Below are 114,695 nucleotides of genomic sequence, written 5' to 3' on the forward strand. Positions count from 1 at the left end.
GGTTTTCTCATTTTTTGTTTCAACTGAAATCATAATGTCTTCATTTAAATCTTCAATGAATGTCACACTGTTACTCACCGTAACTCTGTCTGTTTTGGGATCTAGGATTCTGTATCCTTTGCAATTTTCACTATATCCAACAAATATTCCTTCCATGGATCTGTTTTGAAGTTTGGAACATTTTTCTGTTGGAATGAATATAAAAACTTTACATCCAAAAACTTTTAAATGATTGACACTTGGTTTCATACCTTGCCACAGTTCATATGGAGTTTTCGTCAGTTTTCTGGAAAAAAGTCGGTTCTGTAGATATGTAGCTGTCATTGCTGCCTCACCCCAATATTTCTCTGGTAGTTTGGAATCCGTCAGCATACATCTTATCATTTCTGTTAGAGTTCTGTTTTTTCTTTCTGCTACTCCATTTTGTTCAGGTGTGTATGGAACCGTTTTCTGGTGTTCTATTCCATTTTGTCGTAAGTAGTCTTCTATTCTGTGACCTGTAAATTCACCTCCATTATCACTTCTGATGACAATTGGCTTCCTTTGAAATTTGTTACTTGATCTTGTTACATAGGCTACAAGTTTATCAAAAACTTCACTTTTGTTTTTAATTAAGTATGTGACTGTGTATCTTGAGTAATCGTCTATAAAAGTCAACATGTGTCTATTGCCTCCTGATGAAGTCACTTTCATGGGTCCACATACGTCAGTATGCACCAAATCAAGTGGTCTTTCGCTTTTCACTTTTTTTTGGAATAGATATCCTTGTGGCTTTGGATTTTATACAACATTCACATCTTATGGTAATTGAGCAATCTGATATCTTTAAATCTTTTGTCAATTCTTTTCTCTGTAGTTCCCTTATACTGTCAGGGTGTCTATGTCCTAGACGTCTATGCCACATGTGAATACAGTTGTTGTGATCATGTGTACATACCTTCATCTGTTCCTTTGGTGTGTCAAAATGATATAATTGTTCATCTGCCTTGACTTTGGTTATCACCTTGTTTCCTGCAATAATTGCACACTCATTGTCTTTGAATTTCACTGTAAGTCCTTTTGCTGTTAAACGTTTCACAGATAATAATGCACCTTCCAATTTTGGAACATACAACACATCTTGTACAAGTATCTTTGAATCTTGCCCGAACTTGTTTGAACAATTTAGCATACCTTGTCCGATACCTTCTGCGGTTATTTTGCTTCCATCTGCAAGATAAATGGCTTCTTTCTTATCTAAATCAAGATCAGTAAAGAAATTCTTGTCACTTGTCGTATGACTCTTGCTCCTGAATCAATAAACCAACCAAGTGATGATTTCTTGTCTGTTACTTTAAATGTGCCATTCCAATTATTCTCACATGAATCGGAAATTGTGTTTTTTACTTTCTGTGTATGCTTTTTATGTTGTAATTTTTGTTGTTCTGCTATCCATATGGTACAGTCTTTCTTTAAATGACCTTTTTTCTTACATCTGAAGCATTCTTTTGTCTCTTTATTATAGGGTTTTTTGAATTCTGTAGCTTTAAGAGCGTTTTCACTGTCCTTTTCAGTAGAAGAATCATTTCTTTGTTCTTTTCTTCTCTGATATTCATCTATTAGTCTTGTTTTCACAAAATCTAATGTAATGTAAGTTTCTGGTCTTGTCTCAAGGGCATTTATCAAGGCTGTATACGAATCTGGTAAACTGCACAACAATATAGCTGCTACATGACTTTCTTTAACATCTTCACCAATAGATCTTAGCTGTGATATCACTTCCATAATTGAGAATATGTGCTTCTGCATATCATCATTTGCACTCACTCTCATAGTGTAAAGCTTTCTTAATAAAAATAACTTGTGATTCAAGCTAGGTCTTTCATACAGTTTTCTTAATGCTTCCCACATTCCCTTAGCTGTTTCTTCATTTCTTATATGTATTAATTGAGCATCATCCACAAATAAGCTAATGGTGGCTTTAGCTTGCATATTCTTTTTATCCCATGTCTGATTATCTTGACCTGGTCTTGCTGTAACAATTACTTCCCATAGATCATCCTTAGATAACAACATCTCTACTTTTAATTTCCATAACTGATAATTTTCACTATTCAGTTTAGCTACTGTAAATTTCAGTTCTGTGTTACTCATCATCTTTATTTAGCCTTACTTGTTTAGAGAGTTGTACTGAAGATATTCTCCTGTATGTCCAGCTCCTGGGATCATGAATTCCTCTGTCACTCTGTATCTGGATTTATTTCCTTCTGTTTACAGAGCTTATCTGTGTGCTCCCTTATCTGGGGTTATAAACCAGAATCCTGCTCCCTGGGCTTGTAGTGCAGATCTGTAGTGTCTGGGCCCATAACCTGTTGCAGAGTGCGTCTTCTTGCAGTCACCGCTGTAGTTACTAGAGCTTCAATCAGCAATATATCTTGAGTAAACAGTATTTACTTCATACTGGATAAACATGAGATACAATTCAGTGTCACACAGTCCGTGCACTGACACATAACACATTCAAGAAAAAGAAAAACATGAAGTAAGAAAAACAACCAACAACTGAGAGCTTCCCTCCCCACATTACAGCAAGTATATAACTTTACACACTATCGCCATCTGCTGTCTGGTTAGTATAAAGTCCTCCTTTCACTTATAATAAGTCCTAATCTGTTGCATATGCCAACAGTTATAGCTCTCCACAGGTAGAGCTTGCTCCCCAGGGCAGTTAGTGATGTGGATGGCAATGTTACGGGCGACAGGTGGAGGTGCAGAGTGGGTGATGCTGGAAAGAAATAGGACACAGCTTGTTGCAGTTCTCACAGTTCAGGTTCCCCAGCCGGGGTGCTGTGTTCTCCAGGTATGAAGTTCAGGAAACTCTCCAGCAAGTCGAGCACCTGTCCAGAACTCCTCTTATATGTATGCCTCTCCTGGCCGTCTTTATGTGCTGGCTTTCACCTCTCCTGCCCTGCGCTTGCCACCCAGTTTCCCAAGTCAGTGAACGCGGGTCTTGTCGGGCGACGTACTCTCTGTCCCCTGGACCCTCTGTGTTCTCCTTTTCGGCGAGTAGGTGCAAATGTGGCTGCTGCACCTGCAATCACAGCAGCCTCCAGATTGTTAGCTGGAGCCTGAAGTTCTCCCACTAATTCAGGGGCCGGTCCCCTACTGAGGCCTGGTCCCTCCACTTCTGGATATGGGTCCCATGGGTAGCCTCTGCACTTCCCATGTCCCTGGAACTCCTTCTTTCTGGGAGCTTCCTCTCCTCCCTTTGAATTCTATTGCTCTTTTTCTGTCTGCCAGGAGATGCAGACCTGTACATCTGTCCAGCTCCACTCCCTTTCTTCTTCACCTCCTCACACTCCTTCCCGCCTGATTAGCTCCTCCCCTTTTTACCACCTTCTCCACCCACTCCCCAACACCCCTTCCTATTTAGACTGGGATGAGGCCTTCCTCCCTAAGGGTTTACCCAGATGCCCTGTCTAAACTGGCGTCTGTTGGATGCGAGTGTTAGAGTTCTGTACAATGTTCCTTCCTTACCAGGGCGCCACACTTTCCTGTCACACACTATCTGTACTCTTTCTTCAGTGTTTTATGGCTTTCTCTCCCTATCTCTACGCTAACCTGTGAGCAGTGGCAACCTTTGGGTATTCTGATTCACCACAAAATGTCTGCTGCATTCCTTGTCTCTGCTTTTATAAAGGCTAGTCTCTCCTTATTAACATTTTCTCTTTATCTCAATGGCTAAGCTGTGATGTCCTTTCACTTTCTAGATAGCATTCCATGCTTAGGGTACTGTCACACAAAACGATTTACCAACGATCACGACCAGCGATACGACCTGGCCGTGATCGTTGGTAAGTGATTGTGTGGTCGCTGGGGAGCTGTCATGCAGTCAGCTCTCCAGCGACCAACGATGCCGAAGTCCCCGGGTAACCAGGGTAAACATCGGGTTACTAAGCGCAGGGCCGCGCTTAATAACCCGATGTTTACCGTGGTTACCAGCGTAAAAGTAAAAAAAAAAAAACAGTACATACTCACATTCCGGTGTCTGTCCACCGGCGTTCTGCTTCTCTCCACTGTGTCTGCGCCAGCCGGAAAGCACAGCGGTGACGTCACCGCTGTGCTCGCTTTCCGGCCGGCCGGCGCTCACAGTGCAGAGAAGCAGAACGCCGGGGGACAGACACCGGAATGTGAGTATGTACTGTTTGTTTTTTTTTACTTTTACGCTGGTAACCACGGTAAACATCGAGTTACTAAGCGCGGCCCTGCACTTAGTAACCCGATGTTTACCCTGGTTACAAGCGAACGCATCGCTGGATCGCTGTCACACACAACGATCCAGCGATGACAGCGGGAGATCCAGCGACGAAAGAAAGTTCCAAACGATCTGCTACGATGTATGATTCTCAGCAGGATCCCTGATCGCTGCTGCGTGTCAGACACAGCGATATCGTATGGATATCGCTGGAACGTCACAGATCGTACCGTCGTAGTGATCAAAGTGCCAATGTGTGACAGTACCCCTATGCTTTTATACTGGCTGTGATTGTCCCTCCTGATGGACTGTGACAGCTGCAAAGCACCGTGGGAAAGTTTGCCTGACCTTGTTTGGAGAGCCTTTTCTGGCTGATGCAATCTAGTAAAAGTAAAAAATGTTGATTGCCATTTTAGGTAATTTTTGCAAAAATAATTTTGTTTGGATTCACCGAGTTAAAAAAAATTCTTAAAAATTCAAGACAGATTTTATTTGCATTGAATTTGCTCATCTCTCAGGTTTTAAAATTCACCAAAGTGGCATACACTCTTTATAATTTTTACCATATTTTTAGACTGTCTGATTTTGCACCCAAAAAAATTATACTAAAAATTTGCACAAAAATGTTGTCTCATTTTACGATTTGGCAGTTTAAATGAGTAGTAGAGGAAGAACTACTAATACGTTCATGACTCAGCCTTCTAGTATGTTCATTTAAGTCCAAAAATATATTAGATAAAAAAAATAATAATATTTTCCAGACTTTGCAAACTGGAACTCAAACTCTGGGGTATTAGAGGAAGAAACCCTAATAGTGAGCCATAGGCATCAACACTTTTGGGGAATTTTCTAAACCTAGATACTATTCGTCACTGCATGTTAATTTCACCGTTATGCACTCACAAAGGATAAGGAGCAACTTTCCAACTGCTATGGCACCCAGTGAACCTGAGTTATGAAGAGTCCTGGCTGAGTAGTGAAGTGTTCGATCATTTGCACTATTGCTCCTCATTTAATGGGAGATTGCCAGATGAATGACTTGGAAGTGCTCATGATTGACCTACGGTTCACTGGGAGAACCAGCGATTGGAAAGTTATCCCCTATCAAACTTGAATATATCCCTTGTCTAAAAAACTTCAAGTCATAGACAAAACAAGACAAAGACAAAACAAGACATAGCTCTCAAATCAAATTTGAACAGAAAAGTTTCAAGCATGTTAAATTTATAGAGCATTTCTAACTTAAAAGTGTTGTAAGTATCATGCAGTTGTAATTTACTCACCAAGCCCTCTGATATTCAATACTGAAACGAGAAGACCAAAGAAGTACGAGAGTGTCCTTCCATCCATTATCTCACTCACATACTTGTATTTTAGGTTTCTTAAATATTTCCTTCTGTCTTATTTCTCCACCCAGATCTTAGTGCAGAAGTTGTATTCCTCCAGTAGTCAGAAATTTAACTGTATCACAATAACTTCTTAGTATTATGACTGTAGCCAGGAAGGTCATGGCACAGTGACATTTTTTATGACGTCAGTTTCCTGGCTGTTTCGTAAATAAAAAAATGGTATAAAACAACTAACTTCCCAATTTTTTATAGCAGAAGTAAAAGAAGAAGTGAAGGTTCATTCAAAAAACCTTTGTGAGTACTTTATTGGTACCCTGTAAAAATGCTGCCACTGACATGAATCATGATGATGCCTTCAAATTTTTACTACGAGGTTGACCAAATAACTCTGAGCTGGTGATTGCATCCATAGTCTACATGTATACCTCTAATGATAAGGATATGTTATGAAACTTCAAATCCCTGACCTAAAACTAGAATTAGTATCTAAAGCTATGCATGCAGCTACCATGAAGGGGAGCCCTAATCATACTTTTTAGACAACAATGGTGCTAAAATATGGAGAATTACTTTAGGTACTTAAAGTAGTCGTTCATACTTAGCAAATCAATTTTAATAATTGCATACAAAAAGTTGTGCCACTTGCAATAATAACAAACAATTGTAAAAATGATTTCTAACACTCTGTACACACTGAAGAAAGCAAGGCCACCCTGATGCAAATATTTCATATTGTGTTTATCTAATAGAAGTGTGATTTTCTGAACAAAATATTCCTTATATAATATATGTGAATTTTTAAAAATATGGCCTGTAGTTTTCATGAAAACTACCCAATGACATTTACTTAAGTATTTGACTTACAAGCCAATCACGTCTAGATTTCACATTGCTATGAAGTTTTTTTTAAAAATTTTTCATTAATTCTTTCTTAAATCATTTTCTACTTTTAGGTTATTTCTAAATGGACTTTCACACTGCTTTCATGATGAAACAAGAAAGTTGTTTCAAGTTTTCCTTTTTAATTTGTTGGAGAAAGCGGGCACGCACAGCAAAATCAATGTTGCAATGCTATCTAGTCAGACAGTAGGATCGTTCAGACACATATCATAGCATTGATACTTTATTGACAGTTGTCTGTCAGTACCACTGTATTTTACTCTCTCGCAATGTGAGGTTGAGACCCAAACCTTGTTATTAATTGTGCACACATTTGTAACCATAGGAAATATATTTGGGAGATACAAGTAGTGGCAGAAGTCTAGGATTCCAAATACCGTTGCCAACAAAAGTGTTGTAATACTGCACCTTCACCCACTGCCATTACATTTATGACTACTGAATTAAATGAGACTTCAGAGAGTTGGGATAATATTAATTTTATTCACAATATAAAGTCAAATTGAAAAAATGTCAAAGTAAGGAAACTCTGCTGCCCTGACATCTATTGGCCTCTGCCTTGGAGACATCCGGATCCAAACCAGAAGTTTTGTAATAGTATATAGCAACTGATGACTGGCGACTTTGTGAGGTTAGATGGAGATTTGCAGCAATCCTGTAGGCGTGATTGATAAAACGATCATTAACTCCATGGACATCATCCTGTCATTCGGCATCACGTGAAGCTACATGTTGTGCTTCTTTGTGATAGAGGAGAACACAGGCGGCAGCCATTAACGTCAGTCCAGACAGAACCAGTCTCATTATATTCTGGTTGGTGTAGTCTGACAGAGGGAGATCAAGAGAAAAGAGGAATTATAAGTGGTAGTCATAGTCTGCTCTGCTTTATATGGGGGTGGGTATTAGTCATTGACTCAAGCTAGTAGATCTTCACCCTAAGGGCTTGTTTCCACTTGCGAGAAACAAGTCCGTGTCTCGTATCTGGAAACCAAGCTGTGGCGCCAGCACACCAGAGCGGAGCGTGCGGCCGCATAGCAACACATGGAGCTGCACGCTCCGCTCCAAAGTGCCGGCGCCAGAGCTTGGTTTCCACATGCGAGACACGGACGTGTTTCTCGCAAGTGGAAACAAGCCCTTAGGCAGGGGTCACACTTGCGAGTTCAATGCGAGAAACTTGCGCGAGTCTCTCAGATCAATATCCAGCACTGCCGCCAGCACTCAGGGCTGGAATGTGCGGCTGCATGTATTTCTATGCAGTCACACGCTCTGGTCCCGAGTGCCAGTGGCAGTGCCCGAGACTTGATGCGAGAGACTCGCGCGAGTTTCTCGCATTGAACTTGCAAGTGTGACCCTGGCCTTAATGTAACAATCAGACTTATAGAAGACCCATCACTCAATATAAATATGTTATATTTAAACTGGTGTAAAAGCCGCTGTTCTCCTGAATCCGGCGATGTTTTTATTTTGTTTCTGCGCCTCTCCATTCCTGAGATATGGCCTCCTCTTCTCTGAATCTAAATGTGGTGTTTTTAGCCAAGTGTGCGTGGTCCTCAAAAACGCACCCACAGAGAACAGCTGAGGGCCACTCCTACTCATCTAAAAATACTAGATTTACCTACAGAGAAGAAAGGTCCACATTTCAGGAACAGAGCGATGAAGGAACAAAAGAAAAACATCGCCGGATTCAGGAAAACAGTGTTTTTTACATACATACTTATGGTCCTCTTTAAACGGAGTGTCACCTTTAAATGCCATGTAAGAAAAATCTGAGATCATAGTAAGGGTGTCATTCCTCAACCCAACACTTCCCCTAAATACATGAGCACCATGTAATACTTTTTTGCCATGTTAAATATTTAGTTCCAGGCTTCTCTGTAGGTTGTAGATGATTGGGTAAGAAGAGGGACCGGACCGGGGGTACCTCTCTTGCGTCGGGTCCTGAACTGTCGGGGCTGTCTCCTCTGGGGAAAGCTTAAGAACCTGGACCGACCTTTGCACTTGACAGCAGGGGGCGTGACTAAGCTAAAAAGGTCAGAGCACGCTGAAGCAGTCAGTCCTGGTGGGAACAAGCAGAGCACAGAAGGGAACAGTTGGTGCTCCTTCCTCTGAGCACTGTAATAGCGCAGGCCCACGCGATAGACTCCCTGCGACCAGATACAGAGACTGTGATGAGAAACGTGCCATGCACCCGGTGGCTCCTCCAGCTGAAGGTGCTAAATGCTTCGGGCCAGTAAGTCCAGCACGCGTGCCACCTAGGAAGGACCGGGTGACTCATCGGGAACTGTGCCTCATCTCTCTCGCTTATTTCTGTCAGGCTAAGTTAATCTCCGACGGAGTTGGAGATTGTACTTCATACCGCACAACGAACCCTGGACCCAGGACCCCATCCAAGACGAGAAGGACCCACCATCACCGCCGGAAACCGGATCACCAATGCCTTCAGGACGACACTGGACTCATCACGCGCTAACTGCATTGACACCACCGTTTGAGCCTAAGACTCTACAGTCAGGAAGCTGCCGGACCGATAAGTTAACCCTTAAAGAACTGCTTCATTACTTGTTGTTGTTTAACTCACCCTGCACATCATTTGTGTTTATATCACCTGCTATACTCCTGTTTACCACTTCCTCTCCCTGCCTGGAGTAACCTCCTATTCAAGTAAAATATAGTTAACCCTTGCTCTGCCTCCTGTCCGTTACTGCATCCCACAACTAGCTCACAATTGCTCAGAGTTTTAACTGTGAGATTTCTGGTATCAAGCTAGTTTTTGGTGACCTAGTCTTATAAAAGGGGTTGTCTTATGTGCAGTTTCCCTTTAATAACCTGATCATATTGTAAATGACTTTTATTATTATTGAAATGATCAGATTCATCTAGTCTGGGGAGATATCTTGCACTATATACCCCTGTAATGGCTCACCTTGTATATGGACATATAAGACTTTGCTGATTTTCATTGTAAGACCAGACACCGTCGCCACGCACAGGTGTAATTCCCAGAATCTTCCAGCCGAGCGGACTGAATGGTATATGTGCCCAATGATCTCAGTTGCTGTACCTTCTGTCCATTTCTATAGAAGGTAATCTGTAGTTCTTTACCGCATCTGAGAGGGTTCAGTCTGGTGACAGACGTTATGGTCAGTTCATGCCATAATATTCTATGCAGGGGCACCTTAATCTCTGGAAAGGAGAACAGTTCTAGAAGATGAAATATCAAATGAGATATAAGTGAAAAATTCAGAATATTTTGAAGACGAGACAGACCAAGCTTCAGTCACCTTGTACATGGACATATGACACATCACTCATCTTCCTTATCGTGGGAGTCATGACCTCGCACGTGTAATTCCCAGGATCCTCCGACTGAACGGATGGGACCCGGTATGTGTCAGAAGAGCTGAATTCCTGCACTTTCTGTCCTTCTCTGTAAAAGGCAAATTTAATTTCTTTACCGTCTCTGAGAGGATTTAGCCTCTTGACACAGGTCAGGTCATCATCTTCTACTATGCTGTATGGGGGTGGTTTTAATTTTGGATGTGAGAAAAGCTCTAAAAAATAAAAGCGTTATTATAGTCTATGTGATATATAGACCAGAAACTATCTATCTCTAAGGTTGGACTTAGTAATTTTTTACCCTTGCCCCATTACTTGTCCCTTTCCTTGTATACGTGGTTCGGATTTGTGACATCAGGGTAGGTTAAAGGGTGAGAAGAAAAAGTGATATCTCTCTTATTACTTTAGTATAAGATTTGGGCTCATCAACAAAACTCAAACACACTGCTAATCCACCATCATTTACCCTCAACTACTCAACATTAGTGATGAGCGAATATACTCGTTACTCGAGATTTCTCGAGCATGCTCGGGGGTCCTCCGAGTATTTTTTAGTGCTTGGAGATTTAGCTTTTCTTGCCGCAGCTGAATGATTTAAGGTACCTTCACACTAAACGATATCGCTAGCGATCCGTGACGTTGCAGCGTCCTGGCTAGCGATATCGTTTAGTTTGACACGCAGCAGCGATCAGGATCCTGCTGTGATATCGCTGGTCATTGAATAAAGTTCAGAACTTTATTTGGTCGTCAGACCGGCGTTTATCGTCAGGTTTGACACCAAAAGCAACGATGCCAGCGATGTTTTACGCTGGTAACCAGGGTAAACATCGGGTTACTAAGCGCAGGGCCGCGCTTAGTAACCCGATGTTTACCCTGGTTACCAGCGTAAAAGTAAAAAAAAAAAACAGTACATACTTACCTGCGCGTCCCCTGCCGTCCGCTTCCTGCTCTGACTAAGCGCCGGCCCTAAAGTGAAAGTAAAAGCACAGCGGTGACGTCACCGCTCTGCTGTTAGGGCCGGCGCTCACACAGTGCAGGAAGCGGACGCCGGGGGACGCGCAGGTGAGTATGTACTGTTTGTTTTTTTTACTTTTACGATGGTAACCAGGGTAAACATCGGGTTACTAAGCGCGGCCCTGCGCTTAGCAACCCGATGTTTACCCTGGTTACCCGGGGACCTCGGCATCGTTGGTCGCTGGAGAGCGGTCTGTGTGACAGCTCCCCAGCGACCAAACAACGACGCTGCAGCGATCGGCATCGTTGTCGCTATCGCTGCAGCGTCGCTTAATGTGACGGTACCTTTACATCTATTAGCCAGCATAAGTACATGTGGGGGTTGCCTGGTTGCTCGGAAATCCCCACATGTACTTTTGCTGGCTAACAGATGTAAATCATTCAGCTGCGGCAAGAAAAACTACATCTCCGAGCACTAAAAGATCCTCGGAGGACCCCCCGAGCATGCTCGAGAAATCTCGAGTAACGAGTACTGTATATTCGCTCATCACTACTCAACATCCCTTCCAATGTGCTCCATTTATTGTCATAGGTTCCACATTCCTATGTCCCCCTATCACATTTAGTCTACCCCATGATCAATCACTATTACTCTAGCATATTATCACACAATCACCATTACTCTAGCACGTGATCCAACAATCATCGTTACTCTAGCACATTATCACACAATCACTGTTACTCTAGCACAGGATCAGATCAATCACCGTTACTCTAGCACATGATCACACAATCACCGTTATTCTAACACATGATTACGCAATCACCGTTACTCTAGCACATGATCACAGAATCACCGTTACTTTAGCAGAATATCAAATAATCACCGTTACTCTAACACATGATCACACAATCATCGTTACTCACAATATCACACAATCAACGTTACTCTAACACATGATCACAAAATCTCCGTTACTCTAGCACATGATGACACAATCACCGTTACTCTAGCACATTATCACACAATCACCGTTACTCTAGCACTTGATCACACAATCACAGTTAGGCTGCCATCACACTAGCAGTATTTGGTCAGTGTTTTACAACAGTATTTGTAAGCCAAAACCAGGAGTGGAACAATTCGAGGAAAAGTATAATAGAAACATATGCACCACTTCTGCACATTTATCACCCACTCCTGGTTTTGGCTTACAAATACTGATGTAAAATACTGACCAAATACTGCTAGTATGACGGCAGCCTTACTCTAGCACATGATCACACAATCACCGTTACTCAGGCACATTATCACACAATCACCGTTACTCTAGTACATGATCACACAATCACGTTACTCTAGCACATGATCACACAATCACCGCTGCTCTATAACATGATCACACAATCACTCTTACTCTAGCACATTATCACACAATCACAGTTACACTAACACTTGATCACACAATCACAGTTACATTAGCACTTGATCACACAATCACAGTTACTCTAGCACATGATCACAGAATCACCGTTACGCTAGCACAATATCAAACAATCACCGTTACTCTAAGACATGATCACATAATCATTGTTACTCTAGCACAATATCACACAATCACCGTTACTCTACACATGACGAGGGCCATCAGCCCGAAACACCGTGTCTGCGAATTGAGATACTGATTTGGCTTTTATCCTAAGTCATATTGCACGACTCGTTAGAGGGTTGATTGTGACTTGTAGGATCGCTACTTCCAACAGGTGGCGCTATAGAGTTAAGTCCTCTTTTTCTCAGAAGAGGCAATTTGCATATTTAATTTCCCAGAGAAGCATTGTATGGCAAATAAGCCTCCTTACCTTGACAAGCCAGAGATGGTATGTCACTCTCCATAAGGAGAAACGATACCCCTTAGACCCCACACAATCACCGTTACTCTAACACATGATCACACAATCACCGTTACTCACAATATCACACAATCGCCGTTACTCTGACAAATGATCACAAAATCATCGTTACTCTAACACATGATGACACAATCACAGTTACTCTAGCACATGATCACACAATCACTGTTACTTTTGCACAATATCACACAATCTCCATCACTTAAGCACATGATGACACAATCACCGTTACTCTAGCACCTGATCACACAATCACCGTTACTCTAGCACATGATCACACAATCACTGTTACTCTAGCACATGATCACACAATCACCGTTACTCTAGCACATGATCACACAATCACTGTTACTCTAGCACATGATTACACAATCACTGTTACTCTAGCACATGATCACACAATCACGTTACTCTAGCACATGATCACACAATCACCGCTACTCTAACACATAATCACAGAATCACCGTTACTCTAGCACATTAGCACACAATCACTGTTACTCTAGCACATGATCACACAATCACAGTTGCACTAGCACTTGATCACACATTCACAGTTACACTAGCACTTACTTGATCACACAATCACCGTTACTCTAGCACATGATCACAGCAGAATCACCGTTACTCTAGCACAATATCAAACAATCACCATTACTCTAACACATGATCACACAATCATTGTTACTCTAGCACAATATCACACAATCACCGTTAGTCTAGCACATGATCACACAATCACCGTTACTCTAATACATGATCACACAATCACCGTTACTCACAATAGCACACAATCGCCGTTACTCTAACACATGATCACAAAATTACCATTACTCTAGCACATGATGACACAATCACCGTTACTCTAGCACCTGATCACACAATCACTGTTACTCTAGCACAATATCACACAATCACCGTTACTCTAACAAATGATCACACAATCACTGTTACTCTTGCACAATATCACACAATCACCATCCCTTTAGCACATGATGACACAATCACAGTTACTCTAGCACATGATGACACAATCACTGTTACGCTAGCACATTATCACACAATCGCCATTATTCTAGCACATAATCGCAATAACTCTACACATGGTCACACAGTCACAGATATTCTACCCCATGATCACAGTTACTTACCACTCATAGAGACATAAGTTTCATCGGAGAGCGAATGGAATGTTCCATCATAATCTTGTAGTGTTTTCATACATTTGTATTTCCCATTCACCGCTCCCTCGACCTTATCAATATGTAGTTGTGAGTCGCTTTCCGAGGTCTTTATCTCCTTGTTATCCTTGTAGAATATTGTGCTTACGACTTTATATTCAGATCGACTGTGACATCTTAGAGTCAAGGAGTCTCCTTCGAGAATTTCCATTGGCCTCTGCAGGATGAGGGCAGCTGATGTAGAAGCATTAAATTAGAGATATATTCTTTAATTAGGCAATATATTCTGACTAGTATGTGAACTCACCATTAATCACATTCAGTCTGGCAGGATAACTGATGTCACTTATGTTGGTGTAACATTGGTAGTCCCTTCTCTCCATGAAGCAGACTGGATAGTAAAGTTCTGCTGCTGAGCGTGTGCTGGTTTTTCATCTATATATCAGTAATACATTTGTCCTGTCTGGTCATCTGAGACCACATCACAGGATATAGTAACGGCGTCACCAGACAATATGTTTCTCCAGTTGGGTTTGAAGGTGACCACAGGCCTGAGCGCAGCTTCTACAAACAAAGAACAGACTATCTATGCAAAAAAAAGTTGTCTATTCTTCGCATCCCATCAGAGAAGTCCAATACTGATACCATTATTACTTTCCAAAAAGTACCTGAAAGGTTTAGATTATTAGTAATATTTCTAATTTTCACTTGTAAATTAGAATTTTTTGTGAAATTAGAAATCCCATGTGATTGGCCTTTAGTGTTTTAGCTAATAGTTCTGAAGGCCAAGGTCAAATATATTTTTTAAATAACCCTTTGAGATAGGAAGATGTAATTAGGGTGAGTAATTTTTCTAATTTTTCTCGTATACAATGAATTAGAGAAAGTAACTATTAGCTCAAGGACTTTGGTGAGAGGAACCAAGAGAAGTCCCATTTTGGGTCCCATCACATACTCTGAGAAATATACAAGAATAATTGAAGGATACTCACTTGTAACATGGATGTAAGATTCATGTGACAATGTATGGAGAGATCCATCATCATCTTCTATCACTTTAGTACATCGGTATTTCCCAGTCACATCTCCATCTACTTTCTTGAGATGTAACTCGGAGCCAATTGTTGAGGTCTGAATCTCTTCATCTTCCTTATAAAATGTTGTGTTTATGACCTTACATCCAAAGCGAATGTGACATTTGAGATTCAAGGGGCGTCCTTCATAAATGGAAACAGGTCTCTGCAGGATGAGTGTAGCTAATAAAAAAAATAATGCCATAGATCAGTCCAGTAACGTAAATTGGGTTATGAGGTGGAGACATGTGGAGCTCACCTTGACTAACGTAAAAGCCTGATGGGATGGCTGATGTCACTTGTACTGGTATGACACTGGTAGTTCCCTTTATCTGTCCATGAGGCTGATTGGATAGTTACTGTACATTCTTTTGGCTGATTCCCATTAATTCATTCTCTTTGTACCAGTAATAGGTCTGGTCCTCCGGGGTCACATTACATGTTAGGGTCACCGTGTCTCCAGATAATATATTTTCCCAGTTGGGTGTGAAGGTCACCACTGGTCTCACAGCAGCTCCTATCACTTAAAAGTAATATCATTAAGCAATTTTCAGGGGAGCAACACCCACATGTTATAAAGAAAAAATCACCTGGGCAATCAATGATCAGCACTGAAAAATAGGAAACATTCACCATAAATGAGAATATATTGACAAGGTTATGACAAAGACATAATACAATTATGAAAGGCATTCACTTACTAGAATCAACTATTAAGATGCCATAGAGAGGGTCTTCCATTCAGGAGTCCCACATTTCCTTGGTAGCAGCTATTTGGTTTAGGAAGTTCTAACCATAGCCAGCCATAGTGGAAGCTGTGTACGCTCCGACATGGTCACCTGACCACTGAGTCTACATAGACATAGAACATATAGGGTACTAGAAGACAATATATAGATAGCATCTCAATCAGCTCAAGCCTTAGTATTTACAGTACATGTCAGCGTGATGAGGAGAAAAGAAGACATGGCATTGGCCACAGACACAAACTGTTCGATGTTCCTAGGGTCATAAATATTAAACCTCTCCTCTCACATCCTGTGGTCAGTGACTAACTGGTATTAGCCCTTTAAATATGACCTAGAAAAATGATAAAGATGTAAGAGAAAACCCCCAGTATGGAAAATATTACATTCTCCGGAATTAGTTATCAGATTAAAAAGAGGCATCATATCTACACAAAGGGGTCCATGTGGCAGCACTGTAAGGGGGACGAGACTTGCATCACATGGAGGATTTTCTACACTGTTATCAATGAAGAAGATGAAGCTCTTAAGGGGCTTGTACTGTGAAGAGGCAAGTGATGGCACTGTTATAGTAATGGCCCCATATATTGCTCCATACAGTATAATGGCCCCATATATTGCTCCATACAGTATAATGGCCCCATATATTGTTCCATACAGTATATAATGGCTCCATATATTGCTCCATACAGTATATAATGGCCACATATATTGTTTCATACAGTATATAATTGCTCCATATATTTCTCCATACAGTATATAATGGCCACATATAGTGCTCCATACAGTATATAATGGCCCCATATATTTCTCCATACAGTATATAATGGCCCCATATATTGCTCCATACAGTATAATGGCCCCATATATTGTTCCATACAGTATATAATGGCTCCATATATTGCTCCATACAGTATATAATGGCCCCATATATTGTTTCATACAGTATATAATGGCTCCATATATTTCTCCATACAGTATATAATGGCCACATATATTGCTCCATACAGTATATAATGGCCCCATATATTGCTCCATACAGTATAATGGCTGTATATATTGTTCCATCTAATATATAAAGCTGAATGTGTGTATGTATGTATGTGTGTATGTCCGGGATTGGCATCTGCACCGTCGCAGCTACAGCCACAAAATTTTGCGCAGTCACACGTCTGGACCCCGAGAGCGTCATAGGCTATGTTGTGAGGTGAAATTTTAACCCCGCGCGTTCCAATTCACTAAACAATTTTGCCCCTATCTACATAATGGGGAAAAAGTGAAGGGAAAAGTGTTGGAGGAAAATTGACAGCTGCCAGATGTGAACAAGGGGGACTTAAAGAATGAGAGCGATGGCGCCAAAGAGTATATACCGTACAGTTGCTAAGGTGGGGCCCCGACATGGGATACTCATCACACACGGGGATATGAACACACACACAAAATGCGCCACACACTACCACGTGCTTGAACACATATACGACCCTCAGCACACATTTCACCACACACACACCAACCTCGCCACATAAAAGTCGAAACACAAAAGTCACCACTCAAAACTCGCAACGCGCAAAACTCGCTACATGCAAAACTCGCCATATGCAAAACTAGGCTCACGCAAAACTCGCCACATGTGCAAAACTCACCTCATGGAAAACTCACCTCATGCAAAACTTGCACACACAGAAAAATTGCCACATGTACAAAAGTTGCACCACATGCAAAAGTTGCCTCACACAAAACTTGCACATACTCAAAACGCACCACACATAAAACTCGCCACGCGCAAAACTCGCCATGCACAAATCTTGCTGCACACAACTTGCTACACTAACCTGTCACATGCAACTCAACACACAAAATGTTGCTACACGCATGTCGCCACACAAAACTCATCTCACAAAAGTCGCTACATGCATGTCGCCACACGCAACTCAACACACACAACTTGACACATGAAACTCGCCCTAAAACACACACAAGTCTGGTATTGTCCTTCAAAAATAAAAATCTGATTAATAAGCAGACAAACTACAAGAGCAACAAATGTACCATATAGGAAATACGGCAGCTGTCAGTCACATGACCAGTCTATTATGTGTATGTGTGAGCTAATATATACTGCCAGGGGGGGAGGGCTTCCTATTGGCTGGGGATTTATCAGGCTGCCAATAGCAACCAATCACAGCTCAGCTTCTATTTTGCTACAGTTAATTAACCTGAGCTCTGATTGGTTAATATAGGCAACAAAGACATTCTCAGTATAACAAAGCTAATATATGTTGTGAAATTCTTCTATTAGCTTAGTTTTTGCCTTTTAATAATTACATTTCTATCTATTTGTTTTGTGGTTTTTGTGTGCAGAATAAATTTTTGTTAACACATTCTATTTTGCTAACAGCAGTCATTAACCCGGGCGAAGCCGGGTAGTACAGCTAGTACAGTATATAATGGCTCCATATATTGCTCCATACAGTATATAATGGCCACATATAGTGCTCCATACAGTATATAATGGCCACATATAGTGCTCCATACAGTATATAATGGCCCCATATATTGCTCCATACAGTATAATGGCCCCTATATTGCTCCATACAGTATGTAATGGCCCCTATAGTGCTCCATGCAGTATATAATGGCCACATAAAGTGCTCCATACAGTATATAAAGGCCCCATATATTGCTCCATACAGAATAATGAGCCCCATATATTGCTGCATACACTATATAATGGCCCCATATAATGTTGTATGCATAAAAAAATCAAATACTCACCTCTCCTCATTCCCTGCTGCTCCGGTCTCTTCAGCCCAGTCTTCTGTCTCTCTGCACTGCACAGCACAGAGGGTGCGCTGTAGTGATGTCATCACGCCCTCTGCCCTGAAACATTGCAGAGAGACAGAAGACACTGAAGAGACCAGAGCGGCGTGTCACAGGGAGAAGTTAGTATTTGAGGGAGGAGGCTGGTCCCAGTGCTAGCACTGGGCTTCACCAAACCATTAGCCCCATAGCAAATCAAATCAAATCAATATTATAGATCGTCACTAGAGGGTAGTATTGTTCAATAGGAGTCAAGCATTGCTATATTTATATATTATTCTATTTTTTCTTTACCTTTAGAGCCAGTTAAAAATGTGTAAATCCCTATCTTTATTCATGTGCCAAATAAATAATCTAGCTAGATATACCAATCACCCGAAGGTATATATAAATCCTAGTATTCAATAGCCCAGATATTATAAAAATGGCAAGCATCAATGCAATAATTTAGGGAAACATCACATAAAAATGAGAACACTGCAGTTCATTGTTACCTGGATGTCACAATGTTCGCTAGCTCAGCCGCTGTAAAGACCTTAATCTCCAGCCCCGACGTGTGCATTTCGCCGCCCTGCTTCTTCGGGGGGCGTCAATATATGCAGAAGACTGCACTGATTGGGAGAATGGGACAGCACTGTTATTAGGGTTAGGCCGGAGGTCACACTAGAGAGAAATATGGAGGAGTGAGAGGCGCAAAAACAACTCATTGCACTCGGACCAATGTTTCTCTATGGGGCAGCTTCCATCAGCCGTATTTAACGGGCTGAGAAAATCCGCCAATGAACGTCTATGGGGCGAGAAAAATACGGATTACACACGGACCATCAGTGTGACTTGCGAGAAATACGCACCAGTGTTCTATAGAAAAGCCGGCAATTCAGTGCGGTGTACAGTAAAATCACACTGACAGAATAGAATAGAATAGATAAAATACATGTCTACACATAGAAAAGGTAGATATACAGTACAGACCAAAAGTTTGGACACACCTTCTCATTTAAAGATTTTTCTGTATTTTCATGACTATGAAAATTGTAAATTCACACTGAAGGCATCAAAACTATGAATTAACACATGTGGAATTATATACTTAACAAAAAAGTGTGAAACAACTGAAAATATGTCTTATATTCTAGGTTCTTCCAAGCCGGCCGGACCCTGCCTGTACCTGTTATCTGGTGCCCTGGACTGCGGTTGCCTGAAGCCTACTGTAAACCAGGTAAAATGACTGCAAACCTGTGTCCTTTTCTTCACTGCACCTCTCACCATCTTCACCTACACATCGGGAGCCCTGGAGATATACTTCACCTTTGGGAAGTTATACCACCTAGCTGCTATAACATCACCCCAGAGGACACCTTTAAGCAGCGTTGGTCCCCACTGACCGAATACCACAGGTGGCATCACGAACACAAAATTTAATCAATTTCCCTTTTTCATGGGCGCCCAGGGCAACGGACCGTGTTGCCGCCGTGACACATCCCCTTAAGTACTGGACCCTGTAGCGAGTACCCCACGGCCCTGGCTGGTGACTCACTTACCAAACCCGACAAGATATGAGACATGGTTTACATACAGTAAACCATTTCTTATCCGTTATTATTTTACATATCCCTCACTAATAATGTTAGTAGTGTGTGAGCAAAATTTGGGAGCTCTAGGTGTTAAAATAAAGGGTTAAATCACAGAAAAAACTGGCGTGGGCTCCCACACAATTTTCTCCGCCAGAGTGGGAAAGCCAGTGACTGAGGGCAGATATTAATAGCCTAGAGAGGGACAATGGTTATTGGCCCCCCCTGGCTACAAACATCTGCCCCCAGCCACCTCAGAAAAGGCACATCTGTAAGATGCGCCTATTCTGGCACTTAGCCTCTCTCTTCCCACTCCCGTGTAGCGGTGGGATATGGGGTAATAAGGGGTTAATGTCACCTTGCTATTGACATTAAGCCAGATTAATAATGGAGAGGAGTCAATAAGACACATATCCATTATTAATTCAATAGTAGGAAAGGGTTAAAAACACACACACATTAAGCATAAAGTAATTAATTTAATGATAGAAAGACACAGGGTTTTATTATCTTTATTGTACGCTCAATCCAACTGATGACCCTCGTTCTCCTGTACAAAATTCCAAAATAAAAAAGCAACAATATCCCATACCTGTCCGCCGTACAGTCAATCCCACGCTGTAAATCCATTTGAAGGGGTTAAATAGATTTGCAACCAGGAGAGCTACTAATGCAGTAATTCTCGGCTGTAAAAGACGGGGAATGAATGAAATGAAGGTAACATAGCTTCGGTGACTAGCAGTGCTGTCACCAAAGCTGCGCCCCCTGGTGGCATAAACTCATTTGAACTGTAGCATGAGAAAATATTCAGAAATGTCCGTTCCCATGCTACAGTTCATATGAGTTTATGCCACCAGGTAGCGCAACTTTGGTGACAGCACCGCTAGTCACCAAAGCTACGTTACCTTAATTTAATTCATTCCCCAGTCTTTTACAGCTGTGAGCTGCCGCATTAGCAGGCTCCTGGTTGTAACTGTATTTAACCCCTTCAGATAGATTTACAGCCTGGGACTTGACTGTACGGTGGACAGGTATGGGATATTGTTGCTTTTTTATTTTGGAATTTTTTACTGGAGAACGAGGGTCATCAGTTGGATTGAGAGTACAATAAAGATAATAAAGCCCTGTGTCTTTCATTAAATTACTTTATTCTTAATGTGTGTGTGTTTTTTTAACCCTTTCCTACTATTGGATTAATAATGGATAGGTGTCTTATTGACTCCTCTCCATTATTAATCAGGCTTAATGTCACCTTACAATAGCAAGGTAACATTAACCCTTTATTACCCCATATCCCACCGCTACAGGGGAGTGGGAAGAGAGTGGCTAAATGCCAGAATAGGCGCATCTTACAGATGTGCCTTTCTGGGGTGGCCGGGGGCAGATGTTTTTAGCCAGGGGGGCAATAACCATGGTCCCTCTCTAGGCTATTAATATCTGCCCTCAGTTACTGGCTTTACCACTCTGGCAGAGAAAATTTTGCAGGAGCCCACGCCAGTTTTTTCCTAGAGCTCCCAAATTTTGCACACACACACTACTAACATTATTAAAGAGGGATATGTAAAATTATAAAGGATATGAAATGGTTTACTGTATGTAAAACTTGTCTCATATCCTGTCGGGTTTAGTAAGGACTCAGCAAAAGCTGGCAATTGAATTACCGTCTTTTATGCTATCTAGCTCTGTATGAAATATAAATAAATATATATATATATGTGTGTGTGTGTGTCTCACTGACATATATACAGTACAGACCAAAAGTTTGGACACACCTTCTCATTTAACGATTTTTCAGAATTTTCATGCCTATGAAAACTGTAAATTCACACTGAAGGCATCACAACTTCGAATTATCACATGTAGAATTATATACTTAACAAAAAAGTGTGAAACAACTGAAAATATGTCTTATATTCTAGGTTCTTCAAAGTAGCCACCTTTTGCTTTGATGACTGCTTTGCACACTCTTGGCATTCTCTTGATGAGCTTCAAGAGGTAGTTGCCGGGAATGGTTTTCACTTCACAGGTGTGCCCTGTCAGGTTTAATAAGTGGGATTTCTTGCCTTATAAATGGGGTTGGGACCATCAGTTGTGTTGAGCAGAAGTCTGATGGATACACAGCGGATAGTCCTACTGAATAGACTGTTAGAATTTGTATTATGGCAAGAAAAAAGCAGCTAAGTAAAGAAAACAAGTGGCCATCATTACTTTAAGAAATGAAGGTCAGTCAGTCCAAAAAATTGGGAAAACTTTGAAAGTGTCCCCAAGTGCAGTGGCAAAAACGATCAAGCGCTACAAAGAAACTGGCTCACATGAGGACCGCCCCAGGAAAGGAAGACCAAGAGTTACCTCTGCTTCTGAGGATAAGTTTATCCGAGTCACCAGCCTCAGAAATCGCAGGTTAACAGCAGCTCAGATTAGAGACCAGGTCAATGCCACATAGAGTTCTAGCAGCAGACACATCTCTACAACAACTGTTAACGAGGAAACTTTGTGCAGCAGGCCTTCATGGTAAAATAGCTGCTAGGAAACCACTGCTAAGGACAGGCAACAAGCAGAAGAGACTTGTATGGGCTAAAGAACACAAGGAATGGACATTAGACCAGTGGAAATCTGAGCTTTGGTCTGATGAGTCCAAATTTGAGATCTTTGGTTCCAACCACCGTGTCTTTGTGTGACGCAGAAAAGGTGAATGGATGGAGGACTCTACATGCCTGGTTCCCACCGTGAAGCATGGAGGAGGAGGTGTGATGGTGTGGGGGTGCTTTGCTGGTGACACTGTTGGGGATTTATTCAAAATTGAAGGCATACTGAACCAGCATGGCTACCACAGCATCTTGCAGCGGCATGCTATTCCATCCGGTTTGCGTTTAGTTGGACCATCATTTATTTTTCAACAGGACAATGACCCCAAACACACCTCCAGGCTGTGTAAGGGCTATTTGACCAAGAAGGAGATTGATGGGGTGCTACGCCAGATGACCTGGCCACCAGAGTCACCAGACCTGAACCCAATCGAGATGGTTTGGGGTGAGCTGGACCGCAGAGTGAAGGCAAAAGGGCCAACAAGTGCTAAGCATCTCTGGGAACTCATTCAAGATTGTTGGAAGACCATTCCTGGTGACTACCTCTTGAAGCTCATCAAGAGAATCCCAGAGTGTGCAAAGCAGTCATCAAAGCAAAAGGTGTCTACTTTGAAGAACCTAGAATATAAGACGTATTTTCAGTTGTTTCACACTTTTTTGTTAAGTATATTATTCCACATGTGTTAATTCATAGATTTGATGCCTTCAGTATGAATTTACAATTTTCATAGTCATGAAAATACATAACAATCTTTAAATGAGAAGTTGTGTCCAAATTTTTGGTCTGTACTGTATATATATATATATGTAGACTGTGTATATATGTTTTCACGAATAATTGAGCCCATGGATCCATTATATGTCCATTTTGCAAGCCAGCGAGAAAATCTTGCCGTACGGATGCCATATGGATGACACACAGATGACACACGGATACTTTTTGGAGAAAAAATCACATACTTGCATTGAATACAGATTACTGTTCAGGAACTTTTCTGCGTATCTCGGCCGTAAAAAACGGATCGTATTTTTATACGTTAGATCTGACCCCAGCCTCAGAAGACTGCACTTGATTGGGGGAAAAGGACCACACTTTTATTAGGTAAGAAGACTGCACTGATTGGGGGAATGTGATCTCACTGTTATTAGGATAGGCACTAAATATATATGAGTTCACATCATGTTTTCAGCAGTTCTTCTTAATGAACACCAGATGGCACACTGCACTACCGTCTTTCATTAGTAATTGCGCTCATTTACATTATGTAAATGAGTAATCCATTTTCATATATGCTGACACCTATATATAGAGCGTGGCCTTGCTGTCTAAATATTGAGGGCAGGAATCTGTCAACAAATTATTAGTCATGCTTTAATGCTTTAATCTATATTCTTCATATTTTCTGGAATTGCTATTAAGCATTTTCCCAATCTGTTTTTCATTTTGTGATCCACCACCTGCTGTTTTCATGCTGTTGTGAAACGACAACTCTCATCATGCACTGACAGCACGATTACAGGGTTAAAAAGTGTACGTAAAGATGGAACGTGGAGGCTGCAACATTCCATCACTAGACCACAGGAAGTCAAGCTCAGCGCATCGGTCTCACCCCAGCCCAAATTCTGGGCTTGTAATCTGCTTAGTAATGAGGATGTATCGTTCCTCTGATCACATGTACATTTATGCTGCCATTCAGGGGTCTGGAAAAGATGGGTGACCATCGTAGAGAGTCGAGGACTGACAAGGTTTTAATAAAGGGAAGGGGGAAGGATGAAGAGCTTCTTCTAAGTGTTAACCCCCTGAAGTGATGCAGATGTTCCGCCCCCACATCCTCCACTGCTTGTTGAATTTCACCTTGACCCCTTCATCATCCACATCTCTGTGGCTTGGGGCAGTTTCCACCTCTGCTGGGTGGCTGTTCCATGGATCCACGCCCCTGGGCAGATGCCCCTGATTTTACAGGCAGTGGGTCCAGGAAAAACCAGGATTATTTTTAGCTGCCAATGAAAGGGGGCAGGAGACGCAGGGACTGAGGACAGAGCGAGCTTTCAGCTTGTGGCTGGGGAACACCCATCTGCATCCTAAATTCTGGGCACTTTCTTCCTCCCCATCGCCTGAGCTGTGACCATGGAGCCTAGCAGATCCCTCACCTTCCTACTTTTCCTCCTGTCCACACATGGTAAGCCTTGATTCTAGGGCTTTGACAGTGGCCACTTGTTGAATATTGCCTTCTTCATGGGTCAGGAGTGGTCACTTTCCGGGGTCCGGTATTATCTCTCTGGTGGGTCAAATTATTGCACTTTTCAGTCCAGCATTATCTCTTAAGGGTCTAGTGTTGTCATTTTTACCTGTCCGGTACAATGTCGTTTGTGGATTCAGTGTTGATACCCTTGTTGGTTCGATGTTGTCGATCTCATGGGTTTGATGTTGTCGTTCTTATGAGTCCGGTGTTGACACTCTCACATGATGAAAGGTGTCTTTCCTGCTGGTCCATTATTATCACTTGTGGATCTAGTGTAGTCATTCTTTTCCAGCGTTATCTTACTCATAGTTTTCATTGTCCTTCATTGTCCTTCTCGTGGGTCCAGTGTTGTCCTTCCTGTAGATCCCGTGTTGTCCTTTTTATTGGTCCAGAATGATCATTCTCATGGGCCCAATGTTCTAGTTCTCAAATGTCCAGAGTTTTTGCTTTTGTCAGTATAGTATTATCTCTATTTCATGGGACTGGTGTCATCTAAGTCCACGTACTATCTTTCTTGTAGGTCCAGTGTTATTGATCTTGAGGATCCTACAAAGGACCGATACAGTCCTGAAATGAATTGTCTTGCTACCAATAAAAAGTGTTATCAATTATCAGCACACATGATTCTGAATTTACTCTGGGGAACCAGCCCAGCCATGAAGACCCAAATTTTCTTTGCCAACATCGAACCATAGTTGGTCCAGTGTGGTTACCATTGAGGGTCCAATGTGTTCATGTAAGGTCTGGTTTTGTCATGCTCGTGGGTTCTGTACTACCATTCTTGTATGTCTAATGTTGTTCCTCTCGAGGGTCTGGTGATAACATTCTTGTCGGTCTAGTCTTTACTCTTTTGAGGTTCTAGTGTCGTTCTTGTAGGTCCAATTTTGTCTCTTATATTGTCGTTCTTGTATGTTTGGTGTTGTTTCTCTTGAGATATCAGGGTTGATGATCACATTGTGGGTCTTGTCGGTACAATGTTAATTTTTCATGGGGCCAGTGCTGTTCTCGTAGATCCAGTGCTGTCATTCGTAGATCCAGTCTTTTTGCTCTTGATGGTCTGGTGTTGCTTTTACAGTTCCAGTGTTGCCAGTGCTGTAGGTAGAATATTGGAGCACTAGTGGCTTCCAGTGTAGTTCTCAGGGTGGTTTTGTGGGTGCAAGAGTGAGAACATTATCCTACATTTCATGAGCTTTCTTCGTTCCTGTTGTCTGAGCTGGAATCCCATGTATTTCAGTTGTTTCTTCTGCTCAGGCAAGGAGAATCCTTGGAGATCTCACACTTGTCACTCGTTGAGTTCTGTCACTCATGGGTGTATTTGGGGGCTGTGTCTCTAAATAAATGACTCCTCCATCATATATCACGCTACTTTTATTTTTCCATATCATTATCCCCTCAATTATCTCCATGTAGTAAGTCAATGTGATCATGAGACTTCCATCATATTTATTGACTGTTGGAGAGATTTTGGATTTGGAGATTTCTTCAGGAAGCGACAGATGAGGGGTCTGAAAATCATATATACTGATGAGTCAGTAAGCATGCATTACCCTCCCATTGCTACACATACCCTTTAAGTGTTGCCCACCTCGTTCTTGCTGTGTCTGGGGACTGGATTGGGTCATTTTCTCCTTTGGCTCTTCTGACCCCAGTAACCAGACAATTATTCTTGCCATTGTCTTCAGTAAATATTTTTATTCTCTGCCCCCACACAAATAACCGTGAGTGCCCGCCGGGCGAGGTGTCCTAGGATGTGGATGATGAGTATATATAGAAATTGTAATGTGTATTTAGTCATCTGCAAGCTATAATTTAAAGTCTCCACTAAGAATTTAAATAGCAACATGTGTAACCCTTAAACTCAACCCCCACACTATAAGACCACCTCAGCCCAGCAGAACCCGCGATAGCCCCCTCCAGTCAATGTATCCGCCACTGTCACTCCAGCCCCCAGAAGTGACCTTTGCTTCCCAGTATTACTGCAGTCCTCCTGAGTCCTGACCGTTACCCCAGTAAACAAGAGTTACCCTAGCAAACCAGTCACCAAACCTCCTTCACTGTGACTAAAGCACCTAAAGTCATTCCACCCACTGAAGTCACAGCACTCACCTTCAATTACGCTATTGTCACCACAGCACCCTACTGTCATAGCATGTCGCTGCAGCCACATTGTTATCACTGCAGCCGCTTTACTGTCACTGCACTGTCACTGATAAGAGGCGTGGTGGATGGCATCACAAATGCTAGAGATGAACCCTATTTTTTTTTTATTTTAATTGAAGACTTTGTCAATTCATTTAACATTGATGCTAAGCGGCCACACGTTTTCCGGGGTCCTGAAGACACTCAGTTTGGATACAGAGTTCTCCAGCATGAAGCAGACGGAGAGAAATGGTGAGTTACATGATACAGTAATCACCCTTTGTTCAATGCTCCCAGAATGCAGAAAAGCAAGGGGTGCAAGGTAAATTGAAATATTCCAAGTCATGCTACAAGTAATCATTGTTAAGATTCTGTCTGAAGCCACCAATAGGGTGAGCTACTTGTGAACAGAGATACATGATAACTTTCTGCCTACATCCACCTCTTGAAGGATCTCCCTGTATTCAGAGATGCATATTAAGATTCTGTCTTCAGTCACCAGTAGTGTGAGCTTTCTGTATACACATATACATGATAAGAATCTGTCTGCATCCACCACTAGGGGGAGCTCCCTGTATACAGAGAGACATGATAAGATTTTGTCTGCAGCCACCACTAGGGGGAGCTCCCTGTATACAGAGATACATGATAAGATTTTGTCTGCAGCCACCACTAGGGGGAGTTCCCTGTATACAGAGATACATGATAAGATTTTGTCTGCAGCCACCACTAGGGGGAGCTCCCTGTATACAGAGATACATAATGCATTTCTGTCTGCAGCCACCACTAGGGGGAGCTCCCTGTATACAGAGATACATAATGCAATTCTGTCTGCAGCCACCACTAGGGGGAGTTCCCTGTATACAGAGATACATGATAAGATTTTGTCTGCAGCCACCACTAGGGGGAGCTCCCTGTATACAGAGATACATAATGCAATTCTGTCTGCAGCCACCACTAAGAGGAGCTCCCTGTATACAGAGATACATGATAAGATTTTGTCTGCAGCCACCACTAGGGGGAGTTCCCTGTATACAGAGATACATGATAAGATTTTGTCTGCAGCCACCACTAGGGGGAGCTCCCTGTATACAGAGATACATGATAAGATTTTGTCTGCAGCCACCACTAGGGGGAGTTCCCTGTATACAGAGATACATGGTAAGATTTTGTCTGCAGCCACCACTAGAGGGAGTTCCCTGTATACAGAGATACATGATAAGATTTTGTCTGCAGCCACCACTAGGGGGAGCTCCCTGTATACAGAGATACATGATAAGATTTTGTCTGCAGCCACCACTAAGGGGAGCTCCCTGTATACAGAGATACATGATAAGAATCTGTCTGCAGCCACCACTAGGGGGAGCTCCCTGTATACAGAGATACATGACAAGATTTTGTCTGCAGCACCAATAGGGGGAGCTCCCTGTATACAGAGATACATGATAAGATTTTGTCTGCAGTCACCACCAGGGGGAGCTCCCTGTATACAGAGATACAAGATAATATTCTGTCGTCATCCACCACTAGGGGGAGCTCCCCGTATACAGAGATACATAAGATTCTGTCTTCAGCTAGCACTAGGGGGAGCTCCCTGTATACAGAGATACATGATAAGATTCTGCCTACATCCACCACTATGTAGAGCTTCCTGTAAAGAGAAATATATGACAAATTTCTGTCTGCATTCACCACTTGGGGGAGATCCCTGTATAAAGAGATACATCATAAGATTCTGTCTGCGTGACCACTAGAGGGAGCTCCCTGTATACAGAGACACATGATAAGAATCTGTCTGCAGCCACCACTAGGGGCGCTCCCTGCATACAGAGATATATGATACGCTTCTGCCTACATCCACCACTAGGGAAGCTCCCTATTAAGCTTCAGATTATGTCTGAAGTCCCCACAAGGCTACAGAGATACATAAAAGATTCTGTCTGTTTGCCGCCACCACTAGGGGGAGCTCCCTGTATACAGAAATGCATGATAAGATTCTGTCTGCCGCCACCACTAGGGGGAGCTCCCTGTATACAGAGATACATCATAAGATTCTGTCTGCAGCTACCACTAGAGGGAGCTCCCTGTATACAGAAATACATGATAAGATTCTATCTGCAGCCACCACTAGGGGGACCTCCTTGTATACAGAGATACATGATAAGATACTGCCTACATCCACCGCTGGAGGAGCTCCCTGTATACAGAGATACATCATAAGATTCTGTCTGCAGCCACTACTAGGGGGAGCTCCCTGTATACAGAGATACTTCATAAGATTCTGTCTGCAGCCACCTCTAGGGGGAGTTCCCTGTTTACAGAGATACATAAGATTCTGTCTGCAGCCACCACTAGGGGAAGTTCCCTGTTTACAGAGATGCATCATAAGATTTTGTCTGCAGCCACCACTAGAGGGAGCTTCCTGTGTACAGAGATACATGATAAGATCCTGCCTACATCCACCACTAGGGAAGATCCCTCCATACAGGGATATATGGTAAGATTCTGTCTGCAGCCACCACTGGGGGGAGCTCCCTTTATACAGAGATACATGATAAGATTCTGTCTGCAGCCACCACTAGGGGGAGCTCCCTATATGCAGAGATACATCATAAGATTCTGTCTGCAGCCACCACTAGGGAGAGTTCCCTGTATACAGAGGCATCATAAGATTCTGTCTAGAGCCTCCGCTAGAGGGAGCTCCCTGTGTACAGAGATACATGATAAGATTCTGCCTACATCCACTCCTGGGGGAGCTCCCTCCATACAGGGATATATGGTACGATTCTGTCTGCAGCCACCTCTAGGGGGAGCTCCCTGTATACAGATATATGTGATAAGATCTGACTGCAGCCACCACTAGGGGGAGCTCCCTCCATACAGAGATACATGATAAGATTCTGTGTACACCCATTACTAGGGGGAGCTCCCTGTATACAGAGATACATTACAAGATGCTCTCTGCAGCCACCACTAGGGGAAGCTTCCTGTATACAGAGGTACATTAAATATTCTATTTGTCTGAAGCTACCACTAGGGGGAGCTCCCTACATACAGAGGTACATGATAAGATGCTTCTGAAGCCAGCATTAGGGAGAGCTCCCTGTATACTGAAATACATGATGAGATTTTGTTGGCAGCCACCGCTAGAAGGAGTTCCCTGCATACAGAGATATATGATAAGGTTCTGTCTGGAGCTACTACTGGGGGGAGCTCCCTGTTTACAAATATACATGAAAAGATTGTGTCTGCAACCACCACTAGGGGGAGCTCCCTATATACTCAGATATGTAATAAGACTCTATCTGCAGCCAGAGCTCCCTGTATACAGAGATACATGATCAAATTCTGCCTGAAGCCACCACTAGGAGAGCTCCCTGTTTACAGAGATACATGATAAGAATCTGTCTGCAGCCACCAATAGGGGGAGCTCCCTGTATACAGAGATACATGATAAGAATCTGTCTGCAGCCACCACTAGGGGGAGCTCCCTGTATACAGAGATACATGATAAGAATCTGTCTGCAGCCACCACTAGGGGGAGCTCCCTGTATACAGAGATACATGATAAGAATCTGTCTGCAGCCACCACTAGGGGGAGCTCCCTGTATACAGAGAGACATGATAAGATTCTGTGTGCAGCCACCACTAGGGGGAGCTCCCTGTATACAGAGATACATGATAAGAATCTGTCTGCAGCCACCACTAGGGGGAGCTCCCTGTATACAGAGATACATGATAAGAATCTGTCTGCAGCCACCACTAGGGGGAGCTCCCTGTATACAGAGAGACATGATAAGATTCTGTGTGCAGCCACCACTAGGGGGAGCTCCCTGTATGCACTGATACATGATAAGAATCTGTCTGCAGCTACCACTAAGGGGAGCTCCCTATATGCAGAGATACATGATAAGATTCTCTCTGCAGGCACCACTAAGCAGAGCTCCCTGTATACAGAGATACATGATAAGCATCTGTCTGCAGCCACCACTAGGGGGAGCTCCCTTTATACAGAGATACATGATAAGAATCTGTCTGCAGCCACCACTAGAGGGAGCTCCCTTTATACAGAGATACATGATAAGAATCTGTCTGCAGCCACCACTAGGGGGAGCTCCCTGTATACAGAAATACATGATAAGCATCTGTCTGCAGCCACCACTAGGGGGAGCTCCCTTTATACAGAGATACATGATAAGAATCTGTCTGCAGCCACCACTAGAGGGAGCTCCCTTTATACAGAGATACATGATAAGAATCTGTCTGCAGCCACCACTAGGGGGAGCTCCCTGTATACAGAGATACATGATAAGAATCTGTCTGCAGCCACCACTAGGGGGAGCTCCCTGTATACACAGATACATGATAAGAATCTGTCTGCAGCCACCACTAGGGGGAGCTCCCTGTATGCAGAGAGACATGATAAGATTCTGTGTGCAGCCACCACTAGGGGGAGCTCTCTATATACAGAGATACATGATAAGAATCTGTCTGCAGCCACCACTAGGGGGAGCTCCCTGTATGCAGAGAGACATGATAAGATTCTGTGTGCAGCCACCACTAGGGAGAGCTCCCTATATACAGAGATACATGATAAGAATCTGTCTGCAGCCACCACTAGGGGGAGCTCCCTGTATGCAGAGAGACATGATAAGATTCTGTGTGCAGCCACCACTAGGGGGAGCTCCCTGTATGCACCGATACATGATAAGAATCTGTCTGCAGCTACCACTAAGGGAAGCTCCCTATATGCAGAGATACATGATAAGATTCTCTCTGCAGGCACCACTAAGGAGAGCTCCCTGTATACAGAGATACATGATAAGATCCTGCCTACAGACACCACAAGAGGGAGCTCCCTGTATACAGAAATACATGATAAGAATCTGTCTGCAGCCACCACTAGGGGGAGCTCCCTGTATACACAGATACATGATAAGAATCTGTCTGCAGCCACCACTAGGGAGAGCCCCCTGTATACAGAGATACATGATAAGAATCTGTCTGCTGCCACCACTAGGGGGAGCTCCCTGTATGCACCGATACATGATAATAATCTGTCTGCAGCCACCACTAAGGGACGCTCCCTATATGCAGAGATACACGATAAGATTCTGTCTGCAGCCATCACTAGGGGGAGCTTACTTTATACTGAGATACATGATAAGAATCTGTGTGCAGCCACCACTAGAGGGAGCTCCATGTATACAGAGTTACATGATGAGATCCTGTCTGCAACCACCACTAGGGGGAGCTCCCTGTATACAGAGATGAATAATGGAATTCTGTCTGCAGCCACTACTAGGGGTAGCTCCCTTTATACACAGATACATAAGATTCTGTCTGCAGACACCACTAGGGAGAGTTCCATGCATGCACAGATACATGATAAGAATCTGACTGCAGCCACCACTAGGGGGAGCTCATACATCCATAACTGAGTGGTGTGGCTGAATATACACGCGATTGTGTTATGTACGTCAGTGGCTGTGAAAGGAAGAGCAGAGGGATTCAGCAGCATTCATACAAGAGTCCTGAGTTCTAGATGAGAAAAGGCTAATGAGGTCTCACCGTACAACCCACCTATAGGAAGTGGGGTCTCGTGGGAACCTTCTTTATACAAAGTCTGATAATTCACTCTTTTAGGTCAAGCTACATCAGTGTGTAAATGATGGGAAAATCCAAGCTTCTCATACCTTGCGCCTCATATTCTCTCTGCCCTGGGTAGGCGGAGGTTCCCTTTAATAACTTATCCAGATGGAAAATTGTATAAAAGTGTGTCCAATAATGAATGTTCGTGTGCAGACATAACGACACAGACATGACTCATCTCTGGTCCAAGGGGTGAAGGCTGAAAAAAATATTGTACTGTCACTTTAAGACTTTTTTTTCCACTTTCTTAATGGCTGTTTTCTCCATCTGAGAAATGAGAATCACAGCCCCACGTATCCTGCCGAGGAAGGTGGGAGGGAGCTGGAGCCAAAAACATGTTACATGTCCACTGAACCATGTATCTAATCACTGAGACATGTATCTAATCCTGTCCAACCTAACAGTACTACAGTTGGACCTCGTGTACACTTCTGTACTTTTCATAGCCTTCTCCTATTACCGCAGGATGCTGGTGGGGGCGCCGTGGGCTGGGGCAGATGGTAACCGGCAGGGAGCAGTATATAAATGCACCGTCGGAACACAAACTAATTCCTCCTGCACCAAGATCCGCTTGGGTGAGTATCTTCCTGTGATACCGCGGGGGCTGGAGTGCCGTCATATAGTAACCCAGCTTTCCCAGCCGCTGGTAGAACACTATGCATTCCATATGGTTCCACATTATTTAAAGGGGCCCTCTAATTTCTGTATTTCCTCCTCTCTCCCCATCATCATCTCATTGCTAAAGGTGATCTCGCCCTTCAGAACACCTCCAGGCAGATGAATAACATGCATTTCGGGATGTCACTGGCCCAGGATGCACATGGCGGTTTTGTGGTGAGTTTATGGAAAGTTTTTGATCCTTAAAGGGGTTGTCCATTTTGCAAAACCGCTTTTCAGATGTCCTGTAAGACTCTGGGGTGGTAACAAACTGCATGGTAAAATTGCCATACAATGTACATATAGTTCTACCATATAGTGTACACAGAATAGTGATGTAATAAGTCACATACCAGGTCCATCCATATAGTGCTACCATATAGCACAAGCAAAATAGTGCCCTAGTTACCTTGCCATGCCATGTATATAGGAGTGCCACATAGTGCTGCTAAAATAGCGCTACAATGCCATAACTTACAACCTGATACTATGGCCACTGTCTGTCAGTTAGATATGTTTTTCATTTTCCACCTAGTTCTAGGTTGACACTCTCCCTGGCATGTTTTCCTTGTCATGGTAATTTATGAGTTAATGGCAGGAAGATGCCAGGAGGGGGTGCAGGCATACTTGTGGTCTCCGGACCAGCAATTGCTGACGTCTTGTGCCAAAACAAGCGTCTTGTGACTGCTGAGGCCGAGGCAGGTAAGACATCCGTTTCTTCCTGAGTAAGCACTCCTCATTGAGTCAGCATCTCTTAGCAGAAGTCCAGAGACCTCAATAAAAAAACACAGTGCAGGTATTCGAAGCACCACTGTTCGGGAGGTGCCCATGACTTGGCCAAGAATATTAATAATCTGGTAGGTTTAGGAAAAACCCAAAAACTAGGACCCAGATTCAGTATAAGATGGTGAAAAGATCACATAAATTCTAGTTCATCTAAGATCCTATCCATGAAACGTTCTACAAGTCATGGGTTGTGCCCGACTTCTAGATGTGATGGAGGCTGCAGACTAAGAAGGGTTGGTGGTGACCTGACTAAGAAGTTCCTGATTTGTACTGATGTGTCAGTGGTGACCGGGCTGAGGATATCATAACTTGAACTGATGGGTCACAGACCTGACCAAAGAGGTCCTGACTTGGACTCGTGGGTTGAGGACCAACTGAGGAGGCATTGATTTGGACTCACAAGTTAGAAACCAAACCAAGATGTTCCTGACTTGGACTCATGGGCCAGAGATCCAATTGAGGAGACCCTGACTTGGACTGACTGACTCATGGATCATTGTCCCAACTGAGAAGGCCCTGAGTTGGAATCACAGGCGAGGGGCTCTGACGTGGACTGATGGGTCAGTGATCCAACCGAGGAGACCCTTACTTAGACTGATGGATCAGTGTCCCAACTCAGAAGGCATTGACTTAGACGTTAGATACCAAACCAAGGTGGCACTGACTTGGACTGATGGGTTATTGATCCAATCGAGGAGGCCCTGACTTGGGCTGACTACTCAGTGACTCAACCAAGGAGGCACTAACTTGGAATGATGGACCAGTGACCCTATAGAGGAGGCTCTGACTTGAACTGAGGATTAGTTGACCCAACCCCTAGGAGACCCTAACTCGTACTGATAAATCATTAACCCAATCGAGGAGGCCCTGACTTGGACTTATGGGTCGGTTCTTCAACTGAGAAGGCATAACTGTGACTGATGGGTCGGTGTCCCTACCGAGGAGGCTTTGACTTGGACTGATGGGTTGTGATCCTACTAAGGAGGCCTTGGCTTGGATTAATGGGTCAATGACCCAACCGAGGAGGCCATGGCTTGGACTGAAATATCGGTGACCCAACAGAGGAGGCCCTAGCTTGGACTGATGGGTCCATGCACTAACCAAGAAGGCCCTGACTTAGACAGATGAGTCATGTCCCTACCAAGGAGGCTCTGACTTGGACTGATGGATCAATGACCCAATCGAGGAGGCCCTGACTTGTAATAATGGTTTGATGACCAAACTGAGGAGGCCTTGACTTGGCCTGAAAAAAAGTGAACCAGATCACCCTGGCTCCAGAATGAACTGGGGACTGGCAGGTCGGAGACCCAGCTGAGGATGCCCTCACTGATGGGTCGTCACTGATCATCTCCAAATATTTGGGGATTACTTCTCCCTCTGTTTCTCTGTAGGTCTGCGCCCCTCTCTGGTCCCAGGAATGTGGAACCTCCATGTACAGCACTGGGATCTGCACCAGCGTAGATAAATCCTTCAAACCTACAGGGACCATCGCCCCCACAGCACAGCGTGAGTCATGACAATGTGCCAGATACAAGGCATGGAGAGATTTGGGGGGGTTTCAGTGCAGAAACTGAAAAAAATAGTTTGCTTAAAGCATAAAGGTGAAGTGTTAATGTAATTTTGCCCCTAGTGGACACATTCACATAAAAAATGATAAAGAATTTTGAAATATATATGGGGTATATTTAGATATGTAGTATATAGTTTTGAGGTACTGTCAAATTGCAATTTTTTAAGGGGTATTGCTTGGGTACATGTCTTTTAGGGGTGTCTTACGATTTAATAGCTGGTGTCCTTCCATTCCTCTCTCCGCCCCAGGATGCTCCACATACTTGGACATTGTCATCCTGCTGGATGGGTCTAACAGCATCTACCCCTGGAGCGAGGTGCAGAATTTCCTCAGTAACATCCTCAGCAAATTTTTCATCAGTCCGGACCAGATCCAGGTCAACCACTGGTTTTGCTTACTGTTTTCTTCTTTTAAAAAAAATGTAATAAAAAAAGGTTTTTGATGGCAAGAACAATACATTTCTCATGTAGCAACCCAATAAAAAATGATTCAGTCCAAATGTAAGAGCAATTAAAATGAAATCATGCCCCCTAGTGGACAAATCCAGATAAAAAATAAATAAATTAGAAGACTTTACCTTAATGGAAAATCTCAGAGAAGGATGTCCTGGGTATCGTGATACAGGAAAGGTATATATATTTGTAGCATGTTAGCCAGTAGATAGAAAAATATTTGAAATTGAGAGTCCTCAGTGGTTGATACCTTTTAATGGCTAACTGAAAAGATGGTAACAAATTGCAAGCTTTCGAGACTACTCAGGTCTCTTCATCAGGCATAGAATCAATGCCTGATGAAGAGATCTGAGTAGTCTCCAAAGCTTGCACTTAGTTGACATCTTTGCAGTTAGCCATTAAAAGGTATCAACCACTGAGGACTCTCAATTTCAAATATTTGTCTGGGTATCGTAAGGCCGGCCTCACACTAGCGAGTTTTACGGACGTAAGAGCGCAGAAATTACGTCCGTAAAACTCGCAAAATAAACGGCACAATTATTCTCAATGGGGCTGCTCCTATTAGCCGTATATTACGGTTCAGTATTATACGGCTTTCTACGGCCGTAGAAAATCGCAGCATGCTGCGTTTGTCAGCGTATTGCGCAAAAAAATCGCTAATGAAAGTCTATGGGGGCGAGAAAAATACGGATTCCACACGGACCAGCAGTGTGACTTGCGAGAAATACGCATCGCTGTTAGTGAAAAGTCGGTAATTCAATTGCCGGCTTTTCATTTCTCCTGCACAAACCCGACAGGATATGAGACATGGTTTACATACAGTAAACCATCTCATATCTCCTTTTTTTTTGCATATTCCACACTACTAATGTTAGTAGTGTGTATGTGCAAAATTTCAGCGCTGTAGCTGCTGAAATAAAGGGTTAAATGGCGGAAAAAATTGGCGTGGGCTCCCGCGCAATTTTCTCCGCCAGAATGGTAAAGCCAGTGACTGACGGCAGATATTAATAGCCAGGAGAGGGTCCATGGTTATTGGCCCCCCGTGGCTACAAACATCTGCCCCCAGCCACCCCAGAAAAGGCACATCTGGAAGATGCGCCTATTCTGGCACTTGGCCACTCTCTTCCCACTCCCTGTAGCGGTGGGATATGGGGTAATGAAGGGTTAATGCCACCTTGCTATTGGAAGGTGACATTAAGCCAGATTAATAATGGAGAGGCGTCAATTATGACACCTATCCATTATTAATCCAATTGTTGGTAAGGGTTAAAAAACACACACACACATGATTAAAAAGTAGTTTAATGAAATAAACACAGCGGTTGTTGTAATAATTTATTGTTCTCGCAATCCATTTGCAAACCCTCGCTTGGCAAAATAATAAACGCACAAGATACATACCTTCTGGTGAACTGTCACGTCCCACGAAGTAATCCATCTGAAGGGGTTAACTAATATTACAGGCACGAGCCCTGCTAAATGCAGCTGTGCTCCGTGCCTGTAATCCCCCGGGTGCTGAAAGGAAAGCAGGATCTGTACTTACATTGAGTCGCGGTGAGGCGCCCTCTGGTGGATGTTCTCATGAACTGCAGCCTGGGAACTTTTTCCCACGCTCCAGGTCATATGAGGACATCCACCAGGGGGCGCATCACCGCGACTGAAGGAAATGTAGGTCAATGACCTTTCATTCATTAGCCGGGGATTACAGGCACGGAGCACAGCTGCATTTGCAGGGCTCCTGCCTGTAATATTAGTTAACCCCTTCAGATGGATTACTTCGTGGGACGTGACGGTTCAGCTGAAGGTATGTATCTTGTGCGTTTATTATTTTTCCAAGCGAGGGTGTTCCTGATGGATTGAGAGAACAATAAATTATTACAACAACCGCTGTGTTTATTTCATTAAACTACTTTTTAATCATGTGTGTGTGTTTTTTAACCCTTACCAACAATTGGATTAATAATGGATAGGTGTCATAATTGACGCCTCTCCATTATTAATCTGGCTTAATGTCACCTTCCAATAGCAAGGTGGCATTAACCCTTCATTACCCCATAGCCCACCGCTACAGGGAGTGGGAAGAGAGTGGCCAAGTGCCAGAATAGGTGCATCTTCCAGATGTGCCTTTTCTGGGGTGGCTGGGGGCAGATGTTTGTAGCCACGGGGGGGGGGGCAATAACCATGGACCCTCTCCTGGCTATTAATATCTGCCCTCAGTCACTGGCTTTACCATTCTGGCAGAGAAAATTGCGCGGGAGCCCACGCCAATTTTTTCCGCCATTTAACCCTTTATTTCAGCAGCTACAGCGCTGAAATTTTGCACATACACACTACTAACATTAGTAGTGTGGAATATGCAAAAAAAAGGGGGATATGAGATGGTTTACTGTATGTAATCATGTCTCATATCCTGTCGGGTTTGTGCAGGAGAAATGAAAAGCCGGCAATTGAATTACCGGCTGTTCACAGATATCGCGCTGAATGAAATATAAATACAGAATATATATATATGTGTCTCAATATACTGTATATATGTTTTCCCGAACATTTGAGCACATAAATCCATTAGATGTCGGTTTTGCAAGCCTGCGCGAAAATCTCGCAGTACGGATGCCATACGGATTACATACGGAGGATGCCATGCGCAAAATACGCTGACACACCCTGCCTACGGATCAATATTTTGGGAACATTTCTCCGTATTACGGCCGTAGTACGGACGTATAATACGTGGCGTATTGTCTTACGCCAAGTGTGAGGCCGGCCTAAGGAGCTTGTTTCATGCTACACACCCTAGCATGCATATAGATTTTCTTTCTGCACTGCCCCTTTAAATGTGGACCCCCTAGAATAGTAAATATCACAGTATAGATGTCTACGGATTTCCATCTCCCCAAGGTCAGCGCTTCCTGTGTGGTTTCCATTCCGCCCCAGACGCTGATCGCTGCACATTAATTAGCCACACAAATCATAAACACAATTTGTGCACGAGTCATCCAAAATCTCACCCTGGGCATCGAAATCTGATCTACGGGCACAAGGGCAGAGGATGTGAGGGGATGACTACAGCTATGTCCATAGACTATTCTCTTACAGGTTGGGGTTCTGCAGTACGGAGAGATCGCAGTCCACGAATGGTCCCTGAAGGATTACGCCACCTCAAAAGAAGTGGTGGAAGCGGCAAAGAACATCAGTCGCCAGGAAGGAAGAGCGACCCGCACTGCATTTGCCATTCACAAGGCCTGGTATGTCCGAAACCAATCCAGAACCAGGATAACTGGCAACTACCCTCTATAGTGATATACTGTGCCTTGCAAAAGTATTCATACCCCGTGAACTTTTCCACATTTTTTCACTTTGACATGACATTTGTGCCCCTTCTTTGCACACTCACTCTTGCTCAGTGAGTTTAGATGGAGCCTGTGATCAGCAATTTTCACATCTTTCCACAGATTCTCACTGGGATTTAGGTATACACTATGACTGGACCATTCACATACAGGAATGTGCTTTGATGTAAACCATCCATTGTAGCTCTGGCAGGATGTTTAGGGTCACTGTCCAGCTGGAAGGTGAACCTATGCGCAGTCTTAAGTCTTTTGCAGCCTCTAGCAGGTTTTCCTCCATCATTACCCTGTATTTAGCTCCATCCATCTTCCCATCAACTCTGACCAGATTCCCTGCCACTGCTGACGAAAAGCCTCTCCATAGCATGACGCTGCCACCACCATGTGTGACAGTGGGGATGGTGTTTTCAGGGTGATGTGCATTGTTGTGTAGTTTTGCATTTAACCCAAAAAGTTCTACTTTGGTCTCATATGGCCAGAGTACCTTCTTCCACATGCTCGCTGCATCTTCTACATGGCTTTTTACAGGCTGCAAACGGGACTTCTTATGGCTTTCAAAAATGGCTTGTTCTTACACTCTTCCATAGAGGCCTAATTTGTGGAGTATACAACTTAAAAGACGGTAACACTATCAGCATTTGGTCAGTATTTTACATCAGTATTTGTAAGCCAAAACCAGGAGTGGGTGATAAATACAGAAGTGGTGACGTGTTTCTATTATACTTTCACTCCGATTGTTCCACTCCTGGTTTTGATTTACACCGACTGATATAAAATACTGACCAAACACTGAACGTGTGAACATGGTCTAATAGTTGTTCTGTGGACAGATTCTCCCTCGTGAGCTGTGGATCTCTGCAGTTCCTCTAGAGTGACCATGGGCCTTTTGGTTGCTCCTCTAGTGCTCTCCATGCCAGTTTAGGTGGATGCCATATCTTGGTAGGTTTGCAGTTGTACTCCTTCCGTTTTTGGATGATGGATTTGAACTGTGCTCTGTGGGAGGTTGAGAGCTTGGGCTATTTTTTTTTATAACCTAACCCTGCTTTACTTTTCTCCACAGCTTTATCACTGACCTGTCTAGTGTGTTCCTTGGTTTTCATGATGCTGTTTGATCCCTAATGTTCTCACACTTCTGAGGCCTTCACAGAGCAGCTGTAGTGATACTGAGAAGAAGTCACATACCGCTGGACGCAATTTTCTAATTTTGTGACTTCTGGAGGAAATTGTCACTCAAGATTTTATTAAGTGGGATTAGAGTACAGAGGGTTGAATACAAAAGCACAGCACAATTGTCAGATTTGTATTTTAAAAATACTTAATATAATAATATTATTTACTTTACACTTCACAATTACTTGGAACTTAGTGTTAATATCACAGAAAATCCCCTAGCGTGAAACGTTGAGGAAAAGTTCAGAGTATGAATACGTTTTATATATTTACAGTTGGTATAACCTGGGCATCTCCTGTATATAATTATATATGTATAGCTGGTATAACCTGAGCATCTCCTGTATATAATTATATACACTCACCGGCCACTTTATTAGGTACACCATGCTAGTAACAGGTTGGACCCCCTTTTGCCTTCAGAACTGCCTCAATTCTTCGTGGCATAGATTCAACAAGGTGCTGGAAGCATTCCTCAGAGATTTTGGTCCATATTGACATGATGGCATCACACAGTTGCCGCAGATTTGTCGGCTGCACATCCCAAAGATGCTCCATACAAGGCAGGATGGATCCATGCTTTCATGTTGTTTACGCCAAATTCTGACCCTACCATCCGAATGTCGCAGCAGAAATAGAGACTCATCAGACCAAGCAACGTTTTTCCAATCTTCTACTGTCCAATTTCGATGAGCTTGTACAAATTGTAGCCTCAGTTTCCTGTTCTTAGCTGAAAGGAGTGGTACCCGGTGTGGTCTTCTGCTGCTGTAGCCCATCTGCCTCAAAGTTCGACGCACTGTGCGTTCAGAGATGCTCTTAGGCCTACCTTGGTTGTAACGGGTGGCGATTTGAGTCACTGTTGCCTTTCTATCAGCTCGAACCAGTCTGCCCATTCTCCTCTGACCTCTGGCATCAACAAGGCATTTCCGCCCACAGAACTGCCGCTCACTGGATTTTTTTTATTTTTCGGACCATTCTCTGTAAACCCTAGAGATGGTTGTGCGTGAAAATCCCAGTAGATCAGCAGTTTCTGAAATACTCAGACCAGCCCTTCTGGCACCAACAACCATGCCACGTTCAAAGGCACTCAAATCACCTTTCTTCCCCATACTGATGCTCGGTTTGAACTGCAGGAGATTGTCTTGACCATGTCTACATGCCTAAATGCACTGAGTTGCCGCCATGTGATTGGCTGATTAGAAATTAAGTGTTAACAAGAAGTTGGACAGGTGTACCTAATAAAGTGGCCGGTGAGTGTATGTATAGCTGGTATAACCTAGGTATCTCCTGTATATAATTATATATGTACAGCTGGTATAACATGGGCATCTCCGGTATATAATTATATATATACAGCTGGTATAACCTGGGTATCTCCTGTATATAATTATATATGTACAGCTGGTATAACCTGGGTATCTCCTGTATATAATTATATATGTACAGCTGGTATAACCTGGGCATCTCCTGTATATAATTATATATATACAGCTGGTATAACCTGGGTATCTCCTGTATATAATTATATATGTACAGCTGGTATAACCTGAGCATCTCCTGTATATAATTATATATGTATAGCTGGTATAACCTGGGTATCTCCTGCATATAATTATATATGTACAGCTGGTATAACCTGGCTATCTTCTGTATATAATTATATATATACAGCTGGTATAACCTGGGTATCTCCTGTATATAATTATATATGTACAGCTGGTATAACCCGGGTATCTCCTGTAAATAATTATATATGTACAGCTGGTATAACCCGGGTATCTCCTGTATAAAATTATATATGTACAGCTGGTATAACCTGGGCATCCCCTGTATATAATTATATATGTACAGCGGGTATAACCTGGGAATCTCCTGTATATAATTATATATGCACAGCTTGTATAACCAGGGTATCTCCTGTATATAATTATATATGTACAGCTGGTATAACCTGGGTATCTCCTGTATATAATTATATATGTATAGCTGGTATAACCTGGGTATCTCCTGCATATAATTATATATGTACAGCCGGTATAACCTGGGCATCTCCTGTATATAATTATATATGTATAGCTGGTATAACCTGGGTATCTCCTGCATATAATTATATATGTACAGCTGGTATAACCTGAGCATCTCCTGTATATAATTATATATGTATAGCTGGTATAACCTGGGTATCTCCTGAATATCTATATATATAATTGTCTAAGGGTTTTTCCGTCTGTCTGTCTGTCTTTCTGTCTGTCTGTCTGTCTTTCTGTCTGTCTGTCTGTCTGTCCTGGAAATCCCACGTCTCTGATTGGTCGAGGCCGCCAGGCCTCGACCAATCAGCGACGGGCACAGCATGGCGACGATGATGTCATAATGGAAATCCCGCGTCTCTGATTGGTCGGGGCCACCAGGCCTCGACAAATCAGCGACGGGCACAGTATCGACGTAGATGTCATAATGGTTGCCATGGCGACGATGATGTCATAAAGGTTGCCTCGACCAATCAGCGACGGGCACAGTCTGCCGCGAATTCTGGAATCATCATTGTCCATATACTACGGGGACATGCATATTCTAGAATACCCGATGCGTTAGAATCGGGCCACAATCTAGTATTTATATATGTACAGCTGGTATAACCTGGGTATCTCCTGCATATAATTATATATGTACAGCTGGTATAACCTGGGTATCTCCTGCATATAATTATATATGTACAGCTGGTATAACCTGAGCATCTCCTGTATATAATTATATATGTATAGCTGGTATAACCTGGGTATCTCCTGCATATAATTATATATGTACAGCTGGTATAACCCGGGTATCTCCTGTAAATAATTATATATGTACAGCTGGTATAACCCGGGTATCTCCTGTATAAAATTATATATGTACAGCTGGTATAACCTGGGCATCCCCTGTATATAATTATATATGTACAGCGGGTATAACCTGGGAATCTCCTGTATATAATTATATATGCACAGCTTGTATAACCAGGGTATCTCCTGTATATAATTATATATGTACAGCTGGTATAACCTGGGTATCTCCTGAATATAATTATATATGTACAGCTGGTATAACCTGGGCATCCCCTGTATATAATTATATATGTACAGCTGGTATAACCTGGGGATCTCCTGTATACAGGGCCAGTTTTAGGCAATATGGCGCCTTAGGCAAAGTTTAAAATGGGGCCCCAAATGCTAACATATTGCACATCACGCAGAAGTATTTCGGTTGTATTTACGTGCACTGAGTTCAGGCGGCTAAACCAGTGTGATCGACAATATTGAAGTCATTCGACGCTTGTTTCCTGGCCTCTTGCCACCTACTGAGAAAGAATTATGGGAACCGAACAATCACTATTAGATCAATCTGTCCCCATACAGTATCATGTTATCAGAAGCACATCTGCAGCTTACACCAGGTGATGTGCTTCGGAGAACAATGATTTTTATTCCGGCATAAACAATCCAATCACTCGATGAATAGGCAGCATTTTGCTTGTTTAGTATAATTCACCCCATAGTCCTCCATTTATTATAATGTGCACCACAGTCCTCCATATTGTAAAATGCACACCCCTAGTCCTCCATATAGTATAATACACTCCTCATAGTCCTTCATATATTAAAATACACTGCTCAGCCCTCCTCATAGTATAATACACTACTCATAGGCCTTCATATATTAAAATATACTGCTCAGTCCTCTACATAGTATAATACACTCCTCATAGTGCTCCATATAGTATAATGCACTGCCATAGTCATCCATGTAGTACAATTCACTTCCCATAGTATAATGCACCCCATAGCTCTTCATAAAGTATAATGTATTTCCCATAGTCCTCAGTACAGTATAATGCAGCCCACATATAGTATAATGCAGCACCCCATAGAGCATAATGCAGTCACCCCACATAATATAATGCAACCACCCCAGAGTATAATGTAACACCCCATAGAATATAATGCAGCCCCCCTCATATAGTATAATGTAGCCCCTCATAGAGTATGATGCAATCACCGCTCATAGAATATAAGTATAATACAGACCCCCATAGAATATAATGTAGCTCTGAATAGAATATAATACAGCCCACCTCCCCATAGAATATAATGTAACCCCATCAAAGAGTATGATGCAATCCTCCCTCATAAAATCTAATACAGCCCCCCATAGAATAAAATGTAGCCCCCATAGAATATAATTCAGCCCACCTCCCAATAGTATGTAATGTAGCCCCCCATAGAATATAATGCAGCCCCCCATAGTATATAACACAGCCTCCCCCATAGAATATAATGTATAATGTATCCCCCATAGCATATAAGACAGCCACATAGTATATAACACAGCCTCCCCCATAGAATATAATATACCCCTCATAGTATATAACACAGCATCCCCCATAGAATATAATATACCCCCATAGTATATAACACAGCCTCCCTATAGAATATAATGTACCCTCATAGTATATAACACAGCCACATAGTATATAACACAGCCTCCCCATAGAATGTAATATACCCCTATAGTATATAACACAGCCTCCCCCATAGAATATAATATACCCCCAATAGTATATAACACAGCCCGCATAGTATATAGCATAGCCCGCATAGCATATAGCACAGCCCACATAGTATATAGCACAGCACGCATAGTATATAGCACAGCCCCCATAGTATATACCACAGCCTGCATAGTATACTGCACAGCCCGCATAGTATATAGCACAGCCCGCATAGTATATAGCAAAGCCTGCATAGTACATAGCACAGCCCACATAGTATATAGCACAGCCCATATCTCCCCCTCCCTCGAGAATGGCCACACAGTCCAGTACTCACTGTTATAGTAAAACAAAAAACAAAAAAAAACACACTTCTCACCTCTCCTCGTGCCCGCAATGCTCCCTGCTCCTGTCTCAGCGGCTGCACTGTCTGGCACAAAGTGAGTGTGCGATGATGTCATTGCGCACCTGCAGTGTCAGAGGCAGAGTGGGGAAGGATGGGAGAAGGAGCGTCAGCTGACGCTCTCTCCTCCATCATTGCTTTGAACTGTGCCGGCAGACGCCGGTAGAGTTCAATGCTGCGGCGAGGGAGTCGGCGCTGGCGGCAGAGGGGCCCCCTGCCTCACAGGGGCCCCATAGCGGCTGCATGATGTGCCACTAGCTTGGGGCCCCTGGGCAGCTGCCTGGTCTGCCTGCCCCTAATGCCAGCCCTGCCTGTATATAATTATATATGTACAGCTGGTATAACCCAGGTATCTCCTGTATATAATTATACATGTACAGCTGGTATAACCTGGGCATCTCCTGTATATAATTATATATGTACAGCTGGTATAACTCGGGCATTTTCTGTATATAATTATATATGTACAGCTGGTATAACCTTGGCATCTTCTGTATATAATTATATATGTACAGCTGGTATAACTTGGTCATCTCGTGTCACATGTTCTCATACACCCTCTCGTCCTTTTAGCTCTGAAGCTTTCCGTCCTGAGCGCGGGGGAAGGGAAGGTGCCAGTCGACTCCTCATCGTAGTAACAGATGGCGAATCACATGATGGTGATGAGCTGCCGCTCGCCTTGGCGGAGTGTGAGAAGCGTGACATAACCCGCTACGCTATTGCGGTACGATCAATGTGTGTTGGACCTCCACGATCAGGGTCGTGAGTTTCCACTGACTCTTCCCTCAATAACCCCTCAGGTGCTGGGCAGCTACATGAGAAAACAGCAGGACCCTGAATCCTTCATCAATGAAATTAAATACATCGCCAGCGACCCGGATGACAAGTACTTCTTCAACGTCACCGATGAGGCTGCGCTCAACGACATTGTGGATGCGCTGGGAGACAGGATTTTCAGTCTGGAAGGTGCAGTACCATTTCTATCCACCAGATGCATCATCTCTTAGTTTGTGGAATATTCTAGGGCAGGATTCTGTTGTAGGCGTACATGGGGTGCTGGGGAGCCTTTATGGGGGGATCAGATGCTCCTCAGAGTTTGACCTTCTCCTCTTGGACCTTCTCCGCAGCGACTCACGAGCTGAATGAAAGTTCTTTCGAACTAGAGATGTCTCAAGTCGGATTCTCCATTCACATCCTGGAGGTGAGGAGCAGCGTCACGGCACGACGGCTGAGATGGTATGAATACTTTACATGTGGCTGCTTGGTCTCCACAGGACGGCATCTTGTTTGGCACGGTCGGTGCTTATGACTGGGATGGAGCCGTTCTAAAGGAGACCCGAAACAGTCGGATCATGCCCCCGCGATCGGCCTTCGAGAAGGAATTTCCAGTGAAAATGAAGAAACACGCTGCCTACTTAGGTAATCTGACATTGTGCACAACTACACGTGCCTAACTGTTTACTATTGCTAAAAATGTCCATTGAAATTAATTTAGCTAAGTTGCAATACCACATATGACCTGAGCACAAGGGGGCGCTGTTTGTAAATAAAAATTGCTATATTCTCTTATCTACAGGTTACACTGTTTCTTCCATAACCTTGCGCAGCGGGAAGACAATGTATATAGCTGGGGCCCCCAGATTCAAGCACAAGGGGAAGGTCATTCTGTTTGAGATGTCCAGGACAGGTGACATAACCATCTCTCAGGCTTTAGTGGGGGAACAGGTGAGGAGTGATGTTTTTATGCTAATGTTAGTGGGTAACTCCCAGGGAGGATGCCTCTCATACATGATTCTCTCCGCCATATTTTTCCCCACAGATCGGCTCCTATTTTGGCAGTGAGGTGTGCCCAATAGACGTTAACAAGGATGGGATCACAGATGTCCTACTGGTGGCTGCCCCAATGTTCCTGGGGCACCATAATAAAGAAACAGGACGTGTTTATATCTACCGGGTGGGGCAGGTAAGGCCAAAATAAGGGGGCACACTAGATTGAGGAAGTAAAGTAAAAAATGAGGGGGCACAACAGGTAGAAGAGGTAAAGCCAAAATGAGGGGGCACACATGGTGGAGGAGGCAAAGCCAGAATTAGGAGGCGCAACAGGTGGAGGAGGTGAAGCCAAAATAATGCAGATCACCAGGTAGAGAAGGAAAAGCCAAAATAAGGGGGCACCCCTGATGAAAGAAATAAAGCGAAAATGGGGGGCGGAACAGGTGGAGGAGGTAAGGCTAAAATGAGGAGCCGCAAAAGGTGGAAGAGGTAAAGCCAAAATAAGGCGGCACACCTGGTGGAGCAGACAAACCCAAAATGAAAGGGCGCACCAGGTGGAAGAGGTAAGGCTAAAATGAGGAGGCTCAAAAGGTGGAGGAGGTAAAGCCAAAATAAGGAGGTGAACCAGGTAAAGGAAGTAAAGAAAAAAGAGAGGGCACACCACTGTAAGACTTGATCATCCCAGATATTGGTCATGGTGTCGCCTTCTTGGACTTAATCATATGGGTTACTATAAGATCAGTGTATGAAGAGTCCCTCTTAGGATTGTCCGTAGTGGTCACCTCACCCATAGGCCGGGGTCACACTAGCGTATAACACGAACGAGTGCTATGAGAGAAAACATCGCATAGCACTCGGACCAATGTTAATTTATGGGGCAGATCACATCTGCGATTATTTTCTCATGCTGAATCGGCATATGAGAACAATCACAGCATGCTGCGATTGGCACCGAGACTCGGCCGAATCTCGGCTCACTCGCACACATATAAGTCTATGGGTGCGAGTGACACAGCTCACATCACTCGGATATCATCCGAGTGCGATGCGAAATACGTTGACACCGGCAGAGGAGCAGATGGAGAAATTAGTTTTTCCGCCTCCACTGCAGCTGTGCTCTGATCCTCTCTGTGTGAGAGGCTCGGAGCACAGTAGCATGACACTCGGCTCCCGCTCACAGCAGTGCAGGAGCCAAGAGTCATTAGCATATCGCATCCGATGCTCTTGCATCTGATGCCATACGCTAATATGACCCCTGCCTCACAGGGACCCTTAGCATCCACTGGGCAGAGTATCTCACTCTTCTTCAGGTTAAGTCATTATTTCCGTCATAGGTTCTCCTAACCCAAAATGGCACATTGAACTTGGACCGCAAAGTCCAAGACTCCCGCTTCGGCTACTCCATGGCGAGCTCACCGGATCTGAACCATGATGGCTTCAACGATGTAGTAATTGGGGCACCTCTGGAGGATAACCACCGAGGGGCAGTGTATATCTACCATGGGTACCGCAACACCATCCTTCCGGCTTATAAACAGGTACAGGTTAAAAAAATAGGGCAGATGAAAATAAGTGAACCCTTGTTTAATGAGAGATAATAGGAATCCTCTTATGTCGTCAGAGAATAGACTCTGTCTCTTTCCATCACGGACTCACGTATTTTGGTCGCAGCGTGAGCGCTCAGATGGACCTGGATGGTGATGGATTGGGGGACTTAACCATCGGCAGCCAAGGAGCAGTCATCATGTTGAGGTATGGATGGGTCAGAGGTGGAGTGGCATTTTAGGGTGGTGAGTCAAAGATGGATTGGCATGTTTGGATGACAAATCAGAGATGGGTTGATATTTTTGGGTGGTTGCTTTCAGATCAGGTGGTATTTTTGGGTGGTGGGTTGGAGATAAGGTGGCATGTTTGGGTGGTGAGTCGTAGAAGGATTGTCAATTTTGGATGGTGTGTCAGAGAGGGGTTGGTATCTTTTGGTGGTGGGTTGGACATGAGGTGGGATGTTTTGGTGGTGTGTCAGAGATGGAGTGGCATTTTTGGGTGGTGGGTTGGAAATGAGGTGTTATTTTTGGGTGGTGGATCAGAGATGGGGTGGGATCTTTGAGTGGTGTGTCAAAGATGGCGAGATTTTGGCACTTAACAACAGGTTATGACTATACAAGTGGGAATTTGCCCCATGATCTCCTGACTCCTATAAAGACCCTTCAACAATGTTGTCAAATATGGATAACTATGGTTGCCTCTCCATGCCCAGGTCTCGCAGCATTGTTCGAGTGAATGCCACATTGCAGGTAACCCCAACCTCAATTAACCTTCTCCAGAAGAACTGCAAAAGACAAGGCAAGGAGTCCGTCTGCCTGAACATCACCATCTGCTTTTCTGTCAACTCCAAATCCCCTGGCAAATGGGACAGCCGATTTGGTCAGTAACTAATGGTCTTAACCAAAAACAATCGCCTGGTGACTCACCCCATAATGATTATTGGGAATCTTCTATCATTTTCGCAGGACTCCATTCCAACTTGTCTCTAGATGATCGGAAGGTCACCCCTCGTGCCGTATTTGATGATAACTTCCAAAAACTCCTAAGCAAACGAGTTCGAATGACCACGGGGAAAGTGACCTGTATGAACATTGGATTCCACGTCATTGTGAGTGTCAGGAGTGGCTGATCCGAGGATGGGGACCTAGTTGTAGGCCATATTGACCTTGGCGAGCGACTCTTCAGGAGAATTGACTTGACTCTCGGAGAATACTGGCTCTCCTTATGGAGATTCAACTGTTGTAGGGAATTATTGTATCCAAATTAGCTCTTCTATCTGTATAGTGCCACATATAGGTCTGACCCATTAAAGTCTTGTCAAACATGACTAGGGCTATTAGCCAAGCTACAAACTCACTTTTAGGCAGCAGTTTTGGGGTTCTTGACCCTCAATGAGGTGGTGGATGCTTGGGTGAGATGTAAAAAGTCATCTGTATGGATGTTCCTTGGTGGATCTACGTTCCTCAGAAAACTGATGTTATGGGAATATCTAGCAGCCCCCATTAAAATTCAAGGGTCTTCAACCAGTCTATGGGTCAAAATCATCAAATTATTGACCCCCAATACCTTTTCTTGTAGGGCACCTTTAGTGATAGGTCAACTTGATGGCTGTTCTGACCAAAGGGGTCTGAGAGACTTCAAAAGTCTCCAGAGCCACAGAATACCTGACTGAATTCATATGACATACGTGTGATGGTAGTGACTCTAGAGGGACAGGTCACCAGTTAAAGTACAGTAATCTGCTCCCTGGGTTTGGCAGAAGGTGACATTGTTGGGCCATCATGGGACAGTTTGTAGATTTAGAGGTTTTTCTCGTCTCTTTGGTATTTGGTTCTCAGCTTTGACATATCTTTGGGGTAGCCTTGCTGGAAGCTTCCACTTGGCTTTGTGCTGCACTGTCAACTACAACTCCTGAAGAGTTCCCCTTTAAATTGTCCAATCATCATTATATACCAACTCCTATTCTCTTGCTCAGGATACTGTCGACTATCTGAGACCCATTAGTGTCCACCTCCGCTTCAACCTGAGCGACACAGAGTCTAGTCCTGTTCTTGACGACCGCTGTCCTACTTCTGTGAAAAAATTGGTGAGCTCTATTACCTAGAACTTTCCCTGAGGCAAACCTAAAATATTCTCTAAGTTCTTCTTTCCCTTTTTCTTTAGGTTCCGTTCTTCAAGGACTGCGGTGATGATAACGAGTGTATCACCGACTTGTCCCTCCGAGCTCATATGGACATCAATGGCACCCGGTGAGCCACTGCCTGATAACACCAGGTTCTGGGGACACCAGGGTTTTGGTTTCTAGTGTGTTTGGTGTACAAGGGATTGATTGGAGAGTGAATATATATACTCCTTAGAAATTTAACTTTATTGAAAATTGTTAAAAAACACTTAAGAAATTTGATGCAAAATTGGGTAATATAAAGAATAGATCTTAAACATGGTATACCTAAAGATTGCTGATATGGATGGATATCTTGTACCCAGGTGTCCTACCAGAAAATGTAGATGTGTCCCAGGCAAAACCCAAACGCCTGCAAGTCAAAACACCTAAGGCTGATACTGCCTTGCCGCGGAGGTTGGCACCTTGGATGAACGAAAATGCACCCCTGCTCAACGATGGCTGTCCCTAACTGTATCTATCCCACCCTGTGCTGCAACCCCTTGCAAAAATTATGGAGTCACTGGCCTTGGAGGATATTCATTCAGTTGTTTAATTTTGTAGAAAAAAAGCAGATCACAGACATAGCACAAAACTAAAATCATTTCAAATGGCAACTATCTGGCTTTAAGAAACACTAAAAGAATTCAAGAACAAAAAATATGGTGGTCAGTAATGGTTAATTTTTTTAACCAAGCATAGGGGAAAATTTATGGAGTCACTAAATTCTGCGGAAAAAATATGGAATCATGAAAAACAAACAAAAAAATACTCCAACGCATCACTAGTATTTTGTTGCACCACCTCAGGCTTTTATAACAGCTTGCAGTCTCTGAGGCATGGACTTAATGAGTGTCAAACAGTACTCTTCATCAATCTGGCTCCAACTTTCTCTGATTGCTGTTGCCAGATCAGCTTTGCAGGTTGGAGCCTTGTCATGGACCTTTTTCTTCAACTTCCACCAAAGATTATCAATTGGATTGAGATCCGGACTATTTGCAGGCCATGACATTGACCTTATGTGTCTTTTTTCAAGGAATGTTTTCACAGTTTTTGCTCTATGGCAGGATGCATTATCATCTTGAAAAAATGATTTCATCATCTCCAAACATCCTTTCAATTGATGGGATAAGAAAAGTGTCCAAAATATCAACATAAACTTGTGCATTTATTGAAGATGTAATGACAGCCATCTCCCCAGTGCCTTTACCTGACATGCAGCCCCATATCATCAATCACTGTGGAAATTTGCATGTTCTCTTCAGGCAGTCATCTTTATAAATCTCATTGGAAGGGCACCAAACAAAAGTTCCAGCATCATCACCTTGCCCAATGCAGATTCGCGATTCGTCACTGAATATGACTTTCATCCAGTCATCCACAGTCCACGATTGCTTTTCCGTAGCCCATTGTAACCTTGTTTTTTTTGTTTAGGTGTTAGGCTGTGTGCACACGTTCTGGATTTTTCGCTATAAAAAAAACGCATCCATTAAGCATCCTATTAATAGAATACATTCCGCATTTTTTGTGGACATGCTGCGTTTTTTTCCACGGCGGAATCGCATTCCGGAAAAATGCTGCATGTTCAATCTTTGTGCGGAATCGCGGGGATTCCTCCCACATAGGAATGCATTGATCCGCTTACTTTCCGCATGTGTCTATGCGCACCATGCGAGAAGTAAGCGGATCATGTGCGGTTGGTACCCAGGGTGGAGGAGAGGAGACTCTCCTCCAGGCCCTGGGAACCATATAATTGTTAAAAAAAAGAATTAAAATAAAAAATCGTGATATTCTCACCTTCCAGCGTCCCCGGAAGTCTTCCTGCTCCTCGCGATGCTCGCGTTCCCAAGGATGCTTTGCGGCAATAACCTGTGATGACGTGCGGTCTCTCGAGCCCGCTACGTCATCTGAGGTCATTGCCGCAATGCATTATTGGGACCGGAGCATCGCGAGGAGCGGGAAGACTGCCGGGGACGCCGGAAGGTGAGAATATCACAATTTTTTATTTTTTTTTAATTATTTTTAACATTAGATCTTTTTACTATTTATGCTGCATAGGCAGCATCAATAGTAAAAAGTTGGTCACACTTGTCAAACACTATGTTTGACAAGTGTGACCAACCTGTCAATCAGTTTTCCAAGCGATGCTACAGATCGCTTGGAAAACGCTAGCATTCTGCAAGCTAATTACGCTTGTAAAACGCTAGTGTTTAGCGGGAAAACGCATGCCAATTCCGCATGCGTTTTTCCCGCGGCAGGGAGTTCCGGAATTGCTGCGGAAATTTCTGCGGCAATTCCGGACGTGTGCACATAGCCTTAATGATGGCTTTCATTTAGCTTTTCTGTATGTAATTCCCATTTCCTTTAGGCAGTTTCTTACAGTTCATTCACAGACGTTGACTCCAGTTTCCACCCATTCCTTCCTCATTTTTTTTGTTGTGCATTTCCCGTTTTGGAGACATATTGCTTTAAGTTTCTGGTTTTGACGCTTTGATGTCTTCCTTGGTCTACCAGTATGTTTGCCTTTAACAACCTTCCCATGTTGTTTGTATTTGGTCCAGATTTTAGACCCAGATGACTGTGAACAGCCAACATCTTTTGCAATGTTGCGTGATGATTTACCCTCTTTTAAGAGTTTGATAATAGTGTCCTTTTTTTCAATTGACATCTCTCGTGTTGGAGCCATGATTCATGTCAGTCCACTTGGTGCAACAGTTCTCCAAGGTGTGATCACTCCTTGTTAGATGCAGACTAACGAGCAGATCTAATTTGATGCAGGTGTTATTTTTGGGTATGAAAATTTTCAGGGTGATTCAATAATTTTTTCCTCAGAATTGAGTGACTCCATAATTTTTCCCCTATGATTGGTTAAAAAGTAACCATTAATGACTACCACATTTTTTGTTCTTGATTTCTTTTAGTGTTTCTTAAATCCAGAAAGTTGCCATTTGAAATGACTTTAGTTTTGTGCCATGTCTGTGATCTGCTTTTTTTCTACAAAATTAAACAACTGAATTAACATCCTCCAAGGCCGGTGATTACATAATTGTTGCCAGGGGTTGTAGTTATACAATAAATGACAGCGAAAACAGATACAGGAGTATGCTTAAAGGACATAATAATAATAATTTTATTTCTATAGTGCCAACATATTCCGTAGCACTTTACATTTACATAGAGGGAACTTGTACAGACAAAAGACATTGCAGCATAACAATAATCACATAAATCAACAGATACCAAGAGGAATGCGGGTCCTGCTCGCAAGCTTACAAACTATGACATAGATATATTGATGTCTGGGAGCCCAGATTAATGTAGATAACTTATCATTAGTTCTATGTGCCTCTAGATGTCCATGCCTCAATGCGTTTCCACATGGTGTTGGTCCATCAGGAGGCTTGATATGACACAATAGACAGATAGGATTCACATGCCCATTTGAATATGTCAGGACATCATGATTATGGGAGGTAAATATCCCTCCAAATCAGGGATTAAGGCGAAGCTTACGCTCATGTATCACAATACCCTCAACTCCCAATGGGTCTTCCTGTCCCAAGATAATAGGTGTGCATGCGTCAGGAGGAGGGAAGAGACTTCCTTCAAACACAAGAGGTTGCGTTGCGCAATCCTGCTCATATGCACATGCGCTGTCATATTTTGGCACATTACCAAATCGGTGCGTTCCACGCTGTAGCGCTATTGCGGTTATAGTGACGTAGCTTATAATTTGGTTTACGCTATACAGTCCGTGCAAGTGTGTGCGCGCCAGCGTGGAACGCTTGAAGTGGTGTGCATATCGCCTATGTATAAAGTGATGCCTGCATCAGAGTGTAAGAATATACGTCTTCAATACGAAGAACTGACCATGCCTGTATCTACATATATGATATTTTATTGCATATTTTCAATACACCAAGGTTATGGTTCTGATCACCATTTTCCATGGCTGTAACCTTCTACTACATATCTTCTCCGACTCCAGGGATGAACCAACAATAATCCGGAGAGATCGGAGGAAGGTGTCTGTGGAGATCGAGCTGGAGAACCGCAGGGAGAACTCCTACAACACCAGCCTGAAGGTTTGGTTCTCCAGAAACCTCCTGTTCTCCAGTGTCTACACTAAGGTAAGCGGAGTCCACCCTAAACCTGCCGGCTACCTTGGGGTGTAATACAATTATGCAATACCATGGTGAAGACAACATTTTTCTTTCACCCGTTTTAGGGTGATGCTCAGGGTAAGGTGGAGTGCACCTCACTTTCATCCAACACCCGCTCCTGCAGCGTCAGCTATCCCGTCCTCAGATCCATGGCCACGGTAAGATTTGGGGTCACCATGGGGAGTGTCAGCAATGCAAGATGTGACCCCTCTCCCCCTGTAGGCGGCATTCATCTTGGAGTTGGAGTACAGCTGTACCAGTCTACTAAACAGGGTGCAGATTAGGCTCTCGGCCAATAGGTAAGGGGGCTCTCCACAGGGGCCATACCGGAGCGGGCAGTAAACTGACCCTTCTCTTCTCCGCCAGTGACAACACTGAACTGGGCGAGACTCTTCACGACAACCTAGTCCAGCTCACCGCTCACATCCGATACCTCCCCGAGCTGTTCATCCACAGGTGAGGAGTGCTAGAGGGCCAAGTGACCTAAAGAACTTCTACTCCACTCATCAACACAGCTGCATTCACAATGCTGCCATACTCCAGGTGCTTTGAAGCTGACGCCTGACATTGATTCTGTTTGCAGCGAGTCCAGTCTGAATCGCTATGAGGTCCAACCAGTCCTGTTACCTACCCAGGAGCCCGGCCCAGAGTTCATAACGAAATTCAAGGTAATGAGAGGGAACAGACCCAGCCGGTGATTACACCTGGGCACAACAGTACATTACAGTGCTCAAATAATAGCCCAGCCCCTCCACTAGATTGATAGGACCCTGCAGGGAGGAGGCCGCATATTGTGGTGTGACCCCACTGTAGTTACCCCGCTGAAAAACACAATTTTTACTGGTTTGGGAGGGGAAAGTTATCAACTCAGACCCCTAAATTAATGCAGACCTGAAACCACACCGCTAAAGCAAGGCAGACCCCAGACCAATCCCCTAAAGTAATGCTGACCCCAGACCAAAGCACTAAAGCATTGCAGACCACAGACCAGATACCTAAACTAATGCAGAACCCAGATCCCCAACGTAATACCGATCCATTCTAAATATTGGGACTTCAGATCCTATGTCATAAAATAATGCAGACTCCAGATCAGAACCACACCTATACTAACAATCCCTGAGGAAGAAGAAAGTGGAAGAAAAATGTCCACAAATGAAAGAAGGAACACGAAGTGTGCAGAGAGCCCCGATCATAACATGGAGTGTGAGCCTACTCTAAGAATGTATGTACAGCCTTCCCCTTTAGTAACACGGTGTACAGGGTCTCCATTAATAACACGGTGTACAGGGTCCCCTTTAATAATGCGGTGTACAGGGTCCTGATTAATAACACGGTGTATAAGGTCCCCATTCATCCCGTAAGTCTCTCTTGTACCCACAGGTCCAGTATGTTGACTGTTACCCTCTGTTCAACGTGTCAGTTCACATCAACATGCCGGCCATGGGCTACGGGGGTCTGTACTTCATGTCGGTGTCCAGGATCATATCTGCTGATAATGTAAGAGGGAATGGTGATGTCAGACGAGGGCCAGTGATGTCAGACAAGGTGGTGGTGATGTCAGACAGGCGGCAGTGATGTCAGACAGGGGGGCGGTGATGTCAGACAAGGTGGTGGTGATGTCAGACAGGGGGCAGTGATGTCAGACAGGGCGGCAGTGATGTCAGACAGGGGGGCGGTGATGTCAGGCAGGGGGAGGTGATAGTGTGAGGAAGGGACAGGGCGGTAGTCATGGCTGAGAGTATTTGCGTTAGCAGTTAGCGCTCCCTGACCTCCCATCACGTGCACAAACTGTCCAAAGCTCTGCATACCTGTGGCTCCATCACCTGCACTGTCAGGGCCCTCTGTACATTTCTGGAGGCTTCCTTGGTCCGGTTTTTCAAAAAATGAGCCACAGTCCAAGTCAACTTTCAAATAAGCAACTTTACTGATCTTCGTACACAGCACATCTATATTTGTTCCAACATCAGCATCAGTTTTCATATCAGGCAACTCTTCCACTGTCCCTGTCCTTCTCTGTGTCACTAAGCTCGGTGAACTTCAGCATCCTCCTTGTGCAGACTTACTCCATTTAGGGACTTACTCGACCGATTCGCTCTGGTCCTGAGGGCAGCCCACGCAATAAGCTGCCACATGGTGAGTGACCTGCCCGAACTGCTTAGTCTTCCCTAGCAACTGGAGTTCCTACTAAAGCTGCACTGCTAGCACAGTTGCCGATACTAATTCTCATGATGTCCTGGCCACCAATACTAGAGGGATGGGCCTTGTTCTTATCAACGTTGCATGGCATGTTGTTGCACGGGGCTAGCCAGCCCAACCGAGCTGCACGGGCGACGTGGCCCCACTAAACACCTCTATCAGGGAATCATCCCTCTAAATCCACCCCTCCTATATTTCACTATTTACTATACTATCTTCCATTCTTTATAATGCCCCATCTAGTGGCTAGAAATGGGTACTATCCTTTCCCTAATAACAGGTTCACAACACAACTATTACGTACATTACACTACATACAATATTCACAGTATCAATCCAAAGGAAGGAAGTGGAATATTGACGATCCCGTACACTCCTTACAATGTCAGACGGGGTGCAGTGATGTCAGATGGGGGAGAGATGATGTCAAACGGTGGGACCATCATGTCAGACAGGAGGCTGTGATGTCAGACGGGGGGCCGATGATGTCAGACGGGAAGGCGGTGATGTCAGACGGGGCAGTGATGTCAGACGAGGGGCGAAGTCAGACAGCGAGGCAGTGATGTCAGACAGGGAGGCTATATTGTCAGATGGGCGGTGAAGTCAGACGGGGGGTGGTGATGTCAGACAGAGGGGCGATGATGTCATGGGAGAACATTATGAGGAGGGGGCAGAGGTGACCGATCTCCGCTCTGTCACACAGGTGATCTGCATGGTGTCCAATATGACCAGATCCAGAAACGATGTCAGACAGTGATGTCAAACGGGGTGGTGGTGATGATATCAAACGGGACCAATGATGTCAGACGGGGCGGTGAAGTTAGACGGGGGTGATGATGTCATGGGAGAACATTATGGGAAGGGGGCAGAGGTGACCAATCTCCGCTCTGTCACACAGGTGATCTGCATGGTGTCCAATATGACCAGAACCAGAAACGCCATGGTGCCGTTCCACCCTGAAGACCTAGCCCATACCAGCATACTGGTGAGCCAGAGCCCTACACAGCCCCCAGTAGCACAGAGTGTTTCAGGAGTAGTGTGCTGGGGGCAGTCTTAATAATGACAGATGATTGGGGGGGTCGGCAGTAATGATTAAGGTCTTCATTTCTCCGCACACCAAACAATAGAACTGCAGTAACAGCTGGTGCCAGACCATCACCTGCCGCATCCCGGTACTGGAGAAGAACACCGACCTCTCCATCCTGAGGGTCATCCACAACCACTTCTTCTCCAACGTAAGAGCGCGATAGTCTGCAGTGTCACTAATCACTATGTATCTGTCAAGGGGTAGAGGAGCGATGTTCTGCAGAGAGGTCAGTGGTGTAATCTGCAGAATATATCACTATGTATCTGTCAGGAGGTGGAGGAGCAATGTTCTGCAGAGAGGTCAGAGGTGTAATAATCAGCAGGATATATCACTATGTTTCAGGAGGTGGAGGAGCGATGTTCTGCAAAGAGGTCAGTGGTGTAATAATCTGCAGGATATATCACTATCTGTCAGGAGGTGGAGGAGCGATGTTCTGCAGAGAGGTCAGTGGTATAATAATCTGCAGGATATATCACTATGTATCCGTCAGGAGGTGGAGGAGCGATGTTCTGCAGAGAGGTCAGTGGTGTAATAATCTGCAGGATATATCACTATGTATCTGTCAGGAGGTGGAGGAGCGATGTTCTGCAGAGAGGACAGTGGTGTAATAATCTGCAGGATATATCACTATGTATCCGTCAGGAGGTGGAGGAGCGATGTTCTGCAGAGAGGTCAGTGGTGTAATAATCTGCAGGATATATCACTATGTATCTGTCAGGAGGTGGAGGAGCGATGTTCTGCAGAGAGGTCGGTGGTGTAATAATCTGCAGGATATATCACTATGTATCTGTCAGGAGGTGGAGGAGTGATGTTCTGCAGAGGTCAGTGGTGTAATAATCTGCAGGATATATCACTATGTATCTGTCAGGAGGCGGAGGAGCGATGTTCTGCAGAGAGGTTAGTGGTGTAATAATCTGCAGGATATATCACTATGTATCTGTCAGGAAGTGGAGGAGCAATGTTCTGCAGAGAGGTCGGTGGTGTAATAATCTGCAGGATATATCACTATGTATCTGTCAGGAGGTGGAGGAGCAATGTTCTGCAGAGAGGTCGGTGGTGTGGTAGTCTGCAGGGCCGGAGTCGCTGTCCTTAACAAGCCACCCATTGTGCTGCCGGATGTGATGACCTCACGTCTCCAAGGATGGAACAGGATTTCACTGTCGATCAATGGCGACGTAGGAGATTGGGGCAGTGATGGCGCCCGCTCCTCATCATAAGGGCTCATTTCCACTTGCGAGGAAAACGGACGAGTGCAATCCGATAAAAAAATTGCACTCGGACCAATGTTATTCAATAGGTGTCTTTTCATTTGCGATTTTTTTCTCAGCCAAAATTGCAGCATGCTGCGATTTGCTGTGAGTCTCGGACGAGACTCGCCAATGCAAGTCAATGGGTGCAAGAAAAAAAACGCATGGAATACGGACCATCCGTATTCTGTCCGTTATTTACGGATACCTTACTATTCTGTGGCATAGAACACTGTAAATGGTCCTGTAAATGACTGTATGAAAATAGTTGCAGAGAAAAAAAACGGATGTCATACAGATGGTGCGATTAATAAAATCGCATTTAACTCGCATGACAAACGCGTACTATTCATCCCTTTTTTTCGGTCCAGATTATGGACCGTTTTCTTCTCGCAAGTGGAAATGAGCCCTTAATGTAACCACAGGCATGCTTGGGTTTGTAGTTCAATCTGGTGACTTGTGTCTTCTTCTACAGGCAAAGTTTCGGTCAGTGAAAGTGATCAGCGAGTTCTTCCTGGATATTAAAGAAGATGGAGTCCTATTTACTGATGGTGCAAAACACAGGGCAGAGGTAACTGAGCAGGGGTGGGGGGAAGGCAGGCTGAAGCTGCAGGCCGGTAAAACCCCAAACGTCACTTCATTAGTGTCTCCACTTCAAAAATTATCCATTATACTTGCAGCCACCACTAGGGGGAGCTCCACTTATGCAGAGATACATGATCAAATTCTTCCTGCAGTCAGCAATAGGGCACTAGGGGGAGCTCTCTATATACAGAGATACATGATAAGATTCTGTCTGCAGCCACCACTAGGGGGAGCTCCCTATATACAGAGATACATGATAAGATTCTGTCTGCAGCCACCACTAGGGGGAGCTCCCTGTATACAGATACATGATAAGATTCTATCAGCAGCCACCACTAGGGGGAGCTCCCTGTATACAGATATACATGATAAGATCCTGTCTGCAGCCACCACTAAGAGGAGCTCCCTATATACAGAGATACATGATAAGATTCTGTCTGCAGCCAACACTAGGGGGAGCTCCCTGTATACAGAGATACATGATAAGATTCTGTCTGCAGCCACCATTAGGGGGAGCTCCCTGTATACAGAGATACATAAGATTCTGTCTGCAGCCACCACTAGGGGGAGCTCTCTATATACAGAGATACATGATAAGGTTCTGTCTGCAGCCACCACTAGGGGGAGCTCTCTATATACAGAGATACATGATAAGGTTCTGTCTGCAGCCACCATTAGGGGGAGCTCTCTATATACAGAGATACATGATAAGGTTCTGTCTGCAGCCACCATTAGGGGGAGCTCTCTATATACAGAGATACATGATAAGATTCTGTCTGTAGCCACCATTAGGGGGAGCTCTCTATATACAGAGATACATGATAAGATTCTGTCTACAGCCACCACTAGGGGGAGCTCTCTATATACAGAGATACATGATAAGATTCTGTCTGCTGCCACCACTAGGGGGAGCTCCCTGTATAGAGATACATGATAAGATTCTGTCTGCATCCACCACTAGGGGGAGCTCCCTGTATAGAGATACATGATAAGAATCTGTCTGCTGCCACCACTAGGGGGAGCTCCCTGTATACAGAGATACATGATAAGATTCTGTCTGCAGCCACCACTAGGGGGAGCTCCCTGTATACAGAGATACATAATAAGATTCTGTCTGCAGCCACCACTAGGGGGAGCTCCCTGTATACAGAGAGACAGAGACATCATAAGATTTAGTCAGCAGCCACTACAGACAGACAGAATCTTATCATGTATCTCTGTATACAGGGAGCTCCCCCTAGTGGTGGCTGCAGACAGAATCTTATTAGTGATGAGGGAATATACTCTGTTATGATCTGGTGGCCTAGGAGCAGCATGGGGAACACTCTGGAGAAGGTGGTACCTGTACTGACCGCAGACCCTGAACTTTAACACCGCAACTAGAAGTAGCCGTGGAATGTACCTAACACTCCCTAGACATCTCGACATAGCCGGAGGACTAAATACCCCTAGAGATAGAAAAGGGAAAACTATCTTGCCTCAGAGAAAATCCCCAAAGGATAGACAGCCCCCCATAAATATTGACTGTGAGAGGAGAGGGAAATAACATACGCAGACTGAAATCAGGATTTAGCAAAGGAGGCCACTCTAGCTAAATAGAACGGTCAGTATTAAAACACTAGAAAATATCCACCACAGAAAATACAAAGTCTCCACATCTAACTAAAGATATGGAGGGTATATCTGCATCTCCAGAGATACCAGCTTGGCTGAACAAATCCTTATGTAGACCAAGCTGGACAAGACAAAAACATGGAAAAGAACTGAACAATAAGGCCACAGCATGTGGACTGCAAAAAACAAAGCCAGAACTTATCTTTCTTGAAATGAACAGTAGGGTTGAGCGACTCTGACTTTTTGAAAAGTCGAGGATCGGCCAGAACACGAAACCACCCTATGCACGTCAATGGGGATCTCTCTCTCTCCTAAGACCTATGTCATCACTCTGCCCACGCTCATTCATTGGCTGAAAAAATGGCGCTAAACGCGTCATACGAAACGCGACTTTGACGCCAAGATCGCGTACCGCATGGCCAACCCCACACAGGGATCGGATCGGGTTTCATTTGACGCCGACTTTGCCAAAAGTCGGCGACTTATGAAAATGAACGATCCGTTTCGCTCAACCCTAATGAACAGCAAAGCAGGAGAGACCAGGAAGGGATGTGAATCCTCCAGGAACAATGGGCAACTGGCACTGACTAAAGGGTCAAGCAAGACTAATCCAAAGACAGCAGCGCTACCACTTATAACCACTGGAGGGAGCCCAAGAGCAGAATTCACAACATTACTCGTTACTCGAGATTTCTCGAGCATGCTCGGGTGTCTTCTGAGTATTTTTTAGTGCTCGGATATTTAGTTTTTCTTGCTGCAGCTGAATGATTTTCATCTGTTAGCCAGCATAAGTACATGTGGGGGTTGCCTGGCTGCTAGGGAATCCCCACATGAACTTATGCTGGCTAACAGATGTAAATCATTCAGCTGCAGCAAGAAAAACTAAATCTCCGAGCACTAAAAAATACTCGGAGGACCCCCGAGCATGCTCGAGAAACGAGTATATTCATTCATCACTAGTTATCATGCATCTCTGTATACAGGGAGCTCCCCCTAGGTGGTGGCTGCAGACAGATATGCACAGATATACTGTATTGTAGATGTAACTGTTGACCTCTTTTCAGAGCATTTTGGAATTGCTGCAGCCTGTTCTCCTCCCGCTGTCCCTGTGGATCCTAATTGGAAGTGTTATTGGGGGTCTTCTCCTCCTGGCACTGATCATCTTTATCCTATGGAAGGTAAAAAATCCTTTTCCAATGTAGATAATTGAGGTCCAGATCACTGGATCAGCAGCACCATCTAGTGGTGAAGTGGTAAGCTGCATGATAATCGCCATCAAGTGGCTGGTGTGTGACAATTTACAGTTTGCCAGTGGTAATTGCTGATGGGCCTTCTAGTGGCCGGCTAGAGTACTGCAGAATTACATTTTTTTTCCTTTTTTTCCTGTAGTTGGGATTTTTCTCCAGGAAGATGCAGGGTGAGGAGGAGAAGGAAGAAGCTGCCGCTAAGGAAGAGCAATGATCTGTAGGGGCCACGCGGCAGAGAAACGGATTTATCCACCATTTTCTGTTGTCAGAGACATTGATACCTGGTGTTTGTGGGCAGTAATCTGACGATCCCCCTACCCATCCCCCGTGCCCAGGACACTGAACTAACACTGATGAGACTCAATGTGAAGCCATCCGCCGACCGGTGAACGACTCTCAGGATTATAATGGGGGACTCCGGGGGGACTGGAGGGAAAGGGGACATTTAATATAAAACCTGAAAGATCTAATTATGGGAAGGAAATAACTCGCTCCGCTGAGGGTAGTAGTGTGATCCCCTAGTTTTCTTTTTGCAGAAAGCATATAAAACACAGTTAATAGCTGGAATCCATCAGCAGGCAGGTTAGTTGCCATTTCTGCACCTTCTTGTGCTTTGTGCCTGTGACCACCAGGATCTGAAGGTACATCACTAAGATGGCAACTGCTGGAAGTGGAGTCAGATCAGGCAACTTGCTGATGGTTTCCACCCACGCCTGAACTGGGGAATACACAGGAAATAAAGATGTACATTTCCTGCCCGCTTGTGCGCTCTACTGCATGGATAAGAACGAGGTCGGGTGCGTCAGATCTTTCTGGATATAAGAAGGAATTTATTTTAGATTTACAAATATTTCAATAGATTTTTATCTCCTGATTCCCCACAATCGGTGGAGGAGAACAGGAGAACGCGGGGGGCGGAGGCGGATGTGCAAAAGAAAAGTAAAACACCGGCCCGGGCCCCGTCCCCTCAGTGAGATGGTTGGTCACGGGCCGAATTGTCCAGTCCATAGTCCAAGCATCAGTCCAGACCAAAGTCTCTCCGAATACGGGTCATGTGACCTCACCGACCATCGGCCTCAGGGCGCCCAGAGGAGGAGGAAATGTAAAATGGCCATTGTTTTGGTTCGGGAATGTCGGGCACAGACCACGGCTGCCAGCTCTCGGATGTGGTTGGCAATTTAGTGTCTCTTGCTGGAGACTGCAGGAAGGCCGAGTCCCTGGAAATAGGACCCTTCAGAAGGACCATCTGTCGTGCGACTGGCTTTCACCGCTGTAGCTGTTACTGGTGGAGGCCTCCGAGCCGGGCGCTTGTCGCGTCGAATCCTCACCATTTAAACTCTTTCGGCAAACCGGACACGTATCATGCTGTGAAGAGACAGGCAAACATGGGGTTAAACCAGCTGGGGGCTCAGCTCTCACCTATTTCTATGCAAGACCTCCAGATGGTGAGGCTGTGGTGCTGCAGTGCCATCTGGTGGTCATCTGGCAGATGACATGCATTTATGTACTTGTGTAGGATGTGGTGCCACAGTGCCATCTGCTGGTCGTCTGGCAGATGACACACATTAAAGGGAATCTGTCACCCCATTTTAGGCCTATAAGCTGAGGCCACCGCCATCAGGGGCTTATCTACAGCATTATAGAATGCTGTAGATAAGCCCCTGATGGCGGTGGCCTTAGCTTATAGGGCCAAAATGGGGTGACAGATTCCTTTTAATGTATTTGTGTAGGATGTGGTGCCACAGTGCCATCTGCTGGTCGTCTGGCAGATGACACACATTAAATGTATTTGTGTAGGATGTGGTGCAGCAGTGCCATCTGCTGGCAGATCGTCTGGCAGATTACACACAATAAGGGTATGTGCACACGTTCAGGATTTCTTGCAGAAATTTCCTGACAAAAACGTAACATTTCTGCCAGAAATCCGCATGCCTTTTTTTTTTGCGCAATGCATTAAATAGCGGGAAAAACGCAAAAAAATCTGCAAAATGAATGAATATGATGCGGGTTTTTTTTACCATGATCCTTTTTTTCGCGGAAAAAAAACCGCATCATGTGCACAAAAATTGCGGAATGCATTCTAAATGATAGGATGCATATGTATGCGTTTTTCATGCGTTTTTACAGCGAAAAAAACGCAAAAAATCCTGAACGTGTGCACATACCCTAAATGTATTTGTGTAGGATTTGGTGCAGCAGTGCCATCTGGTGGTCCTGTAGCAGATGGCACTCCATCCCATAAATGTGGTGTATTACTGAGGGTCTCATGTTGTAGGCACAGACACTGTCACCTACAGAAGGGGCAGACACATGATTACCATCTCGAGCCAAGGCACAATGCAGTCTCCATGGAAGAAGTGATTGCAGGGCAGCTGCCGGACCTCCTCCGACTCAGTGTAGTCGTCTTTACACACGGGACACTCCAGGCCCATATCTGTAGGACAGACATCGGGTCACTATCCGCTCCGCAGGGGTTAACCCCTTACAGACCGGCACCTGCGGCACTTACCCACTTGCTCCTGAGTTACAGTCACTGTCGGGATGGAGGAGATCTTCTCTTTGTCTGCCGGCGGGGGGCCAGTATTTTCCAGTTGGCCCAAAAGCTGAAAAAATAAAATTAAAACTCAGGATCTGCAGAGCAGCACTCTCTTTCATGTCTCTTAAAGGGCCGGTAAGCCTAAAGCCTGCTGCTTACAAAATAATAGTGGCCCTGGGATGGGACAAATGTTTCTCTCAGTTCTCATTAAATACTGACCCCCAGTGTTCTTAATGGCTGACAACAGAGAACAACAGATTGGATTCAACTACCCAGCAAATGTAGGAAACTGTCCTGAGTATACCCTCACCTGAGTGACGATTGAGTCCAGGCCGCTCTGCCCCCAGGCATAGTCGGCAGGATTGGAATGAAGCATCCCGCTCCTGCAAGGGGAACCAAAAGGTTAATATAATCTGACAAAGACAGCAGCAGTTCATTATCTGAGCACCATGCAGCTAATATAAGGATGTGATATCACACACCGTCTACAGGAGGACAGCAAAGTGTAGCAGTCACCTGATGTGAAATCACACACTGACCACAGGAGGGCAGCAGAGAGCAGCATGCATCTAATATCAGGATGTGATATCACACACCGTCCACAGGAGGGCAGCAGAGACGAGCAGTCGCCTGATGTGATATCACACACCGTTTACAGGAGTGGAGCAGAATGCAGCTAAAATCAAGATGCAATATCACACACCGTCCACAGGAGGGCAGCATGCAGCCAATATCAGCATATGATATCATACACCATCCACAGAAGTGCAGCAGAATACAGCAGTCACCTGACCTGATATCACACACTGACCACAGGAGGGCAGCAGAGAGCAGCTTGCAGCTAATATCAGGACGTGATTTCACACACCAACCACAGGAGGGCAGCAGAGAGCACCATGCAGCTAATATTAGCATGTGATATCACACACACACCAGATAGCAACTTATCTGATGCGATATTACACACTGACCACAGGAGGGAAACAGAGAGGCCTCCTCATTCTATACCCAGGACGCTGCAGTCGCTAGTGCAGGCAGTAGAGGGCAGCCTCAGCTCTGCTGTATCGTCCTGTGATGACTCTTGTGTCTGGAGGCGTCTTACATTACAGAGAGGAGTAATGTAATCCTCGCCTGGGCCCACACACCAGCTGTGAGCATCCATGACAGCGGTCGCGGATAAGTGCCCCCCGCCGGGAGCTGTGACATCTGTGTACAGCATCCACCTCGCCTATCACACACCTTGCAGGCTCCACTTTGGGGTGATCTTACATTCGCTGTTATTATATTACTCTAACAGCGCCCCTTGTGGTCATGTGAAAACTGACAATTCTCCTGTGCTCCTCCGCCATGCTTTACACTACAGCTATGCGCCAGTGAACACTTACCAGGAGACGGGACCCCCTGACCCTGGTAAAGGAGGATTAGCGAGGACCCCGGCGAAGATCTGCTGAATGATCCTGGGGACCAAAAAACAAAAAAGTCATTTGGTAATTTATGATCTTAACCCCTTCATGACCCAGCCTATTTTGACCTTAATGACCTGGCCGTTTTTTGCAATTCTGACCAGTGTCCCTTTATGAGGTAATAACTCAGGAACGCTTCAACGGATCCTAGCGATTCTGAGATTGTTTTTTCGTGACATATTGGGCTTCATGTTAGTGGTAAATTTAGGTCGATAATTTTTGCATTTATTTGTGAAAAAAATGGAAATTTAGCAAAAAATTTGAAAATTTCGCAATTTTCAAATTTTTAATTTTGATTCTGTTAAACGAGAGTTATGTGACACAAAATAGTTAATTTTGGAAACAAAATTTATTTTTTGCTAGGAAGTTATAAGGGTTAAAATTTGACCAGTGATTTCTCATTTTTACAACAAAATTTACAAAACCATTTTTTTTAGGGACCACCTCACATTTGAAGTCAGTTTGAGGGGTCTATATGGCTGAAAATACCCAAAAGTGACACCATTCTAAAAACTGCACCCCTCAAGGTGCTCAAAACCACATTCAAGAAGTTTATTAACCCTTCAGGTGTTTCACAGCAGCAGAAGCAACATGGAAGGAAAAAAATGAACATTTTACTTTTTAGTCACAAAAATGAACTTTTAGCAACAATTTTTTTTATTTTCCCAAGGGTAAAAAGAGAAACTGGACCCCAAAAGTTATTGTACAATTTGTCCTGAGTACGCTGATACCTCACATGTGGGAGTAAACCACTGTTTGGGCACACGGCAAGGCTCGGAAGGGAAGGAGCGCCATTTGACTTTTTGAATGAAAAATTAGCTCCAATCGCTAGCGGACACCATGTCGCGTTTGGAGAGCCCCCGTGTGCCTAAACATTGGAGCTCCCCCACATGTGACCCCATTTTCGAAACTAGACCCCCCCATGGAACTAAACTAGATGTGCGGTGACCACTTTAAACCCCCAAGTGCTTCACAGAGGTTTATAACGCAGAGCCGTGAAAATAAAAAAATAATTTTTCTTTCCTCAAAAATTATGTTTTAGCAAGCAATTTTTTATTTTCACAAGGGTAACAGGAGAAATTGGACCCCAATAGTTGTTGCCCAGTTTGTCCTGAGTATACTGGTACTCCATATGTGGGGGTAAACCACCGTTTGGGTGCGGAAGGGAGCACCATTTGACTTTTTCAACGGAAGATTGGCTGGAATCAATGGTGGCGCCATGTTGCGTTTGGAGACCCCTGATGTGCCTAAACAGTGGAAACCCCTCAATTCTAACTCCAACACTAACCCCAACACACCCCTAACCCTAATCTCAACTCTAGCCATAACCCTAATCACAACCCTAACCCCGACACACCCCTAACCCTGACACACCCCTAACCCTAATCCCAACCCTAACCACAACCCTAACCACAACACACCCCTAACCCTAACCACAAGCCTAATCTTAACCCTATTTCCAACCCTAGCCCCAATTCCAACCCTAACTCTAATTCCAACCCTAAGGCTATGTGCTCACGTTGCGGATTCGAGTGAGATTTTTCCGCACCATTTTTGAAAAATCTGCAGGTAAAATGCACTGCGTTTTACCTGCGGATTTACTGCGGATTTCCAGCGTTTTTTTGTGCGGATTTCACCTGCGGATTCCTGTTGAGGAACAGGTGTAAAACGCGGCGGAATCCGCTCAAAGAATTGACATGCTGCGGAAAATACAATGCAGCGTTTCCGCGCGGTATTTTCCGCACCATGGGCCAGCGGATTTGGTTTTCCATAGGTTTACATGGTACTGTAAACGTGATGGAAAACTGCTACAAATACGTAGCGGCCAATCCGCCACGGATCCGCAGCCAAATCCGCACCGTGTGCACATAGCCTAATTCTAATCCTACTTCTCACCCTAACCCTAGCGTAAAAATAAAAGTAAACATATTTTCTTTATTTTATTATTGTCCCTGCCTATGGGGGTGATAAAGGGGGGGTTCATTTAGTATTTTTTTTATTTTGATCACTGTGATAAAACCTATCACAGTGATCAAAATGTACCTAGAACGAATCTGCCAGCCGGCAGATTCAGTGGGCGCACTGAGCATGCGCCCGCCATTTTGGAAGATGGCGGCGCCCATGGAGCAGACGGACGGACACCGGGAGGTTCGGTAAGTATGAGGGGGGGGAATCGGAGCGGAGCACAGGACTGAGGAGGCAATCGGTGGCAGTGGGGGGGGGGGGCAGATCAGGGTTTTCAGCCATGGCCGATGATATTGCAGCATCAGCCATGGCTGGATTGTAATATTTCACCATTTTCATAGGTGAAATTTTACAAATCGCTCTGATTGGCTGTTTCACTTTCAACAGCCAATCGGAGCGATCGTAGCCACGTGGGGCCCCCCCCCCCTCCCCCCGGGCTGAAGTACCACTCCCCCTGTCCCTGCAGATCGGGTGAAATTGGAGTTAACCCTTTCACCCAATCTGCAGGGACGCGATCCCTCCATGACGCCACATAGGCGTCACAGGTCGGCTTGGCACCGACTTTCATGACGCCTACGTGGCGTCACAGGTCGGGAAGGGGTTAAAGGTGACATGCACCTTAACTGGTCCCTAATTTGCATACATGGGGTGTGGTTGTCCGATTGTCACTACCAATAATCAGTCTCTAGGTGGTCACGTGATTGTCTTGTGCAGAGGATCATGGGACTCACCCTTCGATGGCCGGGGAGCGGTCAGGCCGGGAGCTGACGCGGGATCTGTAGCGGGTGGGCTGCCGCAGGGGCCAGCGGGTCCGAAGGTCTGCGTGGCCCTGGTGGCGCCGCTCACCATCTCTGTTGTCTTGGTCCAGGGAGCTGCTGCTCAGAAAATGCCGGAAATCAGGGAAGAACATGGTGTGGTCCAAATGGTCCCAGAGCTGGGGGGGAAAAAAAAAAAAACACATCTTCAAAAGGGACGATCACCACACAGGAAGTCTTACCCCTACCCCTCCTACTAGTGGGAAGAAGCCTGGGCCCTACGCAAGAAAAACATGGGGGCCACAGAGGGGTTATAGAGAGGCCACTGACCTCTGTGAAATGCGTCGTTCCATTATCATCTATTGAGTTTCCTCCGGAGTCTAGAAAACTGAGAAACAAGGAAGAAACTCAGAGCGAGTCCACACAGAGCTGAGCTCACACCGCTGCCGGCTGCTGGACGGCCCTGGACTGCAGCCACGAGCAACCAAGCATCAGCCGTGGGTGAGAGGCGGAGCGCACCGCCACATCTACCACCACAGCCACATCCATGAGCGCCCCCTACCTGGAGTCTTCAGTCACTTCTTCGATAAAGCCGGAGTCGCATCGGGGGCAAATGTACTCCTAGAAGGGGAGAGAAGAGAGGAGAGTGTGAGGGGAGGAGGCACAGGGCACCCTCAGAGCTGCACTCACAATTCTGCTGCCTATCCCCAGGAATCTGTAGTCGGGACACAGCCCAGGAGCATTCTGGGATATTATAACAATGCAAGTCAACGCTACATCTCCCAGAATGCAGTGGAGCAGCAGCCTGACCAGAGCAGGACAGTGAATGCAGCTCAGGTGTGAGTAAAACAGCAGCCTGGTGATTACAGCTCAGAGTGCGAGTAGCGGAGCAGCAGCCTGGCGATTACAGCTCTGGGTGTGAGTGGAGTAGCAGCCTGGCGATTACAGCGCCGTGTGCGAGTAGTGGAGCAGCAGCCTGGCGATTACAGCTCAGGGTGCGAGTGGAGCAGCAGCCTGGCGATTACAGCTCAGGGTGCGAGTGGAGCAGCAGCCTGGCGATTACAGCTCAGGGTGCGAGTGGAGCAGCAGCCTGGCGATTACAGCTCAGGGTGCGAGTGGAGCAGCAGCCTGGCGATTACAGCTCAGGGTGCGAGTGGAGCAGCAGCCTGGCGATTACAGCTCAGGGTGCGAGTGGAGCAGCAGCCTGGCGATTACAGCTCAGGGTGCGAGTGGAGCAGCAGCCTGGCGATTACAGCTCAGGGTGCGAGTGGAGCAGCAGCCTGGCGATTACAGCTCAGGGTGCGAGTGGAGCAGCAGCCTGGCGATTACAGCTCAGGGTGCGAGTGGAGCAGCAGCCTGGCGATTACAGCTCAGGGTGCGAGTGGAGCAGCAGCCTGGCGATTACAGCTCAGGGTGCGAGTGGAGCAGCAGCCTGGCGATTACAGCTCAGGGTGCGAGTGGAGCAGCAGCCTGGCGATTACAGCTCAGGGTGCGAGTGGAGCAGCAGCCTGGCGATTACAGCTCAGGGTGCGAGTGGAGCAGCAGCCTGGCGATTACAGCTCAGGGTGTGAGTGGAGCAGCAGCCTGGCGATTACAGCTCAGGGTGTGAGTGGAGCAGCAGCCTGGCGATTACAGCTCAGGGTGTGAGTGGAGCAGCAGCCTGGCGATTACAGCTCAGGGTGTGAGTGGAGCAGCAGCCTGGCGATTACAGCTCAGGGTGTGAGTGGAGCAGCAGCCTGGCGATTACAGCTCAGGGTGTGAGTGGAGCAGCAGCCTGGCGATTACAGCTCAGGGTGTGAGTGGAGCAGCAGCCTGGCGATTACAGCTCAGGGTGTGAGTGGAGCAGCAGCCTGGCGATTACAGCTCAGGGTGTGAGTGGAGCAGCAGCCTGGCGATTACAGCTCAGGGTGTGAGTGGAGCAGCAGCCTGGCGATTACAGCTCAGGGTGTGAGTGGAGCAGCAGCCTGGCGATTACAGCTCAGGGTGTGAGTGGAGCAGCAGCCTGGCGATTACAGCTCAGGGTGTGAGTGGAGCAGCAGCCTGGCGATTACAGCTCAGGGTGTGAGTGGAGCAGCAGCCTGGCGATTACAGCTCAGGGTGTGAGTGGAGCAGCAGCCTGGCGATTACAGCTCAGGGTGTGAGTGGAGCAGCAGCCTGGCGATTACAGCTCAGGGTGTGAGTGGAGCAGCAGCCTGGCGATTACAGCTCAGGGTGTGAGTGGAGCAGCAGCCTGGCGATTACAGCTCAGGGTGTGAGTGGAGCAGCAGCCTGGCGATTACAGCTCAGGGTGTGAGTGGAGCAGCAGCCTGGCGATTACAGCTCAGGGTGTGAGTGGAGCAGCAGCCTGGCGATTACAGCTCAGGGTGTGAGTGGAGCAGCAGCCTGGCGATTACAGCTCAGGGTGTGAGTGGAGCAGCAGCCTGGCGATTACAGCTCAGGGTGTGAGTGGAGCAGCAGCCTGGCGATTACAGCTCAGGGTGTGAGTGGAGCAGCAGCCTGGCGATTACAGCTCAGGGTGTGAGTGGAGCAGCAGCCTGGCGATTACAGCTCAGGGTGTGAGTGGAGCAGCAGCCTGGCGATTACAGCTCAGGGTGTGAGTGGAGCAGCAGCCTGGCGATTACAGCTCAGGGTGTGAGTGGAGCAGCAGCCTGGCGATTACAGCTCAGGGTGTGAGTGGAGCAGCAGCCTGGCGATTACAGCTCAGGGTGTGAGTGGAGCAGCAGCCTGGCGATTACAGCTCAGGGTGTGAGTGGAGCAGCAGCCTGGCGATTACAGCTCAGGGTGTGAGTGGAGCAGCAGCCTGGCGATTACAGCTCAGGGTGTGAGTGGAGCAGCAGCCTGGCGATTACAGCTCAGGGTGTGAGTGGAGCAGCAGCCTGGCGATTACAGCTCAGGGTGTGAGTGGAGCAGCAGCCTGGCGATTACAGCTCAGGGTGTGAGTGGAGCAGCAGCCTGGCGATTACAGCTCAGGGTGTGAGTGGAGCAGCAGCCTGGCGATTACAGCTCAGGGTGTGAGTGGAGCAGCAGCCTGGCGATTACAGCTCAGGGTGTGAGTGGAGCAGCAGCCTGGCGATTACAGCTCAGGGTGTGAGTGGAGCAGCAGCCTGGCGATTACAGCTCAGGGTGTGAGTGGAGCAGCAGCCTGGCGATTACAGCTCAGGGTGTGAGTGGAGCAGCAGCCTGGCGATTACAGCTCAGGGTGTGAGTGGAGCAGCAGCCTGGCGATTACAGCTCAGGGTGTGAGTGGAGCAGCAGCCTGGCGATTACAGCTCAGGGTGTGAGTGGAGCAGCAGCCTGGCGATTACAGCTCAGGGTGTGAGTGGAGCAGCAGCCTGGCGATTACAGCTCAGGGTGTGAGTGGAGCAGCAGCCTGGCGATTACAGCTCAGGGTGTGAGTGGAGCAGCAGCCTGGCGATTACAGCTCAGGGTGTGAGTGGAGCAGCAGCCTGGCGATTACAGCTCAGGGTGTGAGTGGAGCAGCAGCCTGGCGATTACAGCTCAGGGTGTGAGTGGAGCAGCAGCCTGGCGATTACAGCTCAGGGTGTGAGTGGAGCAGCAGCCTGGCGATTACAGCTCAGGGTGTGAGTGGAGCAGCAGCCTGGCGATTACAGCTCAGGGTGTGAGTGGAGCAGCAGCCTGGCGATTACAGCTCAGGGTGTGAGTGGAGCAGCAGCCTGGCGATTACAGCTCAGGGTGTGAGTGGAGCAGCAGCCTGGCGATTACAGCTCAGGGTGTGAGTGGAGCAGCAGCCTGGCGATTACAGCTCAGGGTGTGAGTGGAGCAGCAGCCTGGCGATTACAGCTCAGGGTGTGAGTGGAGCAGCAGCCTGGCGATTACAGCTCAGGGTGTGAGTGGAGCAGCAGCCTGGCGATTACAGCTCAGGGTGTGAGTGGAGCAGCAGCCTGGCGATTACAGCTCAGGGTGTGAGTGGAGCAGCAGCCTGGCGATTACAGCTCAGGGTGTGAGTGGAGCAGCAGCCTGGCGATTACAGCTCAGGGTGTGAGTGGAGCAGCAGCCTGGCGATTACAGCTCAGGGTGTGAGTGGAGCAGCAGCCTGGCGATTACAGCTCAGGGTGTGAGTGGAGCAGCAGCCTGGCGATTACAGCTCAGGGTGTGAGTGGAGCAGCAGCCTGGCGATTACAGCTCAGGGTGTGAGTGGAGCAGCAGCCTGGCGATTACAGCTCAGGGTGTGAGTGGAGCAGCAGCCTGGCGATTACAGCTCAGGGTGTGAGTGGAGCAGCAGCCTGGCGATTACAGCTCAGGGTGTGAGTGGAGCAGCAGCCTGGCGATTACAGCTCAGGGTGTGAGTGGAGCAGCAGCCTGGCGATTACAGCTCAGGGTGTGAGTGGAGCAGCAGCCTGGCGATTACAGCTCAGGGTGTGAGTGGAGCAGCAGCCTGGCGATTACAGCTCAGGGTGTGAGTGGAGCAGCAGCCTGGCGATTACAGCTCAGGGTGTGAGTGGAGCAGCAGCCTGGCGATTACAGCTCAGGGTGTGAGTGGAGCAGCAGCCTGGCGATTACAGCTCAGGGTGTGAGTGGAGCAGCAGCCTGGCGATTACAGCTCAGGGTGTGAGTGGAGCAGCAGCCTGGCGATTACAGCTCAGGGTGTGAGTGGAGCAGCAGCCTGGCGATTACAGCTCAGGGTGTGAGTGGAGCAGCAGCCTGGCGATTACAGCTCAGGGTGTGAGTGGAGCAGCAGCCTGGCGATTACAGCTCAGGGTGTGAGTGGAGCAGCAGCCTGGCGATTACAGCTCAGGGTGTGAGTGGAGCAGCAGCCTGGCGATTACAGCTCAGGGTGTGAGTGGAGCAGCAGCCTGGCGATTACAGCTCAGGGTGTGAGTGGAGCAGCAGCCTGGCGATTACAGCTCAGGGTGTGAGTGGAGCAGCAGCCTGGCGATTACAGCTCAGGGTGTGAGTGGAGCAGCAGCCTGGCGATTACAGCTCAGGGTGTGAGTGGAGCAGCAGCCTGGCGATTACAGCTCAGGGTGTGAGTGGAGCAGCAGCCTGGCGATTACAGCTCAGGGTGTGAGTGGAGCAGCAGCCTGGCGATTACAGCTCAGGGTGTGAGTGGAGCAGCAGCCTGGCGATTACAGCTCAGGGTGTGAGTGGAGCAGCAGCCTGGCGATTACAGCTCAGGGTGTGAGTGGAGCAGCAGCCTGGCGATTACAGCTCAGGGTGTGAGTGGAGCAGCAGCCTGGCGATTACAGCTCAGGGTGTGAGTGGAGCAGCAGCCTGGCGATTACAGCTCAGGGTGTGAGTGGAGCAGCAGCCTGGCGATTACAGCTCAGGGTGTGAGTGGAGCAGCAGCCTGGCGATTACAGCTCAGGGTGTGAGTGGAGCAGCAGCCTGGCGATTACAGCTCAGGGTGTGAGTGGAGCAGCAGCCTGGCGATTACAGCTCAGGGTGTGAGTGGAGCAGCAGCCTGGCGATTACAGCTCAGGGTGTGAGTGGAGCAGCAGCCTGGCGATTACAGCTCAGGGTGTGAGTGGAGCAGCAGCCTGGCGATTACAGCTCAGGGTGTGAGTGGAGCAGCAGCCTGGCGATTACAGCTCAGGGTGTGAGTGGAGCAGCAGCCTGGCGATTACAGCTCAGGGTGTGAGTGGAGCAGCAGCCTGGCGATTACAGCTCAGGGTGTGAGTGGAGCAGCAGCCTGGCGATTACAGCTCAGGGTGTGAGTGGAGCAGCAGCCTGGCGATTACAGCTCAGGGTGTGAGTGGAGCAGCAGCCTGGCGATTACAGCTCAGGGTGTGAGTGGAGCAGCAGCCTGGCGATTACAGCTCAGGGTGTGAGTGGAGCAGCAGCCTGGCGATTACAGCTCAGGGTGTGAGTGGAGCAGCAGCCTGGCGATTACAGCTCAGGGTGTGAGTGGAGCAGCAGCCTGGCGATTACAGCTCAGGGTGTGAGTGGAGCAGCAGCCTGGCGATTACAGCTCAGGGTGTGAGTGGAGCAGCAGCCTGGCGATTACAGCTCAGGGTGTGAGTGGAGCAGCAGCCTGGCGATTACAGCTCAGGGTGTGAGTGGAGCAGCAGCCTGGCGATTACAGCTCAGGGTGTGAGTGGAGCAGCAGCCTGGCGATTACAGCTCAGGGTGTGAGTGGAGCAGCAGCCTGGCGATTACAGCTCAGGGTGTGAGTGGAGCAGCAGCCTGGCGATTACAGCTCAGGGTGTGAGTGGAGCAGCAGCCTGGCGATTACAGCTCAGGGTGTGAGTGGAGCAGCAGCCTGGCGATTACAGCTCAGGGTGTGAGTGGAGCAGCAGCCTGGCGATTACAGCTCAGGGTGTGAGTGGAGCAGCAGCCTGGCGATTACAGCTCAGGGTGTGAGTGGAGCAGCAGCCTGGCGATTACAGCTCAGGGTGTGAGTGGAGCAGCAGCCTGGCGATTACAGCTCAGGGTGTGAGTGGAGCAGCAGCCTGGCGATTACAGCTCAGGGTGTGAGTGGAGCAGCAGCCTGGCGATTACAGCTCAGGGTGTGAGTGGAGCAGCAGCCTGGCGATTACAGCTCAGGGTGTGAGTGGAGCAGCAGCCTGGCGATTACAGCTCAGGGTGTGAGTGGAGCAGCAGCCTGGCGATTACAGCTCAGGGTGTGAGTGGAGCAGCAGCCTGGCGATTACAGCTCAGGGTGTGAGTGGAGCAGCAGCCTGGCGATTACAGCTCAGGGTGTGAGTGGAGCAGCAGCCTGGCGATTACAGCTCAGGGTGTGAGTGGAGCAGCAGCCTGGCGATTACAGCTCAGGGTGTGAGTGGAGCAGCAGCCTGGCGATTACAGCTCAGGGTGTGAGTGGAGCAGCAGCCTGGCGATTACAGCTCAGGGTGTGAGTGGAGCAGCAGCCTGGCGATTACAGCTCAGGGTGTGAGTGGAGCAGCAGCCTGGCGATTACAGCTCAGGGTGTGAGTGGAGCAGCAGCCTGGCGATTACAGCTCAGGGTGTGAGTGGAGCAGCAGCCTGGCGATTACAGCTCAGGGTGTGAGTGGAGCAGCAGCCTGGCGATTACAGCTCAGGGTGTGAGTGGAGCAGCAGCCTGGCGATTACAGCTCAGGGTGTGAGTGGAGCAGCAGCCTGGCGATTACAGCTCAGGGTGTGAGTGGAGCAGCAGCCTGGCGATTACAGCTCAGGGTGTGAGTGGAGCAGCAGCCTGGCGATTACAGCTCAGGGTGTGAGTGGAGCAGCAGCCTGGCGATTACAGCTCAGGGTGTGAGTGGAGCAGCAGCCTGGCGATTACAGCTCAGGGTGTGAGTGGAGCAGCAGCCTGGCGATTACAGCTCAGGGTGTGAGTGGAGCAGCAGCCTGGCGATTACAGCTCAGGGTGTGAGTGGAGCAGCAGCCTGGCGATTACAGCTCAGGGTGTGAGTGGAGCAGCAGCCTGGCGATTACAGCTCAGGGTGTGAGTGGAGCAGCAGCCTGGCGATTACAGCTCAGGGTGTGAGTGGAGCAGCAGCCTGGCGATTACAGCTCAGGGTGTGAGTGGAGCAGCAGCCTGGCGATTACAGCTCAGGGTGTGAGTGGAGCAGCAGCCTGGCGATTACAGCTCAGGGTGTGAGTGGAGCAGCAGCCTGGCGATTACAGCTCAGGGTGTGAGTGGAGCAGCAGCCTGGCGATTACAGCTCAGGGTGTGAGTGGAGCAGCAGCCTGGCGATTACAGCTCAGGGTGTGAGTGGAGCAGCAGCCTGGCGATTACAGCTCAGGGTGTGAGTGGAGCAGCAGCCTGGCGATTACAGCTCAGGGTGTGAGTGGAGCAGCAGCCTGGCGATTACAGCTCAGGGTGTGAGTGGAGCAGCAGCCTGGCGATTACAGCTCAGGGTGTGAGTGGAGCAGCAGCCTGGCGATTACAGCTCAGGGTGTGAGTGGAGCAGCAGCCTGGCGATTACAGCTCAGGGTGTGAGTGGAGCAGCAGCCTGGCGATTACAGCTCAGGGTGTGAGTGGAGCAGCAGCCTGGCGATTACAGCTCAGGGTGTGAGTGGAGCAGCAGCCTGGCGATTACAGCTCAGGGTGTGAGTGGAGCAGCAGCCTGGCGATTACAGCTCAGGGTGTGAGTGGAGCAGCAGCCTGGCGATTACAGCTCAGGGTGTGAGTGGAGCAGCAGCCTGGCGATTACAGCTCAGGGTGTGAGTGGAGCAGCAGCCTGGCGATTACAGCTCAGGGTGTGAGTGGAGCAGCAGCCTGGCGATTACAGCTCAGGGTGTGAGTGGAGCAGCAGCCTGGCGATTACAGCTCAGGGTGTGAGTGGAGCAGCAGCCTGGCGATTACAGCTCAGGGTGTGAGTGGAGCAGCAGCCTGGCGATTACAGCTCAGGGTGTGAGTGGAGCAGCAGCCTGGCGATTACAGCTCAGGGTGTGAGTGGAGCAGCAGCCTGGCGATTACAGCTCAGGGTGTGAGTGGAGCAGCAGCCTGGCGATTACAGCTCAGGGTGTGAGTGGAGCAGCAGCCTGGCGATTACAGCTCAGGGTGTGAGTGGAGCAGCAGCCTGGCGATTACAGCTCAGGGTGTGAGTGGAGCAGCAGCCTGGCGATTACAGCTCAGGGTGTGAGTGGAGCAGCAGCCTGGCGATTACAGCTCAGGGTGTGAGTGGAGCAGCAGCCTGGCGATTACAGCTCAGGGTGTGAGTGGAGCAGCAGCCTGGCGATTACAGCTCAGGGTGTGAGTGGAGCAGCAGCCTGGCGATTACAGCTCAGGGTGTGAGTGGAGCAGCAGCCTGGCGATTACAGCTCAGGGTGTGAGTGGAGCAGCAGCCTGGCGATTACAGCTCAGGGTGTGAGTGGAGCAGCAGCCTGGCGATTACAGCTCAGGGTGTGAGTGGAGCAGCAGCCTGGCGATTACAGCTCAGGGTGTGAGTGGAGCAGCAGCCTGGCGATTACAGCTCAGGGTGTGAGTGGAGCAGCAGCCTGGCGATTACAGCTCAGGGTGTGAGTGGAGCAGCAGCCTGGCGATTACAGCTCAGGGTGTGAGTGGAGCAGCAGCCTGGCGATTACAGCTCAGGGTGTGAGTGGAGCAGCAGCCTGGCGATTACAGCTCAGGGTGTGAGTGGAGCAGCAGCCTGGCGATTACAGCTCAGGGTGTGAGTGGAGCAGCAGCCTGGCGATTACAGCTCAGGGTGTGAGTGGAGCAGCAGCCTGGCGATTACAGCTCAGGGTGTGAGTGGAGCAGCAGCCTGGCGATTACAGCTCAGGGTGTGAGTGGAGCAGCAGCCTGGCGATTACAGCTCAGGGTGTTGAGTGGAGCAGAAGCCTGGCGATTACAGCTCAGGGTGTGAGTCGAGCAAAAGCCTGGCGATTACAGCTCAGGGTGTGAGTGGAGCAGAAGCCTTGCGATTACAGCTCAGGGTGTGAGTGGAGCAGAAGCCTGGCGATTACAGCTCTGGATGTGAGTGGAGCAGAAGCCTGGCGATTACAGCAAAGGGTGTGATGATATATAACTGAGGATTAACTAGATTCCTGACCGTGCGCACTGGTGTCTGCTGCCAGGAGACCTCTCTGTGTGCCTGAGGCAGGTGGCGGAGGGCAAGATGAGCGTTGCCATGTGACCTGTGGGATCACTGTATACAGCAGCTGCCGTCCGCACCACCCGGAATACGACACTGGAGGCTCCGCAGTCAAAGCGGGCAACCAAGTGCAACCCTGCCAGTATCACCGGGAACAGAGTGGCCCATGACTGCCATATACACAATGCCACCACGGTCAACACCGGAGACCCACACACCACCGCAGTGCCTCAGACTGGCCACAGCTTCCATGCTGACCTCTTGCAGTACAACTTCTGGCCACAAGAAGCAGCGCTCACTTTCTCACACCAGCTCAGTAACTGTTCCTTTAAGACAACAGTCCCAGCACTGTGACTGCAGAGTACAGATATCAGCAAGCGGGGAAAAAGGAACACGACCTGCCAAAAAATTGTGAGGCAGCATGAAAGCGCCCCCAGCAGCAACACAAGAGAGCTGCCCCCAGCAAGGAGAAAGCGACAACACCACCCAGTATCAGCTGCCAGCAGGCAAGCGACTGTCCTCTGTTGTCAGGCGTCAGAGCGGAGGAAATTCCCAGAGAAAACCCAGAGGACAGGTGGAGCAGAATACAGTGCAGGCACAGTGACAGGTGGAGCAGGATAAAGTGCAGTCACAGTGACAGGTGGAGCAGGATACAGTGCAGTCACAGTGACAGGTGGAGCAGGATACAGTGCAGTCACAGTGAAAAGTGGAGCAGAATACAGTGCAGGCACATTGACAGGTGGAGCAGGATACAGTGCAGCCACAGTGACAGGCGGAGCAGGATACAGTGCAGTAATAGTGACAGGTGGAGCAGAATACAGTGCAGCCAGTGACAGGCGGAGCAGAATACAGTGCGGTAATAGTGACAGGTGGAGCAGAATACAGTGCAGCCAGTGACAGGCGGAGCAGAATACAGTGCAGTAATAGTGACAGGTGGAGCAGAATACAGTGCAGCCACAGTGACAGGTGGAGCAGAATACAGTGCAGCCACAGTGACAGGTGGAGCAGAATACAGTGCAGTCACAGTGACAGGCGGAGCAGAATACAGTGCAGCCACAGTGACAGGCGGAGCAGAATACAGTGCAGCCACAGTGACAGGCGGAGCAGAATACAGTGCAGCCACAGTGACAGGCGGAGCAGGATACAGTGCAGTAATAGTGACAGGTGGAGCAGAATACAGTGCAGCCAGTGACAGGCGGAGCAGAATACAGTGCAGCCAGTGACAGGCGGAGCAGAATACAGTGCAGTAATAGTGACAGGTGGAGCAGAATACAGTGCAGCCAGTGACAGGCGGAGCAGAATACAGTGCAGTAATAGTGACAGGCGGAGCAGAATACAGTGCAGTCACAGTGACAGGTGGAGCTGGATACAGTGCAGCCACAGTGACAGGTGGAGCTGGATACAGTGCAGCCACAGTGACAGGTGGAGCTGGATACAGTGCAGCCACAGTGACAGGTGGAGCTGGATACAGTGCAGCCACAGTGACAGGTGGAGCAGGATACAGTGCAGGTGGAGCAGGATACAGTGCAGCCACAGTGACAGGAGGAGCAGGATTTGTGCAGTCACAGTGACAGGTGGAGCAGGATACAGTGCAGCCACAGTGACAGGTGGAGCAGAATACAGTGCAGTCACAGTGACAGGTGGAGCAGAATACAGTGCAGTCACAGTGACAGGTGGAGCAGAATACAGTGCAGTCACAGTGACAGGTGGAGCAGAATACAGTGCAGTCACAGTGACAGGTGGAGCAGAATACAGTGCAGCCACAGTGACAGGTGGAGCAGAATACAGTGCAGCCACAGTGACAGGTGGAGCAGGATACAGTGCAGTCACAGTGACAGGTGGAGCAGGATACAGTGCAGTCACAGTGACAGGTGGAGCAGGATACAGTGCAATCACAGTGACAGGAGGAGCAGGATACAGTGCAGCCACAGTGATAGGTGGAGCAGGATACAGTGCAGCCACAGTGACAGGTGGAGCAGGATACAGTGCAGCCACAGTTACAGGAGGAGCAGAATACAGTGCAGTCACAGTGACAGGTGGAGCAGAATACAGTGCAGTCACAGTGACAGGTGGAGCAGGATACAGTGCAGCCGCAGTGACAGGTGGAGCAGGATACAGTGCAGCCACAGTGACAGGTGGAGCAGAATACAGTGCAGCCACAGTGACAGGTGGAGCAGGATACAGTGCAGCCACAGTGACAGGTGGAGCAGGATACAGTGCAGCCACAGTGACAGGTGGAGCAGGATACAGTGCAGCCACAGTGATAGGTGGAGCAGAATACAGTGCAGCCACAGTGATAGGTGGAGCAGAATACAGTGCAGTCACAGTGACAGGTGGAGCAGGATGCAGTGCAGCCACAGTGACAGGAGGAGCAGAATACAGTGCAGCCACAGTGATAGGTGGAGCAGAATACAGTGCAGCCACAGTGACAGGTGGAGCAGGATACAGTGCAGCCACAGTGACAGGTGGAGCAGAATACAGTGCAGCCACAGTGACAGGTGGAGCAGGATACAGTGCAGCCACAGTGACAGGAGGAGCAGGATACAGTGCAGCCACAGTGATAGGTGGAGCAGAATACAGTGCAGCCACAGTGACAGGTGGAGCAGGATATAGTGCAGCCACAGTGACAGGAGGAGCAGGATACAGTGCAGCCACAGTGACAGGTGGAGCAGGATTTGTGCAGTTACACCTTGTTGTCCCGTTACACCGGCGGCTCCCCGGTCTTTGTTCAGCCCCGGCCCCGCTCTCCCCTGTCCCGGGTGTTCCGTACTCACCGGCAGTTTGGGGCTGACCTCCCCCTTGCAGTGATGGCAGAAGAAGCGATGCTGGGACACCGCCGCCGCCTCCGCCATTTTTCTCTTCCTCCTCCGCCCGCTCCGCTCGTCACGTCAGTCCTCCGAGCAGCAGAGAGCGCCGCCCCTGAAACAGCCGCTCTGTCCCTGCAGCCACCAGCGAGAGGCGTCCTGTCCTCCAGCGCCACTGAGACGAGGGCGGAGCGTCCAGCTTCTAGGGCCGCTCTTTCCATGGCAACAAGCTTTATTAGCAACCAACCTGTCCTGGCACACGTCTGTGGAGTCTGAGCTTAGCGCTTTGGGACTGTTGAGGTGAGAGGTTAGTGTGGTACTACAAGTCCTAGCAGGAGTGGTGGACACCCTGGGCTTTCACTACTCCCAGCCTTGCTTACCTCGTGGTACTACAGCAAGTCTCAGTATGTTGTGGGACTACAATTCCCAGCATTTTGTGGTGTCACAGTGATGTAGTGGAATTTACTGTTATGGTCGTTTTCTACTGCAGTACTACAAGGTTCAGCACGCCCAGTGATGCAGTGTGTGCTGTATAACTACTGCTCCCATCTTCCCCTGCAGATGACGGCGGTGGAGCTGCGGCTGAGCTCGCTGCTGCTGCTGGAGCACTATGGGGAAATCGTGGAGCGCGTGGGCACTTTCCTGATCCGGACGGGCGCTCAGCCGCTCAGAGTCATTGTCTCTGCGACCGGGACCTCCACCGATCAGGTACCGCTGCTGCCAGTCAGTGATTGGAAACCTTCACGGCTGCAGAATCGGGCGACCTCTCATCGCTGCTGGCCGCCATGTTGCCCCCTGATGATGCCTCCTGTTCCCCTGCAGGTGCGGAAAGCTCTGTGCGTCCTCCTCCAGCACGGCCTGGTCACCTACCAGATGCACAAGCGCGGCTTTGTGGAGTACGCCACCCAGTGTGACTGCTGCCTGCGCATCCTCCGCTTCCCCCGCTACATCTACACCGCCAAGACCCTGTACGGAGACACGGGCGAGCTCATCGTGGAGGAGTTGCTGCTGAACGGGAAGATGACGCTGACCGCCGTTGTGAAGAAAGTCGCTGACCGACTAACCGACACCATGGAAGGCGAGTGCAGCATCACGTCATTACTCTGCATGGGAGCTGCGTACTGTTACCATGAAACCTCTAGTTGTGGCAGGCAGACAATGCAGGAATAGTGACTTCTTTCTGTCAGTTTTTCTCGCCGCTGAGACTTTGTTACACTGTTTTGGGTGTCTCCTTTACAGACGGAAAGAGCATGGAGTACAGCGACGTGATGGCGACCTTCAGTAAGCTGGCAGATACCCACTTCGTGCAACGCTGCCCGGGCCTCTCCGATAAGGGGGATACGCCCAGCACGGGAGGACGGCGGCCCCCAGCGCCCACTCTGGTCACCAATGAGAGCGAAATGTACACAGTGCCCAAAGTCACCCTGATTGGTGAGGAGTCTCAGTGCCCGTGTGGTGGAAGGGACAGGCCGCAGTGCCCACGGTCATCAGTGTCATATTCTCCGCAGGGAGAGGCAAGCGCCGCCGATCTTCTGATGATGACGAGGGGGCAACACAGAGCAAGAGGCCAAAGAGAGAACCTGTGGGAGAGGTGAGTGTTGGTCACCAGAGGGCAGCTCTGTCGCCACATCAGCCATTTTGTCTTTAGTCACTTGATTCTTTCCTCTGCAGACCGGTCAGGATGATGTCATCTACTGGCAGATCAATATGGTTCGCTTTCACCAGCACTTCAGGGACCAGGCTATCATCAGCGCCGTGTCCAACAAGATGGACCAGGTAGGCTGAAGGGCTGTTGCTGAACCTTGCGCCTCCATATGTGTTCAATCAGGTCTGGCCTGCAAGGGGTGTATGCGGACCCCATTACAGTTCCCAATAGTGATCTGATTGCTTCACATTCCAGACCAGCAGCGAGATCGTTCGGACCATGCTTAGAATGAGTGAGATCACCACCTCCTCCAACGCCGCTTTCACACAGCCGCTGTCCTCCAATGAGGTAACTGCGCTTCCATGCGACATTTTACACCATTGTCTGTGCACTTAGAGGGGTATTCCCATCTCCAAGACAGTATCCCAATATCTAGTAGGTGTAATAATATTAGCAAATCCCTTCGATTAGAAATGTAGTATAGTTCTTCTGATTCACTATGTCTTTTCTCATGTGCAGGCATCGCAGGACCTTGGGTATCCATGGTTACCACAAATAGTAGCTAGCTGTCAATTTATCAGTGGTTGTAACCATGGATACCTAAGGGCCTGTGATGCCTGCACATGAGGAAAGAGACATGGTGAATCAAAAGAACAATACTACATTTCTAATTGGAGACATTTGCTAATATTCTTATCACACCTACTACATATTAGGATAGGGTATTGGAGATGGGAGTGCCTCTTAGGCAATTTTCCATGAAATAAATGGGTTCCCCTTTAAGCTCTCTCTGTTTTGTTTTAGATTTTCAGAGATTTACCCACAGGATACAACATTTCCAAGCAGGTGTTGGACCAGTACCTGACGCTGCTCTCGGACGATCCGGTAATGTCTTGATCCGGTCCTGTCGCCACGTGATGCGTTGTTTCTGTTTTTCAGTTACTCTTTTCTCTCTCATTGACTTCAGCTGCAGTTCGTGGGGCGGTCGGGGGACAGTGGCGGGGGGACCTTCGTAATCAGTATCCTTCCCTAATGTATGGGTGAGAGGTTCGACATCTGATAATCCAGAACTTTACATTCCCTGTGTGTTGTTGCTGACTTAACCCCATAAGATTTACACAAAGCCGTCGCCTCCCTGGCCACATCCAACCTGGAATCCATCGTCCAAGAGAGGTGAGAGATCGGAAGAGAAGCGCACAAGTTTCTGGCTTTTCTAGGTTTCATTTTCCCTTATTTCTTTTCCCGCAGGTTTGGCTCCCGCTGCGCCCGGATCTTCCGTCTCCTTCTACGTAAGAGGCACTTGGAGCAGAAACAGGTGGAGGACTTTGCAATGATCCCAGCAAAAGAGGCGAAGGACATGTTATACAAGATGTTATCAGTCAACCTGGTCACTCTGCAGGTCAGTGACATCCACCCGTCCATGGGGGGCAGTACTATAGTAGTTATATTCTTGTACATAGGGGGTAGTATTATAGTAGTTTTATTCTTGTACATAGGGACAGTATTATAGTACGGTAGGTATATTCTTGGACATAGGGAGCAGTATTATACTAGTTATATTCTTGTATATAGGAGGCAGTATTATAGTAGTTATACTCTTGTACATAGGGAGCAGTATTATAGTAGTTATATTCTTGTACATAGGGGCAGTATTATAGTAGTTATATTCTTATACATAGGGGGCAGTATTATAGTAGTTATATTCTTGTACATAGGGGGCAGTATTATAGTAGTTATACTCTTGTACATAGGGAGCAGTATTATAGTAGTTATATTCTTGTACATAGGGGCAGTATTATAGTAGTTATATTCTTATACATAGGGGGCAGTATTATAGTAGTTATATTCTTGTACATAGGAGCAGTATTATAGTAGTTATATTATTGTACATAGGGGCAGTATTATAGTAGTTATATTCTTGTACATAGGGGCAGTATTAGGCCAGAGACACACTGGTGCGAGATACGGCTGAGTCTCGCTGGTTAACAGCAAGCTGTGGCACCTGCACTCCAGAGCGGAGCGTGAAGTTGCATAGCAATACATGGAGCCGCACGCTCCGCTCCGGAGTGTCGGTGCCACAGCTTGCTTTTAACCAGCGAGACTCGGCCGTATCTCACACCAGTGTGTCTCCGGCTTTATAGTAGTTATATTCCTGTTCATAGGGGCAGTATTATAGTAGTTATATTCCTGTACATGGGAGCAGTATTATAGTAGTTATATTCTTGTACATAGGGTAAGTATTTTAGTAGTTATATTCTTGTACTATATAACAAACACACTGATTTACTTTTCTTTATCTATTTCCTTGCAATAATTGAGGTGAAAAGTGGGGCTCCTGGGTTGGTGACTGGTTTGGGGTACATGCTGGTCTTTGGGTTGAGTGTTTTTCCTCAGTCTTTGTTCTATGTGGTTTGTTACTGTCCAGATGTACATATAGTTTGCACACATTATCATTGTGAGCCACATAGGGGGCAGCAATCTGAATTCCCTATCACTATGCCTTTGGAATGTGGGAGGAAACCGGAGAACCCGGAGGAAACCCACACACACACACGGGGAGAACATACAAACTCCTTGCAGATGTTGTCCTTGATTGGATTTGAACCCAGGACCCCAGCGCTGCAGCGCTAACCACTGAGCCACTATGCTGTCCCATCAACGCCAAGAAAACTGCTTAAAGGTTCCGGTAACAGTCTTAGGCCGGGGTCAGACTAGCGCATGGCATCGGATGCGTGATGCTAATGACCCTCTGTTCCTGCTCTGCTGCGAGCGGGAGCCGAGTGTCATGCGTCTGTGCTCCGAGCCTCTCGCACAGAGAGGGTCGGAGCACAGCTGCGGAGGAGGCGGAGAAATGAATTTCTCCATCTCCTCCATTGCCGGGGTCAGCGGATGATATTCGAGTGATGTGCGTTGTCTTACTTGCACCCATAGGCTTATATGGGAGCGAGTGAGCCGAGACTCGGCCGAGTGTCCGTGACAATCGCAGCAGATTTCACTCGCACACTGAAAAAAACGGACGAGAAAAAATACGGTGATGTGAGCTGCCCCATAGATGAATACTAGATGTTTTATCACATAGCACTCGTCCGTATTCATCGCTAGTGTGACCCCGGCCTTACAGAAATAGTCTCTGTGGAATTTTCCAAATGTTTTATTTTTTAAACTATTTTTGTAAAAGAGTCTTGAATAATTTGCAGTCTCAGTATTGAATTCTCTCTGCACCACTTTTTGTGTTTTCCTATTGTCCTATGTAATTCTCTTTCCTATACAGGAAATTCCGAAAACTCCCGATCATGCACCATCTAGAACCTTCTACCTGTACGCAGTGAAACCTCTATCGGTGGCCAGAATGTTACTGCAGCGATGTTACAAGGTAAAAACCACGCCGCAGCACTGGCACAGAAGCCGCCCTGACTATACCCACCATCCTCTTTTTTTTTTTTTTTTTTCTTCTTTTGACAGGTGCAGTTGATCCTTTACCCACTAGTTTGTATACTTTCACCATGTAGCTATAGCACCACCTGCAGGTTGGGGGTGGAACTGTGTCCGATTGAATTTTTTTTTGCTGTCTAATATTTGCAATATTGTTTTTCCACCCGTCAGACTGTGGCTAATCTGATCGATAGGCGACAGTATGAAACCAGGGAAAACAAGTAAGATTTTTTGCAGCATACCATCAATTGCTACTAGCAGTTAAATTATTTTTTTTTGCCGTCTCCTGGGGAAAATGTGTAACATTTCCACCTTCCTTCTATATGGTGCAGGAGGCTGCTGGAGAAATCCCAGAGGATTGAGGCCATCATCACTTCCATGCAGGCCACCGGGGCCGAGGAGTCTCAGCTGCAGGAGATTGAGGAGATGATCACCGCTCCGGAGCGACAGCAGCTCGACAACCTGAAGCGCAACGTGAACAAGTGAGTGGAGCCACGGCGAAATCCTGAGGGCCTCCGTGACCTCTTCTAATGCTCGCAACTTTCCCTTTTGTCCTGCAGACTGGACGCCAGTGAGATCCAGGTGGATGACACCATCTTCATTCTGGAGTCTTATATTAATAGCACAAAGGCCAAGATCTCGTGATAGAGACCCCTTCCCATCTGGTACATACTGATTGCCCCCTTACCAGTGCTGTCCCCTGGGTAGGGCAAGACGCCAGCCATATTGGTTGCCATGTAACCAGTGGGGAGGCTGAAGGCAGGACATCACCACTAATATGGAGGTGACCTTCGAGAGACAGACTTAGTGTCCATAATATGGTGCCCAATGTCTGTCACATTTCTCATAATTGTATGAATTCAATAAATCTTCTGTAATAAGTTCTCCTGTGTCATCTTCGGTCATTTTATGAAGGAAATTCTCAGGCAGTGCCTGAACTTTAAACACTGCCCATAGCAACCAATCAGAGTCCAGCTTGTATTCTCCCCATGAAGGTTCTAGTATGTAAGCTCTAATCTTATTGGTCGCTGTGACCATGAAGACACGCCCTTTGTGAGCAACATGGCCGATAGTGAATTATCGAAAATGGAGTTATCGTTGAACAGAGCTGTGTATCTAATCCTATCCTGTGTGATACTGTCTGCTGAGCCGTGTATCTAACCCTATCCTGTGTGATACTGACTGCTGAGCCGTGTATCTAATCCTATCCTGTGTGATACTGACTGCTGAGCTGTGTATCTAATCCTATCCTGTGTGATACTGTCTGCTGAGCTGTGTATCTAATCCTATCCTGTGTGATACTGACTGCTGAGCTGTGTATCTAATCCTATCCTGTGTGATACTGTCTGCTGAGCCGTGTATCTAACCCTATCCTGTGATACTGACTGCTGAGCCGTGTATCTAATCCTATCCTGTGTGATACTGACTGCTGAGCTGTGTATCTAATCCTCTCCTGTGTGATACTGTCTGCTGAGCCGTGTATCTAATCCTATCCTGTGTGATACTGTCTGCTGAGCTGTGTATCTAATCCTCTCCTGTGTGATACTGTCTGCTGAGCCGTGTATCTAATCCTATCCTGTGTGATACTGACTGCTGAGCCGTGTATCTAATCCTATCCTGTGTGATACTGACTGCTGAGCTGTGTATCTAATCCTGTCCTGTGTGATACTGACTGCTGAGCCGTGTATCTATTCCTATCCTGTGTGATACTGTCTGCTGAGCCGTGTATCTAATCCTATCCTGTGTGATACTGGCTGCTGAGCCGTGTATCTATTCCTATCCTGTGTGATACTGTCTGCTGAGCTGTGTATCTAATCCTCTCCTGTGTGATACTGTCTGCTGAGCCGTGTATCTATTCCTATCCTGTGTGATACTGTCTGCTGAGCTGTGTATCTAATCCTATCCTGTGTGATACTGTCTGCTGAGATGTGTATCTATTCCTATCCTGTGTGATACTGTCTGCTGAGATGTGTATCTAATCCTATCCTGTGTGATACTGACTGCTGAGATGTGTATCTATTCCTATCCTGTGTGATACTGTCTGCTGAGCTGTGTATCTAATCCTCTCCTGTGTGATACTGTCTGCTGAGCCGTGTATCTATTCCTATCCTGTGTGATACTGTCTGCTGAGCTGTGTATCTAATCCTATCCTGTGTGATACTGGCTGCTGAGCTGTGTATCTAATCCTATACTGTGTGATACTGACTGCTGAGCCGTGAAGTAATCCTGGTTGCTGTCAGTACCTATGTTTGCCCAGCAGAGGGCATCATCCCTTTTTTTATTTCTTCCTCCTTTCGCTGAGGATTCTGGGAGGTGACTACTTCCTGTCCCATGGTACATGAGTGCTCTCAGTCCAAAGTGCAGGTCTCGGCTCCCATCCTTTCTGCGGTCTGTTCCTTGCAGCTGGCGCTGGGATCTATGATGACATCTTTCTGACGATCCAAGATGGAGTGTGTGAAACGCATCCTGGTTTATCTGAGAAAAGAGGCGTCTCTGCTGCAATGTGCAAAGTTTGTGCAGGTGAATGGCGGCTGCGCTGTAGTGGCATCATGCTTTCGGCAGCACCGTGATACGAGTCGGGGGGTATTTTCTAGGGCGTCACTGGACACTTTTCCCCTTGCGGTCAGGACCGAGCGACCGTAAACTGTGGCTTGGATAACAATCGATTCATCATCTCAGATCGGCCGTTCAGCGGATCCAGGCAGGCAAACCTGCAGGTGCGTGATTATAGGGGAAGCTGGGTGACTGGTGCCATACTGGATGTCATCCTGCTTTCCCCGAGTGACCTGTGTTTCTCGCAGAGGCCGTCCTTCTGTCCGATCAAGAACCTGACTGCGGAGCAAGCTGCTTCCCTCCCTGAGGAGATAGCGAGCCGCGGCGTGGACGTGGGAGTTGCCATTTTGGTGCAGTCCGTAAATAAAAGGGTTCTTCTCACAAGACGCGCCAAGGAGCTGCACATCTTCCCCAACGTCTGGGTCCCGCCAGGTCTGTACCCCCATTGTGGGAGCGACTGAGAATCTAGTCCTGTCTGCACTGTGTCCTCTACTCCAGTCACATCCAAAGCTGCATTCATAAGTATTTTCAACTTTTTACAGGGGGTCACATGGAGAATGGGGAACAGGTATGTTGCACCAGAGCATGGGCAAGGCCTTCCCATTAGATAGGTAGGAGGCACAGTCATGTTTGGCTGTGATCCTGCGGTAATCAGTGATCACCGGATCTTTTCCCCTAAAACAGCTCCATGAGGCCGGTCTACGAGAACTTCAGGAGGAGACAGGGCTAAACCTACAAAGCGCAGACCTTCTGTGGAGCATTCTGGGATTGTGGGAGGTAAATATTAGGCCTAGAAAATATGGCTAACTACTATAACCCCCCCCCCCAATAATGACGGCACCACACTTTTATTTTCAGTCTGCATTCCCCCCGCTTCTGAGCCACGGACTGCCTCAGCGCCATCATATTGTTGCCTACCTGCTGGTCTCGTCCAATGAAACCCACCACGAGCTGCAGGTGGGTGGGCGTACCGCCAAAATGATAAAGTGATGGCGCCATGGCTAAATCGTGAGCGCAGACATCCTAACTTCCTGTGTATACAGGAGAAGCTCCGCCCAGACGAGCAGGAAGTGAGTGCATGCGCGTGGATAGACCCGGAGCTCGCCAAGAGGATTGTGGCTGCTGAAGAAGGAGTAAAGGATTCTGGGAGGGAAAATCCCAAACTGCAGACCTCTGTAAGGTAAGAGCGGAGCGACCTAGAGGAAAGCAATTTTCTGCAGATCTCTACCTTAATATGTCGTCATTTTCCTAGGATTACAGAAGTCTGCGGGCGATCGCTAACACAGAGGGACCTCGCCGTGTCCACACTTCTGAACACAGCACCTATAGACGGTGAAGATACAGAACGCGTCAGCACCGGCACAAAGTACGCGCTGGGGTTGTGGCTGGAGGCTCTACGACAAGAGGAAGTCACCTAATGGCTCTTCCATCAATTAGTAGCCATTATGACAATACCACAGTGCCCCCAGAGGCCCCTGCATGCTATGACAGGACACACACTGAATAAATAAAAGGGTTTATTCCCACTTAAAAAAAAACTTTTTTTCTTTTTCGAAGGAAGAAATGTCCGTCCCACAGACTACGAATAAGAGACTAAATACAGATACATCACAGACTTAAATACATAAATATGCAGGATGGCGGCTATTACATTAACCCTAAAAGACCAAGAAGGAGATCTGGAATGGAGATGGCTCTCAATTCCTCAGTGTAAAGGGCAGATAGCGGGGAAGTCCTTATACGTAAAAAAAACAAACAAAAAAAAAAACTAAAAATATAAAATGTCTATGCATTATTTTTCTGTACAGCGCCCTGTAAATACAATCAGACAATACAATAGATACACGAAGGTAAAGTAGAAAAATCCTGAAATATGATTTATAGCCTCCATGATACGAGATCTGAACAAAAAAAAAGTTAGGAGTACAGTACCAGATGCTGCCTCTAGGTGTTGAACGATATCACTCTCTACAACAACTATAGGCAGGAACCAGTAGAGCAAGCAAAGTTTCTTTATGGCAGGTGATTGCGGAATGATACGTCTTTTACAAAAAAACTATTTTAATGCATTTTTTCATAATTTTCAGCTGATATCATTCGGTAAATGTTTCCTGACTGAAGATACATGATATAAGGTATTGATCACAGGGGGCAATAAGGTTTCTACATCTCCCCCTCACTCATTTCATCTTAAGATATTGCTCCTTTTGGCCTAAAGTGGCTGATAACAGGGAGAAATAGAGTATTGCTTTATATGAAAACCCCCAATAAAAAAAAAAAAAAAATCTGATATATAAGCCCAATTATGACATTATTATAATATTAAAAATCAATCAGTTGGAGAAAAAAAAGTGCCTGTACATTCTTGCTGTCCGTGTGCCACCACGGCTTTAATGCTGTTTTTTTATATTAATGGGGCCTGTGTTGGCACTCAGTCCAATGATATAATGTCCGGTCTGCACCCCGGTATGGTCGGGGTGGAGGTTTGGGATCCGCTGTGTCCGTGGCTTTCTCGTAAGGAGCTGGTGGATACGATGCTGCTGATTCGGCTGGCGCTGTTGCTCGCGCTGTGAGATCCTCCTATGGCCTGGGTGAGGGGGCTCATGTAATGCGAAGTGGGGGCCCGATACTGGAAAAAGTGGTTGAGGGTATCTTGTTCATCCAGGGAGGTGATGACGGACGGGCTGTAATGCTGAGAAAACAAAGAAAGACTGAACGCTGCTGAGTACACCAGGTTATAACAACTGGAGGGCTGGGAAACAACCACGGTGGTCTTAATGCATAATAAGAGAAACAACTGTACTCTGCTTTTCCTATTTATCTCAACATAAGCATCAGCAGCTCTACAAGACCACCTTTCAAAAGAGAACCCTCACCGAAATACCCCTTTAATTAAGGTCTATCACCACATCAAAAATGACAATTTTTTGCTGTCATCTTATTCCGCCGCTTCTCTGATTAATCCATTTTTTTTTTTTTCTAAATCTGCCATACGGTTCCAGATACATGGGCCTTTCTATTTTGTCTTAATTTTTATGGTCTCTAAATAAGGGGAAGTGGCTCACAGGCTAATTAGGCAGGGCAGTCTAAAGACACCCCCCCCCCCCGTGGATCCTTGAGCCACACTCCCTCCTGCATCTCAAACCGTAAAACAAATTTTAGGAAAACAAGAACTAGAGTACTCAGGGAAGTAGAGGGAACAAGGAGGAAGAACTCCACAGATTTAACTTGGTGACAAGTCCTCTTAAGAGGCCAGGTCATCATTATTGCATCACTTTCTTTTCTATAGCAGATCGGAGCCCATCCTCTACTAGTCATGTGCAGATTTTTAACCTCGTACATTACAAGGTTCCCATGAGAGACCTTCCAGTCATGTGGAGGTTTTTTGACTCACCTGATTGTCCGTTGTCTGAAGGAAGGAGAAGATATCGAGACCTAAAGAAAAACAGATGACGTGAGACAATGATAGACCATACTGTTGTCTCTCAGTACTTGATAGCCCCAGAGGGCAGAACATGGCTACCTGATTCTGAGAGTCCACCCGAGTTTTATTCAGAGTGCTCCTTTAGGACATCAGTTTCATTTTATCAGAGTGGGTCAGACCCCAGGATAAATATTTACCTTGAAGGTCACTTGGTACCGGGAACGTCCGGTGGTAGTCCGGTAGAGAAAGGCTGGACAAGTAATCATTGCCGATCGTTGTCAGCGGGGGGCTTCTCAGAACAGACGAGGTTTGATGGTCCATGCTGATCACTCTAGCAAAAAAAAAAAAAAAACGTAAAAGTAAGACTCTGCCTGTGAAAGGAAAGAAGGACGGTCTGATTATGAGCCAAGCATCAGGTTCTTCAGTTTTTACCCTTTGGATCCAACAGAGGGTATGACTGCTGAGGTGATGGGACACGGCCTCTTGGGAGCAGGCTCCTCCTCATCCGAGGAGCTGTCCAGGGTCAGATCGATCACCTCCACCTTCTTCTTGGTCTCCGAGTTGTGCTTCAGGTCTGAGCTGTGGTTGTAGATTGTTCCTGCTGGAAGACAAGAGATCGAAATGGAAGAGGGCACCTCGAATGTGACCAGGCCAGAGCGTTTGCCCGAAGCACGCGACCATTTCTTACCGTCAATCCCACCATATGTCGCAGGCTGCAGCATATCCTGCTTCTCCTTTTTGGGTTTCATTGGGCACCAAGATCCATCTTCCATGAACTGAATCTCATCACAGTCTGTGCAGGAGTTCAGGATGTCCATAAAGAGACTAAAAATATCAGAAAGTGGATCAGAGGCGATACCGGGAGCCACCAGTAGGGGGCCCCACCTGAACCAGCACCAACTTGGTTGGAGGGGGTCTTGAACTCACCCGTCTATAATCAGCATATCGTATGGCGCCTTCTTGTCACACACAGGACACGTCCATGTTGGTTTCTTCTCGTTCATCTGCAGGTAGAGGGCGGCATCGAAGCACTGGAGATGGGTGCAGGTGATGGCCCTGCAGGGCACAGTCAGACGCATCTTCCCCAGCTGCGAAGGTAAGAGATAATGATGGGTGTGGCTTATTTAAAGGGGGAATCCATAGTTCTCCTATTGTAGGGTGATCGAACTCACGGGACACATGAGGGAAACACGCAGGCTGGTGGTGGCGATTTCGCTGTCTGGGTCAGCCGTCAGCTTCTCTTTAACTAGAAAGTAATGTAGTGTAAGTGACCCATTGAAAGAGATACTAGAGTTCAGGGGTCGGCTAGGAAAGGGGACTCACTGAGCGCTCTGGAATGGTCGGGGTTGCGGATGCCTTTGGCACGCAGTTTCTGCAATAGTGTGACCGACGTCAGCTGCTTCACCAAATACACCGACAGCGAGTAATTCTGAAAAACGAAGAGCGTCAGCAAGGATGTGCGCTTTGACAATCACCCCCTCTGCACTTAGCATTAGCACTTACTCTGCCAAACTCTGATGACCAGTTGACGACGATGTTGTTGGCCACAGTGGAGGACAGCCGGATGAGCGGGGAAATGTTGATGGGTCGGCTCGGCCTTTTTGGCTCCACTCCGTTCTTGGTCGGGGGTAAATAACCCTGAAGTAAGATAATAGTCAGTGAATGGAAACCGAGCCAAATCCAGAAAATTAAAAGATTGTGCTAGATTTACTCACCGGCAATGGGCAAAGCTTCCCGTTCACCTTCACGAAGAGGTTGGGAGGGAAGTAGTCCTCCTGTGGACAGCTGGTCTCACACAGACAGAACCTGGGGGGACACGACGTCATGTTATAACACGGGCTTCAGGACTGACTGGAGGGAGCTGCCATGCGAGGCGGCCTCTCCGCTCACAGTGGGGGACCCGCATCTATCAGACATGTATGGCACTGACCTCAGCTGGACCTGCACTGTGTAATCGCACTTAGCACCAGGCAGGATGTCCCTGGATAAAAGGAAAAAAAAATCAAAATAAAAACTCCCATTACGGCCAACAGGGAATGCTGGGAGTTGTGGCTCCAGTAGAATTTCCCCACTCACCTGGAAGTCAGAATTTGGTGGACTTGTTGGGGCGTCAGTGCAAAACTAAAGTGGGCCTCTTCGAACCGCTGCGTGTTTGTGGATGCTAAGGGGAAATAGTCAGCAAAAAGGAAGTTAGCAAACAGAGCAGAGACAAAGTTCCCCCTAACGGGAGATCATAGCAAAAGAAAAAAAAAAAAAGGGTCGCTTTAAAATCAGGGCCAACTAAAGATGGAGGAGTGAAAGCCAGTACCCATTTATAGAGGGCAGGAAGCAAATATTGCTACAGACCAAGGGGCATCAGATGTACTTGTCCCTTTTTGTAGGATGGCACAGATCAGGGGGTATAAGACGAACGTGCCCCCTCTTGCAGGATGGGTACAGGTAAGGGGGCGTCAGATGAACGTGCCCCCTCTTGTAGGATGGTAATGATCAGGGGGTTAATCAGATGAGTGTGCCCCCTCTTGTAGGATAGTAATGATCAGGGAGGCATCAGATGAACGTGCCCCCACTTGTAGGATGGTAATGATCAGGGGGGCATCAGATGATCGGGGGGAGGGAATCAGATGAACGTGCCCCCACTTGTAGGATGGTAATGATCAGGGGGGGAATCAGATGAACGTGCCCCCACTTGTAGGATGGTAATGATCAGGGGGGGCATCAGATGAACATGCCCCCACTTGTAGGATGGTAATGATCAGGGGGGGGCATCAGATGAACATGCCCCCACTTGTAGGATGGAAATGATCAGGGGGGGAAATCACATGAACGTGCCCCCACTTGTAGGATGGTAATGATCAGGGGGGGAATCAGATGAACGTGCCCCCACTTGTAGGATGGTAATGATCAGGGGGGGCATCAGATGAACGTGCCCCCACTTGTAGGATGGTAATGATCAGGGGGGCATCAGATGATCGGGGGGGGGGAATCAGATGAACGTGCCCCCACTTGAAGGATGGTAATGATCAGGGGGGGCATCAGATGAGCGTGCCCCCTCTTGTAGGACAGACAGGTCAGGGTTCGTCACTCACCCAGCGTGGTTGGTTTGATGAGCTCGTCGTACATGTCATAGAATGGCAGCCTCTTCATCTTCACATCGGGGTGGACCGGGTGTATGGGAGGTGACAGGTGCTGAATGTCAGTCTCATGTTTGGGGCCAAGCATAGGAATGGGGGGCAGCACAGCTGTGGGAAGCGCAGTTGACATGGCGCCACTGTCGTATCCCAGGTGGCACACGGCTCCCTGGGCCAGCGAGCCAGCATTGGCCAACGCCCCGGCCTGCATGTGCAGCATAGTCAGGTCGGTGGCGCTCAGGACCTTGCGGGGGTATCTCCGGCGGTACAACTCTTTGATCTTCATCAGGATGGTTGGGTGGGCCGCCGGACTTCACCAGGGGCAGCGCCTTGGAGAGAAGCTTGTTTTTCCCGCCGGCAAAACCCAGAAGAACTTGCAGCTTGGAGACTCCCAAACCTCATTACCATGTACTGGGGAGAAGCAGAGGAGGGGACGTTACCACAAGACCCCCAGCGTACAGGACCACCCTGGACAGTGATGTAGACATATACCCTGACTCCCAGGCTCAACATGGCCACCTGGCACTGGGAGGGTGTCATTTCCTGTTGCTATGGCGGAGGGAAACCCTGACATTAATATTACAAGGAGACCCCAACATTACTACTCTACTACAAGGAGACCTCGACATTACTACAAGGGGTGACTCCAATATTACTACTACAAGGGGAGACCCCGACATTACTACTCTACTACAAGGAGACCTCGACATTACTACAAGGGGTGACTCCAATATTACTACTACAAGGGGAGACCCCGACATTACTACTCTACTACAAGGAGACCTCGACATTACTACAAGGGGTGACTCCAATATTACTACTACAAGGGGAGACCCCGACATTACTACTCTACTACAAGGAGACCTCGACATTACTACAAGGGGTGACTCCAATATTACTACTACAAGGGGAGACCCCGACATTACTACTCTACTACAAGGAGACCCACAATATTAATACAAGGGGAGACCCCGACATTAATACTACAAGGGGAGACCCTGATATTACTACTACAGGGGGAGACCCTGACATTATTACTCTACTACAAGGGGACCCACAATATTAATACAAGGGGAGACCCCGACATTACTACTACAAGGGGAGATCCCAACATTACTACTACAAGGGGAGATCCCAACATTACTACTACAAGGGGAGACCCCAACATTACTACTACAAGGGGAGACCCCAACATTACTACTCTACTATAAGGAGACCCACAATATTAATACAAGGGGCGACATTACTTCTACAAGGGGAGATCCCAACATTACTACTACAAGGGGAGATCCCAACATTACTACTACAAGGGGAGACCCCAACATTACTACTCTACTATAAGGAGACCCACAATATTAATACAAGGGGCGACATTACTACTACAAGGGGAGATCCCAACATTACTACTACAAGGGGAGATCCCAACATTACTACTCTACTATAAGGAGACCCACAATATTAATACAAGGGGAGACCCCGACATTACTACTACAAGGGGAGATCCCAACATTACTACTACAAGGGGAGATCCCAACATTACTACTACAAGGGGAGACCCCAACATTACTACTCTACTATAAGGAGACCCACAATATTAATACAAGGGGAGACCCCGACATTACTACTACAAGGGGAGATCCCAACATTACTACTACAAGGGGAGATCCCAACATTACTACTACAAGGGGAGACCCCAACATTACTACTCTACTATAAGGAGACCCACAATATTAATACAAGGGGAGACCCCGACATTACTACTACAAGGGGAGATCCCAACATTACTACTACAAGGGGAGATCCCAACATTACTACTACAAGGGGAGACCCCAACATTACTACTCTACTATAAGGAGACCCACAATATTAATACAAGGGGAGACCCCGACATTACTACTACAAGGGGAGATCCCAACATTACTACTACAAGGGGAGATCCCAACATTACTACTACAAGGGGAGATCCCAACATTACTACTACAAGGGGAGACCCCAACATTACTACTACAAGGGGAGACCCCAACATTACTACTACAAGGGGAGATCCCAACATTACTACTCTACTATAAGGAGACCCACAATATTAATACAAGGGGAGACCCCGACATTACTACTACAAGGGGAGATCCCAACATTACTACTACAAGGGGAGACCCCAACATTACTACTCTACTATAAGGAGACCCACAATATTAATACAAGGGGAGACCCCAACATTACTACTACAAGGAGACCCTATCAGGTGGGCTTCACATTTACTAACTTAAGAATGGGGGTCCTCTGCCCTCAGTACATTATGGTGACAGTGGGACCACCATTAGTACTACTATCCTGACAGCAGGGTCCTGCCGTTACTCACAGCTGGGGGGACCCTACCTAAATCACATTATTTCCCCGTATAACCTCACAACTGTTTTAACTGTCACTGTCGTGACAGTAAGACCTCAGCCATTACTATCATGACGGAGGGCGACCCGCCGGTCCCACATTCTCACGGCGGGGGGATGGTGCCAGCAGTGGGCTCACCGCAGGTGACGTGAGGACACGGGCAGCTGTACCCGGTGAGCCCCAGACCACCATGTCAGCCAGCAATAATGAGCCCCCCGCTGCCTCAGACCACCATATACACCCTCCTGTACACCACGTGTAGACATGGCACAACCCAAACACCGCTGGGCACCGCCATCCCACCCACCCGTGACCTTGGTAGCCCACCGCCGTCATGCCAGGATGTACCCGTACAGCCCCCCGATGCCCTCCCCCCGCATAGCTTCCATTGTAGCCACCCCAGCTGATGTTCTGTTACACTGTATCAGTGCTACGACACTGGAAATCACAAGATACAATGTATGAGGAAAGCGCAGGTGGGTAGAGCGACCCCCGAGCGCCAGCCTAGGCAGCAAGCACCACAAATCCTGGGGAAACCATCAGCGGAGGGCGCTGCAGCCAGGGCAGGGTTAATCCACCCCCCAGGAGGGTCTTTGTTAGGAGCTGCAGCTGCACACCGCCCCAAAGGGAAAAAGCTCACCCCAAAAAAGGGACTAAAACTAGGCGAGTTCCCCCTCCCCCAGTGCAGGGGGAGAGGAGTGCAGCCTGGGGGGCGCAGCAGAGTTACAGGGGGCATTGTACTTACCACGGGCGGAAGCGGGCGCCTCCCCTGACCTAGAAGTGCAGTCCTGGCGGTGCCCCTCGATATCTGAGACCCCGGAATCCAGACTGAGGGGAGAAACGAGCAAAAGCAAATGCACAATCCGGCGCGACTTTCACTTTATGGAAGTGAGTCTCAGGAAATGCACAGGGCGGAGGCTCTGCGGCGCCCCCAGCGGAGCGGCCCGGAACTGCAGCGCCTGCCTGTGCTGCTCATCCACTGTCCACCAATGCAGGGCACACGCCGGCCGAGGAGCTGGCCACATGTGGCTGGCCCAGGGCTCTGCTTTCCTGCCAATAGTCCCTCTTTGTTTTTGCACTTCACCTCCCCCCAAAATATTATTATTTTGGGGGGAGGTGAACTGATCATAAAACAGCAATTCTGCCATTTTATTTATTTCTTTTCATTATGAGAGGTTTTTAACAGTTCCGCACGTGACAATTCCATGTAAGTCAATGTTTTATTTATTTTTCTTACTTTTATAATATTTTTATAAAACTATATTTTTGGTGTCAGGGGTCAAATAGGGGATTAAAGGAGTGCTTTCTTTCATTTGGAACTTCTTAAATTCAACTGTCACCACTGACAGCGACATCCAAAACGTTAAACGGCTGCAACCTGAGACAGCGCCATACATTCAGCGTGCACATTGTCATTTGACATTATTGTGAAATTGTATTTCAGTGTATGGCGGTGCATGAAGGCTATAAGCCAGTGTATGGAGACTGTATAGAGTTATATGAAGGCTATATGTCAGTGTATGGAGACTGTATGGGGTATATGGAGGCTATAAGTCAGTGTACGGAGACTATGAAGGTATATGGAGGCTATAAGCCAGTGTATGGAGACTGTATAGAGTTATATGAAGGCTATAAGTCAGTGTATGGAGACTATTGTATAGAGTTATATGAAGGCTATACATCAGTGTATGGAGACTGTATAGAGTTATATGAAGGCTATACGTCAGTGTATGGAGACTGTATGGGGTATATGGAGGCTATAAGTCAGTGTACGGAGACTATGGAGGTATATGGAGGCTATAAGCCAGTGTATGGAGACTGTATAGAGTTATATGAAGGCTATACGTCAGTGTATGGATACTGCATGGGGATTTATGGAGGCTATAAGTCAGTGTATGGGGATATATGGAGGCTATAAGTCTGCATATGGAGGCTGTATGGCAGCACATGTAGGCTATAAGTCAGTGTATGGAAGCTTTATGGCGGCACATGAAGGGTATACGTCAGTGTATATAGACTGTATGGAGGCATATAAAGGCTATAAGTCAGAGTATGGAGACTGTATGGGACACATAGTAGGTATACATCATATATGGTTGTTATATGTCAGTGTATGGTGGCAACTGGTGGCTGTAAGTGTATGGAAATTTTATGGGGGCATCTAGAGGGTATACATCAGTACATGGGGGGGGGGTGGCGGCTATACATCAGTGTATAGCAACACATGGAGGCTATAAGTCAGTGTATGGAGACTGTATGGGGAACACAGAGGGTACACATCCGTGTATGGCAAGACATGTAGGCTATATATCAGCCTATGGAGGCTATACACCAGAGTATGGGAGTATGTGCAGGGTATACATCAGTATGTGACGGCTATACATCAGTGTATGATGGCTCATGGAGGCTATAAGTCAGTGTATGGAGACTATGATAGCACATGGAGGGTCTATGTCAGTGTTTGAGGGCTGTATAGAGGCACATGGAGGCTGTACGTCAGTGTATGGTGGTGTATGGAAGCTGTAAGTCTGTGTATGGAGAGTGTATGGAGAGTACGTCAGTCAGTGTATGGTGGCGGTACGTCAGTATATGGAGGTTGTACGTCAGTGTATGGAGGCTGTACGTCAGTGTATGGAGGAGGTACGTCAGTGTATGGAGGTTGTACGTCAGTGTATGGTGGCTGTACGTCAGTGTATGGTGGCTGTACGTCAGTGTATGGAAGCTGTACATCAGTGTATGGTGGCTGTACGTCAGTGTATGGAGGCTGTACGTCAGTGTATGGTGGCTGTACGTCAGTGTATGGTGGCTGTACGTCAGTGTATGGAAGCTGTACATCAGTGTGTGGAGGCTGTACGTCAGTGTATGGAGGCTGTACGTCAGTGTATGGTGGCTGTACGTCAGTGCATGGTGGCTGTACGTTAGTGTATGGAGGCTGTACGTCAGTGTATGGTGGCTGTACGTCAGTGTGTGGAGGCTGTACGTCAGTATATGGAGGCTGTACGTCAGTGTATGGTGGCTGTACGACAGTGTATGGTGGCTGTACGTCAGTGTATGGTGGCTGTAAGTCGGTGTATGGTGGCTGTACGTCAGTCTATGGAGGTTGTACGTCAGTGTATGGAGGCTGTACGTCAGTGTATGGAGGCTGTACGTCGGTGTATGGAGGTTGTACGTCGGTGTATGGAGGTTGTACGTCGGTGTATGGTGGCTGTACGTCGGTGTATGGTGGCTGTATGTCGGTGTATGTAGGCTGTACGTCAGTGTATGGAGGCTGTACGTCAGTGTATGGAGGCTGTACGTCGGTGTATGGAGGTTGTACGTCGGTGTATGGTGGCTGTACGTCGGTGTATGGTGGCTGTATGTCGGTGTATGTAGGCTGTACGTCAGTGTATGAAGGATGTATTTGAGTGTATGGGACTGTACAGTGGCATGTAAAAGTTTGGGCACCCTTGGTCAAAATTACCGTTATTGTGAACAGTTAAGCAATTTGAAGATGAAATGATCTCTAAAAGGGCTAAAGGTAATGATTTTACATTTCTTTTTTATTTTAGATTAAAAAAAATATATTGTCTTTTTTTCTCTTTTTAAAAATTACAAAAAAAAAATTGGTCAGATCCAAAAGTTTGGGCACCCTTGGAGATTTGTGTGCTCAGATAACTTTGACCAAGTCTTCAGACCTTAATTAGCCTGCTAGGGTTATGGCTTGGTCATTATCATTGTCAGGAAACATCATGTGATGCAAATCTCCCAGCTTTATAAAAACCGAGCCTCCTCTAACCTCGTGCCAAAAAACTGCAGCCATGGGTTCTTTTAAACAACTGCCTAGCACTCTCAAAATGGTGGTGGCCCACAAAGCACAAGAAGGCTATAAGAAGATAGCAAAGTGTTTTAAGTTGGCCTTTCCTCAGTTCAAAATGTAATTAAGAAATGTCAGTTACCAAGAACAGCGGAAGTCAACATAAGGTCTGGAAGACCAAGCAAAATTTCAGCAAGAGCTGCTTGTAGGAATGCTAGAGAGGCAAATCAGAACCCCCGCTTGATTGCAAAAGACCTCCAGAAACATTTTGCAGACTCTGAAGTTGTGGTGCATTGCTCTTCTGTTCAAAGTCACCTGCACAAGTATGGCCTTCATGGATGAGTCATCAGAAGAAAACCTCTCCTGCATCCTCACCATAAAATTCAGCAACAGGAGTATGCAAAAGAACATCTAAGCATTGCATTTTGGTAATAAGTCCCGAGGACTGATGAGGTTAAAACAGAACTCTTTGGCCACAATGATCAAAGGTATGTGTGGAGAGAAAAGGGCACGGAATTTTGGGAAAAGAACATCTCGTCAACCATTAAGCATGGGGGTGGATCAATCATACTTTGGGGTTGTGTTGCAGCCAATGGCACGGGGAACATTTCACGGATAGAGGGAAGAATGGATTCAACTAAATTTTAACAAATTCTTGATGCAAACATAACACCATCTGCAAAAAAGTTGTAGTTGAAAAGAGGATGGATTCTACAAATGGATAATGATCCTAAGCATACCGCAAAATCCACGATAGACCTCAGAAGGCGCAAGCTAAAGTTTTTACAATGGCCCTCACAGTTCACTGATCTGACCATCATTGAAAATCTGTGGCTAGACCTCAAAATAGCAGTACATGCAAGACTACCCAGGAATCTCACAGAAGTGGAGGAATTTTCCAAGGAAGACTGGATGAAAATCCCTCAAACAAGAAATGACTCTCCTGTCTGGCTACAAAAAGCGTTTAGAAGCTGTGATACTTGAGGTGCTCAAAAGGGGATGCTACTAGGTACTAACCATGCAGGGTGCCCAAACATTTGCATCTGCCTGTTTTCCGTTTTGTATTTTTTTTTAAATGTAAAATATGAAAATCTATATAATTTTTTTCCTAAAATACAAAGGAAATGTGTCATCTTTAACTTTAGGTCTTTTAGAGATTATTTCATCTTCAAGTTACTTAACTGTTCACAATAACAGTAATTTTGACCAGGGGTGCCCAAACACTGTATGAAGGCTGCACGTCGGTGTCTGAAGGCTGCACGTTGGTGTATGGAGGGTGTACACATTTGCGTTGGGCGCCGCAACGCACAACGCAAACAAAAACGCAGCAAAACGCATGCACAATGCTGCGTTTTGCGCCGCATGCGTCCTTTTTTTTCATTGATTTTGGACGCAGCAAAAATGCAACTTGCTGCGTCCTCTGCACCCAGACGCGGGCGCCGCAGGGACGCATGCGGCGCAAAACGCAAGTGCGACGCATGTCCATGCGCCCCCATGTTAAATATAGGGGCGCATGACGCATGCGGCGCCGACCGCAATTGTGAACGTAGCCAAAGCATCTGTACGGAGGCCGCGCGTCTGTGTACGGAGGCCGCGCGTCTGTGTACGGGGGCCGCGCGTCTGTGTACGGGGGCCGCGCGTCTGTGTACGGGGGCCGCGCGTCTGTGTACGGGGGCCGCGCGTCTGTGTACGGGGGCCGCGCGTCTGTGTACGGGGGCCGCGCGTCTGTGTACGGGGGCCGCGCGTCTGTGTACGGGGGCCGCGCGTCTGTGTACGGGGGCCGCGCGTCTGTGTACGGGGGCCGCGCGTCTGTGTACGGGGGCCGCGCGTCTGTGTACGGAGCCCCTAGGTTGGATTGAGAGTTGTTGGGAGGAAATAAATGTGTTGGGGTTTTTTTTTGCTCAGTTCTGTAAATACTTGAGGCTGAAAATATGAATATTAGCATTTATTTTCCATGCTATAAAACAGCTATCATTTTATTGTCCTTTTTTTTCAGAAAATAATACAAATCTAATACCACATTGTGGTGTTTTCTTGTACAATGAGCACTGTGCTTAGCTCTGGGTGTAATGAGGTTGTGTGGAGCCCCTGCCCCAGCCTTTACTGCAGGCACCAGCTGCTTTCTTCACTTTTCACCAAGGTTTGCAATTGTCAGCTGCTCCCTGAACAGGAGGGAGAGCCTCTGGCTCCGCCCCACCATTGTCATAGCAACGGTTGCCTGGGGTTTGGCAAAGGATTCTGGGAGATGGCCAGTGCCACTGCTGCTTTGGGGGTTGTGCAAGCAGACATGCTTCTTCCTTCTGTCCCCCCATTACTGGGGGCTGGTGGGCCCGGCAGGGGGTGGGAAGAAACTAGTGCTCGGTAGAAGAACTACTGCAGCCTCGCTCGCTGTGGGATTCTTATTACCTACTGTGGAAAAAAAATAATGCAAAGGATGTGGTGTAAATAAAAGGGCAAACTACGCATGTAAATACAGGGCGAAAGATCAAAGCTATTTGTAAATGCAGTGGGGGAGGGGAAGCCGCCTGGGGTCATCCCAACCTCCCCTCCCCCATCTGTGGTGGGCGAGGTGAGTGCAGCCATGCGATTCATCATCACTCAGCCACAGCCAGAAGCATGGCCAACTTCATATCATTTACAGCTGGTACATAATGTGGGCCAGGAGATGAGCAGCGTCTGTAATGGTGTATTATTAGTGTAAAGGAGCAGTAACTCCTGGGCTCTCCACAGGTGAGAGAAGGCCACGACGCCTGACCACACAAACACGTGCGATAAAGTGACACTGGCACTGAGGAGACCTGCAGCAGCAGGTGAGGATGGCAGCTGCTCGGGTGACAATGCTACTAGTGATGAGCGAATATACTCGTTACTCGAGATTTCTCGAGCACGCTCGGGGGTCCTCCGAGTATTTTTTAGTGCTCGGAGATTTAGTTTTCATCGCCGCAGCTGAATGATTTACATCTGTTAGCCATCTTGATTACATGTGGGGATTCCCTAGCAACCAGGCAACCCCCACATGTACTTATGCTGGCTAACATATGTAAATCATTCAGCTGCGGCGATGAAAACTAAATCTCCGAGCTCTAAAAAATACTCGGAGGACGCCTGAGTGTGCTCGGGAAATCTTGAGTAACGAGTATATTCGCTCATCACTAAGGCCGGCGTCACACTGGCGAGTTTTACGGACGTAAGAGCGCAGAAACTACGTCCGTAAAACTCGCATTACATACGGCACAATTATTCTCAATGGGGCTGCTCCTATTAGCCGTATATTACGGTTCAGTATTATACGGCTTTCTACGGCCGTACAAAATCGCAGCATGCTGCGTTTGTCAGCATATTGCGCAAATAATACGCCAATGAAAGTCTATGGGGGCGAGAAAAATACGGATTCCACACGGACCAGCAGTGTGACTTGCGAGAAATACGCAGCGGTGTTAGTGAAAAGTCGGTAATTCAATTGCCGGCTTTTTCCTTCTCCTTCACAAACCCGACATGATATGAGACATGGTTTACATACAGTAAACCATCTCATATCCCCATTTTTTTTGCATATTCCACACTACTAATGTTAGTAGTGTGTGTATGCAAAATTTGGGCGCTGTAGCTGCTAAAATAAAGGGTTAAATGGCGGAAAAAATTGGCGTGGGCTCCCGCGCAATTTTCTCCGCCAGAGTGGTAAAGCCAGTGACTGAGGGCAGATATTAATAGCCAGGAGAGGGTCCATGGTTATTGGCCCCCCGTGGCTACAAACATCTGCCCCCAGCCACCCCAGAAAAGGCACATCTGGAAGATGCGCCTATTCTGGCACTTGGCCACTCTCTTCCCACTCCCTGTAGCGGTGGGATATGGGGTAATGAAGGGTTAATGCCACCTTGCTATTGGAAGGTGACATTAAGCCAGATTAATAATGGAGAGGCGTCAATTATGACACCTATCCATTATTAATCCAATTGTAGGAAAGGGTTAAAAAACACACACACACATGATTAAAAAGGATTTTAATGAAATAAACACAGCGGTTGTTGTAATAATTTATTGTTCTCGCAATCCATTTGCAAACCCTCGCTTGGAAAAATAATAAACGCACAAGATACATACCTTCTGGTGAACCGTCTCGTCCCACGAGGTAATCCATCTGAAGGGGTTAACTAATATTACAGGCAGGAGCCCTGCAAATGCAGCGGTGCTCCGTGCCTGTAATCCCCGGCGAATGAATGAAATGTAGGTCATTGACCTACATTTCCTTCAGTCGCGGTGATGCGCCCCCTGGTGGATGTCCTCATATGACCTGGAGCGTGGGAAAAAGTTCCCAGGCTGCAGTTCATGAGAACATCCAGCAGGGGCGCATCACCGCAACTCAATGTAAGTACAGATCCTGCTTTCCTTTCAGCACCCGGGGATTACAGGCACGAGCGAGTGGTTTATCGCAGCTCTGCCTGTAATATTAGTTAACCCCTTCAGATGGATTACTTCGTGGGACGTGATCTGACATCAGAAGGTATGTATATTGTGCGTTAATTATTTTGCCAAGTGAGGGCCTGCAAATGGATTGCGAGAACAATAAATTATTACAACAACCGCTGTGTTTATTTCATTAAAATCCTTTTAAATCATGTGTGTGTGTGTTTTTTAACCCTTTCCAACAATTGGATTAATAATGGATAGGTGTCATAATTGACGCCTCTCCATTATTAATCTGGCTTAATGTCACCTTACAATAGCAAGGTGACATTAACCCTTCATTACCCCATATCCCACCGCTACAGGGAGTGGGAAGAGAGTGGCCAAGTGCCAGAATAGGCGCATCTTCCAGATGTGCCTTTTCTGGGGTGGCTGGGGGCAGTTGTTTGTAGCCACGCCACGGGGGGGGCCAATAACCATGGACCCTCTCCTGGCTATTAATATCTGCCCTCAGTCACTGGCTTTACCATTCTGGCGGAGAAAATTGCGCGGGAGCCCACGCCAATTTTTTCCGCCATTTAACCCTTTATTTTAGCAGCTACAGCGCTGAAATTTTGCACATACACGCTACTAACATTAGTAGTGTGGAATATGCAAAAAAAAGGGGGATATGAGATGGTTTACTGTATGTAAACCATGTCTCATATCCTGTCGGGTTTGTGCAGGAGAAATGAAAAGCCGGCAATTGAATTACCGGCTGTTCACAGATATCGCGCTGAATGAAATATAAATACAGAATATATATATATGTGTATCAATGACATATATATATATATACATACTGTATATATGTTTTAATGAACATTTGAGCACATAAATCCATTAGATGTCGGTTTTGCAAGCCTGCGCGAAAATCTCGCAGTACGGATGCCATACGGATTACATACGGAGGATGCCATGCGCAAAATACGCTGACACACCCTGACTACGGATCAATATTTTGGGAACATTTCACTGTATTTCGGCCGTATTACGGCCGTAAAATACGGACCGTATTGTCTTACGCCGAGTGTGACGCCGGCCTAAATGCTACTAGTCTTTTATGAAGAGAGGCTCCCAGGGTATTTCTGACATGATGTCGAACTTGGAGGGCCAAGAGACCATGGGGCCCACCAAGATCCGTGACTTGCACCTCCTTCAGCTGCATCTGTGTCTTCAGGACATGGAAACAGTTGGTACCTGGGACAAAACAGAGTTTGTTTGGCTCCGTGCACTGCACCGCCATTTGCTCTGGTAAGTCACTGATTGCTTTCGGCCAAGACCTGACAGACGTCAGAAGTGTAGAGTCAGGCAGCACAATGACGTCACTTGATCGCTCACGGCCACACAGTTCAGACATAAAAAGCAGAACTCCATTTTATATTGGGGCGGAGGGGTTCGGTAAGTTTCAATGTATTTTTTGAGGGGACAAAGCCAGAAAGGGGGTATGAAAGGGCTAGAAGGCAAATATTACTAATAGAAAAAGGCAAATATGCAAATTGCCTCTTCTGAGAAAAAGAGGACTTAACTCTATAGCGCCACCTGTTGGAAGTAGCGGTCCTACAAGTCACAATCAACCCTCTAACGAGTTGTGCAATATGACTTAGGATAAAAGCCAAATCAGTATCTCAATTCGCAGACACGGTGTTTCGGGCTGTTGGCCCTCGTCAGTGCGAAGCATGAGAACTGATTTGGCTAGGTGAGAGGCTCTGGACTGGGGTCTAAGGGGTAACGTTTCTCCTTATGGAAAGGAGGTTGCAGTAGTCAAGATGGGAGATGATGAGGGCATGCACTAGAGTTTTTGCAGATTCTTGGTTAACCCCTTCACCCCCAAGGGTGGTTTGCACGTTAATGACCGGGCCAATTTTTACAATTCTGACCACTGTCCCTTTATGAGGTTATAACTCTGGAACGCTTCAACGGATCTTGGCGATTCTGACATTGTTTTCTCGTGACATATTGTACTTCATGATAGTGGTAAAATTTCTTCGATATAACTTGCGTTTATTTGTGAAAAAAACGAATATTTGGCGAAAATTTTGAAAATTTCGCAATTTTCCAACTTTGAATTTTTATGCCCTTAAATCACAGACATATGTCACACAAAATACTTAATAAGTAACATTTCCCACATGTCTACTTTACATCAGCACAATTTTGGAACCAAAATTTTTTTTTGTGACGGAGTTATAAGGGTTAAAAGTTGACCAGCAATTTCTCATTTTTACAACACCATTTTTTTTTAGGGACCACATCTCATTTGAAGTCATTTTGAGGGGTCTATATGATAGAAAATACCCAAGTGTGACAACATTCTAAAAACTGCACCCCTCAAGGTACTCAAAACCACTTTCAAGAAGTTTATTAACCCTTTAGGTGTTTCACAGGATTTTTTGGAATGTTTAAATAAAAATGAACATTTAACTTTTTTTCACACAAAATTTATTTCAGCTCCAATTTGTTTTATTTTACCAAGGGTAACAGGAGAAAATAGACCCCAAAATTTGTTGTACAATTTGTCCTGAGTACGCTGATACCCCATATGTGGGGGTAAACCACTGTTTGGGCGCATGGCAGAGCTCGGAAGGAAAGGAGCGCCATTTGACTTTTCAATGCAAAATTGACTGGAATTGAGATGGGACGCCATGTTGCATTTGGAGAGCCCCTGATGTGCCTAAACATTGAAATCCCCCACAAGTGACACCATTTTGGAAAGTAGACCCCCTAAGGATCTTATCTAGATGTGTGGTGAGCACTTTGACCCAACAAGTGCTTCACAGAAGTTTATAATGCAGAGCCGTAAAAATAAAAAAATCATATTTTTTCACAAAAATGATCTTTTCGCCCCCAATTTTTTATTTTCCCAAGGGTAAGAGAAGAAATTGGACCCCAAAAATTGTTGCGCAATTTGTCATGAGTACGCTGATACCCCATATGTGGGTGTAAACCATTGTTTGGGCGCAGGGCAGAGCTCGGAAGGGAAGGAGCGCCATTTGACTTTTCAATGCAAAATTGACTGGAATTGAGATGGGACGCCATGTTGCGTTTGGAGAGCCCCTGATGTGCCTAAACATTGAAACCCCCCACAAGTGACACCATTTTGGAAAGTAGACCCCTTAAGGAACTTATCTAGATGTGTGTTGAGCACTTTGACCCAACAAGTGCTTCACAGAAGTTTATAATGCAGAGCCGTAAAAATAAAAAATCATATTTTTTCACAAAAATGATCTTTTCGCCCCCATTTTTTTATTTCCCCAAGGGTAAGAGAAGAAATTAGACCACAAAAGTTGTTGTGCAATTTGTCCTGAGTATGACGATACCCCATATGTGGGGGTAAACCACTGTTTGGGCGCATAGCAGAGCTCGGAAGGGAAGGAGCGCTATTTTACTTTTCAATGCAAAATTGACTGGAATTAAGATGGGATGCCATGTTGCGTTTGGAGAGCCCCTGATGTGCCTAAACATTAAAAACCCCCACAAGTGACACCATTTTGGAAAGTAGACCCCCTAAGGAACTTATCTAGATGTGTTTTGAGAGCTTTGAACCCCCAAGTGTTTCACTACAGTTTATAACGCAGAGCCGTGAAAATAAAAATTCTTTTTTTTTTTTCACAAAAATGATTTTTTAGCCCCCAGTTTTGTATTTTCACAAGGGTATCAGGATAAATTGGACCCCAAACGTTGTTGTCCAATTTGTCCTGAGTACGCTGATACCCCATATGTGGGGGGGAACCACTGTTTGGGCGCATGACAGAGCTCGGAAGGGAAGGAGCGCCATTTGGAATGCAGACTTAAATGGATTGGTCTGCAGGCGTCACGTTGCATTTGCAGAGCCCCTGATGTACCCAAACAGTACAAACCCCCCACAAGTGACCCCATATTGGAAACTAGACCCCCCAAGGAACTTATCTAGATGTGTTGTGAGAGCTTTGAACCCCCAAGTGTTTCACTACAGTTTATAACGCAGAGCCGTGAAAATAAAAATTCTTTTTTTTTTTACAAAAATGATTTTTTAGCCCCCAGTTTTGTATTTTCACAAGGGTATCAGGATAAATTGGACCCCAAAAGTTGTTGTCCAATTTGTCCTGAGTACGCTGATACCCCATATGTGGGGGGGAACCACTGTTTGGGCGCATGACAGAGCTCGGAAGGGAAGGAGCGCCATTTGGAATGTAGACTTAAATGGATTGGTCTGCAGGCGTCACGTTGCATTTGCAGAGCCCCTGATGTACCCAAACAGTACAAACCCCCCACAAGTGACCCCATATCGGAAACTAGACCCCCCAAGGAACTTATCTAGATGTGTTGTGAGAACTTTGAACCCCCAAGTGTTTCACTACAGTTTACAACGCAGAGCCGTGAAAATAAAAAATCTTTTTTTTCCCATAAAACTTATTTTTTGGCCCCCAGTTTTGTATTTTCCCAAGGGTAGCAGGAGAAATTGGACCCCAACAGATGATGTCCAATTTGTCCTGAGTACGCTGATACCCCATATGTTGGGGTAAACCCCTGTTTGGGCACACGGGAGAGCTCTGAAGGGAAGGAGCACTGTTTTCCTTTTTCAACACAGAATTGGCTGGAATTCAGATCGGATGCCATGTCCCGTTTGGAGAGCCCCTGATGTGCCTAAACAGTGGAAACCCCCCAATTATAACTGAAACCCTAATCCAAACACACCCCTTACCCTAATCCCAACAGTAACCCTAACCACTCCTCTAACCCAGACACACCCAACCCTATTCCCAACCGTAAATGTAATCCAAACCCTAACCCTATCTTTAGCCCCAACCGTAACTGTAGCCCCAACCCTAGCCCCAACCCTAACCCTAGCCCTAACCCTAGCAATAACCCTAGCCCTATCACTAGCCCTAACACTAGCCGTAACACTAGCCCTAACCCTAGCCCTAACCCTAGCCCTAACCCTAGCCCCAACTCTAGCCCCAACCCTAGCCCCAACCCTAGCCCTAACCCTAGCCCTAACCCTAACCCTAGCCCCAACTCTAGCCCTAGCCCTAACCCTAACCCTAGCCCCAACCCTAGCCCTAGCCCTAACCCTAGCCCTAACTCTAGTCCTAACTCTAGCCCTAACCCTAACCCTAACCCTAATGGGAAAATGGAAATAAATACATTTTTTAATTTTTTTATTTTTCCCAAACTAAGGGGGTGATGAAGGGGGGTTTGATTTACTTTTATAGCAGGTTTTTTAGCGGATTTTTATGATTGGCAGCCGTCACACACTGAAAGACGCTTTTCATTGCAAAAAATATTTTTTGCGTTACCACATTTTGAGAGCTGTAATTTTTCCATATTTGAGTCCACAGAGTCATGTGAGATCTTGTTTTTTGCGGGACGAGTTGACGTTTTTATTGGTAACATTTTTGGACACGTGGCATTTTTTGATCGCTTTTTATTCCGATTTTTGTGAGGCAGAGTGATCAAAAACCAGCTATTCATGAATTTCTTTTGGGGGAGGCGTTTATACCGTTCCGCGTTTGGTAAAATTGATAAAGCAGTTTTATTCGTCAAGTCAGTACGATTACAGCGATATCTCATTTATATCATTTTTTTTATGTTTTGGCGCTTTTATACGATAAAAACTATTTTATAGAAAAAATAATTATTTTGGTATCGCTTTATTCTCAGGACTATAACTTTTTTATTTTTTTGCTGATGATGCTGTATTGTGGCTCATTTTTTGCGGGACAAGATGACGTTTTCAGCGGTACCATGGTTATTTATATGCGTCTTTTTGATCGCGTGTTATTCCACATTTTGTTCGGCGGTATGATAATAAAGCGTTGTTTTTTGCCTCGTTTTTTTTTTTTTTTCTTACGGTGTTTACTGAAGGGGTTAACTAGTGGGGCAGTATTATAGGTTGGGTCGTTACGGACGCGGCGATACTAAATATGTGTACTTTTATTGTTTTTTTTATTTTATTTAGCTAAAGAAATGTATTTATGGGAATAATATTTTTTTTTTCTTTATTTAGGATATTTTTTTTATTTTTTTTTTACACACATGTGGGGAATTTTTTTTAAACTTTTTTACTTTGTCCCAGGGGGGGACATTACAGATCATTGATCTGACAGTGTGCACAGCACTCTGTCAGATCGACGATCTGCTGTGCAGGGCTGCAGGCTTACCAAGTGTCTGCTCTGAGCAGACACTCGGTAAGCCACCTCCCTCCCTGCAGGACCCGGATGCCGCGGCCATCTTGGATCCGGGACCTGCGGCGAGGAGGGAGGTAGGAGACCCTCGGAGCAACGCGATCACATCGCGTTGCTCCGGGGGTCTCAGGGAAGCCCGCAGGGAGCCCCCTCCCTGCGCGATGCTTCCCTATACCGCCGGTACACCGCGATCATGTTTGATCGCGGTGTGCCGGGGGTTAATGTGCCGGGGGCGGTCCGTGACCGCTCCTGGCACATAGTGCCGGATGTCAGCTGCGATATGCGATCGCGTATGACGTACTATCCCGTCGGTGGTCATACGGGCCCACCCCACCTCGACGGGATAGTACGTCTTATGTCAGGAAGGGGTTACGGATCTGGGAAATATTTTTGAGTTGAAGTCGGCAGGAAGTGGAAAGGGCTTGGATATGTGGTTTGCAGGAGAGATCAGAGTCAAGGATTACTCCGAGGCAGTGAGCTTGTGGGACAGGGGTGAGTGGGCAGCCATGTACTGTAATGGATAGGTCTGTTTTTGGGGAGTCGAGTGAGATGGAAAGATGATGAATTCTGCTTTGTCGATATTAAGTTTTAGAAATCTAGCGGAGAAGAAAATAGCAGACAGACATTGAGGGATTCTGGTTAGTAGGGAGGTGATATCTGGTCCAGAGATGTAGGTCTGTGAGTCGTCAGCATAGAGGTGATACTGAAAGCGGTGAGATTCTATGAGCTGTCCCAGGCTGAAGATGTAAATCGACAAGATCAGGGGCCCTAGGACTGAACCTTGTGGGACTCCGACAGATAGGGGGCGAGGTGAGGAGGAGGTGTGTGAGTGGGAGATGCTGAATGTTCGGTCAGTTAGGTATGAGGAGATCCAGGATAGGGCCAAGTCTGTGATGCCAACAGATGAGAGGGTCTGTAATAGGGAATGGTCCACTGTGTCAAAGGCAGAGGACAGGTCTAGGAGGATGAGGACATAGTAGTGTCGCTTGGCTTTGGCAGTCATTGGTTATTTAAGTTAGGGCAGTTTCAGTGGAGTGATGCAGTTCGAAGCCAGATTGTAAGCGGTCGAAGAGGGAGCAGGAAGAGAGGTGGAAGGACAGTTCAAGATGGACGTGTTGTTCCAGTAATTTTGAGGCATAGGGGAGAAGTGATATGGGACGATAGCTAGATACAGAGGATGGGTCGAGGGAGGGCTTTTTGAGGATGGGTGCAATTGAGGCATGTTTGAAGCATAACGGGAAAACACCAGTTGGTGATAAGTTGAAGAGATGGGTTAGGGTTTGGGATGAAGATGAGATGAGATTGGGTCAAGTGCACGGAGACATAAAGGGGACATTATATTAATACATGGATGGATAAAGGGGGCATTATTATAACATGGAGGCAGAAAGTGACATTATTATTACATGGAGGCACAAAGGGGACATTATTATTATATGGAGGAACAAAGGGGATATTATTATTACATAGATGTACAAAGGTTGCATTAATAATACAT

The 114,695-nt window shown here is 46.6% G+C and overlaps 6 protein-coding genes across 7 annotated transcripts; 3 read left to right on the forward strand and 3 right to left on the reverse strand.

Moving 5' to 3' along the window:
• Window positions 1-7,001: 7,001 nt before the first annotated feature.
• LOC143770458 (Fc receptor-like protein 2) lies at window positions 7,002-14,086 on the reverse strand. Its single transcript, XM_077260099.1, has 4 exons — window positions 13,836-14,086; window positions 9,765-10,034; window positions 9,407-9,684; window positions 7,002-7,307 (listed from the first exon to the last, which is right to left on the reverse strand). Exons 1-3 carry the CDS (start codon window positions 14,074-14,076, stop codon window positions 9,440-9,442), a joined length of 756 nt encoding a protein of 251 aa, XP_077116214.1. The 5' UTR covers window positions 14,077-14,086; the 3' UTR covers window positions 7,002-7,307; window positions 9,407-9,439.
• Window positions 14,087-24,663: 10,577 nt separating this feature from the next.
• ITGA10 (integrin subunit alpha 10) lies at window positions 24,664-63,983 on the forward strand. The gene is made up of 30 exons (XM_077260169.1): window positions 24,664-24,840; window positions 27,183-27,294; window positions 33,160-33,269; window positions 33,440-33,528; window positions 35,529-35,643; window positions 35,956-36,083; window positions 39,256-39,404; window positions 46,181-46,331; window positions 46,408-46,573; window positions 46,735-46,808; window positions 46,882-47,026; window positions 47,184-47,332; window positions 47,427-47,570; window positions 48,712-48,915; window positions 48,999-49,129; window positions 49,635-49,801; window positions 49,888-50,030; window positions 50,898-51,008; window positions 51,086-51,171; window positions 55,072-55,213; window positions 55,312-55,404; window positions 55,469-55,545; window positions 55,613-55,702; window positions 55,830-55,914; window positions 56,630-56,746; window positions 58,344-58,430; window positions 58,573-58,680; window positions 60,255-60,350; window positions 63,043-63,156; window positions 63,368-63,983. Exons 1-30 carry the CDS (start codon window positions 24,789-24,791, stop codon window positions 63,437-63,439), a joined length of 3,507 nt encoding a protein of 1,168 aa, XP_077116284.1. The 5' UTR covers window positions 24,664-24,788; the 3' UTR covers window positions 63,440-63,983.
• Window positions 63,984-64,034: 51 nt separating this feature from the next.
• RNF115 (ring finger protein 115) lies at window positions 64,035-82,377 on the reverse strand. The gene is made up of 9 exons (XM_077260207.1): window positions 82,195-82,377; window positions 70,507-70,565; window positions 70,275-70,332; window positions 69,921-70,123; window positions 67,147-67,218; window positions 66,072-66,144; window positions 65,735-65,828; window positions 65,544-65,659; window positions 64,035-64,590 (listed from the first exon to the last, which is right to left on the reverse strand). Exons 1-9 carry the CDS (start codon window positions 82,270-82,272, stop codon window positions 64,459-64,461), a joined length of 885 nt encoding a protein of 294 aa, XP_077116322.1. The 5' UTR covers window positions 82,273-82,377; the 3' UTR covers window positions 64,035-64,458.
• A 3-nt stretch (window positions 82,378-82,380) lies between these two features.
• On the forward strand, window positions 82,381-88,185 carry POLR3C (RNA polymerase III subunit C). Of its 2 annotated transcripts, none has more exons than XM_077260180.1 (15): window positions 82,381-82,524; window positions 82,786-82,932; window positions 83,047-83,302; window positions 83,464-83,655; window positions 83,733-83,815; window positions 83,896-84,000; window positions 84,125-84,217; window positions 84,674-84,754; window positions 84,837-84,888; window positions 84,982-85,042; window positions 85,118-85,268; window positions 87,141-87,242; window positions 87,473-87,522; window positions 87,634-87,783; window positions 87,862-88,185. In XM_077260180.1, the coding sequence occupies exons 2-15, from the start codon at window positions 82,786-82,788 to the stop codon at window positions 87,944-87,946; spliced, it is 1,608 nt and encodes a 535-aa protein (XP_077116295.1). In that variant the 5' UTR covers window positions 82,381-82,524; the 3' UTR covers window positions 87,947-88,185. The 2 variants fall into 2 exon arrangements, with proteins under 2 accessions (XP_077116295.1, XP_077116302.1); XM_077260187.1 differs by having other exon boundaries at window positions 82,407-82,531.
• Window positions 88,186-89,432: 1,247 nt separating this feature from the next.
• NUDT17 (nudix hydrolase 17) lies at window positions 89,433-91,415 on the forward strand. The gene is made up of 8 exons (XM_077260196.1): window positions 89,433-89,821; window positions 89,896-90,018; window positions 90,103-90,286; window positions 90,397-90,422; window positions 90,539-90,631; window positions 90,713-90,811; window positions 90,898-91,034; window positions 91,107-91,415. Exons 1-8 carry the CDS (start codon window positions 89,747-89,749, stop codon window positions 91,270-91,272), a joined length of 903 nt encoding a protein of 300 aa, XP_077116311.1. The 5' UTR covers window positions 89,433-89,746; the 3' UTR covers window positions 91,273-91,415.
• Window positions 91,355-96,919, reverse strand: PIAS3 (protein inhibitor of activated STAT 3). Its single transcript, XM_077281101.1, is given in 15 exon segments — window positions 91,355-92,546; window positions 93,249-93,289; window positions 93,476-93,609; window positions 93,711-93,879; window positions 93,967-94,103; window positions 94,206-94,366; window positions 94,451-94,524; window positions 94,602-94,707; window positions 94,782-94,916; window positions 94,994-95,084; window positions 95,209-95,259; window positions 95,355-95,439; window positions 96,365-96,710; window positions 96,712-96,803; window positions 96,847-96,919. Coding segments are annotated over 15 exon segments (1,956 nt in total). The 3' UTR covers window positions 91,355-92,285.
• Window positions 96,920-114,695: the final 17,776 nt, after the last annotated feature.

This window comes from Ranitomeya variabilis, chromosome 1, assembly GCF_051348905.1.
Source record: "Ranitomeya variabilis isolate aRanVar5 chromosome 1, aRanVar5.hap1, whole genome shotgun sequence".
NCBI classification, from domain to species: domain Eukaryota; kingdom Metazoa; phylum Chordata; class Amphibia; order Anura; family Dendrobatidae; genus Ranitomeya; species Ranitomeya variabilis.

Excerpts from the sequence above, each read along its gene's own strand:
- LOC143770458 (XM_077260099.1), bottom strand. The coding sequence starts at position 14,076 with ATGGAAATTCTCGAAGGAGACTCCTTGACTCTAAGATGTCACAGTCGA. Across the intron at positions 10,035-13,835 it reads AACTTATGTCTCTATGAGTG|AGCTTTTCTCACATCCAAAA; the intron begins GTAAGTAACTGT and ends TTTATTTTTTAG. Across the intron at positions 9,685-9,764 it reads GTCATATGTCCATGTACAAG|AACTGTTCTCCTTTCCAGAG; the intron begins GTGACTGAAGCT and ends TTCATCTTCTAG.
- ITGA10 (XM_077260169.1), top strand. The coding sequence starts at position 24,789 with ATGGAGCCTAGCAGATCCCTCACCTTCCTACTTTTCCTCCTGTCCACA. Across the intron at positions 55,405-55,468 it reads TCCTCAGATCCATGGCCACG|GCGGCATTCATCTTGGAGTT; the intron begins GTAAGATTTGGG and ends CTCCCCCTGTAG. Across the intron at positions 60,351-63,042 it reads GTGCAAAACACAGGGCAGAG|AGCATTTTGGAATTGCTGCA; the intron begins GTAACTGAGCAG and ends ACCTCTTTTCAG.
- RNF115 (XM_077260207.1), bottom strand. The coding sequence starts at position 82,272 with ATGGCGGAGGCGGCGGCGGTGTCCCAGCATCGCTTCTTCTGCCATCAC. Across the intron at positions 70,566-82,194 it reads AGGTCAGCCCCAAACTGCCG|GAGTACATTTGCCCCCGATG; the intron begins GTGAGTACGGAA and ends CTCCCCTTCTAG. Across the intron at positions 66,145-67,146 it reads TCAGGGGGTCCCGTCTCCTG|GAGCGGGATGCTTCATTCCA; the intron begins GTAAGTGTTCAC and ends TTCCCCTTGCAG.
- POLR3C (XM_077260180.1), top strand. The coding sequence starts at position 82,786 with ATGACGGCGGTGGAGCTGCGGCTGAGCTCGCTGCTGCTGCTGGAGCAC. Across the intron at positions 87,243-87,472 it reads TACTGCAGCGATGTTACAAG|ACTGTGGCTAATCTGATCGA; the intron begins GTAAAAACCACG and ends TCCACCCGTCAG. Across the intron at positions 87,523-87,633 it reads TATGAAACCAGGGAAAACAA|GAGGCTGCTGGAGAAATCCC; the intron begins GTAAGATTTTTT and ends TATATGGTGCAG.
- NUDT17 (XM_077260196.1), top strand. The coding sequence starts at position 89,747 with ATGGAGTGTGTGAAACGCATCCTGGTTTATCTGAGAAAAGAGGCGTCT. Across the intron at positions 90,423-90,538 it reads ACATGGAGAATGGGGAACAG|CTCCATGAGGCCGGTCTACG; the intron begins GTATGTTGCACC and ends CCCCTAAAACAG. Across the intron at positions 91,035-91,106 it reads AAACTGCAGACCTCTGTAAG|GATTACAGAAGTCTGCGGGC; the intron begins GTAAGAGCGGAG and ends TCATTTTCCTAG.